Source organism: Phalacrocorax aristotelis, chromosome 5 (assembly GCF_949628215.1).
Source record: "Phalacrocorax aristotelis chromosome 5, bGulAri2.1, whole genome shotgun sequence".
Lineage (NCBI taxonomy): Eukaryota > Metazoa > Chordata > Aves > Suliformes > Phalacrocoracidae > Phalacrocorax > Phalacrocorax aristotelis.
Window position 1 is genome coordinate 29,649,979 of NC_134280.1, and position 141,843 is coordinate 29,791,821.

General features: G+C 49.0%; 2 protein-coding genes and 1 long non-coding RNA gene across 10 annotated transcripts in view; 2 read left to right on the forward strand and 1 right to left on the reverse strand.

Moving 5' to 3' along the window:
- PARD3B (par-3 family cell polarity regulator beta) overlaps positions 1-4,011 on the forward strand; it is a 442,892-nt gene extending 438,881 nt beyond the window's left edge. For all 3 annotated transcript variants that reach the window (XM_075093709.1, XM_075093710.1, XM_075093711.1), the window contains exon 23: positions 1-4,011. This exon is cut by the window's left edge and continues 774 nt beyond it. The gene's annotated coding sequence lies outside the window, so the exon portion shown is untranslated.
- Positions 4,012-25,559: 21,548 nt separating this feature from the next.
- On the forward strand, positions 25,560-115,930 carry NRP2 (neuropilin 2). Of its 6 annotated transcripts, none has more exons than XM_075093713.1 (17): positions 25,561-26,009; positions 37,824-38,001; positions 54,850-55,031; positions 59,337-59,567; positions 60,129-60,284; positions 62,177-62,346; positions 63,389-63,544; positions 71,829-71,973; positions 72,258-72,607; positions 73,706-73,850; positions 77,575-77,691; positions 80,261-80,413; positions 90,192-90,454; positions 92,372-92,468; positions 94,947-94,985; positions 111,732-111,800; positions 112,417-115,930. In XM_075093713.1, exons 1-17 carry the CDS (start codon positions 25,937-25,939, stop codon positions 112,719-112,721), a joined length of 2,829 nt encoding a protein of 942 aa, XP_074949814.1. In that variant the 5' UTR covers positions 25,561-25,936; the 3' UTR covers positions 112,722-115,930. The 6 variants fall into 6 exon arrangements, with proteins under 6 accessions (XP_074949819.1, XP_074949820.1, XP_074949814.1 ...); XM_075093716.1 differs by having other exon boundaries at positions 112,468-115,930; XM_075093715.1 differs by having other exon boundaries at positions 94,947-94,967.
- Positions 115,931-133,335: 17,405 nt separating this feature from the next.
- Positions 133,336-137,820, reverse strand: LOC142057100 (uncharacterized). The gene is made up of 3 exons (XR_012660538.1): positions 137,552-137,820; positions 135,008-135,223; positions 133,336-134,262 (listed from the first exon to the last, which is right to left on the reverse strand). It is a non-coding gene; the product is annotated as an uncharacterized LOC142057100 (long non-coding RNA).
- Between the last annotated feature and the right edge of the window lie 4,023 nt (positions 137,821-141,843).

Sequence of the window (141,843 nt, forward strand, 5' to 3'; positions counted from 1 at the left end):
TGTAATGCAGCGTGTGATCGTCAGTTGACAAGGGACTGCCGTGGGGGTAGCCACCACATTCCAGGCACGTTCAGACCAGCAGCTCTGTGCTTTAAGGATGCTGCAGTTCCAGATTTGCAATCTGGCCTCTGTCTTCCTCTTTCTGTTTGGTGGTGGCAGCATTTATCTGGTAGCCTTCATTTTTTGCAGTTTCTGTAGCAAGATTCTCCTCTTATTGCACCTGCTGCATTTGGAGTAAGGTAAAAAGCTTTATCCGCCATGCCAGGGCAGGCTTGTAGAGGACAAGGCAGCCAGCCACCTGAGAAGTGTGCGTCTGTAGATGTGCGTGTGTGTGCTTGTGAGCGTTTCTTAGTTATTCCGTGTGCACTCTTTAAATGTAAACCCTGGAGATCAGATCCTCAGCTGCTCTCAATAAGTGTCACTTTTGGTGTTTCAGTGGAGCTGGCCTATATGAAGTGACGGAGGAGGTGACCGCGAACATGGTCTCCATAACTCATATTAGGTTACTCTATCAGGTGCTGCCTTGGCTCCAGCAGAGCAGCCCCTTCCCGGCCTGCTCTGGCCAGGGTTACAGTGAAGTGCCTGCCAGCAACGTGCCCTGCCCTCAGGAGCCTGCTGCCACCTGTGGGACCCACCCTCAGTCCCCCTAGTGAAGCTCAGCTTCGGGCAGCGCCAGGCCAGTGCCAAGTGCCAAACAACTTGAGTTCCTGCAGTCAGGGGCCATAAGTCCAGTGTGTAAAGGGGCTTTTCACAGAAAGGGGTGAGGGAAAAGACAAGGAAAGCAACAGGGAGGGCTTCAAGACCCTGGGGCCCAGGAGGAAGAGGAGAGAATAGCTGTAGCAAGTTATTTGCAGCAGTGCATAGGAAAAGAGGAGGTGTGGGTGGGGAGAGTGGGCCAGCAGCACAGCAGAGCTGTGTGGGGACAGGGTGGTGGGGTATGTGTCTGGCTCTTTGCCCCACACAGCCTGAGCTTGCTCTGCAGCCAGCCAGCCTGGAAGGAGGTCAGAAATGCATGTCCCCAGCCACACGGACCTGTGCTACCTGGCCCAACAGGGCTGTGGGTGCTCAGAGATTTGTCTCAAGGATTTTGTCACAGGGAAACCATACAGTCTTGCCACCTAAAATAATATCTTGTGAAGTTTCCAAGTGTCCTTAATTCCTCAACTTCTGCCTATTGGAAGTGTTATTAAACCGTTTGGGCTCCTCTCCTCATCAGGGAGAGACTGTGACCTCGCCAAGGATTAAGCACAGGGATTTCTTTGATGTCTTTTTGACACCTTTGGTATGCAACAGATTAAATCACATAGGTCACTTCCCAGGTATTAAATATCACCAGGAAGGTTTGTCCTGCTAGGAGCATGTCCCTTTACTAGATATCCCTGGGAAAAGGGCTCCTTAGAGTAAGAGGTCCATAAGGCACAGGGCAGGGTAGGTCTGTGTGCTGCTGCTTTCCAGGGGCCACCGCCAGTAGGAATGGCCCTAATGAGAAGCAGCGTTTAATCCCAGCCGTCGTTTCTTCTGTGCTGCTAATGCTGGTGAGAGACTGGCATAACCCTGAGGCACAGGGAGCACTTGCAGCTGCCCGGCTGGCTGGCAGGCTCTAGCATTTACGTTCATGCCAAACTCTACCCACCAAGCAGGCTGGGAAGCAGGGGAGAGGAGGCAGCTTTGGGGTGGTGGGGAAACATGTCTATGATTCAGACGCAGGGCTGGACTCCCTGGGGCAGGGGCAGGCACAGCTCTAAATCCAGTCAGGATGAAGCATTGGTGGGAGGGAGAGAGGGAGAGGAACGCAACTGATTATGAAGCAAGTGTGTTCAGTTCCTGTTCCATTTCTTTCTGCCCTCTTCCCTAGTAATGTAGGAGGGAAAAATCTCTCAAGGGAGGGCTGGATGTAAAGCTGGATGTCTCTCGGTACCCTCCATAAATAAGGCGCATTCCCCAAGGAAACACTGTCTGTCGTGTACGTGTGGTACACAGCCTTGTACTTCTCTCAGAGAGTTTTAGATGCTGTAGTATACTCAGCCAGGACTTGGCAGCCACAGGGTAGCCGCTGGTGTTATGAAGGCCCGCTGAAAGTGAAGCGAAAACAAATTAAAATACTTTCCTTTCCCTCCTTGAAATATAACCCTGATACATTTGATCCAGCTGTAAAGAAACTAATATGTTTGCGACAGTGGCTTTATCAAGCCAGGCCACAATTAAGAACAGCTCTGAATATAAGCTACTGCCTTTATAAATCACTCTGGACTAACCCTTCAAATGGTATCACAGCACAGTGAACAGAACTTATTTACAGTATTTCAAGAGCCAGGGCCAAATGAAATCTGGATGGAAACAGCTCCTGCATTATTTATAGCCTTTGAAGGACCTGCGCAATTGTCTCCCCATAACCTGAATCTCTGCTTAAGAGCTCCCCTTGACTGCTTCGGCTCCACTCAGTTGAGGCAGACAGATCAAACGAACACCTTCTGAGCTGTTAATCTTGCCCAGCAGGTTATGGTGCTTCTGCTGTCAGATCAGTACAGAGCTTCCTATTAAAAGAAAAAAAGTTCTACAAGTATAATACATGGATGCATCCTACAGGTGAGGAGCTAAGGAGGAAGAGCAGTTTGACCTAGCTGGGAGAACAGACCAAAAAGTATTACAGAGCATCTCATCCATTTCTGGTGCCATTGTTCTGGGAGTAAGTTGCCATTTGCTGGTTTAATATCTGGTAGAGGTACAGTATTTTCAAAAGTATAATGTGTAACTACAGTATATATAGTCAGCTTCTCTGCAGTGTAAAATGTATGATTTCAGCACCATATTGTGGAAAAATATGTACCATGCAGAATTCACGAGGTGCTACAACTGACGGTTGAAAATACACACTTGCAAAATCCAAAAGAGCCGTTAAGTAACAAGTTGTTCTTTTCCCCATATGTCCATATGTTTGGGAAAATCGTGAGTCTGAAATGCTCTTGACACGTAATTGCCTCGCACTCCCTCATCCAAAATGTGCCAGTCCAGCAGTAAAGTTACCGACGTAGCGGGTGTGAAGAGAGAGTTTGGGTTTGCCACAGGAGCAGCGTGCCGTAAGTGTGCATGTGAACAGGAGTCAAGACAAGGGGGAGAGAGGCCTGCTCTCACGTGAAGCTGGAAGCTTTGATTTCCTGAGCTGGTGGTGTGCAGCCTGCATTTCTGGCTCTGGCGTGGGGCCAGCCGGGCCCAGCAGTTGAAAGATTAAGAGATAGAAAAAGAGCCTGTGGATTTTCTGAGTGACCACCCACTAGTGAGCCATGATCTTGGCCTGCGAGCAGACATTACCACTGTGATATACTATGATGCAGAAGTCTCTAGGCACCCCTCGAATGCATAAAAAAATATCAATTGCCCTTTGTGGGGGAAAAAAAAAAAAGGGAGGAACTAAGCATTAAAGGAAAAAAAAGGCTCCTGCGTTGAAAAAGTGCATGCAGCCCTGAATTCCAATTCACTCCAGCTTCCTGATCTAGAAATAGCTTCACATGCTGCCTAATTTTTTTACAGATGAATTGTGCTACCTCCTCCTCCCAGCCATCACAGATTTGTTTATCAGAGAGTTAGTGCTGTGAGTGAATCCTACCGATTGCTCTGCCAGGGCTGCATCCTGACACTCTGCTCTGAGCAGGGACTGCTTTGCACTTCTGAAAGGCCCTACACCTGTGCTCTCCATCACAGTTGTTCTGCAGAGTCTCTAAGCTTTACGTGCAAAATCGGAAGCGCTATTCACTATCTGCATAGAAGAGAAGGCTTTATAAGACACTATTCTGTTATTGTGGGGGAGAGAGAGGTGTTTGTTATCCTGACAATACCTGTGTGCTTAAGTGAAACTGATCTAAAAATCATGTGTGATTGTTTTGGGGGAGAAATTCAACACACAATTTGAGAGTTTTTTTCTAGTACCATATCAAAGATTTTGATCTTTTGTTACATATGGCTATATAAATTTTACCTGTTTTATTTTGCATTAAAATAAAGGCTTTAAGACTATGTATGTTTATGTATGTATGTAGAGTCTTTCTCTTCTTTGTAGCTACAAAGTCATCCTCGCCCCTGGATGTGATTTGATATTAGATGCTCATGTGTGATCAGGCCGGATCAGAATTGGTAAGGTGACTTTTAAAGTAAAACGAAAAACGAACAAACAAAAAAAAAAACCCACAGCAGCCATGCGCTGCCTTGTAGGGAAAAAAACATCACAGGACTTAACTTGATCCCCTCTCAAATCTGCATTGTCTTCAGTTGCGGAGCCAGAGTCCTGATTTCCTAGCCCTGATTGAAAGAAGAAGCAAGAGAGAAGTCCCTTGCCACCTTGGTGAACTTCAGCTTAGGCAACTGCATATTCGTTGCAAAAGTTCCCCGGGCAGTTTCATCTCAACGTCAAGCTCTTCTCTTGCTGTCAATAACAACCAAGGTGTTCTGTGGCTGTGTAGCAGGTACCAGGTCCAACCAGCTGAGGCTGTATTTCACTGAGATGGCTGCAGCGCTATCTTGCCACAGATTTAGGACTCCTTGAAAGTTTTACACAGGTACTTAACTTGAGGTACGTGGGTTGTTTCACTGAAGCTGATGACACTACTTTTCTTACTCCAGATTATGCGCAAACATAAATCTGTAGGATCAGAGCTATGGGTTGCAGAGCACACTGAGATTCAGGCAAGAGTGTTATGTTAGATGAAGTAATTTTCAAAATAGCAGATATTTAAGTGAAAAGTCACTAGAACAGAGAGAGGGAAGGATGTAGCCTTTCTGAGATGAAAATTTTGTTTTACTACAAAGAAAAAGGAAAGAATAAAAGAACAAAACTGAAGGACAAAAGTGCAGAGGGTTTACAACACAAGATACAGGAGAAATTGCAGTAATGGTTCAGTAAAAATAAATGTGTACAGCACTCCAAGACATTTTGAATGCAGATCTTGGTATTTATGGCCAAGACAGTTCATGGGCAACTCTGAGTCAATTTTAGCATGTATTAAATTATAATTCACATAGATGCCAATTTTTGAAGTTACTGGGTCATAACTTTCACTCATAGCTAGAAACTGCGCAAATAAAAAACTGATACCTCAGTTTCTCCTTCTGCTGAAGTTGTACAAAGAGTGACAAAAGACAAACTAGGAGTGTATTAAAAGCTGGAAACTCAGTGACCACAGTTTGAGAAGGCGCCCGTTCTGCCTTGGCAGTGGTCTCCCTTGGTTTCCCCACAGCAGCACTCACTTCCCTGGGACCTGGGCTCAAGTTAAGATCTATTTTGCAGTCACTGCTGTGACTGCATAAAGAAGTATGTGGAGCCATTTGACTGTTAATTTTAGTGAACCAGACTACACCCTCGTGAGACCTGCATCCTGCTGTAAGCAGCACGGGACGTAGTGCCTTTCCCAAGGGAGAGTCTCAGAGCTGGGTTACTCACCCCAGCAGAAAGGCAGTGACCTGCTGCAATGTGCCAGCAGCTGAGCACTACCCAGGGGCAGAGCATGGCAGCCTTTCAGGGCTGAGGACCGTGGCAGCTGCACTGCTAGGGAGGCTTTTGGAGAGCAAAATGCCATTATCAAGAGTGGAGCGGAGCAGCGCTGCTCCAGCAGCCTCCCAGAAGGTGTTCAGGGCTTTTAATAAGCCCCAGAGGCTTCTGGCTCAAAGGCTCTGGAGGCTGCGCAGGCTCCCTGCACTTGGTGCGCTTGTCCCTGCAGAGGGGGTGCAGAGGTGCTGAGGCATGGCTTGGGAAAGTGCAGAAACAAATGAGACTGAGAAGGGATCCCACTTCCCAAGCATGGGATCTGCTCCAGGGAGGGCAGCTCTGCTGCTGTTTTTGCCCATGGTCTGGAAGGGAGTGCCTGATACAGACAGCCAGAGAGACAGGATTGGTCTGGGAATTGGGAAGTAGAGGTGTGGGGGGAGAGTGGGAAGTGACAGGGAGAGGCAACTGGAGCAAAGCAAAAGGGATGAGAAATTAGAATAGGTTGGGAAGGGGAGGATAGGGGGATATCAGACCTGAGCAGGAAATAAGTAGCAGAGAGAAGAGGGGATTGTCCCTGATGTGTGAAGTTCACGTACCTACAAGGAAGGAGGCACTGTCTGATACACTGACAGCTGTTCCCCAATTTCCATTTTGCATCCCAGGCTTGTGACACCCCTTCACTGAGCCCAGAGTCAGGACCTGTTTGTAGCACAAAGCTACACGTGCTTGAGGGAGGAAGCATAAGGGCAAGTAGGAGTTTTGAGGAAACCCATCAACCAGCATGGGGAAAGAGAGAGAAACTCCTTGCCCATCACTGCCTCCTGGCCTAGATCACATCTTACCACCCAGGTCTCACGGCCTGCTCCCCACACACCTCCCTTCACCTCCCTGGGTACCAGTGACACCACAAAGTTCCCTTCCCTAACTGCCTCTTTCATCCCCGGTTCCCCCCGATCTCTGACATCCCCAAAGCCATGTTGACCTTCAAACACTGCTTTTGCCTTCACTGCTGAGAAGTCTTGAGCCATCTGTGGGCATAGGTAACCAACACCAAGAGTTTTACCGGCACCTGAAAGCAATATGGAGTCAAAGCATGTGGCCCTCAGGGCCAGCGTTCCCGTGCAGTGCAGGCTGGGGCTGCGCCGTCATTACAGACAAGGACAAGTCACAGGCACTTTTGAATCAGTTGCTTTGTTGGTATAGATTGTAAGAAAGACACAGATTTTATCTCCACCATCTTTTTGCTTGTCTAGAACAAGCCTTTGACATGCACAAAAGCTGTTTTATTGCTGGCCTGGCGCAAAAATCCTGAACCAGTTTCAGAGGCCAAAAAGGTGATTATAGTCTTTAAAGCAGAATTAATTCTCAAACCGTTCCTAAAATATGCCTGACAAACTAACCCAAGCCAGACGAGCTGGCTGTGCTCACAGCAAAAAAAAACTCAGTGCAGAGAAAACAGCCCTGCTTCGCTTTTCCAGAAGAATATCTGCATCTGAAAGAAAATAATTTATTGGGAAATATGTACAGTAGAGTAAAATTGCAAAATAAGACATTCAGCAAGGATTCTATATAAAACCGTGCCCTTTGCCTCCAGCAGGTAATGAATAAAAATGATATAAAGAAGCAATGAACATTCAATGTTTTATATTTAAAATACATTTTGTGAGGAAAACAATGTGGCATAGAAACAGGACTGAAAGGTTCTCCAAGATAATGCCAGAAGCTGCAAGATGTTAGCAGCATTGTCGTGTAAGTTTCAAGGTGTAGGTTTTTAATTTTCTCTTATGAATCACAGAAGCAGTCGTGAAAGCTGTCATTAAAATTCATTACAAAAAAAGTAAACTTGCATTAAAATCTACCCTATTCTCCTCCGAATTCTTGGTACTGGTTAGGAAGCAGTGTCTGCTTCTCTGCCAAAACCTTACCTATGCAATGAGATTTAATCTTTAATTGGAGTTTTCATGCATCACATCCTTCAATCCAGAGTACAAAAAAAAGAAAAGATAAAAAATTGCAACCTAGATTTTCAAATCAGCAAACTACAATATTAAGAGGCTTCATCTGCCATAATTTTTCTTGGAATTAAGAGAGAACAAAAAATAGACCAAATATGAAGAAACTAGTTTATAAGTAAATAAAGGTAAAAAAGCCAGCCCTCCCTTCCTCCTTCCTCCCCTTTTCCCTTCTTCCTAGGTTTATATGTGCACATATATACATGCATATATACTTAGGTATTGCTGCTTTTGATTTAAAAGCTAGTTTACTTTTCCAACTTATTTCTAGCCATTCCCTTTCTCCAAAGGGAGTCAGTATTTACAGTGATGGATGCACATGAGAGAAGTGGTAAAAACAGTGACCTCCTAGTTCGTGAGTGGATGGATGTACAAAACAACCAGGACTAAGCCACACACAGCAAAGTGAGGAGGAAGTTTTCAGATAGAGCAGCTTTCCCACATGCTACGCATCGCTCCAACTCCTGCACGTCCGTAAGTGGCAATTTGCAGAGGCGGGCTGAGTTTGCAGGGAGGTCCCTGCCCCAGCTGTGGAAAGGGTTTGCCAGCGTTGCTGCAGTGGGTGAGCACTCCCAGACAGGCACCAGCGCTGTGGCGCAGAGGCAGTGCGCTCATTGGCCTGGCCAGGATGGGAAGGGCAGGCGGCACGTCTAGGAAGACTGAAACCAGAGCATAAGTTAAAGCAATTGTGAGGCTGCTCTAAGAATATGTTAAGCAGCCTGACAGCCTGCTGGTTATTTCAGCAAGCAGAGGAAAACAAAGGCACTCTTAGAATGTCCAGTTGACAGCTACACATTCAGATTTGGCCAGATCAATCACAACTAATTCAGTTACAGGAGTGTTAGGTACAAGAAGGGTGTTTCTGGATGTGTTCATAGAGGCACATACATGCACACATCCCCTTTACCATGGAGAAAGTCTCTCCTTGCTTCCCTCCTTCCCTCTTCCTCTCTCCCCTCTATTGGAACTAAGCCCTCCAGGCCAGTCATTTTATTTTATGTATTTCAAGATGACAGTGAGGCCTCAGTCCAACATGTGTTTAACACAGTCATGCTGCCAGTCTCCCCCTCCTGCACCATCCCTGCCTCCTAGCACTTGGTCCCACCCCATCCCCCATGTCCTTTCTCCTTCCCAAATTGTATGGATTTTCATTGCTGTGAGAGGACAAAGGTAACTGAGCTGCTATTGAAAAAAAAAAACAACTGACTTGATTTTTTTCTTTGCTCGGCTGTTTTTAACATGGATCGTTTCCCAGCTCAGTCCCCCAAATTGCTTTGATGGCACAACAGAGTGGATAGAGCGGTGATGGGAACAAGGCTGGGGGGTGAAGATGGGCTGGAGAGTGGATAGACTGCCGTTGCTAGAAAACAGAAAAGGAAAAGAAAAGCAAGAACGCTAAATCACAGCCAAAGCAGAATGTATTTAGGGGTTGTATTTGAAAAGCCAAGCACCATCTTCTGCAATGGTTACATTCCTCTGCACGTTTACTTCTGGCCGAGTTTCCTGAGAGCAGAGGCAGCATTCACCAAGTTTGAATTCCTGAGGCTCTCTTGCCTGTGGATTTTCTTCTGCGTTTAGCATTAGGAAAAGAGGGGGAATCGTGAAGCTTCACTTAGGTTGTGGCTTTTCCCTTTCCTGGGATGACTTATGCATGGAGGCACCAGGGAGCCCTGGGACCCCTCTCCCCCTTGCAGACCCAGGGTAACACACATGTCACCTCGATGGCCTGGGGACACGGGGCATTGGGTGAGACAGTGTAGTCATGGGCCCAGCTGTGCAGGGCACGCTGAGGTTCACGCCTACTTGGGCTTCCTCAGCTCAGGATGGCTGCTGCCCGAAGAGTCCTGCATGAGGGGTACAGGGGACAGCGAGGTGGCGACCAGAGCAGCAGGTCCCAAAGCATGGCTGCGGTGGTCACTGTCACAGGAGGGGCTCTATCATGGTGGTTTTCCTGTAGGACTTTTTTGTTCCCCTGGCAGGGGCTGGCTCAGGGATGCCAGCAAATGATTCAAGTCACCCTGCAACATGGTTTGTATCAGTCACGGGTTTGGCCAGCAGCAGTAACATTTGGCTGGTGCTCCCTGGGCCCCAGAGGCAAGAAAGGAGCCTGTCTGCTAGCTGAGCTTTGAGTCCTCCCTGGCCCTACAGGCTCAGGGAGAACAGTGGGAGCCCTTGGTTTGGGGCAGAGTTTCAAGGACTGTGGCTTTTGTTTTGGCTGTTTGGTTACATGTCTCCTCTTGGATGTTTATGCTGAACAAGAGGGACTTGTTCTCTCACTGACTTCAGTGAGGTTGAGTCCAGCTGGATTTGTGCTTTAGGTGTAGAGAGCCAACAATACACCCATCAGCTGTCCCATCCTGGGAGAGCCTGGGTGCAGCGCTTCCCTGGGCACCCATCATTGTCCCCATGCTCCCAGGAGCAGGAACAAAAACACGCTTTGCAAACCTCACTGGAGCAGGGACTGGGTTCTGAGCCCACAGGGCAGCTCTCAGGGCCCTCTGCTTTAGGGAATGCTTTGATGCTTCATGTACCCAGGATGTTCAGGTTTATCGTCTAGCTGCTAAGTAACCTGCTTGTCTGCTTTAATTTGCTAAGCCTTTTTATTTTTAAGAAATCCTTTATTTATTTTTAAAAACCCACTTCCAATCAGTTCACTCTGCTCCTTTCACCTCTATCTTGCCCTTCTCCCCACACCTCCTGTAGTCAGAGCCTTGGCTCACAAGCCAGAATGCCAGTCGGTGTTAAAACGTAAAATAGGCCCAACAAACGCCGAGCAGAGACAGGCACGTTGCGTGGGTCCCGATGCAAGGCAGGCAGGCTCTACATACGGTGATTCAGCTGCAGGCAACCAAACGTGCAGTGCCCTGCCACATCCGAGATGGTCTGCGCACAGGGAGTGTGGCAGGGCTGCCGGGGGCTGTGCAGCGCTCCGGGCCAGCACCGACTGATGATTAAGCAGGGCGTGGGCTCAGTTTACTTTTACCCCTGCTGAGAGCCTTCTCAAACTACGATGTTTTAAGTTGTCCTTATCCTCAGATTAATACATGCTGCACTGTGGGAGTGTAAACACAGGAAAAGAACCGGACAAAAAAAAAGAAAAACCCACCCAAAAAATTCAGGCTGGTGCTATGCAGTCAGGACATTTCTTTTCCTAACAGGATATGGGATCAGAGGAAAAAAAAATGCATTATATAACGTGTGTCCGGGGGGCAAGGGGGTCAGTAGACAAACAAAGCACATTGCTGGCTGAGCTGGAAAGCCCGTGAAATGAGATGGTTTAGCAGCAGGTCCCTGCAGTGGTGTGTCCCCGAGCCAGGGCTGCAGGCGGGTGAGGAGGCACCACAGGGTTCAGCACCCACGGGGCCCACTGGCAGCAAAGGGGCCAGAGTGGCAGAGGCGGCTGGTCAGGTGAGGGTCCCAGGCAGAGCTGCAGCCCCACGGGCACGGGGCATGCCTGCCTTGCTGGCAGCTCCACCGCAGCAGGTGAGATGGCTACAAGCAAGCAGAGCGAGCTCCTGGCCAGCTTCCCTCAGCCTCAGGGGAAACCCAGGTGAGGCAGGCTGGTATGTCATGCCCCACGGCCACCATGGCTGGACAAGGAGGGCCTCTAGGCTCATCAGCCACCTTCTGTGGAGGCAGAGAAAGCACCATGGTTGTGGCCATCCTCTCCCTCACTTGTGTGTCCCAGTGACACAGCATCTTCTCCAAATGAAAACCTCTTGAGATGTGGCCGGTTTTCTCCCCTTGCAAAGGTTGGTCATGGAGAGAGAAACCCTGGCATGGGTGCATTTTCACTCCTGTCAGCTGGGGTCCCCTCTGTGCAGGCACAACACACGTGGGACTGGCCCCCTGAGTGCCTAACTGCCCCCCCACCCACGCCCCGTGCAGCCCCCCTCCCCGGCCACACCAGGGGAGAGGTGGGATCCAGGCAGTTGGGCTGCAGACAAAGCCAAGAAGCTGCTGCTGGTCAGGCGTTTCAGGGGAGGGCATGATTTCCACAACAATAAACGCATCTGATTATTTGATTAGAGGGAAGATGAGGTCCCCAGGAGGAGGGCCTCACACACAAAAGAGGAATAACCTATGACCCTGCTGGCTGTGACAGGGCAGGAGGACGAGGGCAATGTCCTATTGAGGCTTTGATCAGCTGGGGTCAAGCACGCGGACTGCTAACATGGCTGAAAAACAACTAGGAGAAGGAGGTTCCTGCCGCAGCATTGCGCCTGGCCCTCTCCCAGGCCTCCGCTCTTTTCAATAGCCCTTCACCTAGGGAGCAAGATGGGGGCCTCCCTGGGCAGGTCCTGCCCCACCAGGCTCTGCTGCCTCCAGCAGGGCCCCGTCTGCTCTGAGCCCCACAGTGCCGGACATCACAGTGTGTCCCTCTGCTCCTGCCACTTATTCATCTGCATCTCCTGTGACAAGCTGGGGAAATGGGCTCCTTGTATCCCCTTGTCACATCTCTTACCATGGCACAAGTAGAGAGATGCTGAAGTGCTGGCAGCAGCAGGGAGACAGGAGGGATGGCAGAGCAGAGGCGATCATTTTCCAGTTCCACCCCTCCTGGGCACTTGCATGGTCTGGTCATAGTCATGGGCACTTGGGGTTTTTCCTGTTCCCTGGAGGATCGAGCTGTCCCCCTTTACCTCTGTGATGAGAGGCCCTGGGGTCTTGGCTGCATTTCAAGGGATGGTTCTCTTCAGTGTTGCCAGCAAGTGGTGATCCTGTGATAACTGATGGTCCTGGATGGAAGCTGATAAAGTGTTTAGCATTGCTGTCTTACAGCTGTTCTGTGCCTTCCCAAGACAGGCGGCCCCAAAGCCTTGACAACCCAATAGCTTGACCTATGTGAGTCCCTCCTGTAGAGAGCCCCAGGGCACAAAAAGCACTGTGTGCGTATAGAAAGAGTTTGGAGATCTGAGCTGCACCCTTACTTTCCCTTGGACTGAGCTACAGTACATGTAAAAGTAACTTGTATTTGGCCCACAGAATCATAATACTTGGAAGGAAGAGCAAGCAGGAGACAACTTGGCACTCAAAACTAGAGCTCTCCAAGATCTTTACAAACACAACACAGTTAACCCTTGCAAGAGAGAGAAACCCTTCTTGTCTCTTGCATAGAGGGGAGCACTGGCTGCACACAGAAATCACTGGCATTCTGAAGAGCAGGGTAAGGAAAAAGGAAGAAAAAAGGCAAGCAGCTGTTATTTCAAATACAGGTCTCTATGCAGAGTTGTATAGCATAGGTGTAGTATACAGATGAATGTGTGGGCAACCCCTGTGATTTTGATCCCAGGTTACATCTAAGAGTTTTTTCTAATACCCCCCCCAAAAAAATCTACCTCTCCTTTCAGTGCACGTGTGCTCTGTGAGGATTTCCATGTGGACACAGTGTGGAATAGGCTGGGGCAGTGGAAGTTTCTGCTGTGCATGCTTCATAGCCTCTCTCACTACCCAAGCTCCTTCCAAGCTATCTGAGTGGCCAAGGCCACAAGGAAACGTTTGCCACAGTCTGCTTGTCATCTCACACCCTCAGTAAATCATTCCAATATCATCTGGCTTAGAGCTCCTAGGAATCTGAACGGCCTTGACAGAAAGTGTGGGCAATGGACTGGGAAATCCAGTGGAAGAGTTTTGGGGAACATGAGACCGTAAGAAATAACTATTCCCTGATCTGCCTCGAGACCTTAGGTCTCTGTCTAAGAGGGCAGCTAGAAAGCAGCCCTTTAAATGGACATACTTCAGAGATATTGACTTACCAGTGGCCTGGGTACAATTCCCCATGAAACTTCAACCTCGGATATACGTGTCGCTAAGAGACAAACAATACCATCTGCAGCCTGCCCCTTTGAGATGTCATCTCTGTTTATAGAAAAGAAGGGGGTGGCAAGCGTCTGTTAAAATGCATTACTTCCCAACATCATCTTTGAGGAGTCATATGTTTTAGTGGGACTAGTCAGTCAAAACTCTCTAATGGCACAGTGGTCAGTGCTCCTTAGCTTCTTCCTCACAGTGGCTGTGGCAGAGGGACAGGGATGCTAAAAATAACAGTTCTGTCCCAAAATATCTTGACTTATTCAAGGGTGTATGTGTAGAGGGAGCACTGATGTTTCACATGGCTGGTGCCCCGCGCATCCCTGGGGAGGCAGAACTCTCTGGAGGCCTGTGGGGAGAGTAGAGGAGTGAAGAAACCATAAGCTCAGGGAGCAGGGAAAATTTTGCAGAGCAAAAAGAGATGTTTGTGTCACCTTCCTATAACTACAGGCTCTGAAGGGATTACCAAAAGAATCAATAGGTTCAGCTTAAGCTAATGAAAAAAACAAGGAAGAAAGATGCCCTACTCAACCTGTACCCACATTCTCATTTACCTTGGGAAAAAAAAAACAACTAAAAAACAACAAAGCATGCCTAGATATGAATTCTCCACCAGAAGCAGTATTTTATACCCACTCACAGAGGGTCAGTGACTTCATGTGGTATACAGCAGTGGGAATTCAGGCGTGTAATGTAATAACAAGAAAGGATTTTTAGATTTGTGCCAGGAACCCTCCTAGCTCAGACATTCTAGAAAAGAATCCTAAACTTTCATGTCTATCTATGTCTTAAAAAGAGAGAAATATGTCCCCACTTTGAGCCTGGTTCTTTATTTTGAAAAATTGCTGCAGGAAACATGGGCAAACAGCACCTCACATCTGAACTGCACATTACCATCCCTCAGCTCTTTACTAGTATAATTAAATCCCACAAAGCAATGGATTAACCAACGTCTTTGCTTAGTAAACTTTTCACTAGTCATTTGCATGGGATGCGACAGCACAGGGTCCAAGCCTCGATCAGGGCTTCCAAACAAAAACACGAAGTGAGTGATAAAGAAAAATCTTCTAGTGCTGCCCCTGGGGGTGAAACAGCAACATAACACAGCAGACGAGGACAGGACATGAAAAATACAGTATGCGCTTAGAGCTGACAGCCATAATGTAATGTGACCCCAGTCACATTGGTATTTGATTAGCAAACCCGAAGGGATTGGGAAACAGCCCTGCTCTTAGGAGAAAGAAATCTTTCATATCCCCTGTAGTCAAGCTCTCAGCTTTGTTTTATCTGGGAGATGGTATCTGAATGCTTTAGCAGAACAGGCTGTTCTACCGGAGCACATTAGTCCCTGTAGGTCCCTGTGCACAGGACTTTCCCCTGGGGGTGCCGGCTGAAGGAGAAATGTCTTGTGGTGGTCCCAGAGGAGGTCTGTGGCAGACTCCGTCGTGGTTTGTGAGCGTCCTGTGTGCCCACTGCATGCAGGGCTGTGGCTGTCAGACCACAGATAGGGAATGCTCGTGAATTTGTGTGCTTTGCTTTTAAGCTCAGTTATTGGGCGCTGGCCGGGGGCAGAGACGGCAGAGACAAGCTTTGTATGCTGCAGTGGGAGTCAGAGGCTCAAGCTGCCAGGGTCATGCTCACTCTTTCTCTGTGGGCTTTCACAGAGGGACAACCAACGAGTCCTCTTCTCCTCCACCCCCTCCTCCTCCCAAGGCCGCAGGTGGCTGGGTTCAGCCTGCACGCAAGCCCGGGCAGCTGCCAGCCTCTCTGGAGAGGAGAGGAGCACAGCCAGCCATCATGAAAGAACCTTTTTAGGGGGCAAAATTAGAGGCTCCAGCTTTCGTCTTCCTCCTCCGCACCCCTCCCTGCACTGCACTGCACGTCTGTGATATTTTATTTCAGTCGGCTCAGTTTTACTCCTGAAATCTGTCTCCCTCCCTGTGTCCCAACATTTCGTTTCCCTTGGAGTGAGGTAAATAACTAAATAATGGTATTCAAAACCCTGTGTGTGTACCGAAGCCTGGAGTGCCAGGAAGCAACTGGTGTGTCTGATTTTCCAGTGAAAGTCCAGGTGCAATCTCAGCAGCACGGCTACTGTCTGCCTTTCAAGCAGATGTCTTCATCTAAAGCTCCCACCGCCACCCCACTCCCTTTGTGTGCCGGCGCAGGGAGGACGGGAGCGGGAGACAATATAAATTAATATCCATTGGAATGACAGCAGCTGGTGCCTTGCATAGCTGCAAACACGTGTCTTAGAAGTAGCGTGATTAGTCATAAAACTGTAGAGCTGAATGTTTATGCTTGATCAATTACAGGAAAACAATAGATGGGTTTTTTTCCAAGTGGGAGGAGTGAGGGGAGGGAGGCTTCAGCCATGAGATTATTTTTTTCTGGTTTTTTTTTGTAATGATAGTTGCAAAGAACATGGGGCCTAGTTACCAAAGGGACTAGCAAAGAGAAGCTTCTGGGGACCCCGCTGGAAAACAAGATCTGTGTGGGGTTTAGACTGCAAACTTCTTAACACTTAAGAGGGACGGACTCAGCTGCCCAAAGCAAGGAGCATGTGGGAATGAATTAGGCAAAGCTTTCTAGTGCATGAGCATGCATGCATTATGTAGAGGCCTTCAGCTGTAAGAACTCATTGTGTTTTATTTCATTACCTAGAACCTCTCCTACTCCCCCTGGTTAAGCAGAAGTGGTCCTGTCAGAGGAGCCATTACTGGCTGCAGTGTGGCACAAGAGTGTGCCTAGGGCTTCAGTTCCAATTCCTTAGCAGCTCTAATTGCAAACACAGCCTGTGTCCCTCCCCACATCTGCCAAAAAAAAAAAAAAAAAAGGAGAAATTGAGTTACATTTTGCAATAATTCTAATGGAAATGCTAATGGGATGAACAGCGATACAAAGCCAGTGAATGACCCAGCAATTTCATCTGAGCTGGCAACAGATGACCATCTAAACCATGTTCGAGTAATTCTTCCTCTCATTAGCAGCACGATAACTCATACGCACAAATCTGTAGGCATTTGCTATAATTTTTTAACATGGCTGGAAATAGAAGTAAGCACATGCAGTATGTGAGCATTACAGCATGTGTTGGCTGTAAATCTGTCTGGAAGTGGCCTGATCCTGTTCCTGGTTAAACCAGTGGGAATTTTGCCATTGACTTCAATGGAAGCAGGATGGGATTTTTTGGACTTATTTTAAAGTGGGTCTTTGTTTCTTTGGAACAAAGCTTTCGAATTTGCAGCTACATTTCAGTACTTGGCTTGAGCTCCCGTCAATTCACCTTTCATGTATTTGACAGATGGGGCTTCTTTGCTGCTCACCTTCTGTTTGGCGTCAGCACTGTAACCAGTCTCTTCTGGGTGACGGCCACCCAGGACCTGGCACACATGGGACCCGTGGCTGTGCTGTGGGACTGAGCTGAGAGAAGGAAGGAGCTCATGTTGCCTTCCCTGGGCAACTTTGGTCCAAATGTGTTAGAGTACTTCGATGAGAAAGTCAAAGTCACTGCCTCCAGATTTTTCAGCACCGGCAGGTGAAAGGCCAAAATGTTTCTTAGAGCACAGAGGAGAGAGGTGAGTGGTAGTGAGGGGCACAGGGCCCTCTGCTCTGCCTGACATGGGTCTAGTAACTCTGTGTTGTGTCCTGTAAAATCGAGGTAACTGCAATCACTATGGCTTTCCTAAACTACCTGTAGCCCTTTGGGATAGCACTGGATTGCAAGTATTAGGATATACACATATACTTTTACCTTAAGTCTGTAAGGAAAAGAAGAGGCTTATATATGGTATATGGCCTCGTGTTTCTCTGCTGTTGCCACAGTAACTTTTGGACCATTGGGCAATTTCATGAGAAATACAAATCTCCTGCAAGGTTTGTGAAAACATCTGGGGAGATAGGACAGAGAGACCGTGTTAGTGCCATCACGACAGGAAAAACCTGAACTCAACCTTTATTATACACCTGTGGATCCAGCCACATGCTAAGCACCTCTAGGAAAGCAGTGTTCATTTGTCCCATTGCTCACGGGGGTAATTGCTTCACTGATATTCATTTCTGGTGGCCACAGTATGACAAATCCAGCTCTTTTTTTTCTTCTTCAAAGAGTACGCTCTCATTCTGCTCCTTTCTAGCGGTGTGCCTGCTCCCACCTGGCCTCCTTGCTGAGCACTTTTGGCTCCCCCTTCCCAGCTTTGCCACTGCCCTGCTCCCCCCAAAGAACCCTGGGTTCCTCTGCCAATTGTCTTCTCACTTTCCAGGGAGACATTTCTTCTACTTTGCACTCTGCTAGCAGAGTGTCATCTAAGCTCCCTCCTTCATTACTCACCCAGGGCACCCCCTCTCAGCTGTTGATGCTTTACAGCCTCTCCCTCCACCCCCCATCCGAAATTTCCACCACAACAAAAAACTCAGGAATGAGGCAATTAATATGTATTATTTCAATAGGAGGCTTAAAAACAAAAAGCTTTTGCAACAACTTCCCAGTCAGAACCACGGAGACTATTGTAAGGCAGAAAAACCTAAGAAACAGCAGCTGTAAAATATATTTAAAAGCCTTTATTCTTTCCTATCACAATGTGGCAAAAGAGACTAAATACAGCTTTCCATTTGTTTAACTAAAAGCTGCCATTCCTCAGTCTCTTTGATGATAATGATACCCACAGTTACAATCAAACTCCAGCACACACATGGAAAACTTTGAGCTCTGTACCAACTTCGCACAATGTATTATTAATAGCAATATTCGCAAACCCAAATGCTCTGAGGTGCTGAGAGCAAGGGAAAGCCTGACTGTGCTGGGCTCGTGGCTGATGCTGATAAATGTAGCACACTGAGGAAGAAAAAGAAAACCTTGCAACTGAGGATTGTTTGTATTATAGTAGCCATGGGATCCACTGTGCTGCACATGGGGAGAGACCATTCAGGAGTTCAAGCTCAAGCAGAGAACTCAGACAAGGGTTAGGAGACAAAAGGTACTAGCCATCACATTTTGCTAACATGGAAAAGAAACACAGTATGGTAAAGGTCCAGTACTGCCCACAGGCTTAGACTGGGTTGGGTCCTGAATCACCTGCCTGACTCAGGAAGACCAAAAGACCATACCGATTATCCTAATCTATGGTTGCATGGCCACAAAACCACCCCTCATTTCAGAGTGCCTCATAGTTGTCATTCTAGTGCACCTCTTTATTTCAGTAAATTCTCAGTGCTAAGCCCCAAGTTTGAACTTCCAAGAAGCACAGCCTGAATTTGTGGAGTGCCACATGCTCCTAATGTCCTGTGGAGGCAGCTGAGCACAAAAGTGAAAACACTGGCCAGCCGTAGGAGCAGTCCAAAAATGGACAGCTTCTTGACTGTTGTTCTGCAGGTCCCAGTTCCCTGCAGGACCATCCAGTGTAGTTATTTGAGGCAAGGGCCTCAGTGCCGTCCTACTGACTGTGAAGCAGCCTTAGAAGCATTGATTTCCATGAGAAGTCACACTGAAAAATCAATGGGGTCTGCATGAAGGATCCTGGGGAGAGAGTAAAGATACCTCTTGGGAAAAAAAGCTACTCTGCAATGATAAGGAAGCAGCCTCATCCCCAGAGGGAAAGGGTGATGACTGTCACTCAGAACATTCACAGAAAGGGAAAGGAAGCAGGGTAGAGCTCCTCTGAGATTATGGATTTCTTGTCTAGGAAGCAGGTCTAACTTGAGGTGTGTCCGTATGTCAAAGGGAGGATTACAAAGGCAATCTTCAGCTTGATACATCCAGCAGAGCAGTTTGCAGCAAGATCATAGTATCACTATGAAATTTTTAGGAAGGTAAGCATGGACATAAGTTTGTGCTAAACATGCTTTGAAATGTTCCCAAAACACAGGCATGTCTGGCTATGATTAAAAAACAGCTCAGCCTTGCTTCCAGCTATCAGCTGGGATCCTCTAGATCTGTTCCCTTTCCTGTCCTCATCTGTCTTTTACTAGCAGAATATACATGGCTTTTTCTGTTATGAGATTGCTTTTTTGGGGTCACTGACACATGCTTGGTGACGTCAGGTGAAAAGTAGGGGCTCCCTTAGGAATCACTGACTTTCTGGGACATCCTCACCTAAGTGCTCCGTGTTGAAAACCTGTCTCCAGACAACTGGATATCCAGCAGCATCAGAAGAAAGTTCGTACCTCTGATATTGCACAGGCATAGTCAAATGGCAATCTCTCCCTCAACAGTTTACAACTTAACTAAATGCAAAAGTAATCCACAGGCTTGTCATCCATGTTGTATCTGGCTCTTGGTTTTTGTCTGCTTTGTCTCTTCAGACTGTAAACTGTTTGAGGCAAGAACTGTCTCTGACTCTGTGTTTGGACAGCAGAGGGGTCCCAGTCCTTGCAGAGCCAGGTACCGTAATACAAATAAGGCACAATAATTTATTTTAAAATGAACATCAAAGAAAATAAAAGATTAAAAGGGAGAGAAAACCTTTCATAGCTCAAGTCTTCCCCCATGACAGTGCTCCAGAAGAATGTGCTATCTGCTGGAGGGAGTGTCTAACCCCAGTTGCTGGGAGGGCTGTGCGACGTCCCACCACAGGAGCCAACCCCGGAATGCGCCTGGGCACAGAGGGAGAGGAGAGGTCAAAAGCTAAAGCATGATAAGCAAAGGAGAAAGCCCTTTAAAATATACACACACATTTTCTTGCCAGGATCTATCAAGCCAAAAGCCAAAGTATGGTAATGGCATTTTTTAATGAGGAAAAAGAAATTGCTTCTGGCCTAAGAATTTGTTTGACAAGTTTCAGGCAAGGGGGGTGTAAATGACTTGTTGTTTTAACAATTTGTGTATTTTTAAGGAGGTGTTTTAATAAGATTGCTGGTGTCGCCCTTTATAACACCAAGCACACAGCCCTGTAAGTACTTACTACAGAGCATGACACACACACTGTGGAAGCCAGCCCAGCGGAAGTCAATGGCAGCATGTACAGTTAAAGACGTCATGCTGGCTTTGCAGGGCTCAGCCACTTGGGTCACATCCAGACATCAGTGAAGTTGATGGATGAACTCCCACCAGCTTCAGCAGGCTTTAAATGAGGCCCTTGGTTTGTGACTGGGTAGGGGCACAAATGTGCCCCTCTAATTCAGTCTGTGGAAAATTTGCGGTTGACCCTACCTGGAGTGTGGTCCAACTGGAGCTTCTCCAGCGTGAAGGTGACCGGATGCTGCCCTGTGGGTAGAGACCTGCAGAGCCCACAGTCAGTGGGCCATTTTGAGTGCTTTTAGCAGATGAATGTGCAGAGCTGGGTCACCTCGCACTAACAAGAGGTTGTTCAATTTTTCAAGAGTCTTAACTATACCCCACAGAAACTCGAGCCCAATTCAAAGCCCTCAGCAGCAAAGCCAACAGAATTACCAGGGTCTGTTGGAGGGACAGATGGCCTTTACAGCTCCATGGTCTCCTCTTTGCAGGTGAGGAGAAGCTGTGGGGGATCGGCACTTTCCTCACAAGCTGAGGGCCAGCACCAGTGGCTGCATGGAGAAGGAGGATACCAAAGTGAAGTAGGAACCAAGCAAGTCATTCAAGGAGATGGGGTCAGGAGGGATGGCTCCCTGCAGGCTTGGGGTTTTGCTGCAGTGCCTTCTGCTGCCATTAGCAAAGGGCCAGGCCAGTTGATGTGTTACTGTGGTTCAGGATTTGTCCTCTCCAGCCTGGGTCACTGTGTGACCACCTTACATCCTCTATTTCCCCTTCTAGGTTCATTCACTATGCCAAACAACAGCATGCAATCATCTCATGGGGGTTATTTCTGCCTAATGTACCCACCCAGGGGGATTTCAGTGAACATCAAAGCGGTAGATGGAGCCTTTAATGAAGTTAACCTGCTGAAACTAGGAGAGCGTTTGGTTGAAGTACACCTGAAAGCCCTGGATTACACAGCAGCTGCTTCAAAAGAAACCCATTGCCTCCTTTCATACCGCTGCCGTATTGAGAAATAATACAGCACCTTTATATTCAGCCTAATTTAGTCAGCCTGCTGAAGTCTGAAAGCTTTTTTTTATTAACTCTAAAAATGCAGAGGCTTTCCTCCCCCCAGCCGTCACTGCCCACCCCCCCCCCTCCAGGCTGCTGCTCAGAGCAGGCCCCCAGCAGCACGCCTGTGCCCCTCCTGTGGCTGAGCACCTCCCGAGCCGAGCCACGAGGAATCACTGTCCCTCTCTCTGCTAATCCGATGATGGATTTTAACTCCATTAGTTTGCTTCCTCTGTTCTCTTCCCTGTTTTCTGCCATTTATTCATTTTCCCCTGTCCCCTTGTTCTGTCTCTTTGTTTCTTTCACCACCTCCCTTCTCCACTCTTTTCTCCTTTTTCCTCTGGTTTTTTCCTCCCTTCATTTCTCCTTTCCAGGCTGCCACAGCACTCCCCTCGATTCCTCTATGGTCGTGTCACTCCCAGTCTTTCCCCACAGCCCCTGCCAGCTCCCAGCACCATGGCAGGGTGTACTGGCCCAGGGCCCACGGTGGCCGCCTGAGCTTCAGGCCACGCTGCAGCCAGGCAGCGTGAACACTGGAGTAGCCTCTGCATACCAGCAACGCTCCACCTGTAGGAAATATCTATGAGCAGGAGAGGTAGGGAAGAAAGCAGCTCCCTGCCACCCTGCAGTCAGGCTGGCAGCCAGAAAAATAGGGGGGGCAACACATGTTAGGAGGAGGCGAGCAGTAACAGGGTGGGCAGGAGTGGGGTGGGTGGGCAATACCAGGGTGGACAAGCACTGACCTGCCACAGCACCCACAGGGATGAAGCAGGAGCCTCTGGGTTTACCCAGCAGCCGCTGTTTTCAACCACAGGTTAGCAGCTCTGGCACTCCCCGTGAAAAATTAACAGGGCACCTTGCTAATTAAGCTACCGCTACGTTGGAAGTTTATGGACTTGAATGCAGTGTGCCAAACTGCCTCCTCCAGGTTGGGGTATTGCCCTGCCTTTTGAATATGGACAAATTCCTGAGCAAATAGTCGGCTGAAGACTAGGGCTAATGGGATGCTAAGGTAATTATTGGCTATTTGTGGCTATAAAACAAGATCTCGTAATCACGCACCTGATAGACTAATAAAAACATTTTATATGAGGCACTTAGAGCTTTTTAGCTGAGGATCTCAAAGCACTGTCTGGAGGAGGAAAACTGCAGCGAGAAGTCCGTGCTTCCGCAAGGAGTTGAGGAGATACCCCATGCCGCCTGCGCCCGTGCCCTGTACTCCCGCTCCTCAGGTATCCTGCCAAAAATGTTTGAGTCCCTGTTCTCCTGCTGACTGATAAAACTTATAGTTTTATCTAGGCTGAGTATCATTTTTCTCCACTCTCATTCCTACCCTGTTTCAGTCCTGCCGTGTTGTTTTCTCTGGAAGGCTATCAAGTTCTGCATTGGAATTAGTGTGTTTTGACAAAAAACTGGGGGAGAGACCCTGTTTGTCCAGCTACTCTGGAGCCCAGAGAAGGTTATATGTCACCTTGGTTTTAATTTCATTTTTCCTTAAATCAGGATTGAGAAAGGATCTAAGGAAAAGCTGGGGGCTTTCCTGCTTTACAGACACCTCCTGATAGTCAGTTCATGGGCTGAGGACTCCTTTAGAAAGAGGAAGCTATGATTGAAAATAAACAAGGCTGTATGACCAATGTTGTAAAGGAGCTACAATTAGAGGGAAGAGAAGAGCAGAGCTGAAGAGTGCCAGGGAAAACCCGAGGTACACGGGCCCTCAGGGCTGCAGCAGAGAGCTAGGCAGAGTTTGAGGAGGCAAAGGCTTTCTGCTGGAGGAGAGAGGTGGGGAAATTTCACTACATCACAGCCCTGACTAACGCTTGGGCTGCAAAATTCCTGCAACCAAATTTAATGCAGATGGTACATTAAATATTACAGTACTGTTAAATTACATATTGTCTCATTTTCAGTGAGGTTTTGTGGATGTTTCTGACATACACATATGGAAAAATGCTGCAGTTCCCGAGGGTTTGGCGAGTGCTTACTCATGGGTTTTAAATACCCACAGGAGGACTGAACAGAAAGCAGAGCCCTGAGCCCTTAGGCAGCAGCGGGACTTCCCTGGCATGGCGATCTGAGGAGGTCCAGCCTTGCGTGGAGCAAGGCGCAATGCTCCCAGCAGCAGCAGCTGCCCCGGGAAACAGGCAGAGGTAAGTCCAAGTTTACAGCTTTGCCTCGTGCTCAGTTCCTTCAAATCTGAGAGAGGATCTGAGTCTTATATGCTCCCAGAAGAAGTATTTTTTCACTCTTTTGTACCTGAGCTGGACTAGCAGGTGTCACCAGCTTGGTTATCATCCTGTCCTGAACACCTGCAGAGGTAGGAACTGCAGTAGCGCTGCCTGGTATTTTAGCTGTGCCTTTCCTTTCCTGACAGCAGCGTGTTGTGGAGAGGAGACTTGAGATCTGACACTAAACACGGGGCTGGATTTGTGGAGAGCTATTGAAAAGCAGCTGAGAGAAGCCTCTGTGGAGCAGCAGGTAACTTCATTTCCCATCACCATTTTCTTTCCTAGGGTTATCTTCTCTTCGCTCAGTAGCAGATCAGAGCTGATATCAGTTCAAGGTCGTGTTTGCACTTTTCTATTGACCTTAACCAGGGGAAACTCTGACTGAATGCAATGGGAGGAAAATTGCCCCTGTGCTGTATGGTGTGTCAGATGGGGCCGTCTCTGATTAGGGCTTGGTAACTTCTTCCTTCTCCACGAACATCTCAAGAGAGGAATGATTCATGCTGTGGGTTTATATTACGCTCTAATATCTGTGTTATGGTTTGCGAGGGCTATTTATACACTCAAAAAATCACACTTTGCTAGCTTGGTAGTAGTCTAACTATAAGCAAGTAGTAAATAATAGTTGCATAATTCCACATCAGAATACAATAAATAAGGCAGTAGACTCAGTTGCCACTGGCTTTGCCCTGACTTCAGCAGGTGTTGGGGCACATTTGAGCTGCAGAAGAAGCAAAATCAGGTATCAAAACACAGAGAAGGAAGAGGGATGCTACAGCCCTCAGGGTAGTGTCTGAAACTCCAGATCTGTCTGTCAGGCCAAATCTGTTGCTGTCAATGAACTTCCACTGGCCTCGGAGGAACTTTGTGCGTTCGTGTCATGTGAATGTGCTCAAACAGGTTGGCATCGTGATTTCATTGACGTGAGCTGGTGATGCTACCCGTAACTGATAGACAGCAGAGTACAAAATAATTAGTCTCATCACCCTAAGCGAATACCAGCGAAACATTTGTACTTTCCCTCTCACCCACACAATGATGTATCTCACTTCTGCCACATGCCAGTATCTCTTCACTAATTACCAACTTTAAAAAGCTGAGGTAATGTAGTTTAGATCCCTTTGTCTTCTGTAAATTCGGGAGTTAGAATCTATAATCTGGGGACTGATCAACAACGTAAAGAATTTGTTTTTAAGTAGCTTTTTGGTGTGGGGTTTTGGGGCTCATTTCACTTGCGTGCTTTGAAATTTCACCTCTCAAACAGAATGGAGGTGTGAGTTGGTCCCAGTTTGCCAGGTACCTGCTTTTAAGCCTGTTCTGGTCTGTGAATTTAACTGGCAAGTAACTGCAAGGTCCTGGTGGGTCCAACCGAGGCACGGACTCCTCACCTTCTCGGGGGCAAAAGGGAACAAAACTTTCTAAGCACACGTAAGGGGCCTATGCGAACGCTGCGCTCAGCTCGTGTTTTTAAAGAACACCTTGGAAAGAATTGCTTGGGAGTGCGGAAGCCAGGCGCGGTGCGGTCCCGGAGAGGTTTTGCGTTTGTCCCTTGTAGCAGCCTTTACACCGCAACATGGGTGTCAGAAGCGAGGCCCCGTGAGCTCCCCGCTCCCGCTCCGGCACGGCGGCTCCTGCCGAGGCACGGCGCTCCTGGCTCTCGGCCGGCAGCGGCGGAAGCCCACGAGCAGGGACAATCCTTGTCCTGATGCTCCCCCATCTGACAATTTCTGGGTGTCTCCCTTCGCACAGCCCTGCTCTTTTGCAATTACTTCAGTCGGGTGTTTCGATTCCCGCCTGCACTGGGAGGCCCTGAGCGCTCGGGGAAGGGGACGTGCCCGGTGCCCGGCACCGCGCACCGCGGAGCCGCTCCGCGCCTGTCCCGCGTGTGCGTGTCCCCATCCCGCCCCGCTGCCGCGGGAGCCTCCGCGCTTCCCCGCGGCCGCGGGCGGGGCGGGGCCCGGGGGGCGGGGCGGCGCGCGGGCGCGGGGCGGCGCGCGGGCGCGGGGCGGCGCGGGGGTGCGCGGGGGGCGGCGCCGGCGCTCGGCGCTGACAGCCACATGCCGCCCTGCCTGAAAAGGCTGCGAGGCGCCGGTGGGGAGGGAGAGGAGGCGCAGACGGCGCCCCAGCCCGCACCGCACCGCAGCCGCCGCGCCCCGGGGGATGCCGAGGCGCCGGCCCCGCGGGTCGCCCTAGGGGAGAGGCGCACCGCCGGCACCGCCCGCCCCGCAGCCCCGGCCCGGGGGAAGCCGCCGCCCCCCGCTGAGCCCCGCCGGAGCCTCTCGCGAGTGGGGTGCGTCGCGGCGCGCCCGGGGCAGGGAGGCGAAGCCCGGCTCCGCAGCCTCGGGCGTTGGGGTTGTTGGTTTGGTTTTTTGGTTTTTGTTTTTTTTTTAATTTCTTCCGAAGGATGGATACGTTTCTTCTCGCGTGGGGATTTCTAGGGCTGTGCTTGCCCGGCCCCGGAGGTACGGCGGAGACAGGTAAGGCATCCACCGGGGCGAGGCAGCCCTCCCCGCCCGCCCAACTTTCGGCAGCCCGTGCGCGGTCCCGGGCGTCCGCACAGAAGCTTTGCCCGGCCTCGGGCATCGCACAGGGGATACACGACGGATCGGAGGCGCCGGGCAGCCTTCGCAGCACGGGTTTTGGGGGGAGTTCGTTGTGTGTGGCGGGGCGGGTATGGCGCAGCCCCCCTCGGCGAGGCGTGCAGCGGGTGTAGCCCCGCAGCTCCCGGCGTGAAGGGGGAAGGAGACGGAGCCGCACTGGAAAGTTGCGAGCCGGTTTTTGGGAGGGGGGTACGGAGAAAAGAGGGATAGGGTCTAGCCGTACCTCAGACACCCGCGTCCGGATGCTCGCGGCCCCGTGCCTGGCTGCAACATCGGGAAACTTTAGGTGAGAAATTAAAATCACCTGGTAGGGAGCAGGCAGCCGGGAGCCGTGCAGAGCAACGTGGTAGCCGGCGAGGCTTAACGGCGGTAGCGGCACCCGCCCGCCGGAGGCAGCCCCCGGGAAGCCTGGCCGCGGTGCGTGCGGGACCCGCACTTACTTTGCAACCGCCGGGGTGTCCCGGGACCTGGCGGGTTCGTGGCAGGTTTTGGGGCGCGAGTGTGGTTTTCTGGTCTTCCCTTAAGAGCTAGGCTGGGCTGTCAGGAAGCGCTGGGCTGAAGCGCCAGTCCTTGCGTTGCTTCGTCTTGGGGACAGGATAGGGGCAAGGGTGGGCTAAGGGTGGGCCCTGTGCTCCCCATCCACTGGCTTTGGGTCTGGCTAACGGGGGCAGCAGGGTCCCCGTCTGCAGCAGTCACTGGAGGAAGAGGATATGCCTCGCCCAGCCGTCCACCGCTCTCCCGGGGCTCCTGCAGTCAGCAGCCCAGGAGCCGCCTGGCAGGACGACGGTGCCAAGGCAGCAGCCGCTGGGCTGTGGGCTTCCCCTCCCGTCAGCCGGGCCTCGGGCAGCCCGGGGGGCCGCGGGGTCCCGAGCCGCGGTCTGAGCCGGGCAGTGTCAGGGGGCGAGGCGCGATGTGCGCCCGTCGGTCCCGCCTTCCCCGGCCCCGGAGCGGCATGGCCACCGGCTCCCCTTGGAAAGGGAAGTGGGAGAGTTTGTGCTGCCTGCGAAAGTCCCTCTTTTTGCAGCAGCAGCGAAGCACAGACGCTCCTGGCAAACGTGCTCCGTGTACATTCAGTTGCCGGTTGGCATCACCTCCTTCCTTATGATTATGAAGGAAAGAAAGAAAATACCATCTTTTGTTCAAATCCGAAAAGAAATGAATAGGCACTCGATGGGGTGAAGGGAAAGGGCAAAGTCCTGGGAGGCCCCTGCTGAGTGCCACAATCTTTTCAGATGGTCCATGTTGCAGAGGCAGTGTCTGGTCTCCTGGAGTGGGTATTGTGCTGAGGCAGATCGCGCTGTAACCTGAGGCTCGCTCGTGAGGGTGCACTGGCCAGCCTGGCTGCGATCCATGGGGCTGCTGAGCCTGAGTGTGTGACTGCGTGTGTACCTCCTTCTAGCCTTGAGTAGGCTCGGGATCAGGAGTTGTAGCTGGGAAGGGTTTTATGAGCCAACCGTGTCTCTGAGGCCGTTCAGTCGCCCTAAGAAATGTGTATTTGAATGCGGGGTTTTCCCGGCTCAGCAGAGCATCACATGGTGTTGGAGCCAGCAAGGAAGTTGTCTCCCTGCGGCTGACACCAGCAGCTGTTTGCTGAGACGTTGTGGTGCTGCAAACCCAGTCAAATGACTTTATTGCTAGCCTAGTGAGCAAAGGTATGGGGTAGCAGGATGCAACCCTCGATCAGGCTATGCTCGGCTCCAGTGAATTAGCCAGCCTAGTAAGAAAAACATGCCAGAGGTAGATGGATTTATGTTTCAGTCTGGTGTATCTGAAAGCCTTCCCCCATTATGAAAGTCCCTCTTAAGGTTCCCTAAGGGAGGTTAGTAGAGAGGGGAGATGTTTTTAATAGACAATAATATGATAATCCACATGGAAAAAACCCTTGTGCAATATTTCTACAGTAAGAGATAAACAGTGCAGCTGCCAATTTGTATGAAGCCAAGCAAACCCTGAGATAACTGTGGAGGGGAGTGGGTCGGAGACCCTGGAAGATAAGTCTGGAGGCTGGATGACTGTGTATTTTTCATCTTCCTGTAAAAAGCAATCAAGTAAGAAAGTAACAGATTTGAGTGACCCAAGTACTGAGCCATTCAGATGATGTTATGCAGCTCTGAGCAAAGCTCACTCTTGAAGCCTTCCAAAGAGTTTGCTTAAAAGCTAGTGTTTTTAGTAATGACTTAGGAGAGGTAGCAAGGTGGGAAGGGGGACCAAAACAAAATGCTGCCAAGCAGGCACACTGCTGCACACATACAAACATACACACAGGCAAGCGTTGAGTGTAATGCCTTTTGCCCATTGTGCTGTGAACTCAGCTCTTACTGGGAACAAAAGTGTTTTTAGCCTAGGAATCAGACAGTTGTCAGGAGCATCACTGAAAACGACTGATACAAGCTCAGTGGGGGGCTCTGACCCAGGTTAGGATGCTGCATTTTGTTTTCCTAACTTTCCTGACACAGAAAAAATCATGGTGTGTGTGGTGTCTGGAGTGACATGCAGGCATACTGGTCCCAGGGGGCTCTACAGAGGTGCTTCCTGTCTCCCTGCCCTGCTCCTCCTCCCCCCCCCCCCCCCCCCAGCCCTCTTCCAGGATTTACTCTGTGTTTGGTACCTTGTGCATGGCTTAGAAGGTTAAAATGAAGAAGCAGCTGAGGAAGGCAGTGCTTCCCATCCCAGAGTGTGCCACTCCGGGCAGGTGGGTGGGTTGGTTTCCTAGCGGAAACCTCCAGTGCTGCTGGGCTCCAGGACATGATGGCCTTGTATCACAGATAGCCTGAGAGGAGAAAGCATCCTTCATGGGGTTTAGGAAGCTGTAAGGTTCAGATAAGGCCGGGATCCTATCCTGTGGGACCCCCAGTTGTATTAATATGGAAAAATTAATTTTTAAGCACTGGGATTGCTGCCAAATTATATGACCTCTGACAGACCAGCTGTGCTAGGAAAAATAAATCGTCTGTATCTGAGACCTGTGATCCTATCTGAAATCGAAGTAGAAAAAGTCAGTGTTTAGCCATGATGGTGGGGGCAGATTGCAGCAGCCTGAGATCAAACTGGAAGCTGCTAAACTTGCTCTCCATTGTGTGGTGAAGTCACCATTGCTGTGTCCCCATGGGGTCTCGGGAATACAGTTGTCTAATCCGGGAAGCGTGGAGAGCTGATGTGCCTGTACACACCCAAGCTGGGGCTGACCATGTTGGTACGGAGGTGGGGGCAGAAGTGGGGTGTGAACATTTCAAGCTCTACCCTTACTCTGTAACAGCCCTTTGACACATTTCTAATTATAATAGGCACACAGACAAAGAGGTAGCTGGGCTATTTTTGAAATCTCTGTCTACACCCTGGTGGAAACCGCAATACTAGCAACAACATAAATCAGGGCTGTTGCTAGCAGTGTTGCACACGGCTTAGCGCTACAGTAGCATGGTTTTAATCATACTCAGAATCAAAGGGTCAGCCTTCTCCCTTCCTGAGCCAAATCGCAATCTCAGAAGGACAGATCCTGAGCCAGGCTTGATGCCTGTGCAGTGAAAAGACACAAGCACAGACACGGAGAAGAGGTTTGTCAGCACGAGGTTGGCAGGCACAGAGCCAAACACTCAAAATCATGACTCGGATCTGTAACCCTTTCTATGTGCAAGCAGTGCTTGTGGATCATGTGAGGGAGGGAGGACAGCTAGGGTAATGCTGTGAGCCAGGCCCCCAGCCACAGCCTTGGTAAGGCAGCCTCTTCCCAAACAGGTTGGGGAAAGGGGTACAAGCAGTGACATGGCATATAGAATTGCCCAAAGTATTATTTGCAGGGATGGATGGCTGCAGAAACTTTCTGTCTGAACGCTTCTCCCCCTATCTAAATACTTGATAAACCAAAGAAAATGGGCCCCAGAGACAAAAGTACTGTGCTCTGGGTCTTTGAAACCTGCCCTAATTTTCTCTCCATGCATTTAAGACAAAGGCAAGACATCTACCCCAGCGGTTCTGGTGGGTTACCTGTAGCTGTGAAGTACTGTCTGTGTGGGGCTCAAATGCCTGCCTTTTTCTACGTCCCTCCTAGGAAGATGGTAAAGCCAAAAGGACGCCATCCTTTTACTCTGCTTACGTTTTGTTGAAAGTCTTCTTTGGACTCTGGTTTTTAGGGAATGCCTGTGGGGAGAGGAGGGGAGAAATACCCAACCCCTTGTGTATGTAGACATATAAGCACACGCTATCGCCCTGGTTCCTCCTCTCTCTTGACAAGCACATAATTCTCTACATTTTCTCTTGCGCACAGAGCCCCTCTGCTCCCATCCACCCCACCTTGCTGCCTGCCACGCACATGCTCCTGCATCCTTCCCTTCCTTGCGCTCTCCCTCGTGTGCTAAGAGCCCCTCAGCAACTTTCTCCCTCATGCACACCCCCGGGCTCACTCCTGCTTTCCTCTCTTTCTGTTTGACCGCTGAATATGTGCTCAGCAGGAAACAATGTGTTTAAGACACTCGCCAGAATGTGTAATAACTTTGGCGCTAGTAGTGAGGCTCCGCAGTAGCTGGATTTGAGCAAGCCGTTGTAAATGCTGAAGCTGCTGCTGCTCGGCAGCATTTGTGGAGGGAGCTGCACAGGGCCTCCCCACAGGTGGCTCCGGAGGGGCTGCTTCTCCTCCCATCCTGTTCTATCCATGGGGCTGCCCACTGCCAAGGCACTGAATTTTCCTCTGTGACTCCAACAGGGCCCTTGGGAGGGAGGACTGAGCCAGGGGAGGTGTGGGATTCAGAGAGGCTGTGCCAGCCACTTTGGGAAGAGGCAGGAATAGACTGCCATTGCCCAGCGGGGAAAGCCAGGATTCAGTTTTCATGAAGAATGGACCCTGACAGATGGGCTGAAAAGGTGTGGGGAAACTGGGAGGGCGCAGAGGGAGATGAGAGATGAGATAAGCTTTTTTCTTCTTGGAATTGTCATAATAACAATGCTAATTAGTATTTCAGAGGCATTGAACACCTTTCATCAAGCCTGAAGCTCTTTAGAGATGAATCCTAGGTGAATCCGTGGCTCGCTCTTTAATGCGTGGAATTAGAAATGTCTCTTGCTTTTCCTCCATGGCCCTCGAACCAGCCTGTTATTGATAGCATTCACAGGGGTGGCTCAGCAAATTGTTTCATCCTCTTATTATTTCCTAGTGTAGCCTATAGGTAGGACGGCAGGCTGCCATGCAGGAAGACTCTGCTTTTATTTCTTCCTCTGCTCTGATCCTTCAAGTTTCCACAAGTCTCTGTTTCCCTGCTTGCAGTACTGGTGAGGGTTCTTCCAAAACTGCCTGATCTGCAGCTTGAAGGTCTCCTGAAGCTGCCACCTGTTCCTGGGAGATGGCAATGTGTATCCATGAGACTTCAAACCCTTAGGAGCCTAACACAGAGGCAGAAGAAACAGGTGTGATTCCTGAAAGTCTAATATGCAATTATCCCACTCCCTTGCATGTGCACACACACTCTCACATGCTCTCTTGAATGATTACCTGGAGTAGCCAGGATTTGTAATTCCAGGCCCACCAATTACATTTGCAGGCAAGCCGTGAGAATTGTGTGCCAACATACCCATATGAAGACTAACATTATTAAGCCAGTTGTCCTATTGGAATTGCATTTGCCTGTGATATAAAATGACAAAGTTAGCGGAGGTGGCACCATGTAAAACCAGGCTATAAAAGCTCATCCAAGGTACAAGGTTGGGTGGGGTGGGAAACACCAAAACTCCGGAGTGGCAACATTTAAAGGTCAAGGTTGCCGCTGTCTCAAGTGGTGCAAAGCAATGCCAGCCCCTGGAAAGTGCTATCCAGAGCTGCAGTGATGGAAATCAGCTGAACTCCAGTGATTTCAAAGAAAATTACCTGGATTTGCATATGGGATTCTGCCTCTTGTTTTCCATGGTGAGGCTTGAGTTCTCTGTTTCAGGTTTCTGCTTAATTCTCATGTGGATTAACAGGGCAGAGAAAGTGCAGGTATCAGAAATCTCCCAATCTCCTCCTTTCTCTTCTTCCCTCCAACACTCCCTCTTGTTTAAAAATAATTTAAAATGATCTCTTTTTGCAAAGGCTCACAGCTAAAATGTTCCATTTGCTGAGCTTTCCGGCGTTCCCCTCTCACTGCTGTCCAGCGCTATAAAGTGAATATATTGCATCCCTCCCCAGTTGCCTTAGGAAGTGGTCAAACGGCTGCATTCCTCAACTGATGGATTGGCGCGTTCCTTTCTTGCTTAAGCCCAGACAGTGTTTTTATGAGCCTGTCTCGTGACAGGCTTGAGACGCATTGAATCAAACAAAATCCTAGTTCAGATCACAAAAGCAGCCTTTAAATTCTGCTTTGCTGTGTCTCTATTTTTAAGTGAAATTTTAGTTGAACTGATAAAGGCCCTCAATAAAATGTTCAGGGGACTTTTCCCTGGTTGTGTGATAACCCAAGATGTGGATGTGGGTACTGCTCTAAGATGAAATGTGCATGGAAGCACTTTGTGTTGTTTGTGTGTGTGTGTGTGTGTGTTCATTAATTTGTTCAGGAAGCCTTTGAAGCTTTATCTCGCAATCCAAAGCAAACACGCTTCTGCTAAAATGATCTATGCTACTGGAGATAAAATATCTAATCTCATTAGCTTCCTCTGCACTATGTCTTTCTCCTTGTCCAATGGCTAAGCTGTATCATTTAAATCCAAGAGTTTGCATTTGTGTTCCTGCCTGATGTGAAAGCTGTGCTGTACAGTTTGGGGTGAAAGCCCTGCCACGTTAGCCGTGCCCAGACTCTCCCCCAGGGCCAGAGCCTGGGGAACAAAGCAGATGAGCATTAATAGTAATGAATCCTTGGCAGAAGAGATCTGTTTCTCCCCTCCGTGGCAGGGTTTAGAAAAGCGCTTGGACACACGTGGACCTTGAAAAAATTTTCTTCTTGAGGAGCTGATTGACTATAACAGGATTGAAATGTGGAGTTTCTTGCACAAGAGCTTGCAACAAATTCAGCAGCTCTGATAGCAGTAGGTTGTGTGTGCCAGGACCCATGTTCTGCTGTGTACAGGGTTGGCAGGGCAAATGTCCTCTGCTCAGTGCTGAATTCTGGGATAAAGAAATCTTCTGCAGTGGTGGGATGAGAGTGCAGAGCTGGGCTGCGAGGGCCTCAGGTGATGAAGAAAGATAAGTGATGAGGCAAGGCAGTGCATTTCTCTGCTGTGGAACTCCTGGGATCTCTCCCTCTTGCTTCTTTGCTGCCCTTGGAGGCTGCTCTTTCCAAGCAGCACTGACACTGATGCTGCTGTGTGTCTCTGAGGCAACAAAAAGGCCTTACGTTTTGTGTGCAGCCCCAGATTACATCCCCAAAGTAAACTGAACCCAGCAGATCAAAACATGTGATAGTTTTCTGCTGGACACTACAGGCTCTGAGAGGCTGTAGTATGTGTTTGTGGTGAAATGGGTCTCTCTGGTGATGATTATTTTTGCTACAGGCAGAGTTGGCTTTACTTTCTGTGTTGAAGGTCCAACAATAACAGTGAGCTCTGCTCTCCTGGGGTGAGGGAAATCCAGAGGGGTTTAACCGGCAGGAAATTCAAGTAGGAGAATGCTCTGCTCCCGGCCTAAGGCTTCAGCATGTGCTGATGAGTTGCAGAGCTGAAAAATCCCTGGTGTGGGTGGAGGTTGATGGGGCCTGACTTATTTTTGAGTCCCCTAAGTGATGATTGCTTGTTGCAGCACAGAGTAGGCAAGGGGAGACTTCATCATCCTGGATGTTTTCAGCAGGGCAGGGAAGGAGGGGTCTGCCCCTTGCAAAGGGTGAGGAGCTCGGCTGCTGATATGTATCTCCATGGGAAACTTCAGAGTTGCCTGCTATATGCTGTGGCACTTGCAGGAGTCTACCCTCATGAGCTTCTCCAGGTCTTCCTTTCCCATCCCTATGGATTGGTGGTTGTCCTCTGGTGTATAGTTCCCCTGTCGGGGTGGTCCTGCAAGAAGTTTGCTGGGATAACATAAGTCATGTGGTGGGCCTTAATGAATGAGGGGATCTGGAGATTTCCCATCCTGAACATGGCCTGCTCCAACACTGCCAGGGAGTGCCAACCTCTGTAGCCTCTGAGGAGCTCAGCAGCTCTCCTGCAGCTTTGCCATCAGCACAGCACCCCACTGGCCCATCCACCATGCAGGCTGGCAGGGACCCCAGCAGTTTGCTTTCAACACCTGGATTTTGCTTACTGAGCAATGGGATGTCCCACGCACCTGGCAGACTTGGCTTATGCTTCAGAATTTAATTTTAATTTTATTAAGTGAATTCAGGGCTGGCTGGCAAAAGCTGCCAGAGACCATTAGCTGTGGAGCACATCTTGCTTCCAAAGCATACAGCCTGGGCAGTAGCCATGCCACTCACTCTTTTAAAAATACTTTTGCATGGATTTAATGCATCAGTGTGAAAGGACACATTTATGTAGACACTTGACCCTCTACTGTGTACAAAACAGGCCTGATTTTATACAGAAAGCTAGTGGCTGGCATGTCTACTGAGGCAAACCTTTTGCCCAACAGTGGGCACAGTGACAGATTTTGTTGCAGGTGTTTATCTGCTGGATACCAGTGAATCAAAAGAGAAGTCCAACAGAACAATTACAAAGATATTGAAGTAATTTTGCCTATTCAGATAACTCCAAGAAGTCCCAGTGTCCCTGGTACACTGTTATGTACCACGTGGCCTGGTGCTGTGCATGGACAAGGCAGCACTGTACTGAAGTAGCCCCCTTCATTTCTCTGTACCTTCTTGCAGAGGGGTGAATGAGGGGACAAAAACTGTTTCTCTGAGAGACACAGATAAGCTTTCCTGCAGGTGAAGGCTTTCCCTGCTGCAGAAAGATGGTGACATTTTCCTGGTGGTATCTGAACACCTGAGGGATGGGGCCGGTGTTCCTGTCTGCTCAGTAGTTTTGCCTGCTTGTCCTGTTTTGCTGCAGAGAGCCCCTCTCACTCAGGCTGTCCTGACCAGTACCAGCAGCTGAACTTGAGCACCAAGCTGACCTGAAATCAGGATCAAGCCGACAGATTTCCTTAGCTTGCAATGGCCTTGCAGGGCAAGGGAGAGGTTTTAAGATCAGGGTAAACTTGGGTTTCTGATCCTGAGTTCATTTTTCAGGGAAGAGCTGGAGCAAGCTGGAGCCTGACACCCCTGTTCACATTGCAGTTCCCCTTCAATTGGTTGAGTTGCAACAGCTCACAGAGTATTCATAGTATCCGGCGTGAGTAAGGGGCTAGCAACTTCTGAGTGGTGGGTGATGTTGGTGGTATCAACCTAGCGGGTAGCATGTGTGTGAAAGCTGGAGAGACAGAGAGGGGATGACGAGGTGTGGAAGGATTGACTGTATTTTCATTGCTTTGAGACTTTGCCCTTTCCAAGAAAAATAATCTGCAGCTTGAATATTTCTCTTTGCTGGAGGGGGTGGATATGTGTGCAAACGAGGTGTGAATTTTTATGAGAAGGTGTGAAAGTGCGTACATGAGTGAAGTGTGAATTACACGTCTATTTGTACATTGATGTCAACAAGTCCGTGAATTTCTTCCTTCCACGTGAATGTCTTTCTCTTCCCCAAACCCACATAGACACGTGTGTGGGCAAATATGCCTTGCTGAGAGAAGAGATTTGTGCAAGAACGTAGGTTTGTAAATGTTTGTGTGTTGAGCAAGCTCTTCTGTCGAACAAAACCAGATGTTTTTTGGTATTCTCAGCTCTTCTGTGGCAGTGTTGTGATTTTTTTCCCCTCGTATTTTTCAGGATACTTAAAGGATTATTTTAAGAAAAAAGGGAAGGCTGCAGAGATGCCTTTGGGTGTGTGAGAAGAAAGTTATTTTGAAGAATGAATGTGTTAGAGGGCATGGAAAATACGGGGGAAACTGAGATAGTTATTTTTCATTGTGAAGGAAGCCTTGCTCCCCCATGAAGGGCCCTCCTGTTGCCCTTGCTCCCACACAGGGCACGTGCGTTTTCTGCAGGCAGTATGCAGGCAGTGTGCAGGCAGCAAGTTGTTTATTCAAAGCACTTTATTCCAGGAAGCATTGCTGATGAGGGGTCCTGCCTTGTTCCTGCTGCTCCCATTGGCTCTGGCAAGAAGGCAGTTTGAGGGCAGGCTGGGATGTCCCCACCAAGAGTGGACAGCCTTGTGACAGCCTGGCAGGGGACACCCTTGGGGCCTGGCAGCCAGAGCCAGACCCATGGTGTGGGGTTGAGCCCACACAAGTCTGCACTGCTTTGCTTCTTCTGAGTGGTCCCAGGGCTTTGTAGCGAGTGCTGCTGCAGGAGGGACAGGAACAGCCCTCAAGTCCGGGGTGGTGAGGAGCACCATGGGACCCTTGGCCTGCAGAGCTAGTGTGGTGTGGGACATGTGGTTACTCTCCTGCACCGAGAGTGATGCTCCCTCTGTGCCTCAGCTCCCTCAGAGGTATGGGATGCGCTTCAAGCCCCATCACAAGGTGTGTGCATCTGGGCCCCTGGAAATCTGAATGCCCACCTGCACCTTCCTGCAGAACTGGAGCCTCCAGGACTGAGGGGAGGCTGTGGGCACGGCCTCGCAGTGGGGAAAACCCACAAGGGTTTGCGTCCCATGTTATATACCCCATTGCTTATTGTCAGGGAGGGGAAAGCCCTTCTGCAACATGGGACCAGGGACACCCTGTATTACTGCCAGCCTGCCCTGTGGAGGGACTTAGGGTTTTGCTGGTTTTTGCCTGTTCTGTTGGGTGTGAGGAGGCAATGCTGTTTTCTGGGGGCAGCTGTGGCAGCCCATGGGGCCATGGCACTGGGACGGGGTGGTGATGGGGAGCAGCAAGAGGCAGCAATAAGGGCCCCACGGGGTTTGTAGTGTGTTATCAATTGACCCTCTGATGCAGATTTTCCTCCCAGCAAGTAATGTAACAATAAATCTGATTTGCAGTGTTCATGAGATTAAATGGTTTTTTTTTGACGATGAAATCACCCTCCAGGGCCTGTTCTAACCCAAAGCTGAGTGTGCTTCCTCTGTTCACCACGCAGCTGTTGCCAGCCATTTGTGGGCTAGCCCCACAAAACCGCCACTGCTGATGATCCATGTCTGCAATTCCAATAGCTGGGTTGGCTTGAAAGGTTCTGGGAGGTGGGAGGCCAATCTGCCAAGATGGGGTGGTGGGGGTTGGTGGGGTTGGGAAGGGAGAGCACAGCAAGTGGAAAAGGGCTGTTCTCAGCCCTGCCATGCCTGTTTCCTTCCTTGGGACCAGCAAAGCTTTCCGCATTCCTGCAGCTGTACTGAGGGTCATACCTGTCCAGAATTTGATGTCTCTCAAGGCAGCTGTGGGAGGCTGCCACAGAGCAGCTTGCAAAGGAGTCAAAAGAAGGGATAAAACGAGGTGGTTCCAGATGATCTGATATCAATCTGTCTCTTGCTTTATGGCTCTGTAATTGCCTCGGCAAGAGCATTTATTTCTCTTTTCTGGTCTGTATGAAATGTGGTATGTAAGTGTGGCAGGAGGTGGAGAGGAAAAGGAGTAGGCTTGTTGTGTGTAGAATAGTTGCTCTTGCTTAGAGATTAATATGAAATATTAGAGTATCAAACGGATGTCAACAGCCTGGAGAACAGCCATTATCAGACCACCCCTAGCAGTGGCCCGGAGGGACTGGCTGTGTACGGCCAATGCCCAGAACCCGTTTCAATGCCTTGTTCCCTTCTGTGTCTCTGCAGCTCAACCGTGTGGGGGCCGCCTGAACTCCAAGGATGCTGGGTACATCACCTCCCCGGGGTACCCCAATGACTACCCTTCCCACCAGAACTGTGAGTGGGTCATCTATGCCCCTGAATCCAACCAGAAGATTATCCTCAACTTCAACCCTCACTTTGAAATCGAAAAGCATGACTGCAAGTAAGAACCTTCCTTTTCCTCTCTAGTACATAGTCACGTCTTCCCACTTTTGGATAGCTGCCTCATGTTTCCTTGCGTGTGAAAAATAGGCATAGTCCTGAGCCCCCATAGCACTGTGTCTCATTGCCTTTCAGGGGCAAGTCTGCCTCTACCGACTGGGTTGTTATAAGATGGTGCTTTGGGCACATAGGATGAGCAGATTCTGCATTGAACTGGTGGTTCTTAACTCAGCCTGATATTACCTGAAAGCACGGTCTAAGGGCCTTTCAACCTGGGTTTGACTTTGGTTAAAGGGCAGCTTGTTTTTCTCAGTGTTGAAGTGGCCTCACTGTCCTTTTAAACCATGCTGGAGGAGCAGAACCATTTCCTGGCATGTAACTAGGCAAGAGGTATGGTATAGAAGTATGGCTAGGGCTGGAGACCCAGGCTCAGGTCATGTGAGGCTGGGGGCTTCGGGGTCTGAGCTGTTTGGGCTGGATCTGACTTTCCACAGTGCTCATTTGCTGTGTTTGGTAAACTGGAGGTTTGGTTTTATTTGCTTATGTTTTTTTCCCTTTTCTTCTAAGAAGGGACTTGGAAACTATATATCCGGGAAAAACAATTAACAGCTAGTAAAGAATAATTAACGGCATCAAAGGGCACCATAAAAGACTGAGTTAATAACATGGTCTCAGCAGACGTATAAACCTGTGTGTTTAATCTGGAATCCACAGCCAGCTACAGGGATGCCTGAGCCATGAAGGAGCTTGGGGTCTCCTAAAATGGGCCTGACACAGCAGTCTTGCCAGACACGCTGGCCCTGTTGATTAAAAGGAGTTATATATGGAGAGGGGAACTCTGTTTGCAAAAAGGACAGAGGGACATGGGAAGCATTTATGGGGCTGTAGAATCACTCCTGTGGAGAACAAAGAATTCAGCATGGGTTTGATGTACTGAAGGTTATGAAGTGTAGAGCTGGATCCTCAGCTACCAAAAATCAGCATAGCTCCTTTAACTCTAATGAAGGTGTGCTGATTGATGTCATTGAGGATCTAATCACCCCCTATAGATAAAGCCTGGGCTAATAAGGCTTTAGCACCACAAACCATCCCTGAAGTCACTGTTGTGCAAGGCATTCAGCACTTTGCAGGATCAGGTCTGTATTTAGAGAGGGGAGAAAGTAGAGAAAGGCTTAATGTGGGCATAGATGAACACAACAAGGCCTCGCCAGTGTGTGTGAGAAATGATCATTGCTATCAGATTTTATTATTGTATGTACAGGCTGAATCTTACAGCCTTCTTATAGCTAATGCAGTTGCCCCAAATTCACAGTAATAAAAGCTTTATAGGCCTATATTCACAGTCTGCAGAGTATGCAATATGTATCAGGCAGGGCAGTGTTTTGTGCAGGGCAGGAGGGACTCCAGCTTCTGCCTCTCCAAGGTCTTGGGCAAGCAAAGCCAGGCTGGTCAGAAGGCCAGAAACTTCCATGGGCACCTGGCTTTTCCTTCACGTGTAGGAAGTTGTCAATTTTAGCTCTGAGAACCTTGGACAATTTTTGCCATGTTTTGCTGCCTGTGAGAGAGCAGGGTCTGGTGCTGAGCTGCAAGTGGTGTGTGCTGGAGGGGCTGCTTGAGTGCTGGAGATTTTCTCCCTTTACTGCTTTCTACTGTGGCAGTTCTTCTGAGTAGCTGCTCTGTGGTCTTGCCCTTTTCCTTTCTGCACGTATGTGCACAAGGTAGCCTCTAGTTAAAGCAGAAAGGTTTGAGTTGGAGGGGTTTGATCCCCTGTGTGGGACACAAATGGTGGAGGGTTTGTCAGGATCTCTGATTCAGTTCAGCTCCTGCAGCAGCATTGGTCTCCGGAAACCCGATATTAACATCAAACCTCTCCTGAAAGTGAAGTTTGCTTGCATCTCTGTCCCCTCAGCTGCTACCTGTGTGCAAGTGAAACAGGGTTCATCCACAGTGCTACTTGGGCTTCTGCTGGCCACAGAAATGAGCTGAGAGCCAGGCTGACGTTGGGGTGCCTGGTCCCCAGAGCCAGTGCTGCAAATGAATGGGTTTGAAAGAACTTTATGGATAGTGCTTGATAGGAAGCATAATCAAACAAAGGAAAACACTGCACAAAAGAAATCACCTGAAGAAAATTGATAAGAGTGAGGTTTTTTTATTTAAGTGACCTACCAGAAGGAGACAAGTATTAACACTGTGTAACGTTTGTGCATTAAGCAGTACTTATAGGGGATCATCTAGTAATAAATCTCATCTGAGTGTTAAAGGGTATTTTATGAAGAACCAAAGGCCTCACTGCAGGTGCAGGTCGGAATCTTAACAGGAACAGTTGTTCAGCATCAGAGAAGTACAGTCTCAGGGCAGAGCCCTTCTTCTGACATCTGATCATTGATATAGAGCACATTCACACAAAGGTGACAGGCTGATGAACCTCACTGTGGCACCCGGTCTCTGAGCAGACAAGGTTCCCCCTGCTCTGGATTGCTACCTGGCAGCTATCAGACTGGGAGCGGGGCTGCTCAGTGCTTCCAGCTGCCAGAAGTAAACAGCATAACCCCTTCCTCTACTTCTTCCTTCAACATTTCATTTTACCTTATTAGGCTAAAGTTTCTCCCTCATAAAGCATAACACTTACATTCCTAAAACCCATTCTAAGGCCTACAAAAATATCTGCAAAAGTCTTTTTAGTCTCACTGTGTCTTTCCTGGCCTTCCTTGTATCTGCTTTAGATTCCCCTTTGGGATGGGAGGTGTTTCCTCCTGTGTTTTGTACAGTGCCTGGCACCCTGGGGACCTCTGTGGAAAGGTCAGTGATTTCACCTTGCCCGGCAGCTGGCCGGAAAGGGCCTGCATACCTGGTGCTGCCCAGATGCCAGAGCAAGAGCTGGCTGTGGAGAGCAGTTTCGGCAGCCAGCCCTCCCTGCCTAGAGGCGGGAGCGTCAGGTAGAGATGGACACCCAGAGGTGGCAGCCAGGGGCGACTGCTCAGTGCTGATCATTGCTATTATTTTTCTGGAGGCACGTCTAGGCTTCTTTTTTTTGGCTGCATTAAGAAGTAACTGCCCCCTCCTGCCATCATGAAATGAGTAATTTGGTGTAATTGAGGCCCCAGAACATATTCTTCTCTCTCTGTGCTTCATCTGTGTCCCAAGGAAGTGCCATACTTTAGGAAGGCACTTCAGGTTAAGAAAACTTGCCTTATCCAGCTGTTGTAGCTCTTGTGTGCCAGTGCAGCAGGGATCCCTGTTGTGGGAGAGTGGGCACACTGTGACAGGGAATATGGGATCTGGACCATCATTCACACTGTCCTGCAGCTGTGGGGTCATAGCAGAAATGGCAGAGCCAGAAGGGAAGTTTGATGCTCCAATAAAAGGTCTGCCAAACTATTCGGAAATAATTGTAATAACCTGTCTGCTCACCATTTCTTCCTCTCCGTGCTGTGAGTGCAGCTGTTGCTCAGGCACTGCAGCCCTGCACTGTTGGTATCTGCCCTCTGAACAAGGAAGTGGCATCCAGTGGAAAAGAGCACGCTGCTGCTGCTGTGGTGAACTGTTTCCGCTCCCCACGTGTCATGGCGGTAGCTGGGCAGTCTTGTGGTATGCCAGGGTTTATTTGTGATCCAAGGAGTGACCTGAACAGTGTGCAATAAGTGTGGCTGTCCCCTGGCTTGCAGTCATGTAGCTGAGCTGTCCACTTCTTCCTAATTGCCATTTCACTGTCTGCACTGCTTGCTTGGAAAATCCAAGTCAGAAGCCTCAGCTCTGTGTGAATCACTGCATTTATAACCACCTTTTCCATTCGTGCCTCCCTCCTACTGCTGGGCTTCTCTTTAGACTATTAAAAGCTGCCTCCTGAGATTGGCTACTGACTCTGCCATCCCCAGCCCCTCTTGCTGACTCTGCCAGAGGATTAGGCTGGCCAAAGCTGCTGTTGAGTGCCTGGACATTGCTGTACACATGCAGCAGAGGCATGTTCCCTTCAGACTGCAGCAGATGGGCTCATACTCCTGCTGCAAGCAGAAGACCTTTCAGATGAGTCATAACATCTGCACTAGAGGAACGTTATTTAAAAAAAAAAAACACACCAAAAAACATGCCCAACTGAGGATCTGACTGTGCCAGTGGGTTTTTCTGTAGCATTTTGTCACATGCCACAACTGGGTTGCAACCAGGGGGCTCCCTGTCTGGGCAGGGTTTGGGGGACTGCTGCTGTGGTTTGCAGCCCCCTCTGGTGGTACATGCCAAGTGCTGGTAAAGGTCTCTGGAGACAGACTGGGGCTGCACAGTCAGGCTCTTCTTCCTGACTTCGGCTCCCTGTGTCAAGCCCTGGGGGTTTCCAGAAACAGGAACTGGGGCCACCATAATGAGGAAATTTATGCAGTTGTCACTGTGACCTTGCAAGTGCCTGGGTGGTGTCAAGAGAGTTGAACCAAGTTCAGCATCCTGGTGTGTGCTGGATACCAGGCAGGCATGGCAGGAAATGCTGCTGCTCCCAGCCTGAAGGGCAAAGGGGACCAAGGTTTGGCAAGGGAAGACATCACACTCCCAAAGCCTGTCTTGCAGAGCACTGCCTACTGGTGAAAGTGGCAGTAACATGCTGGTGTTCCTGGGCAACACTACAGAGGACAAGGCATGGGGGGGTAAGCTAGCCAGTGAAGGCCTGTTATGGTAGCATGGCCATCTCCTGTGCTTCCAGAAAGCTAGGCACTGGAACAGAACAGTTCTGCATCCTTCCTAGAGAGCAGTGGAGATGCTGGCCTCAGTCCCTTGCTTAGGCGGTGGGAGGAGCTGCAGCCAGACCCAGTGCCCAAAGACAAGCAGGCAGCTGGTAGCTGCGGTGTTCAGCCTGGCTCTCTTGACCGTCTCCTTCAAACAAGAGCATAATATTGCAAGAAGCTGTCCTGCCATCAGTGAAGGCTAGGAGTAGACAAGGCAGCAATTATGGACAGCTAATTAGTAAATGCTTTGAAAAGTATGCATAATTAGCTTATTAGTAAACATTTTAGAAACAACGCGGTTCATCTTGACGTTGGCGAAATGCTTAGAAAAGAGAAACACATTTGGAGCACTACAGAAAGCCAGGGCTTGGGGGGAGGTTCTTCACTGGGATGCAAGAGGAAGTGACTGTATCTCCTGCAACACTGGGGGAGTCAAGCTTTAACTTTGCAGAGAGGGGAAGTAAAAGATGAGATGTTAAGGAAGGCATTTGCTTGCTCATACATTTGTGGCATGGGTAGCCAGAAGCAACATTTCTAACATACAGGAAATAATTCAGTCTGGGTAACATGATACTGCAGCTCAGCTTGTCTTCAGATGAGCTTCTACTGTTTAACACCATCCAGCATCTGCTGTATGGTTCATAATTCCCATCAAGCCCAGGTCATTTTCTTGAAATGAAACATCAATGAATGGGTTAGCTGTGATGGCATTAGACCAGCACATGAGTTAACAGCTCAAGGTTGTTCATGTATCTTTTCTCTGCTGCCCATCTGCAGAGCTGTGAGGGTTTTGCTTGCTCTGCACCTGGGCTTCCCATGTCCTGGAGCCTCTCCCAGGAGGGACAGGCCAGGTCCAGGCTCTGCAGAAGGTGGTGGCCCCAAAGGCACTCTCCTGGGGTCTCCTACATCCCGCTGGCTCACCAGCATCCGGTGCGTAGGAGTCAGATCTGGTTTTGCACCTTGTATCCTGTTGGCGTGGTGATAAATTGAGGGCCAGCTGGTGTCACTGGGAACAATAGCATTAGAGACAGAGACCTCTCCCCCTCCTTCCTGCTAGTGACAAGGAAGAGGAGGTGGTGGTGGTAGTGTACTTGCTTCTTACTTGACCTCTATGGCCAGTCAGGGAGGGAGCAGGACCTGTGGGTCTCACACAACACCTGGGGAAGGAGCAAGCACAGGGCTGGCTGTGGTGACTCCTCACTAGCTGGGTTCAGGATCCAGCTAAGAGTGTCAGAAACCTGTGACCTCTGAGAGCGCGTAATGCCAGCCATGCTCCAGCTCTAAGCCCCTTGCACCTTCACTGACCCTGTTTAGCACAGATGCTACAGGGCGGTAGTGGAGCAATCTCATTGAAAAAGCCTGATGATAACCACAGTGTTGAGATGCTTGTGCTTTCAGCAAAAAGCCCAAGGCCCTAGGCTGTCTTTGCAACAGTGCTTCAGCTCACTGGGTGACACCATTCACAGAGGCTCATCCCAAACAGGTGGGCCTCAGGAGCCTAAATGTCTGTGGGGATATGAGTCTCGGTCACTTTTTTTTGCATCACACAGTGGGGTTAGCAGTGTTCTTCGTTGTCATGGGTTTGCTGTCTGGATGCAGGAGTTAGAAGATTTAGTGAATGTAAGGAGAGTGCCACAATGATATTTTTTAAAATTACCCTTTTTTTGTTAAGGATCAGATGCAAAGCCCAGCAAAGGCAGCAGGAGTTTTTACCTTGATTTCCATAGGAACTGGTTTAGGCTTTTAATGAGCAACTGTTTGCCTTAGCTACATGCAGCCTTTCTAATGGATGTCGTCCTTATTGTCAGGCTGTAATGGGAGTGGCAGACTCGCCAGCAATATCAAGGCTGGGAGTTGTGAGATTTGGGTTCTTCCCTCTCCCTGCTATTGATGTACTGTTCCTGCTTTGGCAAATCACTTTCAATTCCCCACCCTATAAAGAAGAGAAGACCTGGGCATCTGCAGGCATAAAGCCCAGTCTAGATAGCAGCAGTGCATTGCGCACTCCCCTCAAAAGGCTGCTGCATAGCAGCATCACACAGGAGCAGGTCAGAGCACTGCAGACGACGATTGGTTCGTTCCCAGCCTTTTCTGGCTGGGTGTGAATTCTGCAATTAAATATGAATGCAAAATAAAAAGAACAGACTGCGAAGAGCAGGCTGAAACAGAAGAAATCTCTGGTTGCTTTTAGCCAGAGCTCCTAACAGAGCTTATCTGAAAGAATTGAGGGAAGTTAGATTTTAGTCTGAGGCTAGTTCTCCGTTTTCTTTAAATCAAGTGCCTGTACACTACCGTTGAATGGCAATGTAATAATATGTTGCAAACCACAGTCTGGTGATCCTGGAATTCCTTATAAGTTAATAGCAGTCATGGTCCACTAATCACAGCTAGGACGTTTTAAGCAACTGTCTTTGATACATCAGTTCAAACACACCATAGAAAGCCTTCCTTACGCTGGCTTAGCAAGTAGATCAGTAGATAGTTAGAAAGAGTGAATAACCTGGGTTTTTTTTGTTGGTTTTTTTTCTCTGCTCCCTGAATCCCAAGCGACTCTTGGGATCTACATACAGCGTTGCTGAGCAATCACAGTCCAGTAGTACGGTGGTGGTTTAAAGTAGTACTGGGTGAAACATGGAGTTATTAGTATTTAATATATTGCTAGAAGCAGAGCCCGAAGCAGTGGGGTGTGACAGCAGAAATCCTATGCCAAAGGCATAGGATTCCTCTTACAAACGGCACAGAGACTGGCAAGGTAGCTGCTCTCTGTGTGTGCTGTGGCTTTCCCAAATGTCACTTCTTGTAAAGGTACAGAAAACATTACAGTTAGTGTGAGGAAGGGTGCACCCCTGTTTTTTGAGGTGTGGGTCCCCCTTTGCTGAGACAGGCAGCACTCACCCGCTGAAAGTGAGATCCTGCACTCAGGATCAGGCTGTGCGACATGCAGGGCATTTGCATGGGAAGTGGTCAACGTATTGGAAACCTCCAGGGAACTATTGGACCTGGGGTTGTTGACGGATGTCCAACAAGGATTACGACCCCCTGCCGGAAGCACGAGAGTTTGAGGCATGTGCTCAGCTTCCTTCCTCTTTTGCGAGTGTTGGTGTGAAGTTTCATTTACATTGTTATTTTGCAGTGAAAAGGGAAGGCATAACACCTGGCTCTCATGTTGTGCCTTTGGTAATGCTGATGTTTGGCTGATAATCATGGGCAGGAACAAGGTCTGGGATCTTCATCAGCAGAGGGGGCTGACTCACCATTGATCTATGTTCACTGCATCTTGTTGAAATTTTTTGACCCATTTGATTTCTTAGGTTTTCTTTTGTGAAAACCTTCTGATTTTTCTGCCGTTCAGGAGCAAAACATCTCTCTGTGTCTTTAAATATGGCAGATGGGGATTTCTTCAGATGTCCAACAACTCAATTGAAGGAGACCTCAGGAGACCTCTCCCCTTCCCTGTCCCCCTTCTCAGCCTGTCTTTTCATCTGCAATCTGGAGATATAAGGGCTAGAGTAATAGAGTGTCAGAGGAAGTAATTGATTCATCACACGCCGAGAGAGGAGTCTGTTGCCTTCAGTGTCAATGGAGCTGAACCACAGCCTGGAAGGGTGAGGGAGGCTTGTAAACACTCCATGGCTGAGCTGGCAGGACAAAGCAGATGCACTGCCACAGCTGAGTGAGGGGGTGACACAAAGGGTTGCTTCAAAGAAAATCTTCCTGAACAAAGCAGTGGCAGGACTCTTTTTTGTGGGAGAAACAGGGGCACTCCCATCCCCCTGTTCCCAGAGCACATTAAGGAGAAAAGGTTCCAACCAGCTTCATGCAGCAGCCCTCTCCCTCTTCCATCTCGGTGTGGCTGCCACTCGGACCTGCAGTCCCAGGCAGGGCTGAGCTCACCTCAGGGGTACCGACCAGCCCCTCCAAGTGGCTAATTCATCCCACAACTCCCAGATAGATACTGCTGCCTCCAAGACCCGGGTGGGAGGCCGCCACTGCTGCAAATGCTCAGCAAGGCATGATGTGTGCATGGCACAGTGCTCACCCTTGTCCAGGCATTGAGTGTGCTCAGACCCTCAGTGAGGCTTGGTTCAGATGGCTGTTGAGCTGCAAGTGCCCATATTTTGGGGGGACAAGTGGGTGGGAGATGATGTGCTACCTACACAGCATGCAAGGAGGGATCAGGCAGGTTTAGTGTGCTGTGTGCCCCAGAAACAGCTCTTACTACAAGCTGGCACTGTCAGGTTGTTGTGGAAGCGCCCAAATAACAGAGGCTGCAGGCCAGCCTCAGCGGTAAAGCTTTGCTTACTTGTCTACCAGCTAAGGCAGGAGCTGGGCTCTGAACAGGCTGTGTCTGAGAAACTGCAGGGTCAGAAAGCTGTCCTGTGGTGACCGTCCATCATTAACGAGGGATGTAGGCAGCCAGGAGCGCAAGGGTGGGCTGGTCAAGGTCCTGTTCTTGCAACCTTCTTTACACAATTGGTGCTTAATGAGCGTTTGTTTCAGCTTTGTGCTGAAAAAAGCCAGTGCAAATGAGTGATATGTTGAAAGCTGAGCTGCGAAGTTCCCATGATCCCAGTTATTACCAGCTCTTTTGGTCTTCACAGCACGTTGTGTTTAAGGCCACGACTGATACCATGCCAGTGAGGTGTTATGGGACATTCCTCACTATGGCTTCATGGAGGGTGGTGTTCTCTGGGAATGGGGCTGGCACAGCAGAGCATGTGGGTGTCCCCTAATCCTCATCAGCACCTGCCAGCCAGGCCCCAGGCCTTCAGCCACCAGCACTAGCCTTGCACAAACTGGTCTTTACCTGTTGCTTGGGCTGTCGGGCACTGGATCCCATCAGGAGATGGGAGACTGTTCACCTGTTCTCCCCACCACAAAGCGAGCAGAGTGAGCATTTGCCCCCTCCTTCTGCCTGCTCTGCTGCTTTTTGGCAGTAGATTTTCCTCTTGTGGTTGTTATCCTTCATTATATACACTTTTTTTCTTTCTTGTAGTGATCAAGAGCCTGTGAGTGGTGACAGTAAAATGACATAGAAACCAAAGTCTTAATTTTTTCCACAGATGGATTGTAGCAGAAGGAGGAAAGTGCAAATGCAGTTTCTCAAGTGTCCTGCATTTTGGGGTATGAAAAGGTTGTGAGTTGCTTCAGTTCCCTTAGAGCAGCAACAGAAGGCAGAATGCCATGGAAAGGGGGGCTATTCTTAACACGCTTTATATATTTTATTCCTGGTTTCACCATTATATTTTCCCCCCAAAGAATACCAAGGACATCTTGCAACAAAAGACCCCTGCAGCTAAAGATAGAAGGGTGAGGAATTTATAGAGACAGTTTTGGAGACAGAAATAAAATTAAACAGCCATGTGTAACTCCTGAACAACAGCCTGCAGAAAACCCCTAAAGTGCACATTAGCACATCTTGTTTTCTTATATAATGAACGGTTTTCCAGACATGCCCCAGATGAGAGCACTTCTCTACTCCAACGCACCTTTCCGCAGTGATCTGGCAACACAGCTTGAAGAAGGCAGCCCAAGGATGAACGGCAAAGCGTGGGGGAGCCTTTGCACTCTGTCTAAGGGGGTCAGCAGCATGCAGCATGCTAGGAGCTGAAATTCCCTCCTGAATCAGAACTTGCCACAGGAGCAGTTTGCAGCTATGTTTTATTCCTCCCTTTGCAAGATTTATTTTTGCCGCCTTTTTTTCCCCCACATAAGTTAACAGTAACTGCTGAAAGACTCTTCCCGTCAGCGATGCTTGTATGGGGGTGAAAACAACCAAAGGAGTATAAATAGAGGCTATTTGTAGTTTCCAGTTTTTGTCTTCAAAGCATTTTTGAAGAAGTTTTCCAATCTGTTAGGGTTATTTTCTCTCTCTCTCTCTCTCTCTCTCTGTGTCTTTTTTTCCTTTTTTTTTTTTTTTTTTTAATGGGATGACTGGATTTTTTTCATTTCTCAGAAATTCTGGTCAGATTTTTGAGGAGATAAGAAAATAACAGAAAGCACAGTGGAATGATTACAAAGCCCCACAATACAGTGATTACACAAGATGGAATTGGATGCAACAAATTCAAAACAAACTTCTGAGAAATCCTAAGTGATTATCCCCTACTGCAGCCTGGCTCTCCCCCTGCTGCCACTGGAATTTGGTCATTTTAGTCACTGAAATCCAGTGAAATCCCTTCAGATTTAGAGCAGTGATAGCCTATTTCTCTCTGCTGTTGCCAGGGGCATCAATTTCCATCACGGCAAGACAGGGCTCTGTGTGCATCTTTTGCCTCAGCATGGGCAAAACCAGCCACTCAAGCTGCAGACTGAGACCAGATTCATCTCTCATGTTCAGCCACCTAAAGTCCAGGTCCAGTCAGCGAGAGTGATTTAAACTACCTCTGTCATCAGTGCAGAAGAATGATTAATCCCATCCCAAGATGGGTGTGAGGAGTCTGCTTCCACTGAGAGCAGAGGAGGTTTAGCTGGCTAAAGCTAGATATGATACAAGCTTTTTAGGTCTGTGCACAAATCTGTATGAGGATCTCTGTCTATGACGACTGAGTCTCTTCTCGCCCCAGGATAAATGGGGAGTGATTACCCTTAAAATTATGTTACACACATGTAAAACCAGTTCAAGTCAAAGGAGAATCCAATTCATCTGCTATGTTTATAACCAATTACTCTGATTAAGCGCTAGTAGCTAAGATCAGACTTCATTGCTCTTGTTTCATCAGACAGCAGGTGTGGTTAACTCTGCTATCGTGGCTATAAAAAAAAACATACTGTTGAAAAAGTCCCCAGTAGTTTCTGCAGCAATTTAACCTTTGAGAGGTATGTCCTGCAGTTTCTTAAGATTGTATAAACATCACAAAAAAGTTTTCTTATATTTTACAATGTAACCACTCATCAAATAAGGATGTGGTTTGAAGGTGGCATATGAAAAAGCATGAAGACAGGTGGTGACACATTAAAATCAACAAAGCCAGCTAGCATGTAATGGACGTTAATTCTAGCCACCCCTTGATTGCAAAACAAGCACAGAGCTTCTGGTTCACCATTTCTTAACCTCCTCTGTACTGCAGCTGCTATTTAATATCTAAGAAACAGCCTTTTCTTAAAGGATGTATAAAAAACATTATGCTTTTTATAACAGTTTCTGAGAAACAAACCACCTGCCACCTTCTCAAAAGCAACAATTGCATTTACCAGCTGAAATAATGGCTAAGCAGGTTCCCCACGCCTTCCACCAGCTACCTGCAGAGTACTAGTGCCTGCTGAATTTCACTAGAATTGCAGTGTCTCTTCCTATTTTCAGCAGATGCGTTCAAGACACCATGACAGAGGTCTCAAAGGCTCAGGTCAACACTGGGCATTCCCAAATTTGGAGCTGTTGGCATGCAGTCAGTACCTATTTGTCTCTCTATCTAGGCCAGACTCCTCCAATATAATATAATCTGTCTAATCAAGGCTGGCTTCTATTCTTGGCTGTGTTGCAAACTTCCTGTGTGACCTTGGGCCAACTATTGCTCTTCTCTGCCTTCTCACCTCTCAGGGTCTCATGAGCACCCCATCATTACTGTTTGCCAGGTGCAGTCAGAAGCCCCATGGAAATGCCTATAAATAACAGCTCCAAATTAAATGTTGGGGAAGTTCAGGTTGGAGCCTTGTGACTCTCTCTGGCCCTGGGAAGCACTGGAAACTGGGCTTAGCGGTGTGCAAGCCCTCACCTACTCCAAATCATAGTTCTGGGAAGATGCTGGGAAAGCTGCCAGCTAGGTCAGAGCTTGGTCTGGGGAGCCAGCCCTCCTCGGACTTCGAAGCAAGGCTTGCAAAAGTTTATTTATCAGGAGAACTTACATTATGGCTGTGAACATATACATGATTTATTGTTTTTGTTTCTCTCCACCCTAAGCTAATGTCCCTATAAAGTCCTTGAAGCATGTTTCAGTGGGGAAGGACTCAGCATCTCTTAGGATTTGGGGCTGAGGGGCAATAGGTTTGTTGATCATGTGTGGTGCAGCATGAGTCTCAAAACTGTGCTTTGTGCTGAGCTATCATAGAATTATTAAGGTTGGAAAAGACCTCTAGGATCATCAAGTTCAGTTGTGAGCCTCAGGAGAGGAGCACCCAGAGGAATCACTCTCTGCTCCCCAGAGATGGGTCGCAGCATTTCTGCAGCTTACCAGTCCCTGGGTGGGCACCTGGGAGGTCTGTGCTGGTCTCGGGGGATAGTGGAGCACAGCTCAATGGCCAGGGAGCATATTAGCTATTTCACAACAGAAAAGGACTGAAAAGGCAGAGGTCTTCTCATAACTGCAATTGGGGCTTGTTTGCCTTTATTGTGCCTTGCAGCCTTGTTTGGAGAGCCAGCAGCAAAGTGACTTAGGGAAAATAGAAAGAAAGACTGGAAATCAGAGGGTTGACCAGAGGAAAAAGCAAGCAAGCATGAGTAATACAGGCATTAGAAGTGCTTTATAATTAGTTTATAAAAGCTCTCTTAACATCAGCAATGCACTTTCTACTAAAAATCTTTAATAAAAACACAGCAATATTTGTAAGCATTGTACATTTTCTACTTAATTCTGTTAAACAGCTCCAAGAAGACCATCTAAGCAATGCATTTCCCTCCTTTCTCAACCCCCCACTGTCTGGGCATTTAGAAGCACTTCAGCTTTGCCTCCCTGCCTTAAAACTCCCTGGTGGAAACCTCTGTTTGAGGTGGTTTCAAACCAACCAGCTGGCCTTCCCACTCAAACAACAGCTGAAAATACCCTTCTGCTGGAAGAGCAGCCAACCACAGTCACCTTCCCTGCAAGAATACTTGGTTAATCCATTGACTATACTTGTGGATTACGGTCTCTGCACCGTGCCCTCACATATTTATGGTTGGCTCATTGGAACAGTGCCTAGATGGGGAGAAGTGGCATGAAATGTGCTTGGAGATGGCGGCTTGCCCAGTGGAGGTAATGCCAGAGAGGTCAGCCCACAAGGATGTTGGTGCACATTGACTGAAACAATGGATTTGGTTATACGAGTGAAATGCAAATTGCTGGGCACTTGTCAAGGCAGTTTCATGCCATTGCTGCATAAATATGTCCCACCCAGCTGTGCCCTAGTCTGTAATTATCTGGAAATGAAATGGTTAGAGTAGAAAGTATCCCCAGGGTTGGGTTTTCTTCCTTCCAATTTTTCTTCTTGTTTTTCACACGGGAAGAACGAAGTCTGGAAACCATGCTTAAGCTTAACAGAAGCAAAGGTCTGTCCAAACTAGATTTTAACATGGCCAGTGACCCAACATGAGGAGAATGGGGTTTATCAGCTTGTTTGATTGTGGGCCAAGGCATGGACATGACTGAAGCATATGATGCCAAAATAGTCTGTGGTGGGGATTAGCTGGTGTTCTTGCTGAAGTTTGAAAGTTTCATGCTTTGGACTGGATGTCTTTTGTGTTTCATTTTGAAAGCCTAAATCTTAATTGCTGCGTTGGAGAGGAAGTAGGTGCTCCTGCTCATCTGGGCAGGAGTTATTTCCTGAGTGTAATACTCCCAATTCACACTCTGTTTATATGACCTGAAGAAAGAGAGTTTTGCCTCATGAGCAGTAGAGAGCTTGGGCCAAGATTTTTTTAACTAGGGAAGAAAACTCTTATGCATTTATATTCATTTTACATTTGGCAGAAATGATTCCCTGACCTTCTCCTAGGGGTTTTTCAGTTGTTTGCAACATGTGATTTATTAAGGATTAACTCCAGTAGGAGAAAGCTCAGTTAGATGCTTGGATGAAGCCAAACAGGGTTTAATTCAGAGGCGCAAATATTTCCTGATGATTTACTTACTAGATTCATTCTTTTAATTTTCCATTTGCAGATCGCCCATGAGCAGATTGCAATATTCCCAAATTGTATGTATTATTGGAAGTTATTCACCCATTCAATAAGCAAATATTTCTTCGTCCAGAATGTGCTTCTGAAATTGCCAGGGCTCCTGCAGCACTGAGTGGTTTGAGGAGCCATGTGGTCAGCACTAGGCTGTTTGGTGTGTTGGCTACAGCAGAAACTGTGATTGTTACAGTCAAGTAGTTGAAGCCGTGTACTGTGTTGGCGAGTTATAACCCCATGAGGACACAAACAGATGTGATTCCTTGGGATGCAGCTAACCTCTGCCTGTGCCATGTAAATGGCAGCTTTTATAGTCCGCTCTGTTAACTGTGTTTTGCCAACATTCATGCTTTTGCCAAATTAATTTTTTTGCCACATATTCATGGTTTCACTAGTAGCCAGTAGTCCTGAGGCACAGGCATGTACTTCGGATGTGGAAGGGCTGCAAGCACACTGAAAGCAAGTAGTAACTTTGAGAACAAAATGTCCCTGCTGTTTGCTCAGCACTACTTTAAACAAATAGACAAACAAGGAGGAAAAAAATCTACTTAAAAGAAGCACTAACCCTGCCCTTTATGTTCCTCCTCCCTAGAGAGGCGGTGGGATCAAGCCACATATGATGGACATTAGCGGGGTCATGCAGGGTGCTGCCGGCCAGTGTCAGGGTAATAAGGGGTCATGAGGTGATAGGGAGACACACTGAGCTGAGGAGAGAGCAGAAGGAACAAATCTTCATTTACATCACTGTGTGTCTACCCACCAGCTAAGCCAAACGCTCCTTCTGTGTAAGCGCCTCTTCTTAAGACCACTTGGATTTCACCTTGGCCAAGCCAATTGAGTCTGTAACAAAATTAAAGGCTGGGTGATTGCAGCTGGCTGAGTGCTTGGTCCGGTGTAGACAGGATTTTATCCGCAGGCATTTTGCTTCTGGCTCTCAGCCTTATTTAGTCCCAGAAAGGAGTGAAACCGAAGCCATCTGGGACATCTTTCTTTGTGGAGGAGCACACTGAGTCCCTCTAAGTTTGTTTTGAGGTTGTTGTCTGCCGATGTGTGCTTTGCAGAACACGAATGAGTCACATGAGGATCATTCTGTATCCAGCAAGCTACTTCTCCTTTCAACTCTCCATTCCCAAACAGGCGATCTTGTGACAAAGAAGAAAGGCAGATTACTGGCAGCCTAGAAATGCTTTTTCTTTCCCTGGCCCCGTGAGAAGAGCTGTAGCATGTTGTTCAAACAGGTTGATACAAAGCGAATAAACAGTTGAAGAGAAATGGGCAGTTTCTGTAAATAGTAGTGTGCTGGCCAGAGAGAAGAGGGATGGGAGAGCGCGGGTGTTAGAAGGCAGCTGAAGAACAAGATGTTCACGTAAAAGCTGTTTGTTTCTTCACAGCACACAGAGCCTGATACTACCTTGCCATTAGTCATAGCCTAGAAAATATGAAGGAATCTGTGGGAGTTTCACCTTCTAGCCAGACTCTACAGCAATCTTTTGTCTCTGCACCAGGAGGCAATTCTTCCAAACCTACAGATTCCTCCCCCAGACGGTTCAGGTGCCCAGGAGCCATGCTGCTGGGCAGGTGGGGCATCGCCAAGGTGGGTTTAGCAAAGGCAGGTTGCAGTTACAGGGTGTACAAGGATCCAGCAATAGTGAATGTGGTCACCCAGCTCTTATGCAGCATTTCTCATCCACAGAAGTCTTTGAAAGCACTTAACAGAAGAGGATCAGTATTATTGTCCAAGTGCTAAGTAAATGTACCAGGCAGACTTGTTAAAGGACCAGTGTGGTGTCAGACAGCGCACAAAATAGCTACCTGCTCACATGGATTGAACATTGACTATTTGTGTAATGCTTGGTGTGTGCTTGGCCAGATCCCACCTGGATAGCAGAATAAACTGAGCTGTGCTAGGTAGCACGATGGCACTTAAGGAGAGGGGTAAGGGAAGGAGAGCAGCCCCAGGAGGGTTGTGACTGAGCTGCTCCCCATGCCAATGGAGGCAAATTTTGCATGTTGGCGAAGAAGTAGAAGTGGATGTGGCTGCAATAAATTAATGATGTGAGGAGCAACAGGGGAAGGGACTTAAATGTAGCCAGACAAACAAAAGGGAAAAACATATTGGGGGTGTGTGGTGTGGTGTGAGTGACAGAGTCCCAGGTACCTGTCTGGAAGATGTTCTGTGAAATACGCAGACATAAAGAATGGTTTGTGTTTGTTCCTGGAATCTGAAGCATCTCCCTGACAGATGGTTTTACTGCCTTTTCACCTGCCTCCACAGGTATGACTACATCGAGATCCGAGATGGGGACAGTGAAGCGGCAGACCTGCTGGGCAAGCACTGTGGGAACATAGCACCTCCTACCATCATCTCTTCTGGCCCCTCTCTTTATATCAAATTCACCTCGGACTACGCACGGCAAGGTGCCGGCTTCTCCTTGCGCTATGAGATCTACAAGACAGGTGAGTGTCTGTCCCCCAGGCTGTTTGCCGCAATGATCTTCACAAGGAGATGTCTTTGGCCACCATTTCAATATGATTTTTGGCATGTTTTCCTGAGATAAAGAGCTTGCTTTTTTATTTTTTTTAATTTAAGCAAGTCTGTTGCATCACATTTCCGAGAAGGTAAAGATGTTAGTGGCGCATGATAGTGCATTTTTGGATCACAGTGTGACGTCAAAAGCAGGGTTCCTCCTTAAATGCTCTCTTGTATTTGAGGACTAGTAACGTATATCTTTTCTCCTTGGCACTGTGGAGCTTGTTAGGGCTAAGTGGGGATTGTCCCTCGGTTAGGAGCGCATGGAGCTCCCCTTACATGGAGCTGCGATTCAGGGCTGATCAATGACACTGTGTTTTCTCTCCCTGGAAGTGGGATTTGTAACTGGAGAACTCTGGTTTTCCAGGGACTGCTGTCAGCAGTGCTGTCAACGACTGAGACAGTGCCTTTATAGACAGATGTGAGAGGAACTATTCATAATTCTGTTTAATACCAAACTATTGTTGAGAAAAGGAAAAGCTGCTCAAAGGCCTTTTAATAATGTTCCTGTCTAAATATTTGCCAGAATTGTGTGTCTGGGAAGAAGGAGGCTTGAGAAAATAAAATCCACTCTGTATGTGGTCTGTGTGTGCAGGTGAGAGAGGTGTGCCTGTGTGCTGAGGGAACAAGAGCGTGTTTTGCACAGGGATATGGGCGCCCGCCCTGTGCCCACATTCCTTTGGTGGTGCGTTGGAAGAAAACGCACATGCAGCTTTCACATCATCACATCCAGCAAAAAAAAAAAATGCCCGCACCCGGTGAAGAACCGGAAAGGAGTATGACTGCATCACTTACCCAGCCTCTTCAAAGGGAAGGTAGGGAGCACTGGCACCAGTGCCCAGGGGCCCTGGCCCAGCTGTGCGGCAGGCAGAGGTGCGCAGGCAGCCTGGAACCTGGTCACAGGAAGATGTGAATGTAGAGGTGCTGCTGCAAGAGGATGAGAATGGGACTCCCGAAATTCACTGTGATATAATGGGGACAGGAGGTGTCTGGGGGTTCAGGTGGATGAGGAAAATGCTGTTGCTGATGGTTGCCTGAGCTGTATAACCAGCCACTGAGCTGTTGTAGTGCAGCCAGCTCACCACTGCTGTTTGCTAATGGTTAGGTTGCAGATTAGTCCTGAAGGAGTTTAGTAGTTCACCTGGCTATTGGGGTTTGCCACGGCCAGTTGCCAGCACGGAGGATGGCAAAGAATGCCTGTGTTCAGGTGGGAAGACTGCTGACCCACTTCATCCTCCCTTGCCTCTCCCTCACTGTACACACCTGCTCTGAGCCCAGCAGACTGCGCTGGGTTGTGCTTGTCCTCACATCGGGTCCATGCCCTGAGTCAGGCACCGGGCAATATGCAGTGGTCCAGCCAGCCGATGTGGCTGGGCCAGGCTGAGCATGGCTAGTGGGCAGGGACAGCAGGCAGAAACCCTGTCTGCTTGGCGGGGAGCCAGCAAGAGTCAAATTCATGGGAAAAGGAGATTTTGTTGCTGCTGGTAGGGAGGGAGAGGAAGCAAGGGGTGCTCTGGGAGAAAGCAGATGTTGGGTGGAGACTGGAGCCTAGTTGTGTCCCTCTATATAGGTCCATGCAGAGCTTCGTGGTCTGAAGTGATGGTTGGGCTCCTTTAGCCACCCCACCCACCCGCAGGCAGCCATCCTCTTCAGATATAGCCATGCTTTCTTCCAGCCACAGCCCACGAAATCCAGCCCAGCAAGGCAGGTTTTGGCACAGGAGTGGGGATGAGCCTGTCATCCGGGAGCACCCCCAGCCCACCTGCCTGCGGGGCTCCCAGGGAGGGCGGTGGGCAGTATAAGCAAACCTTCCCTTTTGTTTGTAGGCAGGCAGGCACGGGCAAAGTTTCCTTCTGAGCTGTCAGCGTAGCCTGCAAGGGTGTCACCAGCTGTAAAGGTCATCGGATTGTCATTGTCCACACCAGTAAAGGCAGTGTGGCTGCAGCTTCTTTCTTTCTTAAAGGTGACCTAAAAAACCCAACTCTTTTCAACTGAAAGTTTATTTTCACACCTTGTGCTAAATTTCCCTTATCATGGTGTGAGAGAGGAGCAATCTGCATACAAACAACTGCATACCAGTCTTTGAATCCCCTGATGGGTATCAGTCAGTGGTCTGTGGGTGGACAAAAGAGCAGCCTGCCCTGGCTGGTCCAGCCTCCCTGCTGCTCACTTTGTGAGTCAGTTTGGCAGAACTAGCCTGAGCTCTCCATTGCTGGGCATCAAAGTGTCCTCTCAGGCTGGTCTGTGCTGCTGAAGCCAGCGTGACTCCGTTGATTATCTGCAGCTTCCTTATAAAAAAGCCTGATCATTGTGTTTGCTGGTATCAGCCAAACTGTAGACAAAGATGCCAAATGCAGTAAGAGCCCCCACATGAGGAAAATGCTGTTGTCTAATGCAGTGACACAGTTATGTCTTTCTCCTGTCTCTAGAGGACAGTCCCTGACTTTGGGTTTAGTCTTTGATTTTCTCCCTAGCTTGGAGCTTTTGTTATTTTCCCTATTTATCTGTTTGTCTTTCAAGCTGTTTGGAACAAAGTATACCCTTATCCATGTTCATGGCGTTACGCTGTGATTTGTGTTTGGCCTTATTTTTTGCCTCTGTGTTTTACCCCACAGGTTCATGCCAGAAAAGCTGGCTGCTTCATTAGGTAGTCAATTAAGAGGCTCTCCTGAGTAGCTCTCCAGCTAGGCGCTGCATAATGCAGTGCTGGGATCCTGCTATTACGGTGGGCTGCTGGCCTGACTCCTGTAGGTTAATGCTGAATTGAATAACTAGTCTCCCATTAGTCCCAGGAAGGCTCGAGCTGCCTGGAAGAGCTGGAGCAGAAGGGTTAGTAGAGGAGAAGGAGGGTGTCCCAGCAAAACCGAAGCAGAAACCTTTGCAAATGCTAATGCTGGGTTGCATCAGCGGCTGGCAGCCTCTCCAACATCCCCTTTTGCCTCTGATAGCTTCAGGCTGCAGATTTCTGTTGCCTATTGTCCTGTCTCCACAGCAAAGCAGTTTCAAAGTTACCGTGGTATGCTCCCCTTTCCCGAGCCACCCCGAGGCACCTTGGCTGTGTGAGAGGGGGCATGGAACTGGCCTGGCTGCAGCGAGGCCAGTGCTGAGGTCAGCAATAAATAAGAGGCAACATTGTCTGCCCTCCTCGCCACGCAAAGGTCTTCCTTAAGGATAGAAATAACTTGCATTTCTGGTGTGGATGGCTCAGTCTGTAAGAAAGAGGGCTCTGTTCTTCCTCTCCACAGAGATGTCCCCCATTACCCTTACTCTTTCCACAGCCATGGAGCAGGGATGTATGCTGGAAATGCCCCTCATCCTTTGCATGGGACTCGGGTCTGCAGGCTAGCTGCGTGCTTCGTGCTTCGTTTCCGAGGGTTTCCAGCTAACAGTGGAGACATTAGCACCCTCCCCCAGGCCCATTCACTGTGTAAATATTTGTGCTTCCTGATTTTCTCAGGAGGAAACTGAGGCGCAGATGTCTCTGCTTGGAGGGGGAGAGGTTGCAGGAGACCAGCCCTGGAAAACAGCTTTTTCCAAAGAGATGGCATCCTCATTACTCCTCTCTGCCCCTTCCGAGGCAGTACCCTCCCCAAACAGGGGCCCCTCCCTGAGACCTGGAGTTGCTGTGGCCCTTTGCCGGTGCCGCTGGCAGGTGGCAGCTGCCGCAGCAAGGACTACAGAAGACGGCCACCTGCGTGCTGGCTGGCCCCTCCCCAGCCTTTGGGGTGGGAGACACAGGTCTCCTGGCAGGTCGGTGTTTGGGGAGCCTGGCAGATAGTGGGTAGGGCTGGCCAGGGAAGCCCAACCCAGCTCAGCATGGCCTCCCTTCCCCATCAGGGCCACCACCACTGGTGTGGGAGACACGGCAGTGTGCTGACCTGCCAAATTGCAGCCATGGCTTTGGATGGGGTCACTCTTCTAGCGCCGTTTTTGGAGTAATTGACAGGAGAATCAGCAGTGGTACATGGGTTACATTTACAGAGCTGTCTGAGGGATTTAGACACATGCTGTCCACTCCAATGAACATGTGGACCTGTCTTTCCACCTGTGGAAAGCTTTGAAAAACACCCTCTTGGTCCTTGCAGGAATTCATACAGCTCTTGGGTTACAGGACATTTCCAGAAGTAAATACACAATCCCTCTCCGCTCAAAATGGGGTTTCCACAGTGTGTCAAGCTGTTGGCTTTAAGCTGCATTGTTGCTAAGGCTGCGGGTTTTTTCTGCCACTACAGGCTCTGAGGACTGCTCCAGAAACTTCACTGCCTCCAATGGCACTATTGAGTCTCCAGGTTTCCCTGACAAATATCCACACAACCTGGACTGCATCTTCACCATCATAGCCAAGCCAAAGACAGAAATCCTCCTCCACTTCCTGCTCTTTGACCTCGAGCATGACCCGCTGCAGGCAGGGGAAGGAGACTGCAAGTATGACTGGCTGGACATCTGGGACGGCATCCCTCAGGGTAAGTCATGGGGTGCTGCGCTGCTGTCTTAAGCCTCTCTTGGTGTCTCACAAAGCTCCAAAACTGTGCAGTCTGTGTCTGAACACCAAAGCTGCCTAACCACAGACGTGGCTGCAGCATGCAGCCTGCCATCAGGGTGCTCCATGTGGCTAGCTGTGGGGTTGCACGCATTAAAGCCCGAACTGCTGCTCTGTTGTAACCACTGATCTGAAAACCCCCATGGGACACTCCAAGAGGAAGGACGCTGGTCCTCCCTCAGGGAAGGTCATTGGGTTCATGCAGTGCTGGGAAGACCTCCCTACTGCATCCTAACATTGAGAAATAGAGCAGATTGGAGCACTTCCCAGCAATTGCAGAGCAACGCCTGCTGCAGTGGATATTTCTGCATGGTGCACTGCATGGCACCAGGCCAGCAGAAGTGAAAAATAGCCCATCCCCAAAGCCTTTCTTTTATCCTGATCGGTCCCGCTAAAGCATCCCTGCTGAGTGATGCCAATCTGCTGGTGACCCAGGAGGCTGGTTGAAAAGCAGGTGTTACCTTTGCTGCTCTTTCTTTTGCAGTCGGCCCCTTGATAGGCAGGTACTGTGGCACTAAGATGCCATCAGACATCCGCTCAACCACTGGTGTCCTGTCACTCACCTTCCACACAGACCTGGCAGTGGCTAAGGACGGTTTCTCCGCCCAGTACTACTTGATCCAGCAGGAAGTCCCAGAAAGTAAGTTGGAAACGTGTACATGTATGTCTTCAGGCAGTCGTGTCAACTGTTTTTCCCAAGTCTTTCACTTGGCACTTGCAAGAGTGAGGCAGGTAGGAGTGTATCCAGGGGCTGGTCCCCCACTGGCAATGCAGACAGTAGTTACACTAGATGTGTTCTCTGATTCTCATAGAAGTGAGTTTTTAGTAAGAATCCCACTTTCTGACCTTTCTCTGACTTTTCACTTGGTTGCGAAGTCTTCTCAATACCTTTGGGGAATCCTTTGTGTATGTGCTCAGCCCAAAGGATTTAGGGGAAGACTTCTGCCCAGCGGGTGCAGCAGATTCATTAAAGCATGGGGGAAAATACCTACTCCCTCTCCCTGGTTTTCTAAAAATTCACAGGCCTGAACTACAAATTGGAATTTCTTGGCTGTCTAATTAAGAAATGCCTAAAGCTCTAAGAATTTCAAACCAAAATTTGTTTTAGATTCCTTATTAAAGGAGGTAAATGGATGTGGAGTGAGGAAGTAGGTTGCGTGTTTTGAGAATGAAGAGAATTTTGATTCTTTGTGATAACACTTGCAAGCGAGGAAAGATTTGTTTTGTTTTCCCATGGTATTTTTACATTAGAGCTACAGATCTCAACCTCTGTTAGCAGTGAATCTGTGATACAACAGAAGAAGCCTTCAGGACACCCCTCAGTCCCAGAGAAAGAGAGGGAGGGGGTCCCTGGCCTGACACTGAAAGCCCATGACAGAGAGGCAGGGTAGAGTAGGGGTTGTACAGTAGTAGGGCAGCTGGGTTACAGGCTCTTGCTCTGTGATTGAGTTAGGGGTATTCTGCTGAGACTGTGAGAGTTACAGACAAGCATGAGCTCTTCACCAGTACCTATAGCCACACTTAGTTGATCTGTTCTTTAATCCCCTTTCTACTCGGTTATTTAAAAGGATCGGGAAATAAAATGTTAATGACACACAGAGTTTGAAAAATCAAGCACAAAAGCTGTTAAAGGGCCAGGCCTCTTTTGATTTATGCTGGTGTAAAATTGAAACTTCAATAATATCATTGAGATCTTAACTTGGCCCATCATTTCCACCCGGGGTTGACTTGGTTTTTAACTTGGCCACGTTAAAAACACAGGCAGTTTGGTGGAACTCTACTGGTTTACAGCAGTGGCACTCTTGGGCCCCTGTGGTATTTTCTATCAATGTTTTCTTTGCTATTGTTTTTACAGGACAGCTGCCATAAAATATATGAGATGTGTAATAAGATTGAGCTAATCATGACTTTTAAAGCCTTAAAAGAGAGGAAACCTAATGAAGCATACCGTAGTCTTTCATGTTCTTGGCTTGTTAGTTCCTATGGGCCTGATATGACGTATAGCACATGCACATACACACACGCATCCATACTCTCACACGCACACAAAACCTTTAGACCTTCTCATTCCAGGCCTTGACGTTCCTGCCAGCAGCACAGCATTAAGCACCCTCCGTTTTGCCTGCCCATACTCCTTGCCTTGTCAGTGCTTAGATTTCACCTCCAGCCTTCAATAAGATGGGGAACTTTGTGGCAAGGTGACTTGGGTCATCTTGGTGGCAATGGAGGGAGGGAAGGGACAGAATTGTCTCAAAACTGCAAAGGTGAAGGAGGTAGAGAAAGGGAGAAAGATCTGGACTGTATTCGTTTTCAGAGGGCAATGCACACATAAAGCTGCCCCATCTTTAATTTTTCAGTGCCATCTGTGAGCACACACAGCCTGCAAGATGGTGCAGATCTGTTCGTCTTTCCAGGCAGGCAGCTTTGCCTGGGGTTAGCTGTGGAGGATAGTTCAGGGCTGCCTTCCACCTGGGAGTGAAGTACAGAGACTGTAAGCTGATATGCGCATGTACATGTGTGTGTCTGCTCCAGACTTCCAGTGCAATGTGCCGCTGGGGATGGAGTCTGGCAGGATCTCCAACATGCAGATCAGTGCCTCCTCCACCTACTCTGATGGGCGATGGACCCCTCAACAGAGCCGGCTCAACAGTGATGACAATGGCTGGACTCCCAATGTAGACAGCAACAAAGAGTACCTCCAGGTATGCATGCTTTCCAGCCCCCTTACTCTTCCCCCACCAAATGGAGTGTCATGCTGTTAAACTGACCCTTCCTTGACCATAAGGCTTGTTGAATTTTTTATTGCCTCTGTGGCTTATGGGGAATAAGCAGCAGGGGAGCTGTAGTGCCTCTGTGAAATGCAACAGGTTGGCTCTCCCATTAGCATGCTTGCACGAGGGCTGACTTGACCTGCTGTGCCTCTCCCACTCCCTCCTTCCTGCCCAAAACCTTGATGGACTTTTCAGCATACTGACAGAGACCTCTGCCACTTACAAGGGCCACTGACTTCACCGCTGGCCTGAGGGCCAAAGACTCCAGGAGGAGCATAGAAAAACAACTAGAATAATATTTATCTCATCAGTGATGCAGGGAATGTGAGCAGGCTAACACCAGGTAGTGGGCTGACAGAGCAAAGGCTTTCCCTGGGAGCTGGTTAGATGCACAGTCTCCGTCTGCACAGGACTTCTGGCTGTGTCACATCATCGTGAGACACTGCTTGCTAAAGGGCACTAGGAACGGGAGGTGGTGAATGTCATTGCTTCTAGCAGATGTCTCATTCTTCATTCATGGCAGTGCTACCAAGCCAGTTCAGCTGACCTTTCTCAACCCACATTGTAAAAAAAAGAAAAAGAGCAAGGGAAAACCAGGAACTGCAGCACTTGCTGATTGGACATCATGCTTTTATTTTACATGGAAAAAGTCAGCCTCTGTTGTGCTTTAATGGACATGAGCTTCTGTGCAGACCCTGTTGCCTGGTCTGATGCAGGAAGAAGGCTTTTGATGGTCCCATATGGACAGACATCAAGATCCTTAGTTACTCTTGTCCCATGGTCCTATCTGCAAGCACCCTGCTGTAGTTAGCCTAGGGGGTTTGTGCCTCTTGAAATGTGCATCCACAGAGGGAGTGAGACAGACTGAATTCACACCTTTTTGTGTTTCAGAGACAGAGGGAGGAACTACCTAGCCAACCTGGGCTCTCAGGTGGTCACTGTTCTCTGTCTTGTCCCTTTTTCCCCTGGAAAGGTGGACCTCCACTTCTTGACTGTGCTCACAGCCATTGCCACACAGGGTGCCATCTCCAGAGAAACGCAGAATGGCTACTATGTCCGTACCTACAAGTTGGAGGTCAGCACCAATGGGGAGGACTGGATGATGTACCGACATGGAAAAAACCACAAGGTAAAGGCCTTTTGGTCTCTTTTGCATGCACTTTGGTGAGTCTTGCAGCCAACGGGATGGAATAGAGCAGAGAGGTTTTACAGGCCTGGAGGGTTTAATCTGTGAGGGACCCTTTTTCTGATGAGGATTAAAAGGCTGATGATGCTCTGAGCAGAAACAGTCCTTTCTCCTCTGCACAGCAATGAGGAAACACTATTCCTTGGAAAACCTGGCTGCTGTTGCATCTTTCGTGGTGGTGAGAGTATGTTATTTGACTGCAAATGAAGGAGAAAATGCTTTCACAGCCTGTGTTTTGCTATACAAGATTCATTGAGCTTTTATGGCCATAGCCCTGTCTGCATGCTGGGTTAACAATCACAAAACCACATGAAACTGTAGTTCAGGAGTTATTGAGGCCTGGAAATGAAAGGGCACAAATCCTAAGAGGGCATCACAGCATCCCAGAGAACAAAATGAACAATAAATAATGAGGAGCAATTCAGGCTGCCAGAGCTGCAGGATCTGCACTAGCAGGCACGATCAGCAAGGATGTATTGAGCCCTGGGAGCTGCTGCTGCATGGTCTTGCCATGTTTGTGGGAGGCACACAGAGAGGGAATTGGGGAGAGGGAGGGTAAATACGGGCGTTCAGCCCTTCCAGGCTTCGCAGGTGCTGCTGCATAGCCAGGCGAGGCAAGCTCGAGGTGGTCTGCATGGGAGCTTTGGCGTATGGGGAGGGGGGTTAAGGCAGCCATGGTGCCAGGCTGGTCCTGCTCTGTCACTTGCCTTGGTCATGTGGTTGTCCCCTGGTTAAGGGCACCTTGGGAAAGCCCTTCCCTGCTCTTCTGTGGCACCCACCAGCACTGCTGCCGCGTCTCAGGTCCTCCCATTGATATGCCATAATCTGTCTGTGTGAACTCAGTGGCTGGGGTCCCACACACCTCCCCCCTCCCCCGTCCCAGCAATTTCTACTTGCTCAGTACTTCTGCTAAATTAGCTGTCCCCTCCCTTTACTGGCACAGGTGCTGCTGGCGTGAAATGCAGTAGCCTGACTTGTCCAGGATTCATCCAGACATTTCCTTCCCTTCCGGGCCATGTGATTTCCCCTTCCCCACAAGTGTGTCTCACAGTTCAAATTCACTCTGCTTCCCAGAATGAGTCCTCCCTATGCAGAGGCCCCTAGCAGGGTCTCATACCTCCAATATTTGGAGAATTTAAGCTCCTTGCATGCCAGTGAGGTGGAGCTAGTCCTATTTTAGACATAGGGAAATGGAGGCACAGGGCAGCCCAGCACCCCATAGAAGAGTCAGCAGCCAGGCTCCCCCAGACCACGTGCAGGCTGGCTCTGGGACTGCAGCTCATGGCAGAGCTCATGTATAGCCCTAATGCTGTGGCCATGCACTGGTTTGGAGGCTCTGTGCTCTCCCGCTGGCCATGGCAGACCTTTCTGTGGACCAGGGCCATCTCTCCTCATCCCAGGCACCCCATGGAAATGGGTGAGTTTGAGGCCTCACTGGGACAGATTCTGCAAGCTGAGGCAGATGGAAGATTGGCAACATGCCAGGCAGAGAGATGGGCTAAATACACAGTTCAGTGTTTCAAATAACCACTGACAATAAATTTACCTTTTGGAGTCTAACTCGGGCAGATACCTGGCCTGGAGGGTGCTTTTAGTTGCAGGGGAGAGTAGATGTCCCATCCCTGCAGTCGCTGGCGTTGGACACTGGTTCCTCAGTGAGGGTAAAGCAGGATAGCATGGCTGGTTTCAGTGCTGCTGGGCCAATTTGCATTGCTCCAGCAAGACCCTAAAGCCTGGCTGGTGTCAACACAAAGCAGTCCCATAGCCATGTGAATTGCCACCATTTCAGGATTTGGCCCCTGAGTCCTATCAGCTCTTTTTCTGCTCTGTTTTCTCTCTTCATAAAAAAGAGGGAAAAAAAAAAATCTCCTTTTTTACTCGTTTATTCCAGTCTCACTTCATTCCCATATTCTGGCCTCAATTTAGCAGACACCTCCTGAGGCTGGAGGATAAGTAATTGCTTTTTGGTGGCTCTCTTACCCCTTGCATCCAGGTGACTGCTTTCTTTTCCTGCCAAACGACCTGCTGCCAGCCACTGAGCCGCAGCAGGGACAGGGCAAAGCCCCTCTCTCACAGGTCTGATGCCAGGGGGCTCTGGCCCCACATTCCCTGCCCATGTGAATCTCCACCATTCCTGTGTTAGGCAAAGTCCCAGATGTCTGTATTCAAGGTGCAGATTCCTCCCTGCGTCAGTGCGCTGCTCTGCACGGTTCAGGCTGCAACGGTGGAGTGAACCATGCCAAATAGATTTGTCAAGTCTGCCGCAGCTTGATTTGGTGCCATGAGAAGTGGGGAGGGAGAGGAAGGGGTGGACAGACAGGGACTCTCTATTCCTCTATATACATGCAGATATATACGTGTATATATATATATATACACACACACACACACATATATATGCACATGCACACATAGGCATATGGGGTGTATCAAACACTGTTCTGAATTTCTGCCAGATATGTGGGCCAAAATCAAAGCTCTGCCATGTTATAGGCGGGTCAGCTGACATTTACATCTTCATCAGGGAGCTAAAGCAAGAGAAAACCACTGAGTGCAGGAGAGGTGGGGAGGGGGTGGCGCTTTCTGCAAAGGATGGGGAGTGCTGACCTCCGCTTTTTTGCCCACCTACTTTCCCTCCCTCTGGCGTTATGGAGGAGAGTAGGGCCAGGGTGTTTCCCTGCGAAACGTGAAGGCTTACGTTTGAGTCCTCAGCTGCTGGCACTCATGGTGAGAGAAATGGGGAAAGCTTTCCCCCTGCCTGGCAGCCTGCTCCCCACAAAGCCCAGCCCAGCCCAGCACAGCCCAGACATCCTCCTGTCTAGGGGGTGATGCCCTGTCCTTGCCTGGGGTGTGGGACCAGGGAGAGAGGCTAACCCAGTGACCTGGCCAGAGGTGTAGAGCTGTCTTCTGTGTGTCCCCTGAGGGGGGATGGAGAGGAAAGCAGCCACCACCACATGTTGCCCACACTTGCCCCTCACTACCCACCAGCGCATCCCCATGGGACAAGGCCAAACAACCCCTGCCCCAGAAAGCTGCTCTGGCTCTTGGCCTGCCTGTTATATCCCCCTCTGTGTCATCTGTGGTTGATGGCCCCAGAGGTTATCTTCTGACTCTGGTGTATGTGCTGAGATCTTATCTAGCAGTTTGCAAATGCCGTTCGAAAACAACTCATTCTTGAACCCAAGGAAGGAAAAGAACACCTGGCAGGATTTGACCTTTTGGTTTTGGCCATTTCCTTCAGACAGACTAAACTATGAGACTTTTATTGGAAAACAAATTGCTCATCCATTCTGGTCCACTTCCTCCTTTGTAGGGTCTCGGGTTCCAGTTCCCATGTGGTCTGAGCTGCTGCATCTTAGTAACTGCAGAGGTCAGCTCACAGGGATCATCTAGTGTGGTGAGGTACTGGGGGCTAGGATGGGTTTCAGGATTCAGGGGGGTTGGGAATGTGATGGGTGTTCTCGCTGCCTCCATTGCTCTGTGTGTAAAATGGGAGGATGCAACTGAAATATTTGCTTTGAGAAGTCAATGGATGAGAAATGGCAGCAAGATCCAGCTGATGTGCATTTTCCATTTCCTACTCATTTTGTCAGCTTTGTGCTTGTTATCAGCTAGCCTTCCTGGGTGGTATTTTAGGTGGATGCAAGAAGACAGGTTGAATTGCTGCAAAGAGCCAAATATCTCAGATGTGCATGGGTTTGGGGACGTCAGAGGTGTTTGGTGCTGGCAGAGAATATTGGGAATGGCCCTTTGGAGACCCTTGTGCCTTCCCTTAGGAGCATTTCTCTGTCCTTTCAGTTCTTAATGAGGTCTTCTGTGTTTGTTCACCTGGGGATGGAGAGGAAAGCTTTCAGTCCTGTGGCTTCTTTATCTGGAAAACTCAGGAAAAGCTTGTGTAATCAGCCAAAAGGCCACAAGTGCTTCTGCACAGAGACATCATGGTGCAGATGGTTTGCCCAGAAGCGCCCCCAGGTCCCCAGCCTGCTTCTGCTGCTATTGCAGGCAGAACAAAGACATCAGGCTTTGGGAAAGGCAGCCCCGTGCATTCACCTTTGGTGCAGTACCAGGGGAGAATTACAACCCTGGCTTTCTGAGCATGGCTGCAGCTTTGTACTTCTGGGCCTGATATCTCCTTTGCAGGCTAACAGAATGCTGCCTCTCATGTCCCTGGTGACTCCTAGATCTGAGTGGAGCCTCTCAAAGACACAGTACTGGCCAGCATACTGTGCCTTGCCCAGACTGCTGTTCTTTGTTGAGTGTTGCCAAGTATAATTTTTCTTTTACCTCCTTGTTCCTGGATTTAATAAATCCAGAACTATCCACCCTCCACTTGAGCCAGAATCCTCCCACCATCAAACATGCCCCATTTTATGCCTTCCCTATCTGACAAGGAAAATAATCTCCCCTACTTTTCTCCTTCATGCTTCTCTGTCTCAATCCTGAAGCCCTAATCCTGTTAGCATGCTCTGTTCCAGGGCTCTGTCTCCATGGGAGTAACATAATCCTGCAGTAAATCTAGTGAGCCCAGAGAGACACATACATATGGACAAAGTCAGGGCTGCTGCCATCCTTGGCCTTCTCCTCTGCCTCCCCCAGCCGCTTTCTTTAGTTCCCCAAGAAATTGCATATTGGCCAAGCAGCACAATAAATAAAGCAGGAGAGAGGTTACCTCCTGCCCCCTCCCTGACTTGCTGCCTCTTCGGCTTCACAGCACTTTTTGTCTCCCTGTCCTTCTAACCCTTCATTCCAAACTCTGTCAATGGCAAAATTCCCATACCCACTGGAACTAATGCAGCTTCAGAAATCCCCGCCTTGCTCTGCAGCAGTTCCAATGTGTCAGAAATACAACTTGTAAGTGCTGGTGTGGCGCCTGTATGTGTGTGCACACGGAGAATTTGCCTGCTCCTCCTCTAGCCTAGACATCATCTCCCACCACTTGCTTTCTGCAGCAAATTAATTAAGCAGGTCAGCTCTCATTGATTATCAATTTAATTTTACATGTAGACCTGCCGACTGGACTAAAATGGAAGTAAACATAAAGTATACGGGGAGAGGATGGGCAGCCTTTTGATGCAGCAGTGAAAATTATTTCCCTTGACTGCTTCTTGGAAGGTGCTTTTAATTTGTTAATGGTTTTCCCATTTGTCTTCTGGCTCCGTCACCCTTCAGCGCGTGTGCGTATGCATGCGCATGTGTGCTCTCTGCTGAGTGTGTATCTATCTATCTCCCTAGATCACAGCCAGATTTTTTTTTACTGCTGGTGTAAATTACTGTGACTCCTTATACTTCGATGGCAATATGTTGATTTACACCATTCAAAGACTTGGCTCAAAATATGTGCTGAGTGGGATGAGAAGCAGATAGGATGGGAGGAATAGCAATGTTCTATTTTGGTAAGGGGAAAGAAATCTTTGCTTTCTTGGCACTCCCAATTTCACACATTTTTCCTGCTAGTTCTTCCTATGCCATGAGTGCTAATTTGAGGCATGATGTAGAGCCTGTTCAAGTCAATGGGACGCTCTTCACAGTGCATTTGGGCTCTGGGGTCAGCATTTTCAGTGCAGAGAAACCGTACGCTCAGTGTCAGACCCCAGTCAGCAGCATCAGGACCTGCAGGCTTGCGACGCATTTCCACTTGGGAAGGAGGCTGAAAGGCCAGGCATGGGAAGACCCTGCTTCTCTAACAGCACTAAGCACCTGCCCTCTGAAAACAGCCCCTTTCTATTCTGCTGAATGGGGTGCAAAGCAATGACTTGCTATGATCTGTTGGGGCTTTTCAGAAACAAGGTTCACTGGGGCAGATCCTGCCAAGGTGGCTGATACTAGAGCTGGAAGTCAGGTGCTGTTTCTGCCCTCATAAATTGGCAGTCTGGAGTGTCAAGGCCCCGATTCAGAGTTACATAGCTTGTTGAATGTTATCTAGTCTGAGGAAATTACTGGCCCCCAAATCTAATGCAGAAATGAGATTGTTCTCCTTGGAAGCAGGTGGTTGGGACTAAGGTCATGTAAAAGATTATTTCAGCCATGCATGTGGTAGTGATAAAGTTTTTGGGCTTAGTCCTGCCTCTGCTTTCTGTCAAGCTTGACTTTGCAGAAGTCAGCAACAAATTATGCTGGTGTAAATTTGGATTCTGGCCCCTGACGCTTGTATGCGTGAAGTGAGCTAAAAAAGAACAAAACTGGAAATATGTTAAACCGAAAAGAGCAGCAAACCTTGTCAGTGACTGTTAAACATGCTGGTCCATATGCAACCTTTGGCTCATGGAGTCTTCAAACTGCTGATTGTGGGAAGTGAAGAGAGGTTGCCAGGAGAAGACTCCCTCCTCAGGCTTGCTGCTCCTGGGCATCTGCTGGGGCCGCCATCAGGAGCTGCCCCGTGGGACAGGGGGACATTTGGGCTGACCTAACGTGCTGCTTCTTGTGCTAAAATAGTTGCATTGGCTCAGATAAACATTTCCTGTCCTCTGGTATTAGGTTCAGAGGTAAGGTGTTGTATGTCAGCTTCTGTGTTGACATAAAGCTGGAGGCTTTGCTGTGGTGTGGAAATGTATCCTTTCAGCCTCTGTGTGTGTGTTCCCCAGGTTTACAAGACACACACACATGCATGCCTGGAGAGTGTTTCACAGTAGCCACTCTTACAGCCCTCCTGCTGGAAAAAAGGGTATTTGGTGTCTGCTGAGCAAGGAAAAGGATGGGAAGTGGGGTCAGACAGGATAAAATAGGATATTAAAAACACATAAACCATGCTGTGTCGCTAAATGGTAGCGGCATGATATATATTCTCCAGATTAGCATTTCTGCCCAAGTTCGCATCAACCCCAAATCCCAATTACCAGCCAGATTTGAAACCAAGGCCCTCTGTGGGGAGGCTGCTCCCTGCCCTGGCAGGAGTGCTGCCATCCCAGGCTGGATGGTGATGCACAGGGGCAGCCCAGAGCTGGCTATGGTGCCACGAACAGCCACCATCCCTCTGTGCAAACACCCTCTGCACACCCTGGCATGCTGGATCCTGGGAGAAGAGCAGTAAGGTGCCATCTGAAGGCCTAGAGCAGTGGGAGGTTTATAAAATGCTTCTTAATCACTGTTCAAGGTGAGAGGACAGAATACAGTCTCATCCCTTTTTCTGCCCTGGATCACAGGGATCTGCAGTTAAGTTGTTTGACTCTTGCCTCCAACAGAAGGAGATCAGTACCAGAGATTACACTCTCCTGCTTCTCTCTGAGATAAACTTAGCGGGAGCTCCTGTGCTTAGCATGGCATATGCAGGGTAGGAGCCTGCAGAAGAGCCCAGCCAACATCTCAGCGTGGGTGTGGCTGAGACTGGAGGATGCTCTAGCCCTGTCCTGAGAGCCTGTGTGCTTGGAGGGAAAGCAAGCAATGCCTGCAGGTTCGGTCTGTGAGCTTTAGTGCTTTATGCTGAGGACAGAGAAAGGGCTGAAAATTACCCTCAGGTTGGGTATTTCCACTTCCCCTCCCTTTTTTTCCCCACTATAGCTTTGCAGCCTGAAACAGAAACACAAGTATCCAATCCTTGTCCAGCCTATTAAAATAATGGACAGGAGGGGTGGATCTAACATCCATCTGGTAGTTATTGATTATGGCCATCTGGTAAGGCAGCAGGCTTTTCATATCATGTCGGATCATAAACTCTCCTGAAAAGCTGTCTCTGTGTGGCAGGCTGCATGTGTACCGGAGAGGCAGGGGCAAGGGGCTGGCCGGGACAGCAGCTTGTCGCCCCAGGCAGAGGCGGCACCCTCCCTGCTCATGTCAGTGCTTGCACACGATGTTTCCTGGTGGAGTTCGGTGTGAGGACGTGTCAGGATGTGAGCCCATTTACCCATGAAGGAGGGGCAAGATCTCATGCAGTGTCCATGGACATCTGGTCGTCTCTGTTGGAGTGGCTCTAGATTTGGGGGTGAGCTCAAAGCAGCTGTGGCCTGATAGTCCGAGACGCCTCAGGCATGCAGTGAGAGGCACCAAGCAAGGTGGTGTGAGGGCAGCAAGCTCCTGGGTCTCCTGCCTAATGGGCGAATCCATCCACCATGCTGTCCTGCCAGCAGCCCAGCTCTCTCTGCCTGCCCCTGGGTGCTTGCCCTGGCCAGAGGCTGGCTCTGCCCAGAAAGCCTCTCCTCGTTTTTCCCTGCTGAGATTATTTCAACTGCTGATCTGGTTATTTCTTTCTGCCTGGAGAGGATGTAACCATATATGTGCCCTCTCTCCCTTGCAGACTTTTCAGGCCAACGAGGATGCCACCGAGGTGGTTCTCAACAAGATCCACAGCCCGGTGCTCACACGCTTTGTGCGCATCCGTCCCCAGAGCTGGCACAATGGCATCGCCCTGAGGCTGGAGCTGTATGGCTGCCGCATCACTGGTGAGGGACCCCTCCTCCCCTTGGCCTCAGCCCTCCTCTCGGTACAGGGTGTTGTCCCCTGCAACTCTCATAGCTGCTTGGGGTGGGAATGGTTATACTGTGAGCAGCATGGAGGTAGCCATCCCAAGGGATGCGCTTGGTGGGACAGGCACCCAGGCCCCAAAGGCAGGAGGGAAGTGCCCAGTGCTGGTGGTCATTTAGTGTCCAGAGCTTAAATCTGCGGGTAAAACCACAAGTCGTCCCTTCAGCCGCCCCAGCTGTTCAAGCCTTTTCCTTCCCTGCAGATTCGCCCTGCTCCAACTTGCTGGGAATGCTTTCTGGCCTCATCCCTGACTCGCAGATCTCAGCCTCTTCCATCAGAGGCTACGACTGGTCTCCCAGTATGGCCCGTCTGGTGAGCAGCCGCTCAGGCTGGTTTCCCCGCATCCCCCAAGCCCAGCCTGGGGAGGAGTGGCTGCAGGTGGACCTTGGTGTCCCGAAGAATATCAAAGGCGTCATTATCCAGGGGGCTCGTGGAGGGGACAGTGTGACCACCACTGAGTCCCGCTCTTTTGTGAAGAAGTTTAAGGTGGCCTACAGCATGAATGGAAAGGACTGGGACTTCATCCAGGACCCCAAAACAATGCAAGCCAAGGTAGGCACTGCCTGGAGCAGCTGCAAAACAAGATATGTTTCTGGATATCTTCAGTCTGCCTGATGGGGTCTTGGGAAATTAGCTGTCTCTGCCCACAGAGACCCTGGGAGTTTGGGTTGTCACCTTGAAATCCCAGGTTATATTCCCCTGGTCCTGCTCCTAAGCTGTACTAGAGGCTGTAGGTTCCACCTTGCCCGAGGTATAGTAATTTCCCTTCATCTCTTATTGTGGACCATGCCTGGGGATGTGGACATCACCTTCTGGTCCTCCCAGCTTCTGCATGTCAGAGCCAACAAGATGGTGTGTTCAATTATGTTTGACACAAACTAATTACGTATTTTAAGGGGAAAGGTGTTGCTGTTGTGGCTTGCACCTCTGGAAGAAAAAGATGAATCACAACTTCTCTTTGGGAAATTTGCTATATCTGAAGTCCCTTTTGCCACACTGGTGTGACTCTGAAATTCCCTGTATTTTTCCCATATCGTTGGAGTTCCCCATAATCCTTCTGCTTAGCGGTATGGGAGTGGCAGGGTGCTTGAGTAATAAATGAATTCTCTGCTACTTCCTGCTCTGTTTTTATGCAAACTCATCTGCTTCTGAAAATGTGGGTAAGTTTTAATTTTTCCTGATGCTACAGATGAAGTATCTTAGAAGGCCTGATGCTATCTATAGCCCTCTGTTTATTCCCCACAGACTTGAGTTCATGCACGTAAGCTGAAAAGCAGCAGTACTTGGGCTGTGAAGAAAACTGAGCGTTTACACTATCCTAGAACATGCAGTAGCTTCTTTATTTGCCAAAGGACAAATCTGATCTTATTTATATGTGAAGCTAGTGGATGTTTCCCAGGTTTCCCCTGCGTGGCTTGGATCAGAATCTGACCCCTAGATATAAAGCAGAGGCCAAGAGAGATTGTGCAAGTTTCTTAGAAACAGCCTGTTTGGTCCTCTTGAAACTGAGGAGGGACAGCCCAATTTCTATTCAGCTGGATTCACTGGCCTGGAGTCGGACAGCTAACTGTAATAGCTAAACTATTTCAAACTATGTGGGATGCACACATAACTTGCCTTTTTTTGTTTTTTCTCTCTCTCTCTCCATAGCTTTTTGAAGGCAACATCCACTACGATATCCCTGAAGTCCGGAGATTTGACCCTGTTCCTGCCCAGTACATTCGAGTGCACCCAGAGAGGTGGTCCCCAGCCGGAATAGGAATGCGCCTGGAGGTGCTGGGCTGCAACTGGACAGGTAGGACCCCCTGCGCTTCTGCCCACTGGCTCCATCGGGGCCACAGCAGGCACTAAAACAGCAAGGTGCAAGTGTAAAGTTATTACTTTCCCAGCTCTCCCATCTCAGGGCCATGCCGTGGCAGGGAGGCTGCAGCCATGAAGGCAGGACCTGCAGTGTGGCCTGACCACATCTTTTTACTTCCACCTTTAAAAGAACTGGCCTTGATGTAGGATGTAGCTGCAATGTTTGGATCTCAATCCAAGCTTTCACACAGAGCCCCATGTGGGATTTGTCCCAGACTCCCTTCTCCCTCCTTTCCGATCTTTTATCTAGATTTGTTCAGGCTTTCCCAGTCTCTGTGTTAGATAACATTTGGGCTTTTTAATCCAAATGGATAAGACAAAAAATAGGAAGAGAAGCAGAAGTGCAGGACAGGGGTGAAGTGACCCATACAGGTACCTTGAGCTGCCACAATAAGGCTTTACTGTAAAAACAACTGTCCTTCTCTCATTGAACCCCATGTAGAAATCCTTTTGCAGGCAAGGTTGTGGATTTAACTCCACAATGTTGTAGAGAAATCCCTAAAATCAGGGAAGTTTGTTCACTTTTTTCCCACCTGTTTTTCACCTTGCAGCCACCATTATTTTTAATACAGAGGTGAAAACTCCCTGTAGCACACTCACTGGGAGCAGTAGAGGTTGTGCCTCTGACCCTCTGAGGCTCAGTGGTGATTGATTGCTCCATAGTTTCATCCCCAAAAGCCAAAAATTACCAAACAGCTCATTGAGTCTGATGCTAGCTTTTCAGTGCCAAGGGCTAGTTGCCCCTTTTTAAAATCTGTTTTATTTTTTAATAATCTGCTTAAATCTGAATCTGGTGTCCAGATGTCAGTAATAAAGAGGTATGATTTCCATTTTATAAACACATCTGTAGAAGGCATTTTCTTGTAAGAATTCCCATTCGAGGAAGCTTAAAAGACACGGAGCTTTTTTCCACCCTTTTGTAGAGTCTTTACTGCCCTTTCCTCCTGTGATGTGCTGTGAGATGCACTGCAAACACTTAACAGCAAATCACACAACACAGGTACCTACAATTAATAATGAATATTTGTCACCTTTAAAGTCAATGGCAAGTCTTCCCCTGGACTGGGAATCCATTGTAAATGATCTAAACTTTAAATCAAGATTAGATCTTAATTTAAATCTTACAATATCTTTGGGATGTTGTCGGAGAAGCAGGCGCGGTGGCTTTCATGCAAGCAGCGAGAGCTGAGGTTCCATGCAGAAATAGTCGGGCAGCTCCCACATTGCTGCTTCCTGCAGCTCCTGGGAGTCTCCAGCTGCCAGATCTCTGCAGACCATTGATGGCTGGTGCATCACAGCACTGCATCACTGCTGCAAAGTGAGGCAGTTGCACGAGACCTCCGACCATGTACATGTCATTGCACTCCTCCAAATTAGAGAATAAGAAGGGTTTGGCGTCTTCAACTTCTGGTGCTATTTTTGGTCCAAAGTTGCTTTTACAGTTATGTCTACGCTCAGTTTCAATATCAGCAGCAACAGCCCGTGCTTTTCCAGGCAGGGTGCTTTATGGTCATTTCCCAGTGTGGCTGTCTAATCATTTGCACATTGTAATGTTTAAAACTCAACTGCCAAGTCATAAATATTCGTAGCTTTATTGATCTACAGACATTCAGCTTTGTAATCAGAGCAGGGCTTGTAATCTTGTGGATTCACCATGTTATGAAAAACATTTATATCCCTGATGCAACCTGGGGAGCAGAGATAGCCCATGGCATTATCTGCATGCTAAATCCAGCCTGGCTACATGCAGCGGTCCTTGACAACGCCAAGACACAGCCCTCCTTTGCTGGGTGGACCCAGGCATGTTACAGAACTGGCTGTGAAAACCAGGCAATTGCACCTGCTTTGAACAAGATTAAGAAATGGATTAAAACAAGCCGATTGAAAATATTTTCAAGTGAGGGTCTAAGCCCATGTGTACCCTGCCCAGTTCTTCCTATTTCTTATCAGCAACGAACATCTTAATTACTGAGTCAAACAGGTAACAGCAACTGGGCTCACAAACTAGTTGGCTAGTAACTCAAAAATCGGGAAGCAGACAGTCGGCAATTGGCTTCTTTCAAAGACCTGCCAAAATTTTTCTCTGAAGAGTGGAGATTGATGAATGTTCACTTGCAGCTGCTTTTCTCTCCTTTGAAGTTCCAAACATCTGGTTTCAATTGCTCAGTGACTTTGCATTTTGATCAGCAGTTACCACCAGTTGAACAGACACTTGCTGGGCCAAGGAGAGAGAAAGCAAGCAAGCAAGACCTCTTTTTTCACTTTCCATTTCACACATCACGTTGTCCTCCCTGCTATTTTCATTATCTCTTGTAACCATCATGTTGCAGCTCTGCCATGGTAACTGATTTTTCAAGATATATTTCTGCGGCTTGTCCAGGGCAATGCAACACTGTTGATTTACATCCACTCAGCATCTGTGTCCCGTATGGGACTTGGCTTTCAAGGTCCTTCCACATTGTCACATTTCAGCTATAAATCTCAATATACAAGAACAACAACCTGAAAAAATGTACCGGCTCTAAATAACTTGCAGCTTTTGATAAGTTGCCTTCACCTGCTGCTTTTTTTTTTCTTTTCTTTTTTATGATGTTTTTCTGTGCCTGGCTGCTTGCAATTTGCTTCTTGGATGTGTTTGGAGTTTTATGGGGTTGTAACAAATTTGAACTTAGAAATTAAAAGACTTTGAGGTTATTTGGTATTTTATCCTGAACAAAAGACAGCCACTGTGGGAAAAAAAAAAGTAAAAAATCCAGAGACTTTATGCACAACATGTTTAATAACAGGAATATAAAAGGCTAGAAAGGGTCCTATGGAAAATATTCAATGTATTTAGTCACTCCTCCTGCTTCTGGCTTTATTAAATGATATCCTGAAGGGTGCCAACAAAGAAACACAATCACACATAGCTGAGCAAAGCAGCCTCTTTTTAAAAGTGGAAGGAATCAAGCCTGCTGTACTCCAGTTAATGCACCCCTAAAGGGAAAGACTGCTGGAACCTAATGTTGTTTATTGGTGATCTTAATATCCTTCCCTTTCTTGCTTAAATTTCCCGACACCTGCTTGGAGGTTGTTACACACAGGCCATGTCGCAGAGAGGGAAATTGGATAGAGACCCTTTGAAAGCAAAGTCAGGAGCCTGGAGTGTGAAACCAGATGCTTTCTGCAGTGAGCCAGAGCGCACTAGGACATCCTCTGGGTCCTTTTGCGGTTATGTCGCTTGTGGGTTTGAGTGACTTGTTTTATAAATTGGCACAATTGGTGGGAATGTTGTGTGTGTTTTTTTAACGTGTCATATGCCTTCATGAAAGAAAAATACATTCTGCCTGTGATCTCTCTTATCTAGTAATGACAGCTAAGCGGATTGCCGACACCAGTGTAGATTAAAAAATTAAGAGAAAAAGTAGTATGTATGTCTAGAGGAGAGCCTTGTCCAAAGGGAACGCTAAATCAAAGGAACTCCCATACGGAAACAGCCAGTTCACTTGAAGTTCAAACCATGCTGACATTTGTGGCACATGGAATTTTCATGGTATTCTTGCTCTATCTCTTCCTGCCTTTATAAGAACATGAGAAAAAGGTTTTTTTGCTTTGTTTCCGCCTACCTGGGCTTTTTGTACTGTCTATTGCAAATAGCATCTCTATTCCATTTTTATCAGATGTAAAGCCCACTGCAGAGACAATGGTGCCCACTTTGAAAAGCGAAGAGACCACCACTCCATACCCAACTGATGAAGAGGCAACCGAGTGTGGTGATAGCTGTGGAGAAGAGGAGGGTAAGTATCAGAGCAGCACATCTTTATCTCAATAAATGGTGGGTTAAGAGCTAAGCAAATACTCTTATCTTCCCATTAGCTCCTATACATGGGGCTGATTCCTGGAATGCTTAGAGTAATATAATTAGCGATAGGCCAAGATAAAAAAAAAAAACACACACAAACAAAACCTGCCAAAATCTGATAAGTTATATCAAGGAAGGATGCAAGAGCAAGAGATAACAGCTAATTCAATCCCTAGGGTATGAAACCTGAAGAGCTGCTCTCCCAGCTTCCTTCCATGACCTGAAGAAAGTCACTTAGTGCCCTGTTTAGAGCCACCTCCGTTCCAGATCCCCTTGGCTGGGTGTCATAAATTCAGAAGGTGATTCAGGGGAGAGATTCATACTGCCTGGTATGCAGGGTTCCTTTTGCAGACGTCACTGCTGTGGGAGTAAATTACATGTAGAGAAGACTGATGTCCTGAACACCTATCTGTTAAGGATCATCTTCCCTAATATCTGGTGCTTAAAATTTAGGAGGACAGTCTCGGCTCCTTGTGCACACAACAGAGAAAAGGGAACACTAACTCCAGGTGGGAGTTTGTGTCCCCTCCATCTTAGATGACTGTCAGATGTACAGGAAATGCTTTGGTATCTGTGGTGCTTGCCTGCCTCTTCTGACTATAAAAGAGGCTGAATGTTACATTAGACTACATGCTGTGCTTGTTAAGAGCCAGTGCTGGGAGGGGACTAATCTTCTCTGCCTCAGATTCCTACCTGTAAAAGCAGATGTCATATTATTCTGGTCCTTGCAAGGGAGACATGAGCATCTAAAGCTTATGAAATGTCCAGATTAAGGGGAGACAGCATGGCACAGCTGTGCAGGGTTTGTTAGTTGTACAGTGCAGTGTGCAAGAGATGCATGCCCCAGGGCATGACAGCAGAGCCTGGGCTTCAGCATTGGGCCTGGGGCATTTACACAAGGACTTCAATGAGAAACCTCATGAAGAAAAGCTAACCTTTGAGATAGCTCCTAGGACTTCTGTCACTTCAGCTTCCAGTCCCAGAGAAAAAAATAATGGGTTTTAAAATAAATACATTTTTAAAAGAACATTAATTGGCTTTTTTGCACCTCCCATTGGGATTCTGCTTCAGTTCAGTTCTGGAAACGGAAGTTGCAGAAGTAGCTCAAAGGGCCTGATTCTCATTGCTTTGCCTCAGTGATAAGCCTGTGCAACCCTGCTACCATTGAGGCACTTGAGAAGGTGCCAAGAGGAAATTTAGGCCAGTAATAGTCTCTGCAACAACACGATTCCTGGGTGCAGTCCAGGGCAAGAGAGCAAGCAGACTATGCCATGGAGCGTGGAACCAGCCTTCCCATCAGCTTCCCTCAGATTTAGCAACAATTTTCATTCTCATACTCCATAAACAATGAGTATGTTTCTCTGGACAATCAGATTTATGACAGCCAAACAGTAACAATGCTTGGTCTCCAGAGTATGAGATTAGATTGGAATAAAAAGATCCATGAACTGCATTGTTTTATTTCTAAGTGGGAGCATGTAAAGAAAGCCCTCTGCCCCTCACAGCGAAGTTCCCCTGATGCCTATCACTTGAGTCACTCACCTCCTTTGAGCTATCGCTCACTTTGTGAGCAATGTCATTTAAAACTTCCTCTTCGCTTAGGAAAAACCCAGCCTATAATTGGGCTCTGACGTGCATGTCTGCTGAGTGCTTGGGATGGTCTCAGGCCATTTCTGCAGCCTCCGTGCCTTATGGCTGCTTCCCTGACCGAAGGAGCTAGCAGCTGCCTCACTGCTACATGCAACCCCTGGCATGTGCCCTCCTGCCCACAGACTTGTCTCTCCAGGAAGGCTCTCCAGAGTTTTTAAAGCTGTTGACACAAGGGAATTAGCTCTGCTCCTGTTTCACAGATAAAAAGTTAAATGGCTCTCCCAAAGACCATGTGGTGAGTCCATAGTGGAGCTAGAAATAGAGGCTGGCTCCTTTCACTTAGGATCCAAAAGCTTGAGCTCATGGTGGCCCTGCATTTCCCCTGGTAACATTTCCACAAGAAGGTAGGAAGTGGTGAGTGACAGCTCACCACGTTGACAGACAGCTCCCGTCTGGTGTAAGTGGCTAGATCTGTCACTCAGGAGCTGGTTTTCTGGAGCACTTGAGATTCTCCTTTTGGAGCCAGTGCAGGAACTGATGAGCACAGGGCACTCAGGAAGTGCTCTTCCCTGACATTTAAGAAGGCATTTAATATTTGACCGCTCTAGGGGATGAGGAGAAGGTGCTGATTAAAGTCTGGAAGCATTTGGTACCTGCTTTTATATTTGCTTAGTTTGGTGGATTAGCTGCAGGACGTGGTGTGAGCATTTTGATGATGCAGAACTTAAAGCTGATCCCTGGAGCTGATGAAATGTGAGATAGGTTAAAAGCATCAGTGTGAGTGAGATTTCAAGCTTTCTTCAGTATTTGTGTCTTGCAAACTATTTTAGTTTTGGGTTGTTTTTTAATAATAACCTTTATGGGTAGGTCATTTTTTAATCCAACTTTGTTTTGCTTCTATTTCTTTTTATAAGATTTCCACCTCCCTGCAAACTTCAACTGCAACTTTGATCTCCCTGAAGACCTCTGTGGTTGGTCACATGACTTGGCAACAGGTTATACGTGGTCTTTTAAGCCTACAAGCACCAGGATTGGCAACTCTGAACCAAGCCCTGAGACTGTGCCTGGTAAGATGGTTAATACCATACCAAAGCAGGGAAGAGGGAGCTGATGGGGCTTCCTCCATGTGAACAGTATGGCTGATAATTGCACATCTATCAAGAGCTGTGAAGGCTGTGCAGAGTTGAACGTTTTCTTTTGTGGAAGCTTTCAGATGCTTTGCTGTATGATTCATGACTTATTTATAGGACTGTGACCATTGGCACTGAATTATACTAACTATCCTCTTGAGATAGCCGTGAATCAGACATTGGACTTTGAATCCCCCTGTGACTGTGAAGGTTAGCCTGGGCTTTGTTCCACATCCTGATCCAAATGTCCTCTGTAGGACCCAATGCTTTTTCCCCAGAATGCATTTCCTCTTTTGTTAGAGGTGCATTTCTTCCTCCCATATGTTGCTCAGATTTCCTACAGTCTTCAGCTATTCTGCACTCTGGCTTGCATAGGCTGGATTTCAGCCTCCTCCAAGTGAAGGATGAGCTAAGCCCTAAGAATGCTGAAATATGCCAGTTTCTTGCTGTTTGACTTTTGCTCTTTTTCTCTTCTGTGCTTTGGAAGCAGAAGATTTGCATGAATGTGGCAGAGCCTAATTTATGGAGGACCTCACTGAGATGTGCTGGCACGGGTTGGAAGGGAGCCTGCCTCTGGCAGAGTGGTTGATAGATCAAGTTCTTCAGCTTCACATCTTGGAACTCACCCCGGGACTAGTGCCCTTTCCATACCCTCATTGACTTTGTGGCACGGATGGCAGGAAGAACATTTGCCAGTTTCCGTATAATAGTAGACTGTACCACCACAGCATTACTTCACTATCAGTCATTGCTTCTGAAACTCAAGGCTCTGCCAGGGAGAGCTGGCTGATCTTACCTGTCTTCAGCTCTGCCCTGATGCCTGGTGACTCCAGTGTCTGCATGCCATGCACCCAGGGAGCTGTGCATGCTGTGGGCTCCTCCCCCCCCTCCCCAGTAAGGTTGAGTCTCGAGATGCAAACATTCAGGCGAACCTGTTAGCCACCTGGCAGAGGCGCTGGCCAGATTGGCAGTGCTGCCAGCCAGTTGGAAAGCCATGCAGCCAACACCTGGTAGGCAGTGCTAAAGAGGAAAATATGTATTCCAGAAACATATGGGAAGAGGAGAATCTGCTACAGCTCCACACACAAATCAACCCCACGCAAATGCACACATCATTTCTCTCTGCAGCTCCTGAGGTGCTCGGCATTTTTCTAAGAGACATGGTAATGCTGTAAGTGCAGCCTATACGGACATCTGACAAATTCTTTGGCGTGACATAGGGTCACAGTGTCTGCTATGGAGAAAAACATTTTCATATTTCAAGTGTTTATCTCTTCAGCATTTGAGTGCTTTAGAAGATTAATATCTGGAGCTCAGTGGAGCCTCAGGCAACAGGAGAGAACACTTACAGCCAGCCCCAGACTTAATAACCCTCCCCGTCTCATTCGCTGTAATAATGTTTAATTAATATAAGCCTCCTGCAAGTAGGATAAAAATTACTTATTTTTATAACTCAGACTCAATTTTTCATTTCATTTCCTCTCCCCCGAGTCTCCCTACAATTAGTTGGCCATAGTTTCTTAGAAGACTCTGTGCGCGTGCCTGTGTGCGCGCATGCACAGCCCAGGAGAGGTTGGTGCTGCCTCACACAGCTCAGCACGCAGTTCTGGTTTTTACTCTTCTTCTACCCTTTCTTCTCTTTCTTAGTTAGAAATCAGAATTGCAAAACCTCATTGCTGTGGCCAGGGGAATGTTCTCCTACTGAGTTCAGTGATCTGTCTTTGTGCCAGTGTGGAGAGCTCTCCCTTACGGTGCTGTGCTAAGCCAGTCACCAAAGCACCGACGAGGTGCAGACAGGCGCTCAGGCCCTGCCTGGCAAGCCATGGGCAGTACGGGTGGAGGAAGAGGAGGAGGTAGCAGCTGCAGGGGGCTGAAATGACTTGCCCACAGCAATGGAGGAAGTCAGCAGCAGACACCAGGCACAGGCTGAGGGATTGTTGTTGGCACTGCCATGGAATCAGCCTCCTGGCTGGGTCGGACGAGGATGCACCCTCACTGCAGCCACGCTTCTACCTTGCCCACAGAGCGCAGGGCTGCGGAGGGGCCACTGTGCAAAGGCATTGCTGCCGCACCTCGCTTTCGTCCTAGTCTTAGAAATTAAAAAGACATGACACAAAAGGAAGCAACTATTTGCTTTTTTCCTCCCCGCACAGCTTTTAAAAGCAAGTTGAAAAACATGAAAAAGAGGCAATGCTGGCCCATCGGCAGAACATAATTGAAGCATTGTTTGGTTCACACTCCCCCATTCTTCCCCTGCCTTTCCCTCGCACTCCCTCCAGCACTTTGTTTCTACTTAGAAAATTCATCTTCAGACTCCAGGGAGCAAGGAATGAAAAGCCCTTGTTCAGGGTGGTCTTCTCTTGTGAATTCCCCACCCCAGGGTGAGCAGTTGGGTGAAGGAGAGCAGCTGTGCTTGGTTCAGGGGCAGGGCAAAAGCTAAGGGGAACTGCAAGCCGCTGGAGCCCAATTTACTCTGATTTAAAGGTGCTGGCCTAGACTAAAGGCTGTGGCTGCTCCACAGTAGCAAGGAAGTGTGCTGAGCCTGTAAGACCCATGTGGGATGCATTGCTATTTCTTCTGAAAATGGCAAAACAAAAAATAAAATTAAAAGGGAAAAAAATAATAATAAAAGGAGGACCTCTGGCTCAGTCTGCATGAGAGGGAGGGGGAAGGAAATGACCATGGTGAAATATCCTCTGTGAGGCACTTGATTAGAAAAGTCTGCTGAGATACAGGCCTGAATTCCTTAGATATCTCCCAATTTGATTTTATGCGCCGCATGCAATTCTTCCTCGTCTTTGGCGCAGAGAACTTCTCGAGACTGACAAGACACCCACTGCTCTCATTCCACTATTTTTATTTCCAAGATACTCTTTCAGGCAGCTCTGCATTTCTTTTTTTAGCCCTGTGTTCCTTGGGCTCTTCACACCATGGATTAGCTCCACGTCCTCTCCTGCAGGCTCCTGTTACATGTCTGGGGACCTGACTGGTGAAAGTGGACCCAAAGTGCCCAACTCGGCAGACACCCAGCGTCGTTCCAGCTGTTACCCTGCCCTTTGCAAGACTAGAAAATACTCTTGCTCCCTTTTCCATGGCCCCACAAGAGATTGCCAGGATTTTTTTCTCTATAGATTTTCAGATGCTTCCCATGTGTAGGAAGATTCCCCTTAGCTGCACCTAGCAAGCTTCAAGAGGCAACAAGTTCAGGTTTCAAGGAGGTTTCATCTCCTCTCCTGCTGCACGCAATGGCAATGTGCCATTGGTGTCAAGACAGAGCTCTTAAGACCTGAAAATAAATCTGAGTTGGTAAGTTGGGCACCTCAACTCTTCACCATCTTTGAATTTCAGTGGGGTCTTGGACCTGAAGGGTGTAAAGATTCTGTGTCGTACCCTAGCTGGTAGGTGTAGTTGCATTGTTCTCAGTGATGCTATGCTAATAAGCCACCACTGAAAAGCTGGAATTGGTGTATTTTGCCCATTTTTTTTCCCCTCCCCTTTTCTTGCAGTCATTAAGTAAATACCTGTGGTCCTAGAAGAGCACTGTGGGGTCTGCACCTCTACCACATACTGCTTCTCATTCAGGTGAGCATGGCATCAGGGTCAGAGCCCTGGCAGCATTGCGAACCCTGTGTTGTCTGGATGTTGGCAGCTGTACATGCACAGAGGAAAGGAAGCGATTTTAACCCTGCAGCTCTCCTGACCACATAGCTCTTGGACTGGGCTGCAAAAACCCAGTGAGAGCTTCTGTTGTGGGCCGTGGCCTCGCTGGCTTTGAGGGCCAGGAATGCTGCTCATTCGGGCTGCAGGCACTGCAGGGAAAGGTTTATTTGTTTCAAAGCATTTCCAGCAGAGGAATGTTTGTAGTGCTCTGAAGTTTCGTAAGAGCTTATTTTTTAAAGAAAACAAATGTTGAGCTGTTTTTAAGCTGATGGTGACCCTTTACCATTCCTGTGTTTTTCCCATGGGATCTTTAAAAGGGAAAGTTTCCTTTTTCTGCAACCCATGAGAACTTCTGCCTGAAGGCCTTGTTCCTACTCCGTCCAAACCAGCAGAAAGGTTTTCATGGTGTTAATGGAGCAGGGCTGGTATGCACTTACTCTCATGAGACTTACTCAGGGCCTGTGCCTTGGGGACACATTTTGACCTCTAGGGTCAATCATGTCCCCTTTGAACCAGGAGGGAGTTTTGCATGTGGTGTGGTGTGAAAGTCAAGCACTTCTGTGCAAGGAGTGAGCAGCTGCACACTGTGGGAAGGAGGCCACATACCTGGCTCTCTCTCCCTGCTCCCCCATGTGTGGTGCAGACTGCCTCTCAGCAAAGCTGTACGGGTCTCTCCTGACCCTCATTTGCACAGTGAGGGCAGCAAACCCTAAAAAGTCATTTGTGCCTTGGCTGCCCACAGCATGGTGGAGCTGGGATGTCCCAGCATCCAGATTACAGGAGGTTTGCTGAGTGTCAACTGGGCTGTGCGATCACCCTGGCTGCAGGCTAGGGCCAGGCTGTGGCCGGGCTGTGGCTGTCCTCGTGTCTGTACTGTCTTTTATGAGAGAAGGGGCACAGGCAGAGTCTGTTCCTGAATTGCCAGCAAAGCTCCTGCTCACTTGGTCAGAGGAGAAGAAACCATTCCTCTGGGGCTTATCCGTTTCTTCGTGGTTTGCCTATCTGAGTCCTTAGTCACTTTTTGGACCCAAACACCAGTGACACACACTGCCTATAAAACCGGGCTGGAATGCTCTCTAGAAAGCAAGACACTGTCTCTCAAATCTTAGCACGTGCATCACTCCATCACTTCGCAGCAGTGACTTAGCAGCCTGTGAGTCACAGAGCCCGATTAGGGAAAGCATGTAGGCACGCAAGCAAGTCGCAATATGCAGCCTGTGCGGTGGAAGCGCCGGCTCAGTTAATGCCTTTAATTGTGTGTGCACAAACCCTGGGCACGGGTGGGTCTGCACACACCCTTTCATGTAGGGGCATGCAGGGTGCCTGCCAGGCTGGCGGTGGAAGCAGCACGGTGGCAAGCAGCTCACTTAGCACAAATGTCAGGCTCTAATTGGCATTTGGTTTGTCAGGGACACTGTGCCCTCCCTGCACTCCCGGGGGGAGGCAGTGGGACTCACAATTGAGCCGTGCTGTTGAGGACGTGAGGCTTAATTAAGAGAGAGGATGTAATAGCCCGTCCATTAGAAAGGCTCTGGAGAGCAGGCGGAGGGCTTGGTTCTGGGCAGGTGTGGGGTTTTATGCCTTTTCATGGACTGATTTAGAGACTGAAATGGCAAGGACTTGGCAGGCTAATTAACACATAATCAAAATTGAGGGGATTTTCCAGCAGACGCCGTGATCTAGTTAATATAAATATTAGTTTTATGGAGGATTGATTTCCCTCCGTAAATGAAAGTCTGTCATTGAGGAGAGGCCTGTCACTGAAATTACGGTGGCAGCCTTTTGAGGTAAATTTGCATGATTTGCCAAAAAAGTTAAAAATATAATAACTATCCAATTTCAATCTGCATATTCATGCAGCTGCCATCCCACTGCTACCAGAGCATCCTGCAGTCTTGAGGGGATCTGAGCTGATCTGCGCCCTGGGAAAGGCAAGGGCTGATGCAGCCTCCCAGCTCACATGCCCCAGAAAGATGGCAGGATCTGGCCCAGCTGGGATGTCTCCCCAGCCCTGACACTCAGCAAGGTCAAGGGTGGCATTTGGGGCTGTGCAGGCAGCAGGCAGGGCCCAGAGCAGAGTCACCTATGGGATTTGGCAGGCAAGAGGTGGCTGCTGGTGGGCTGTGGTGCTGCCACGAAGACACACTGTGAAACAAACTCTGCAATGAAGAGTGCAGTGACCTTTGGAGGGATCTAAGTGAAGGCAGTTCAGCGTGGGTCCTCCATAGGAGCAGCAGATGTAACTCGACAATATCCAGTGAGGGGGAAGCGCAGAGGGAATCTGAAATCTCAGTAATTGCTTGTGTACATCCTGCCCAACATGTTTTGCTGGAAAACCTCCAGATGTGTGCTGAGACCAAAGAAGGAAGGTGCTTTTCTTGGGAGAGGGGGTGAGATGTACAGGATCCAAGCACAGGCAGGCTGACCTTGCAGAGGGGGCGGCTGCCATGGCTCGTGCTTGCAGCCTGACCTGAACCGCCAGGCTTCATCCCCTGCTGCCCCTAATGTCCTCTCAGATGGCTTGCTAGCAGGAGGGAATGGGTGCGCCAAGAGGAAACTGCGTTGGCCAGATGGTTTGTTTGCAGGGCCCGGCTGGTGATTTATTTGGGACTCACTGCCGTGCACATACAAGTGACTCTGCCATCGTCTGGCTGGGGATGGTTGCGTATTCACGCTCCTCTGGCTCCCTTACATCCAGATGATCCCATAAATCTTCCATGAGATTTATGCTGTAGCATCAGTTGCAAAAACAGCAGTAGGTTAAAATGCCTGTGCAAGTTTGTCCTGCCTTTTCTGAGCCGGCGCTTTGAACTACCAGTGCCAGTTCAGTGGGGGATGTAGCTGCTGTGTTAGCTGGATAGAGGCTGCAAAGCAAAGTTCTGGGAATGAGATTAAAATGCATTTCTGATCCTGGAAGAATTGATCAGCTCATCGTTGCAAGGCTCCCTTCAAGTGTTTTAGCAGGAGAAATCAGCCTTTCAGGTGCTTTCTGTGCCAAAGGCTTCCATTTAATGTATCAAACAAAGTGACTACTGGAACCACCAGGCTCCCACACGCTGTTCCAACAATTAGCTCCACAGTGGCCTTGTTCAGTCAATCTCAGCAAATTCGCGGGGCTTTTCAGAACGTCCAACTAGCCATTGGAGTAATCTAGCCGTTTAATCTTCAAATGATACAGAAAGTTGTGTCTGCTTGTGCACCACTCTCCGTTCCAGAAGCTTTTGTTACCAGGAGAAGGAGTACATCGTACCCAAACCCACTGCCACTTGTAGGGGAGCAGCTGGGTGCCTCCCCACAGCTCTTGGGATTGCCAGCAGGTCTTGGAGAGCTCTGTGGGACCCAGCGAGCAGTGGGCAGGGAGCACAGAAGATGCAGCGTTCAGGAGGGCTCCTGCGGCTCTGAAGGAGCCTGTGTGGTTGCCAGGGGCAGTTTGCCTGTGTGGTTTTGGCTGCAGTTCAGGCGTTTCTTTGATTTCATGGCCCGATAGGAATGGGAACAAATTGGAGGTTGGTGTCATCCCTGGTGGGAGGGGTGTGACTCAGAGGCACACAGGCGCTTTTGCTGAAGCGGCAGAGGCTGGGTAGCAGCGGCTCCCCGTGAGGAGTGGGGATCATAGCGGGGTGTACAGGTGCACAATTAACATAGTCAGCTGTGGGCTTTGGGTGGATCCAAGGGTGGCTTGCATCCCTGTACTCAATCAGGCTGCCTAGATACTGGCACCAAAGGTCAGTTCTGAACTTGGAGGATCTGGATTTGATCCTTCTTGAGCCTGGCTGGTGCTTTTATTAAGGATTTGCCTATGAGACCATTTCAGCTGTGAGATAATTGTATGATCATAGTCTGATTTTCTCTTCTACCTTGTTTGTTGTTGCTGCTTCTTTCTTGTTGCTTTTTTCTTTGAAGAGGCTTGTAGTGAATTACAAAAAGAGGAATTTAATTCAGGAGACCTTGATGACTTATTATGCCTTATTGCTCCTTAGGCATGGAGTACAGCTTGTTCTTTTTTCTTCCTCCACTTGTTTATCTCCCACATCTCCTCCACCACTACCACTCCAAGGTAAATCACAAGAACACTCCTCCATTAGAGAACGGCATGGTACTTTTTCAAGTGATTCACTCAAGCAGGAGTGGGCAAACATGCTTTCATCTTTTTTTCTGCTACTCCTTGTTGGCATAAAGTGCCAAGTGGCCCAAGTACATTTCATAGGTGCTGCAAAATATTGCTGGAAAATGTTGCTCTTTCTTTATATGACCGGTCAGGGACAGATTTGCCCTTCACGCAGCAAAATCAGTGAAAGTTCATATGGAGTGGATACGCTTTTGCAATATTTTGATCATACATCCCAGGAGTAGAGTGATGGCAAATCTTTCTGCTGTCTTATACTAAATTTATTTTAGAAAGCTGTGTAGCTCATGGTGGTTGGTTTCAGCTCAGCTCCCTGGCAGTGACAAACTTGCGGCAGGGCCAGTGGCTGTGCAACCACTGATACATTTCCCTTGGGCTGGGATGTCACCAGACTGCTGAGTGGCAGCAAGGTCAGCTGCTGTTCTCTGGGTAGGACCTGTCTTTCAATGCTCAGGAACGGGGCTTTAAGTTCACGTCTCTGGTTTAAGTTTTGGAGATGTTTTGGGTGCACTTTGCAAACATTCTCAGTGCAAACACTGCTCTTCTGCCATTGCTGTCGGCACTGAAGCTGCAGAGGGAGCAGGGCAAGCAGCATGCAGGCTGTTGCTCAGAGCTTTGCCCATCAAGCGCAGCAGGCTAAGACGTGGGGAAAGGAAGCAACAGACCCTGAGGTGTGGTTCTGGGGCAGAGGTAACCCCGCTGGGCTGCAGAATGGCTCGCACGTGCTGGCATGAAGCACCAGTGACACTTGCCCACTGTGTAGCAAGAAAAAGAGTGTTCATCCCTCTGTTGAGTGAAATGTGAAATACAGCAATATCTGTCATTGGCCTGTCTGTGTCACCTTCTACTGCAGGCACTGCAGTTGGGGCAACCCAAGGGACTCTGTCCTGCCATTAGTCATGATGGGAGGGGGCAGATCAGCTACACGCTTGGCTTTCAGTCTGTGCTAAGGGACTTCAGGCATCCAAGGTGCAAATGGGGAACTCCTTGAGGAGGCTTCTCATCAGAGAGGGCTGGAAACCACTGATTCCAGACCAAATTAGCCATGTCCAGGGATTTGTATCCATAGGCTTTTGCTGCTATTGGTATTCAGATCAAATATCTCTAATTCCACTCTCAGCCTTAAACTTCTCCTGGGATATCAAACATACCAAACCTCCTCCCTGAAGATCAGCAGAAAGCATGGCACAATTTAAAATGTGCAAAAATTAAAGCAAATGAATCCCCTGCTATATGTGTTTCAGCTTCCTTCAAGTTTGCAGCTCTCCGGTTGTCACCTGCACATACTTCACTCACTGGGACCATGTTGTTCCTCTGTGCTGTGCTTTAGGGGCTGTTTTGCTGCATTACAGAAAAATCAAGAGCCAGGCTTTCATTTTGTCATGCGTATCCTCAAATCAAAATTGTCAGCTAGACCCTGATTGTGGAGTATTTACTGCTGGGGATGAAAAGAGGCAGGAAGAACACAGCATGAGATCCCCATCCCAAGATGAGTTTTCAGTACTGGCAGTTAGAAAAACCCACCTCAGTCTTGTTCACTGAGCAAGCTCCTAGCAGAATAAACACACACACACACTCCCCCCCACTGTAATTATCGTGGCGTCGCTTCTTCTGACAATAACTGCCCTTTAACTTCTCCTAATTATATTAATTTTCAGCTTACTGCTTTCTGGTTTTGCTGACAGTCTCCTACCAGACGGTAGTGGCTGGTGAGGGAAGTGTGCTTCTCAGTGCCCTGCCCAGGCTGCACAGGGCACAGCAGTGGCATGGGCTTGCTGTGCACATGGAGGGTGCCAGTGTGAGACCCCACTCCTGCAGGCATGGGTGTAAGAGCCTACCCAGCACTGTCAAAGCCACCTGGCAGGAGATGAGACACTTCTTGCAAACGGCCACAAAAAATAATACCATGGTGTCTTCCTGTTTGAACAGGTGGCAAGAGTTACCTGCAGCTGCAGAGCAACAGAAGGAGGGAAGGCCAGCGAGCCCGGCTCATCAGCCCCACCATCTATCTGCCCCGTAGTGCTGTCTGCATGGTCTTCCAGTACCAGGTGTGGGGCAGCAATGGGGTGATGCTGCGGGTCTCGCGGGAAGCCAGCCAGGAGCACAAGGCACTGTGGGTCATCACGGAGGACCAAGGGGAGGAGTGGAGGGAAGGCCGCATCATCTTGCCAAGCTACGACATGGAGTACCGGGTAAGATGCTCAGAGAAGGTGTGCTGGGCCAGGCAGGCGTCTCCAGCATCTTTATTTCAGTGTTTCAGAGCCAGGGCCCATTCATCATTAGGGAATGTGGCTGTTTTCATTGTGTTTCTTGAGTTACTATAGTAACTAAGCGACACTGTTTGTTATTCAGAGAGTGCCTGTCTCCTGCACAGACTTGGGCCTTTGTTCAGCCTGTTGCCTTTTATATTCCTCAATCTCCCACCTCGAAAATATTTTCCCTTCTTTCTTTTTTTCCTTTTGTTTTGTGCATTTCCCCCCAACACCTGATCACCATCAGATAGTCTGCAGCTCTAGGAAGCAAACCCAAACCCTGCAGCCAGAAGTGGGAAGCTGGGAGGGGGCACAGCCGGCTTTTAAGGGTAAGCAGCAAACAGCCCTTCTCCAGGCTCAGCTGCAAGTGCTGATGTGGAATAAGGAAGAGGGAATGTGGGTTTATTTGTGAATCTGCTTCTCGGGTACCTCAGACTGGATCAGAGGGCTGGATGCAATGCTGTGGGATCAAGGCCCAGTCCCTCTGTCAGGAGATCAGTGGAAGAGGAGGGATGAGCTGGAGGGAGCGGCACTGCTCAGCACAGCCACCTGAGCCTCTCTGACATGGCCATGCCAGCACCCCGCAAAGAGGCTGCTGCTTCCAGGAGTGCCTTTGGTGTAGTTAGCCCTCCCGGGCAGCACGCCGTTTGCTAGGGAGCCAGGGCTGCTATTGTCACTTGTTAATGAGCATCAGCACGGCATCCAGCACCCTCTGAAGCAGAAGGAAACACTCACTTGCAGATCTGGGGCAGCACTTTGATGACCACCCTGGCAGAGATCCTCGCTATGGCTAGCTCCCAGCCCTCACCCTGACCTGGAGATCTGCTGCTCTCAGCCCACTGACCCCTCCAAACTGCTGCCTCCTGCGTCGGGTTGATCGCTCATGCTTGGGACCAGCAGCTCCGACACTGTGTCCTGTCCGCAGACATACACCTGGCCCTTCAGGGAGGTCTCCTTGCAGGCAGGCACAGGATCAGGCTGCCCCGCCACCCCAGAGAAATAAGGCATCTACAATGGGGAGAGAAAGTTTGTGGAATACCCAGCCCTAGGAAATTATTTGGGCCCTTGAGAGTAATCAGGGAGATAGAAAGCAAAAGCTTTGCACTGGAGCTGCGTGACTAGTTTGCATATGTGTGTTTAGCTTTTTAATAAAATACCAGTAAATGCAATATGCCTACAGATAAGAATGATGGGCACTGCCTGACTACTTTGTGCGTTAAACTTGAATATACCAGCATTAGCTAAATAACAGCATCATTATGTAAATAATGCCAGTCTCTCCACTCAGCAGTTCTTAGAGCTAACGACTCTATTTATTTTTGTAAATATATTTTGCCTGTGATTAAGTAGGAATAAATTGACCCTTCTTCTCTAACATTTCAATACTTCTTATGTAACGTTGATGGGAACAACACTTTACAGTTAATGTAGCTGTGCATCTTGTGTTCTTCCCTTCCTTCTTCTGATCATAGCCCAGTTAATACCCCAGGCCAAATCTGCTGCTGCTGTAAGTCAGTGTTATGCCACTTGCATCATTTATGCAAGGGCCGGAGGGTGGCCTGCAATGCTGAACATGGATTCACTGTGTCTTTATTCCATATGACAGACATTTGCAAGAACAAATTGCAAGCCGAGTGCTGCCAGGCCAGGTAACAATCTTTCTGCTGAACCCATCCCTGCAGAGCAGCCTTCCCTGGGAAATGGGTGGCAGAGGCAGGGCAAGGAAGGACTAGCCACAGGTCATCCGCAGGTGTGCAGGGAATGCCATGAGCTGATCTCCTGCCCTTTCCCTTGGGAGCGGCAGCCACTTTCTTCCCCCCAGCTTAGTATTGACATTTCTGTCCCAATTTCTCACAGATCGTGTTTGAGGGATTTATACGCAACGGCCACTCAGGAGAGCTCGCCGTCGATGACATCCGGCTAGGTACCGACATCCCACTGGAGAACTGCATGGGTACGTGCTGTTGTGTCTGGCCGCAGGGTCAGGGATGGTGGTGGGGACAACCGGGGCTGGAGAGCCTTCGCTTGCAGGCTGCCCGTGGGCCACTTCTTCTCCCCTGCTTGAGTTACCAGGAGTTTCTGGATCTCGGTTGGGACTTTCCTTGCCCACAAAAGAAATGAGGGGGGCTCAGTCTCTGAAGGATGGGGGATCTGACTATGTTGGTGTGAGAGGCAGGAAGAGCATGTCTCTGCTGCGCAAAGCTGAAAGAGCAGCTGAGGGTTACTGAGGAGTATTCTATGTGATAAGGACATACACCAAATTTAAAAGGAAAGTGCTGAACAAAAGAAACCAGCTGTCAGTCAGTATTACATGTGTAGAGGGGCCAATGAGTTCAAAAGGAGTATTCTTTAATAAGAAATAAAATAGCAGAGGGGTTTTACAGCAACGTTAACAGAATAACAAAAGAAATTTTTGTCCTACGATTCACCATTCCCCAAACCAGGCCAAAAGCCAGGTGGATTCATACAATGTGAAAGACAGAAAGAACTTTAAAAAACAGGAGAGAGAAAAAAGTGTGTCTTACCAGTTTGCTGGTGGAGCTGTTGTTGCCCTGCTCTGTTCCTCTAGCTGGCATATCCATGCATGGACTCTCATGGCTCTGGTCACCATCTCGCTTGGATGTGGATTTAGAGCCATCCCAGCTGAGGATGGGACCAGCAGTGTTCAATTAGTGGGATCTGTGCTGAGAGCTGTGCACAGTAGCGAGACCCTGCTCTTCTGCGTGACCTGGGGGAGGCATGTTTCACTGTTAAAGACCCGCACAGTGTCTGACCCATCCTGAAGTCAGTGGAAAGAGTTAGGTGGAGCAGAGCCTCTCTCCCCTTTGGGCTTTGAAAAAGCCCGTTCAGTGAAGCTGCTTTCCTCTCCCGCACCAAGGGAGTGGGAGGATCCCAGTGCCTCCTAATCCAAGCAGGCAGAAGGTCTCTTCTGAGGTCTCAGGGGAGGAGGCACAGGACAAGTTGTGCCTGGGAAGAGCTGGTCATGTCGCTTGCCGCCCTGTGCAGGCAAGTGATGGCGAAGATGGTGCAGACAGCAGCATTAATAATAGAACAGAGTACCGGGACTGCCCCAGAGATGCTCTTGAGCGCTGTCGGTCCCAGGTTCTTTGATGCTTTGAACTCTGCTGGTCTTCCTCTGCCAAAGGAGCTAATACTCCATATATCAAATTCCCTGTATTTAAGGCTTGACAGTGGTGTTTTAATCCCTTGCCTTCTATGGCATTAAAGAGAAGCAAGGCTGATGATTAACACTAATAGCATTTCCTATCTAACTTCTTTTGAGCTTAGCAATTCACCTAGCTCCAGTGTTACTGTAACTTGGGCCTCATGAACCTAAAGCTTAATATTTCAAAACAAAAGCATTAATAAATTATAAAGTTTCGAGTACTGCCAGCCCTAAAAATAACACCAAACTGCTACACAAAATTATTTGTCCCGTTCTAGGAAGTTGAATGGGAATCTTAAAACTGATAAGGATAGTTTGTTTCAGATCATTTCTAACAAAGGGCTCCCACTGCAAACTTTAACATAACTCATAGGTCATTTCCGATGTCACCAAAATAATAATGAAACGGTAGAGATACAGTGCTGCTTTCTTTCTGTCAGGGCCATGAGAACAGCTGACTCCAGCACAGGCTACTGTTTTTTCAAATGTAATCCTGGGAAGTAATCTGATTCCTTTTTAGCGTGAAAGAACGCTAATAAGTAACAATAATTTTTTCCTTTGACAGATGTGTCATTCACATTCTGAACTTGACTGATGATTTCATAGCACTCACTAGAGCCAGAGTCTGCTTCTGTGACTCAGAGGCATAATGCAGAAGTAATCTAAAAATAATCAGAAGTCTATTGCTTCTGCAAGAAAGTAATCAGTAATAAGTACTGATTATTGCTTTTCAGATCCAGTAATTTGTAATAGATTACTTCAAAGTGTCTTGAAAGAAGAAAAAAATTGCTTGCCTTTGTTTCTTGGCACTGTAGATGGAGAGGAGTATGGCACTGATGCCCAGAAGTAACACAGTTCCCTTGTGAATAATGATGCCAGAGTTGAGCCAGAAACCAAACTGCTTTTGGAAATTTTATGGGGGGTTCAGGGTTTCATCACTTAGCCAGGTGGGGCTTTGTCTTTGGATGACTCAGGCCAGCCAGCTGAATCCAAATGACCCTCAACTCCGGATATATTTTCCTCTGAAGTCTCTGTCTGAGTTGCAGCTTGTTGCATGTGGTCAGTCCTCAGCTGAGACGGGACTTCTCCCCGTCCTGGTGAGGCTGGCTAGCACCCTGCACTGTTTCCAGCAAGTGGCTTCTGTGGGGCACAGCCACACTCCTGCTCTGCTTAGCCACTGCAAATCAACAAAGACATGAACTGTGGCCTTGTGTGTAATATTCCTCTCTCTGATACTAGGGTTGTTTTTTTTTTTTTCCTTTGCAGAACCCATCACAGCTTTCCCAGGTGAGAACTACTTTCCAGGTAAAACTGCACTTCTCTCAGTGGTTTCTTTCTGCTGGCATGGGCTTTTACATTGAAGGAAGGCGATGTGCATGCTTGTACAAACAGCAAATGTTCTGAGAAGTGAAATGGCAAGTGTGTGCTAAACCTCCCCCGCTGCAGCAGCAGGAGGTGGCACCCTCTAACTCCTGCTAGGTGACAGGGAGCAGGCAAACACACAAGTCCCACTGTCTTGGGGCTGAATAGCATTAGGAAACCGTCCATCACGAGGCACCCGGCCTCCTGAAGAGCAGCGGAGCCCAAAATGGGAATGCTGAGCAGTAAAGGGTAGCTATCAACTGACTTAAACTAAAAACCAGTAGCCAATTAAAGGTGAAATGAGGTCGCAATGGCTTCCATCAGTGTAGGTGAAGGTTGTTTTCTAGCTTATAGATGCTCTGGCAGTGGTGGTGTTCGAGCAGCTGCAAAGCGGGGTGGGACTGGTCTGCTTGGAAGGGGAAGGGAGTTGGGAGATAGAAGTAGGAGAGCAAACTGCCATGAGGAGCTCTGAAGGTGACACTCAATACAAGGAAAACAAGGTGAAATGGTGCATTTAATAGCTTAATACTAGCCTGAAGGACAGAAACTAGCATTTCTCTGATCAAACCTACAGAGTAAGACAAAAGGTGAGGAACTCAGCCTTGCTCTTTGAGCAGTCAGTGAGGATGATGTTTATCTTGCTTTGGGGTGAGAAAAGCTATCTGCTTTTGCGGAAAAGATCAATTTAGTCTGTTTGAGAGGTTTTTTCCCCATTTTGATTTTGGATTTTCTTTTCCTGCCTGCCTCTTCAGGTATGCGTCTGGGGGTTGTGTTGTGATGAAGAGCAAACTTGGGGCTCCCCTTAAATTTGAAAGTTGTTTTGCCAATTCAGTCAATGCGCCCTTTGCTTTCACTTGGACATGATGACTGTACTTTTTCCATCCCCTACTCTGGTGGTGTGCTGTAAGATATGACTGGGCTCTACCCTAGAAGCATCTACATTTCTGTGTGGGGCAAAGCTGTCTCTGGTAGGTATGTGTGGTGGGAGCTGTGACAGTAAAGGAAAAGTAGACACAGAGACTTAAGTCACATGCGTGACTCTGTCCCTGGGGTGTGAGGCAGGCTATGGAGCTTTATCAATGGGAGGGAAATGCGCAGGGCGTAACACCATATTTTAGTCATACCTGTAGTGAGTATAACAACTAGGAATTTGTGCTTGCTTGTTTGGAGGCTGCTTATTTATCTGCTACTCAGGCTTGTGGTGTTATGGAAAAGCTGCTGCAATATTCTCAGCTAACAGTTAAAGACTCATGACCCTTCCTCACTTACATCATCTCTGTTCTCCTGGGCCTGGTCTGGTACCTATTTTGCAAACAGCGTCCTTGTCTTTTGGGGCTTGCAACATGTGTCATTTTCAGTTTGAACCTCATTCTGGGTTCTCACATTGGGTCTATCCCAAAGTCATGTTGTTTCTTTTGCCCTTCACCCATGCCCTGCTGCCTGTATACCTCCGTTTCCTTGATGCATTCCCCAGGTCAGGCTGGCTGGGTAGGGACAGCCTTTCCTGTGCTCAGCACAGTAAGGTCCCTGAGCACCACAGGCAGATGCTGTTGCAGGCACACCTCACCTCCACACAGGAGCTTGCTGTGCCAGTGGGCTCCTGCCCATTGCTAGCTCCCTGGAGGATGTCTGCTCACACAGGGGAGCAATTGCAGCAAAAGGTTGAAAAGGTTTCCCCGGCTGACAGGCAGGAATAGATGGGGCAGAGGGGTGGAGTGACCCGAGAAGGAGCCAAGTGCAAAGGGAAAACGTGAAGAAGTGAAGATGGAAGATAGCTATTAAAAGGAGGGGAAGACAGAGGTGCCTAACAGAATGATCAGGCAAAAGGAGGGGAAGAAGTCTGTGGCTGGACAAAAAAAGGAAGCTCAAGAGGAAAGACTGTGCAGGAAGTATTGAGATGTTCTGTAGCCCCCATTCCTGTAATTACATGATGAGCTGAAAAAGTCAGATGCCATTAAAAATAATAGCAAATCCTTCCTCTCCTGGCTTGGGAGCAAAGCTGAAAATATGCACCTTACAGGCTCCAGGATCACAAGGCAAATAATAAGAAGAGAATTGTGTGGGTGGAATATCTTTCAGCTAGTGGGTCGGGATCTTACAAGACCAGTCAAGTGTGCTTAAACTGTGCTGCATTTGAGAGTTGATGCATCTCACCCATAAAGAAAGGTTATAACAAGTGGCTGGAAGCAAGGAGTTAGATAAATACCAGGCTAAAAATAAGAGACATAATCCGAAGAGCAAGGAGGCAAACCATGGGGAGAATTTGCCTTTGGGACTAGTGGATTCTCCCACAACAGGTATCCTGAAATCAAGACAGGGATATCTTCCTGGAGAAATGACAGATAGCAGTTAAGGGGTTAAGGCTGACACTGGTTTTGTGGCATTCAGATTAAATGAGTGTAATTCTCGCTTTCATCTGTGCCATCTATGAAAAGTCCAGCTGTGTTGCTGTCCACAGCGGTTAATGTCAGTGATTTTGGAGGGGAGTACAAGCTGTGTCATGGCAGTGGCAGAGCAAGGCAGGCAGCCCTCTAGGGGGCTCTCTGGAAACGATTGTCTCCTTTTATTCCCCAGATGACTTTTGCTCTTGCTTCTTTTGGGTTTTGATTTCTGCTATACAGCTCTAAAACTGGTCCCTGTAGGATCCTCCCTCTTGAGAAGAGGAGGGGGCTGTAACTGGCAAGGTTGGAAGTGTGAGCACAGCAACACACCAACATTAAATCATCTACCCTGTAGGGATTAAACCAGGTTTCCACTGACCGATGTCCCACACTGTGAATAAACACAGCACCCACAAACTTGACAGCAACAGCAGGAGGCATTTCTTTATTAAGACAAGAGCCCTAGTGAATAAATGAGGCAGGGTAAGGGGGTGGGGGGGGGTGTGTGTGTGTGTGTGTGGCAGAAGGCAAAGGGTAGTGGAAAAATTATTAAGTTAAGAAGATGGATTTTTTTTTTCCATCTCCCTGAGCAGAGAACTTTTCCACTGATATAAGAGAAAACTTCCAGAAAGCAGCAGAGCCAGTAAAAACAGAGCAGATAACATCAGTGCTGTGTGCTGAGTAGATGGGCAGCTATATTTAGTGGTTGACAGCGTAAGGAAGAACAATCATTAATGTTGGGAACTGGCTTTGTTAGGGCTTAGAGACAACTGAGTGTGATTCCTTAATGACTTCAGTTACAAGATGAACTCTCCAGACTTCTGCTATCTCCTCAGCAGGGCCATGAGGTACGGAAGCGGGGGCCGAGGAGGAGCTCTACACCACCCCTCATGCTTGCAGTCCTGGATGCTGCACAGGGACATCTGGAGTGGGTCAGAGCCAAGCATAGGTTGTCCTGAACCCGCAGCCACCTTGAGATCCCCTAGGGTTCCTTCCCACAAGTGGGATCATCTGGGGTGCATCACTCTGCCTCCCTCCATCCCCAGGCAGGCAGAGGGCAGAGGTACATGGGGAAGCGGGAAGGGGTGCAGGCTGGGCACCATGGCACGTGGTCCTCTATGGCCAGACCCACCCTTTGTACTTCCAGCCCTGCACTGGGCAATGTACAGCCATTAGAAACCCATGGAAACCTTCCTCCCCACTGTTTTTCAGACGGGAGCACTGCTCCCCTACAGGCTTGCAAGCCGTTGGCACCCCTGACACCTGCCCACCGCTCCCCACCCCAGCTTCCACTGGCAGGGTCCGGTGCATATTGGTGGTGTGAGAAGCTGTTTGCCTGTAAATCTCTTGCTGGAGCAAGGCACTATGTTAGCAAAGACTGTCACTGAGTGTAAACACAAGTGGCCTCTGCACAGCAAGCAGCCCTGTGATCTTCCCAGAGGTCAGCCCCACGCTCTGCTGCTGTCAGGCACAGGCAAGGTGTTGCTGATCCATTGGGGATGGTGGTGGGATGCATACAGGTCTGAGGCAGCTCAGCCAGCTGAATCTGCAGTGGAGGACAGCGGTGGGTTACCAGTGAAGCCCAGGGTGGTGTTGAACATGCTCACCCCAATGGGAGGCTGGTGGCAGCTCCCATGGGGTGTCCCACACTGCCACCCCCCCATGCAGCTGGGTGATAGGCAGCAGCTGCTCAGGGAGGCACAGGGATGCACCACTTTTGTTCCCCCACTCCAGGATGGCTGCTGGACATAGAGAAGGAGGTCGGAGGGCTGCCTGCTCCCTGCCTTCGCCACCCCCAACACACAGCCCAGCCTGGACCCCCCCTTCCTCAGGTGCTATCGGGGGCAGGAGGAACAGGGCCAACCCCATTCATGGCAGCAAGGGGAGGCTGGAGTGAGACGGGGCATGGGCAGGCTTCTCCTAAGACATCTGAATTTCTTGCCTACAATGACAAATATGTGGGTGATTCCCAGCCTCCTGCTCTGTAAAAGCAGGATTTGTCTTGCCTGTGTGGGTTTTTTCTCTTGGTATGAGGGTTTTTTTCCGGGTTTGTTTGGGTTCTTTTTTGGTAGCTGTGCATCTGGGTGCAGTGTTCATTCTTATTTTTACTCTCTGTGCGCAAGTTTTGGTGATAGGGAGGGGAGGAAAGCCTTGTGACTGGCGGAGGAGCCATCATTTTGCCACATCTCTGTGCCACCAGCAGCAGAAAAGCCATTGCCATCCCAAATTTGCCAGCTGATGGTTCTGCTGGCAGAACAGTGTTTGGAAGGGAGGGCAGAGGCCATGCTGCAAGATGCCTTTGCTGTTAGCGAAGCTGGGTGCATCCTGCACTGTCTTGTTTTTTCTCCTTGGCATCCTCCAAGCCTGCTCAGGAAACCAAGCTGGAGTTTCGTTAATGCAGAGCTCAACAATATGCTGACACCAAACTGCACGAGCCCCCAGAATTCTGCTTGCCAGCAGCCAGCCAGGGGGCTGATCCCTGCCAGCAGGCCAGGGGCAAGAGGAAAGGGTGAGTGGAGTCAGGGGGCCAATGTGTCCAGCAGCAGAGTGAACCCTTTGGAGAGTTTCTCTGGGGACTTTTTCCCCCTTGAAGTAGCCAGTAAATAAATGCAGTGCAAAAATGCGTCTCTCCTGAGTTATTTACAGCTTGCCCCAACGAGCAGAGCTGGGAGGTGGGAGCAACCTGTGCAGGAGGAATAGTGCAGAGCAGCTCTCAGGCCCTGGGCATGAGCACAGACATAGGCGCTCCTCTCCATGGTGCCTGCCAGAGGCGTGCGTGCGTGCGTGCTTCTGCAGACTGGCAGTAAGGTCCTATGCGTGTCTGATCACCAGATGTGCGCCGAGCTGTCCTGGGATGACCTGGGAAGCAGGAGCAGCACCTTGCAGCCGTGCCCTGCCTCCCAACACACTACATCTGCAAGAGTAGGAAGGGTTAATCACCACTGGGGTGAGCCTAGGCACTCCCTGCCCTTTAATTCAAGGGAGGCAGGTGTTTTTCCAGCCCTCCCTAGGTGTGTTTGCTTTATCGGCATGAATTCATAGTCCTGGCTTGCTTAAGCTGCAGAGAGCATGAGTGTCTTATGTGAGCATTGGGTTGAATTTCGCAGCCCGCGCCATATAAATAACCATGACCATCCTTTCTCGCTTTAAAAAATAATAAGGAAAGCTGTAAGTCTGTGAATAGGGCACCTAGTGAGACCAAATCTGTGTGCAGGGCACTTTCAGACAGAAATCATCTTCTCTGTCTTTTCCATAAGTGCGACAAATGTTTCTCCCTATAATTTCTTTCCCAGTCTCCTGTGGTAACTTCCTTGGCCATCTGAGATTACACTCTTCCTCCAATTAGGAACGTGATGTGTTTTGTCACTGCTTGACAACATCTGCCATGTGGAGACAAAATCAGGCGGCTGATCTGGAGAAGGCCAAAAAAAGAGGGGAAAAAAACATTTGTTCATGCCAGAAATAACAGTAATAACAGCGTGCATATGAAATTTGTGTTACAATCCAGGCAGCCTGATTAATTAAAAGGGAAGAAAAAGGTGCTTGAATATGCGGGCTCAGCAAACACCAGGCTGTGCTCCCCCACAAGGAGCACACCCTGCAACCAGAGGTGGCCCTGGGACCTCGTGTAACTCCGTGCTGTACTCTTGAAAGCATGTGTGTTTCTGTTTGTGCATCTGCATGCCTCCCACCTAGCAACCCTGTTCTGTGTCTCCTCCCCAGGGGCAACCCTCCTGCCAGGGACCGAGCCCACAGTGGACACGGTGTCAGTGCAGCCCATTCCAGCCTACTGGTATTACGTTATTGCCGCCGGAGGTGCTGTTGTGGTGCTGGTCTCCGTCGCGCTGGCCCTTGTGCTCCACTACCACCGGTTCCGCTATGCGGCCAAGAAGAGCGATCACTCCATCACCTACAAAACCTCCCACTATGCCAACGGGGCCCCCGTGGCCGTGGAGCCCACCCTAACCATAAAACTAGAGCAAGACCCCAGCTCACGCTGCTGAGAGCCGAACAGGAACGAGAGAGCAAACAAAACACAAAACAGACAGACAGACAGAAACTAAGACTTCAAATCCGTTGCCTCAGTTTTGCACTTTTTTCCTTACCTAGCATACGTGTGAACTCTTAGACATCTCCGTCCCTTCTCCATCCCCCAGCCCTCCCCGAATCTTTTACAAACTCTAAACTAATGCTGCATCTTGGATCACCAGAAGAGACACACCGCCCCTTCACTTCAGAAGTGAACACTCCCTTTCAATTACTTTTCGAGGACTCTTGGGGTGTTGGGTGGGGTTTTTTTGTTTTGTTGTGTTTGTTTGGGGAGTATTCTTTTGTTGGTAGGCTTGTTTGGTTTGTTTTTTTTTTCTCCTCCTGGTAGGCAACCTGCAAGGAAACTTGATGGTGAGCCTGGAAGCCTGCACGTGCAGCACGTGTGCGTGTGTGCTAAATCTGTGTATGCGAGTGTGCATGGGAGCGCGTGCATCTGACTGACTGAATGTATATTTAGAAACAGCCCTTTTTAATTTGCTTGTTGTTGCTTCTACTTGCACAGGGAATGTTTTCTTTTATTTTTTTTTAATTTTTATTTTCCCCCCTTCCCGCCTCCCCTCTGGAAGGTCTGGGACATGTTTATGGTAAATACCCTGATTTGTTTACTTGGGGAAGAGAGCAATGCTTTTTTGTTGCCTTATCTAGCTTTGGCTGGGTTTCTTGTTTGATAGCGTTAATGTCTCGGGTGCAAAATGAGAAGAAGAGGCCAGGCTGGACAGTAGGAATGTCCACCTCAGATGGCTAGAAGAATCCATAGAGGTTCATAGACATCCAAAAAGTAAGATCTCTCCATCTTATTCTTTCTGCAGCCAACATGATAACACAGCCATTGTTTGGAAGGGGAGGGGGAACCCTCCTCTTCCCCCACCTGCAAGTGAATCTATTTAAAGTTGCCTTATATCAGAGAAGTTCATAATGAATGTTTTGTTTGTATCTGTTAAAGCCAGCCTTAGGGTAACACATAGACTTAAGCAGGTCTAGGGTGGTTGCTAAATACTGTAGTTTCTTGAGAATTGAAGGTTTATTTATTTTGTAAGTATCCTCACTCTGGGTGCTGATAGTTTTGCTTTTACATGGGGAAGGGGAAGAGGGCTCCTCTTTGTCTTTCTGCTAGAAGTATTCAAGGGACAAGTATAATTTCCCTTTCTGTGTTTTGGGTTTGTTTTTTTTCCTCTGCCAAATTCATAGCTGCTGAATCATAAAAATTGCCAGTTGACTTTCTAGAATGTCAATTAGTTTTGCGTTTGCTAATGTTCTGCTTCTTAAAGCATCAGTAACATCGAGCAAGCAAAGCCTAGCAGTCATGCCTGGGGGGCCCAGCTATTGCTGCTGCTTTAAATGAGGAGGCAAGATGGAGCCTCCAACATGCCTCCGACTGTTGAATGGCCCAGCATATTGTAGTGGAAATGCCTTATATAAATTACTGAATGATGACATGCAAAAGTGGTTTGAATCATTAACTCTAATCTGTTTGCAGGCAAAAAAAGTACCTCCAGTGAGCAAGGTTCTCCATCTTGTTTGTGTTCATTTGTGATGAGTGATCAGATTCCCTGCCCCCTCCTAAACTTGCTAGTGTTCCCCACCCCTCCTTTGCCCATGAATATTGCATAAAATGAATCGAGGCGAGCAGCTCTTGTTAACTTCCCTGCAGTCTCGAGCTTCCTTTTGGTCTGGGGAAAGAGTAGAAACATAAACAGTGCTGTGCGTACGTGGTATTGACCCCTATTGCAGTGGAATCCTCTCCCCAGGGATCTCTGTCGATGGGGATGTCATGCTCCCCTCCCACCCTGCCTTTATTCATGCAGCCTATTTCAGCCCCTCGTGCTCTTTATTCGGCAGATTTCAGTGGGACCCCCTCAGCTGCAGCAGCAAGTGTCTAAAACATGCAGGGAGCACAGAAAAACCCACAGTGATTTGGCATCGTGAGCTTGTTAGGGGTGGTGGATGCTTGGGGCAGCATCCCCCTGGGCCCTGACTCCCACAAGCTTTGCAACACCCCTCTCTGAGGGTGGCAAGGGCATGCCTATCCCAGCAGAGCCAGAAGGGACCCGGGGGAGTTCCTGTCACCTTGCAGGTGGTGCTGCCCCAAAGTCCCCAGAGAGGGCCTTCCAGGGCTGGGGTGCTTTCTCTGTGAGCCTCCTCATTACGCAGCACCGGTGTTGCAGTGCGTATTGTTTGTGATGTGAAATCCCACGCCCCTCCTCAGCCAGCTGCAAATTAAAGCAGATGTGAAATGTTAGCATGCGTTTGCTGCATTTTTCAGGTCAGCCCAAGCCATGTCAGCAGATGATACCATCATGTTGCCAAAGTCAGTTCAATCTCCCTAGGTCAGATGATCCCGTTACTTTGACCAGGTTCACCCCCATAGACTTTAGCAAGTGCACATTGGTGTGTCAGAGAGGAGAATGTGGCACCCTGTCATTCAAACCAAAATCACCAAAGACAAAACAGAAGGTCACTTCAAGATTTTTATTCCCAGTTTTCCCCTGCTCCTTGAGCCCTGACATCCCCAGCGTTGCCCAGTTGCCTGTGTGTGAAAAGTATCTTGTGGAAATTTGAAACTCTTTGAAGATGTATTGTGTGGAATGTAATAAAATGATGATATTTTTATACAAATATCTGGGGTTTTTCTTCCTTCTTTCTTTGCTAACAAGAATGCTGTTGGATGAAGCAAAGTGGTGGTTCAGAGCTCCATGTTTCCTTTTGGAGCATCAGGGCTATATCCTTTAGGAAAATGGAGCTCCTGTCCCTGCTGCATGCGGACCTGCAGCTAACCCCCAGCTCCTGGCAGCACAGCTGGTGTGCGCTCCCTGCCTTGCTGCACTCAGGATCAGGCCATTAATAGTGGCTTTTAGATCCATTACATTTGTACCAGTCCTTAGTGGGAGTTTTGGGCGGCTGGACTGACACTCGGGATTGTTTGGGGATTTCACTAACATTGCTTAAGTGCTAAATTGTTCAATGTGATTATGCAGAATTTCTCTGGCTGGGGCCCCTGGAGACAGGACATCCGACTTCCCGGGGCCCCAGGGGCTGGCTTGGCTGCCAGCTCAAGTAAGCCCTGTCCTCCGTCCCCAAGTGCAACGAAAACCGGGTAAGCCATTACCAAAATTAATAATGAAAATGGCAATGTGTTCCTTTTCTGTAAAATCCTTGCCAGGCCTCTGCATGAGCAGATGAGAGCCATCCAGGTGCCATGCTACTGAGGGTTTGGAAAGGTGTGCGGCCCCTGCCTTCCCTCCACACAAGTCCTCCCACCTTGTTACAGGGACCTCTGCTGCCGCATTTGTTCTTCCCATCTTCCTCAGGTGCACCTTTTGTCCCTTCAGAGGAGTCAGCAGCATCACATTTCATATGAAATATATTTTGCTGACAGTCTGAGAGGTTTTTCTTTCCCTCCTGCATTTATTTTTCTTCTATCATACTCTTTACACTGGCATGCAGCTGAGCTTTGCAACGAAAATTCCTGGCTTTACTAGGAATTCAAGCCATCAACAAAAAAATAATTCAAATGTGATCCCTCACTTTGGCTGTTCAAACACAAGCAAAGCTGAGGACCCATGCTGCTTTTTTTGTGGGGGGGGTGAGGGGGGGCTTGTTTGTTTGTTTGTTTGTTTTTCTGTAATTGTACAGCAAAGCCTGTACACTTGTAATTTGCATTTTGTACATTTCAGTGACTGTCCAAGCAAAATTCAAAACAAATATGCACATGCAAAAAACAGGAAAGGAGAGGCTAGCTGATGGCTTCCCGACAAGGAAGAAAAAAATTCTGTTAAGCAAACAGACAAAAAGAGAGGAATCATTCAGGATTTAATTATTCCTTATGTGCACCGCAGCCAGATTGACCGGGGAGTTGGGTTCTGCTCAGGCTGCAGTGCATCATAGGGAAGAAAGCAGCTAAAATTAGCACACTTTCTTTAAGAAAATGAATAAAGTTTAGTGTGATTTTGATGCAACCTCCTCCGCAGATAACTTCAGGCATTTAAGGGTCTATTTAAAAAAAAGGGATAAACTTTTTAGGGTAGCAGTAGGGGTTTAATATCTAAGGGGGTGGCATTAGGGGTGGAAGCCTGATGTCTCCTGTGTGCCACAGGGAGGGTCTGGACATGGCTATCGCAGTTGTATGTGGGTGACGGTGCTGTCTTTTTATCTCTGCAGTTGCTGCTGTGTTGTAGGGAAGGTGACTCTGTGTGGCTGTCGGGGGAGGGTCCACAGGCACTCTCTGTACATGCCGGGGCAAAGCCTGTGGTAAATGGGGGTGTGAAAGAGGGAGCAATGGCCTGGCGAAGCAAAGGGTGCCGCGGGAAGGTCTGTGCTGTGCCTTGCTCAGGCAATGTCAGCGTGCCTGACATGGATGATCGCTCAGGACCAGGCTGCAAAGCACAGTGCTCATTCACCCAGCCCAGAGACTTGATGCGCAGTTGGATCAGCCTCCTGCCAGGGCAAGTGGCTGCAAGATGACACTTGGCTCAGGGAACCTGGGGCTGCTTTCCCCCGGGGTTGTAAGGGCAAGTTAAGCTTTCTCCTGGGCAGGGTCGGGTTGCAATGCCTCTGCTGGGAATGAAAGCGAATGATGTAGAAACCAGATCGTGCAGGGGTCTGTGTTGGGACTTTTGCCCCTCTAGAAGCCCTGTGAAAACCTGCTGACTCTATCGAGGCATTTTTTCTCAATGTTGGTCATTTGCCTTGGAGGAACGTGTCATGAGTTTACCCCATGTCAGGGCAGCAGAGCTTGGCATGCAGACACCAGGCGAGGGCCTGAAGGGGAGCTTGGACAGCCTCTTGGCTTTCCGCCACAGCTCCTCCATCAGTGGCTTTGGCAGCTCTTAGCAGTGATTGCAGGCGTGACTGCCAGTTTGAGGAATAGTGTCGTTAGCCATTGCCACTGTAAAAACAAACAGCAACAACAGGGAGGGTGATAAACATATCAGGATGCGGCAGAGCTGCCGGCTTCTCCCCCAGCTCCAAGCCCTTGTGTGGCAGCAGTGGGCTGGCAGTGCTGCCCTTGCACTGAAGAGTTGCTTGGTGTGGGACTGGTGAGCTCTGACATGGAGCGCTGAACCCAAACAGCAGCGCCTTATCCGGGTAGTCCAGCACTTAGAGAGAGGGAAAGGAAAACCACACTGTATAATGCCACTGTAACGCCATATGCATGCATGCTGCCACCACTGATTCCCTGGCCTTGTGCTGCTGCCGATGAGAGGTGCAAAAGCAGGACGCGCCAGGGAGGTGCCAGGGAAAGGGGCAGGCTGCAACGGGGGATGTGGCTCCTGTGGGGAGGGTTTGGCAGGTTCCCTCATTTGGGCAGCCACCTTGGCCATCTGCCATGTGTGCGGTGAGGGCAGGGTGCCATGTGTTGGAGGGCAGCGATGGGGCTGGAAATAGCTGCCTGCTCGCATTCACCTCCGCACCAGGTGTCCAGCCCGGTTTCATGTCTCTGAATGCTTTTGGTGGGGGTCTTCACCTGCACAGCCGCACTTCGGCATCTTCTCTGCATATGGGAAGCCCAAGGAATGCAAGAGGCTCCTTGGTGCCACCCAGTTTGAAGGTGGTATGTGGTGTGCACGACCCGCCAGGGCAGCTCTGAGGCAATCTGAGGATAAGGTTTGGGGGTTCCCGCGCTGCAGAGGGCAGCCTGGCCAAGGGAGAGGCTGCTTGTTTGCTTTCTTTAATACTCAGCTGTAGCCAAAGCACTCTTTTAATTTGAAATTTGGCAGGGATTTAGCCCTTTTGTAAACTAAAAATCATTCTGTGTTTCTGGAGGAGTCGGGAAGAGAGAAGTGAGGAACATTTTTCAGCTGGAAATAGAGCGATGGGGGATTCAGAGGGAGTGTTTCTGCCTGGTTCCTGTACTGCTGCTTTGAGAAGCCCTTTCCCATTCACAGAGGGTGGGAGGTGTTGCCCCCCCCAGCCCCCAGGGCTCCCAGCCCGAGGAGTAGCACTGTGCTGCCGCCGCCAGAGTGATGTCAAGGCGAGGCCACAGCGGCTGCTCTGCTATGTCAAAACAAAATGATGTGTGTTGGAGTCACATTATTGCTGCAGAAAGAAAAGGGCTGGGAATGAGCAAAGGGAGAAAAGCAAGGATCAGAATGGAGTTGGAGCTCTGCCTCTCTCAGCCAAGGCTGGGGAGTAGTTTCTGACTCTGTTTTCCTGGGTTTAGCTGGATTTAATATTTCAGGCCCTTGTGGGCAGCAGAGCCCTTGCCAGGCCAGATAGCACCAGATGAGATGGCTGTTGTGGCACCAGGAGAGAGGGGTGAGCATGTAGGAGGGCACTTGCTGGTTTTGGGGAAGTGAGCAGCACACGGTTGTTTCCTCGCTGTGGAAAGGACCAGAGGGCAGATGGCTACCCCCTTTTTGTAAGAGGCACTGTCACAGATGTTACTGGAGAGTGAGAGATGCTAGGTAGCAGAGCCTAGAAGGCACCATCACCTGGTGCAGACCCTTCAGTCCCAGAGCCTGCAGACCCTGCAGAAAATGGAGAGTGGGAGCACAGGGACAGTGGGAGCGCATCCCAGGCAGTCTCCAGGCCAGGCTTCCCTGTGCCAAAGAGGCTGTGGGCAGGCAACAAAAAAAGCTGGAAATTGCTGCAGGTTTGATATATCATTTGGGAAAGGCACCTCTTGCTGACAGGCTTATTTTGTTCACTTAGAAGGAGCCCAAGAGGCTCTGCAGCTACCATCTACAAATGACTGTGTGTAGCGAGCTAGAGATGCCTGGTGATAGAGCTCTGCCCTGGGACAGAGGGACCCGGCAGCAGGCAATGCTTGGTGCCCGGACTTCAACCAAAGTCAGTCTAGAAAGAAACAGCAATTTTTTCTCAATGGTGGTCATTTGCCTTGGAGGAACGTGTCTAGGCTCCAGCACTTGGGACTGGGTGTCCTCCCCAAAGCAATAGCTCTTGGTTTGGTGCAAAGGTCTCTGCCTGAGGCAGTGGGCACTGCTGGTAAGCCTGTGCAGGCAGGCTGGCATTGAGCATGTGTAGTGGTGAGAAGTACATGCCAGGCCATATGATGCGTTGACCTCAGCTTTGCAGAGGTAAGCTGCCTTGGGCAGGTTTGGAGACCTTTTCTGCAAGAGGAATGTCTATGTCTGTGGTGGGAACGTCATCTGCGCTTGTGCCTCCCTGTCCACCCTGGCGAGGCATATCGAGCATGTCACCCCCTGCCTTCCAGTAACCCCCTCCCTGTCCCAATCCCTCCTGCCCCTGCTACTATTTTAAAACAGATGTATATTAAAGCCTCTAATCTCTGCAAACACTAGTTCTGTCCTGCTCTCCCTCCATGTGAGCTCATACAAACATGGTACTTTAGTTGGTCCTGGTCTTTGATTAGAATCTCGTCTTTCTTTTTTTCAGGTCCCATAAATTAGCCTTTTAGCTGGCAGTGCTTTCAGATCCAACAGATAGATAACAGCCTTTTCTCGGCATCCGACCATTTCCAACAACATCACTAACATCATCTTTTGGGCATGACAGGCTAGGTGCTCATAGCCATCATTCAGCACACACACCTTAAGAAAAGCCTTTCACTCAGGAGAAAGCACTCCTCCTGTTTAAATACAGTTCCCCCAAACTTTCTTGCCTACCCTTCTCTAGTATATTTTTTTTTCCTTTTAAAATGCAAAGTAAATTGCACCTGAAAGCTGCCCGTTAAGGAAGCAGCTGTACACAGCACAGGACGATATGTTTCTCCTGTTCTGCCCAGCAGCTTGCAGGGCTTTCCTGGGGACCACTTTCCAAGGGGGTCACTTTCTGTGGCCTGCACCAATTGTGACAATATTGCTCAGTTTTTTCACAAAGGAGCCTAATTGGTGACAAATCGCAGGCTAGTTTCTGTGACGGGAAATCATCTCCACTAGGAACTGAACTGAGACCACCAGCTTCAATTCCCACAGACAGCCACAGAGCCAGAGCTGATTTTGTTAATGACTTGAGAAACCCTGGTATGGAAAAAGAAACGATGAGTTTTATTTTTCCAAAGCCAGCATAGAGCCCTGTGTGACAACATACAATCTGATAGCAATGAAATGGCATGTGGGCTACAGAAGAATAAGGGCCTACCATGGGCCTGAGGAGGAAGGAGAATGGGTGAGGAGGAAGATATCATTAAAGCAGGACTTGGAGTCATATTAGCATGGGGAATTGAGAAAATTGCTAGAAGAGTAAATAGATTTTGGGCTGGGCTTTTTGTATAAATGTTTTCTCTTTTCAAGTTTCCCCAGTGCTCCTTCCTTTCAGGCTGGAAGAACTGGTGTTCTTTTGAAAGTGTTGATTAACTGATACTTTGGTTTTTCTGGCTTTTCCCTCAAGGCTACCCTGGGAAAGAAAAAAGCACTAAATTGCTAGCTTGTTGTCACACAAAATTTAGAGGAGCTACAGTATGGAAAGGCAAAAGACTTCCACTGGCCTTTCCCCACACGGGCTCCTTGGGCGGACCATGGTCCAATTTCCACTTTTGCTCGTGTTTGAGCAACCTACAATTTCTGTAGGGTTGTGTGGGTGACATGAATGGCAAATTTCACTGCTTGTCTTCTGACGGAGGACTAGCAAAGCAGACATCTCTGTGTGTGAACTGCTTTGCAAGTTATTTTCCACATGTTCAGCTCTAAATGTTTGCAAGAGGCCCTCAGGCAGTTCTCCCAGACCTAAGATGTTGCCATCTGGGCCTGTCAGTTCAGGAAGTGTTGAGAAATCATGTGAACTCGCTGCTAAAGTGAGGATTTACAGAAGATGGTGTGCACCTATGTTTCTTCAACAAGCTACCAGCAGCCTCAAGTCAGCTTAATTACCTGGCTCACTAGATGCAGAGCTCATTGTTAGGAGGGCCTAGTGTTGGGTTTTGTGTGTCCCTGTTGTTAGGTTCACTTGAAAATTCAAAGAAATCCCTTAATCCTTTGAGGGTGGAGGGCAAAGGACAATTCTGCCCAAAGAATAGGTATTTGGGAAGGTATCATCAGTACCAGCACAGAGGATCACTGCAGTCAGATGTGAGGTGGTCCTGGGGCAGCATGGCATTCAGCAGAGCCCCCTGCTCTGGACATGAAATGTCACTGGTGGGGATTGCCTGATACCATTGCCTAGTATAGCAAAAAAATAGATTTGACAATTCAGGAGGCCTTTTCCAGTCCTAAATCTCCGCAAATATGCATAAATATTCTTTTATAAGGTTTTGAGTAATTTCTTTGCATGTGGCTTTTTAGGCACAAGTTACATTCTTTGGTTTCAGTTGGTTGTAAGTAATCTCTTAAAACTCTTCTTGCCATTTTTGCGCAAGACATGAAGTAGCCTTGGTTTTCAACCACAACTATTTCAAAGGTGTGACTTCTACCACTGTCTAGTAGTCCCTGATTTTCTGCATTCCTCATCATTTTGAGGTGCCTTGTCAGTTGAGCACCCCAGGTTACAGTTAGCTTTAAAAAATCCAAGCAGATCAAAATGAGAGGGCATTTTGTTTTGGAAAAATGAAAAACATGGTAACTATACATAGAGATAATGCTAGGAAGACTACACAGGAAAATAACTTACTTCTGCTCAGAACACAGCATGTGCATTTTTTACTAGTGCTTGATCTGTGCTGAAAAATAAAAAGAAATGTTACCACTAAAAGGAATTTGGGTCAGAGAAATGTTAACATAAACGTCTAGATATGGGTATGCATTTGCTGCTCTTCCCATTTCAACCAGCTTTTGCATTAAAACATGTAATGATGATACATGCCTTTCTCAATTTACTATGAATTTATCCGAAACCCAAAGAGAAACTGGGTCATTGAAGCTCTGTGTCCAGTAAGATGTATGGGAAGAGATGAAAAGTAGAGTGTGCTAAATGGCTCTAGCATTAGTGGCAAGTAATGATAGGCACTAAGATCCTATTCAAAGTTGTAAGGATAATACCCATGAGCATGTTAATAATGAATTATGGCCATTATGCAAGCACCAATGACAATATTTTAGTACTATTCAAGTTATCTGGTTTCTTTGCTTTTTGCTCACTCTCTTTTCTTCTTAAAAGCTGGTCATTTGGTGGTCATGAAATTGTGATGTAGTGGGCAGACCCTGTTCTCTCAAGTGTGCAAGAGTCTTCATTGACTTTGGCCAAAGGAAGAAGAGGAAGAGCTCTTCCTCTTTCCATGAGGAAGAGCCTTGCAGTAGTTCAATTATTGCTTTCTTCTGGCTCGTCTCACAATCCAGTGACCGGGGTAATGACGCCCCTGAAAGGTCTCTTTAAACAAACAGTGCTTCCCATTTTGTTGTTCTAGTGAACTTCCCAAGAATGGAGGATGAATTTCCAATCTCTGAGCAAGACTTTGAAGACAACAATGATTCAGGTTGGTACCCAAATGCCACATGGGCAATTTATCTGGGGGAGCTTGTGTTTTAATATCAGATGCTACAGTTACTCACAAACCTCTGCTTCAATGGGAGTTAGGAGCTAGCACACACTTGAGACCTTACACTCAAGTTGTGGCTCAGTGCCTGGACAAAGACATTAGCTTTCTTTTCTTGTTTTCCTTTTTCAACAGTAAGCGACCTTCTTGCAAAGTCACTATACTGTATTTGTGTTAGGACAAGTGGAACTGATCTTTCAAGCATTAATTGCTGCTTGCATGGCATTTTGACTTGTAAATTGAGAAAATGAGGTCTGGGAGCTGTGACAGATTGTTTCCATTGTTTTGAACCCACTGGCACTTGAAGGGCCAGAGTTTCAGTGGGTGTAAAATGCTCACATGCTATTTACATAACCTGTGATGTAAGTGGATTAGGGCACCTAACTTGGTAGTCCAGTGCTTTGCATTACTTCTAGACCTGGGTTAGAGAATACTGCTGCGATATGTCTATGGGAAAGCTTATACTCTTGTAAGGCCATCACAACTCCAAGTAAGAAATGCATAAAGGCAGGGAGGGAAAGTGATCCTTGGATAATAAGTGCCCATTCCACTGCAGATTACTTTGGATCGGATAGGAACGACACACTGTTCTCTACTAACTCTCCAGGAACCCCGAAGCTGGACAAAGAAAAAAGCTGGCTCTACACCCTGGATCCCATCCTGGTGACCATCATAGCGATGAGCTCCCTCGGCGTCCTCCTCGGGGCCATCTGTGCTGGTCTGCTCCTCTACTGCACATGCTCATATGCCGGGCTGTCCTCACGGAGCTCCACTACACTGGAGAACTACAACTTTGAGTTGTACGACGGCATCAAGCACAAGGTCAAGATGAACCACCAGAAGTGCTGCTCAGAGGCCTGACGGGTGCCCTGGGGATCACCCTCAGTGTTGCGCCCGGTGAGGTGGGCTGGCAGGGGTTTACCTTTTTTGCTGTTTTCTATGGGAACTGAGTGCCATAATGGGGAATGAGGGGTGTGGAAGGAGCAAGGGGAGGCGCTGCTCCTGCCACCAGGTCCCACCAGTGGATGATGCTCTGCTAGGACCGAGTGGGCATTCCTGCAAACCGGACTGTGCCGGGTGAAGGGGGACCAAGACCCTTGTTTGTTGGTTCACCTTCATTTTCTGCTGATGCGAGTGGCTGGGACATGGCAAGGGAGACTGGTTTACCTTTTGGATGTGAGAAACTAAATGGTGATCGTTATTTCCCACCTCCCTTCTGTGGTGAGTTGCTGAGAAGGCTGAGGGACTTCTTCAGCCACCTTGTCTTTAGAAATAACACACACACAGAGAAACCCTGTCCATTTTACACCCCATCCAGATACCTTTTTGGCTTTAGGGATTTGTGCACTTCATACTAAGACCAGGAAGCTGCAGTTCCCAGTCCTGAAAATGGAAGCATGTTGTTACCTTCAACTTTCCTTCTCCTGGTGGCAGGGAAAGGTGGATACTGGCTTTAGTGTCAATGGTAACAGCAGTGCTTTCTGAAGTCATTAAGAAATAAACTAGAAAGGAAACCCTATGTGTAGAAGCACCTCTTTGAGAGAAGCTGAAGAGCCTTAAAGTGATTTGTGAATAAGAGCCATTTATTAAATCCAGATCTTGGATTGCAACAGCTGAGGCCTTCATCAGGAAGGCCTTTCTTTGAATTTCCCACCCCACTTGATCCTGCCCTTTTCCCTTTTTTTTCCTTTTTTTTTTTTTTTTTTTTTTTTGCTATAATGAGAAAATTGCAGCAAACAAAAGATAGAGCCTGCCAGGCTCCTGGCACTCAGGCAACAGCTTTGGGAAGGGGGCTTCACTCGGGGTTTGACTTGAGGCATAGTGCAGAGGCCTCTCTGAAGTGCCAGGGAGGGAAAATGAACGGGGAAGGAGGCTAGAGCCATGCCCACAGTCCTGGGAGCCCAGCCTTGGTGCCCACTGGCCCCCTCGCCTTTCCAGTGCTCCCCTTCTCCCTGGAGCTGGGGGGCACGAGCTGGTGCTGTCAGCACCAATGGACCAAACGGCTGCCATCATATCCCCTTCGGAGCAAAGCTGTGCTGCTCCTGACCAGCAGCAAAAACATGAAGTTTTATTTATGAGCTGTGTTTTGTTTTACTTTGAACAAGTGCCTTAGAAGAAGTATTTTTTCCTCCATCTGATGATCAGTGCTATATCAAACAAAAAGTGAGGCCTTCATCCTTCCCTGGCAAAAAGCTCTTCACCGCTCTCTACCAGGTAAAGCCCGGCTGAAGAAGTCTGGACTTTCTACTTTCAAGTGGTCTGGCTGCATTGTGTGGCAGCTGATAGCTCTCCACGTACCACTGTGCTGTGGGAGAGAAGTGTTATGAAAATAATTTAATGGAGAAAAAGGGTACAAATACTGGGCCCCAAACCAATGCCTTCATTTCCAATTCAGTACAGACGGATCGCCCCTATCAGTTTGCACGTAGTTAAGCGAGAAACCTTTCCAGCATGTTGGGGTTGCTTTTCCAGGGGCCCTTTGGAAATACCTGGCATGTCCTGATTTTACATTTTGCCTAGCAAACAGGTTGAGCCAGAGTTGGATCTTTTTTTCCTCACTAACCGCAGAGCGCTGAAGGTGTGATGTGCTGTGAAACTCAGTTTGCACAGCCCCTGCAAACACATCTTGCAGGAGGCCAGGTGTTTGGGGAGACAAGCAACATCTGGAGAGGGGATGAGCACGGACAGTGCCCCAGCTGCACCTCAGTGTGGCGGGAATAGGAACATTTGTCTAGTGTTTCATGAAAAGCTCCATCAGACAGTAAGTTTTTAGGGAAAAAAAGAAAAAAGACTTCTCCACTGTAAGGAAAATGCATGTGTTACTGAGGAAGCAGACACCAGCAGCTGTGTCATCAAAACAGCCACAGCTCATACACGCACACGCAGAGACGCTCACACACACAGGCCTTCATTTTTTTAATTCACACTGTGCGCCCAACAGAAACGGCAGTAAATGTATCTCAGATTCTCCTTTCAAATCACCTTATTTCTTTTGGCATTCTTCGTGGGCAAATTCCCCAGGGGTGTTATTTTCCTGTACAAAAGTAACAGAGGCAGTAAGAGGAAATGTACCAGACCATTTCAAAGCTGGATTGCTGCTGCTCAATGATTTTATCCCCTTCAAATCACAGGTGAGGGGAAGGTTGAATGGAAAAGGACCATACAGTAGAAAAGTCAACTTAGGCAAACAATAGGTGAAAATATATAATTAAAAAGGTGGCGTTATGGTGTCTAGTAGGCGTACAGAGAGAAGAGTTCGTATATACATATATTCAGAAATAGTGTGTTTGCACACGCACGTGAATTCTCTGTATGTATCGTGTATGTGACTTATTCTGTGGGACTGACTCGTGTTAATATATCTCTTGATCTGGGGCAGGAGAGTACTGCTGATCTTGACACTAATGCATGGGCCCAGCAAAGCGTCTGCCCTGCGTGCCCCACTTGCCCCTTCCAGACGGGGCAGGGCCCACGCGCGTGTGCTTGCCGGGTGGGAGCAGGCCAATAATGCTGCAAAGCCGATACCTCACTTACCTCTGCTGGGTGCTGTACTGTTCTACAGAAAACTGTGTTTGATTGTAACTTCAACAGGGAAAAAACAAAAAGTCATCTGTGCATTCAATTCATTGCATCCTCCTCTCCAAATAGATTAGGTTTGCTGATCGCAATTCCCTCTGTGAAATTCAGAAAATTAAAAAAAAAATAAAAATAATTGGTGAATGCCATTGCTGAAATGGGCTGTTACCTCCACACCCTTCCCATGGAGAGGACATGTTGCTACCAGGCAGGCTGTAGTGCTGGGTGATTTCATTTTGTGGGAAAGTGTCGGAGTGAGCATGGGAATTAAACCATTAAGAAATTGTATGCAGAAATGGAACTTCTCCACGGTTTGCAGTTCAAGGTATTTGACCGTTCACTGGCTGAGCCAGGACTTATGGACTTAAAAAGCTTTTACTGTGATTCTTCAGTGTAAAAAAAAAAAACACAAAAAAAGAAATCAAACTGTGTTTATATGATTTGTATAAAAACCTTTTAAAATTACTATTTAATAAACATTATGGTAGAGATTATGTTTCAGTGGCTTTTTTACTTATGAAGGAACAACAACAAGAAAACCAAACTGATAGAGATGTGGGCAGCCAGAAACCCCCCAGGGAGACAGAGGCACAGTTGGAGGGGTGCGGAGCCATGCCCACCGCCCTCCCTTGCTGCATGTTGTCCAACCTCCTGGGGAGGTCACCCCGGGCTGCCTGTCGCCTCAACGCGACGTGGGGCTGTAACATGGACCTGCACACTCACACATCCTCCAGCTTATACACAGCCTCTCCCGCTGGAGCCAAGGATGGCTGGAAGCTGGCCCAAGAGCAGCACCCGAGCATAAAGCCAAAAGTGGACACAGGTTCCTTCCTGCCACTCTGTGCCACTGCCCGCGATCCCAGAGAGGAGTGCGGTTTTAGGCTAGGAAAAACATAATTTAGGACTAAGACAGCTCAGAGCTGAGCAGAAAGGTGCAGTCAAGGCTTTGCAGTACAACCACATAGCACAGTAATGGCCAGCCAGTGGGGGAGGGTTGCGGGGGGACATGGTGGGGACACCCTGGCTGCATGCAGGGCTGGCAGTGACTGAGCGCGGTGGCACAGGCACCACATAGGGAGAAACCTGCACCTTCTCTGACTCCTCTCAGCGAGCCTCAGGGGTGTGCAGAGGGCCAGACTGTCCCAGCTCAGCCACCCCGCCGGAGTGCAGATGCCGGGTGCCAGCATGCCCCTGTCCTGGTCCCATGGCCCTGCGATGGCAGGAAACAGCCAGGCCAGGAAAGTCCTCTGTGGTTTGGCTTCAGCCTCAAACCTCACAGCAAACCCCAAAGCCAAGCCTGCTCCCACAAGCATGTCTTCTCCATCCTCTCCACCTTGCCCTGCCACCCTGATGGTGGCCCTGACCCGGAGTAACCCTCACATCTCACAGGAGTCCCAGCACCCTGCCACTCTCCCTGCACTGGCCAGTGGGGAGCCAGTGCAGGGCTGCAGGGAGCAGGCTGGAGAAGCAGTGAGGCTGAACCTACATCATGGAAACTCTTGTTTATTTACAGGTGCCCTGACAAATGAGAGCCAATCCATCAAGCCCCAGGCACCTCCAAGGCAAATGAAAATTTGCTGCCATCTCCTTACTGCCAACACGGTGGCCCCCTCCCAAAGTGCTGGTGTGTTAAAGAGGGTCTTTAAGCGATGAAGGGCAGCTGGCAGCTTAGATGAAGATGACAGCGTAGCTGCGACCTTGACAGCTCTTGCCTCACCCAGGAATAAAGAACTGAGGTGCAGATTGATACCAGGGGGAGAGGCTGTCAGTGAGCAGGACGGAGACGGCAGATAAGCGACTCAATCAGTGTCAGACCTGTCCTGCCATAACACCGCCTGTAAATCACTGCAGTTAAAGAGGCGCCTCCACTAAAGCGAGGAGCAGAAAGCAGGTAATAGAAAAATGGGCGGCAAAGCACAGATATGCACCAGCTGGGTTAAAAGCCTGATAGCTGGGCTGCAGCTGCCCCCTGGGCACAAAAGGGAGACAGGCACCCACTTTAGGAAATTGAAATCTTTAGGGGTTTTTAGCACAAGCTGGGATTGCACTTAGGTGGGCTGCTTTGCAGTTGGCAGGGTGGGGTGGGACCCGGGGAGTATCCATTTGCATTTGCCATGCACATACAGGTACCTGCCACCAGCAGAGGTTGGGGGGGAGCGTGGCAGAGGGGCACGGGAATCCTTCATATGGCACAAGACTAATCAGCAGGTGAGTGGGCTAATGAAATTGATTTCACCATTCTCAGCCTGCTCCAAGATGGGGATCCAGCCGCTCCAGCACGTCCTCGAGAGCTGATTGCAATCGTGCATGCACTGTCACTGTCTCTCACACCCCTTCTTCTTTGAAATATTCCTTTGCTTTTGGGTTTAATGGGAAATCTTTTCAAATAATGACTTGCTCTCTGAACAGCTGGGGGCTTGGCAGTGAGGGGGAGCCATGGGGCTGAGCTAATGAGTGGATTTATAATTAATTAATTGCAGGCAGGTGCAAGTGGAGCCTCCCATTGCCTGTCTCTCCTCTGCCTCTCTCTGAAGAGCTCCTCTGTCCCCTGGAGACCAGTGTTATCACCAGTGACTTAAGGGGATTGAGTGAAACCTGGTGCGAGCCATGCAGTGGACAATAACTTTGGCAGGCAGGATGGAAGTTGATGCTCACGCTCCCTCCCCATGGGGACCATGGGGAGCCTGCCCATTGCAGCACATTGCCTTTACATCTCTGTATCTGCCAGGCTCCCTCCACTCCGACCATGACGACTGGCACCCACAAAGACACCTTCTCTCCACTGGGCAGCTCCCCACTGCCCCTTCCTGGGGAAGTTCGCACTCTTTACTGGAGCTGCACTGACATAGTTCACACCTTCCAGCTTTACACCCCAGATGGGCCAAACCCACTCGAACGTGACAGGCAATGGTGAGCCCCCAAGCCCTGATTCCTGGTGAGCTGAGCACTGGGGGCCCCACTGCAGCAGGTGCCACTGCTGCTGTGCCCACACCACGTACTCTCGGCCTTACTTTGGCTGCTCCAGTAGGTGCCCAGCAGAGCCCTACGGCTGTAAATACAGAGGGGACCCAGGGTTTTGGTCCGTACAGGTTTATAGCAAAATTTGCATTGAATTCAATAGGTACCTATTGTCACTTGCACTCATCAGGTAGGGTTAGGCTTTCCTATCAATGCCTGTTATACACAGAAACCCATTTAAGGCAACAGACTCGCCATGACTAAAGCTGTTTAATAGGAAAATAACTAATCCTTAATGTGTTGAGAGGGAATGACTCCCCTCTAGGCTCCTGTATCATAATTCAGTTGCACCACTAATATCCGAAATGGAAAGCATTGAATTAAACACTCAGCAACTCTACCCCCGCCTTGGCCTGGGTGCCAAAAATCAAGGGAAGAAATATAGCCTTGCTTCCCTGTGCTGCTACGGTGGGTGGAGGGCTGCGGGATGAGCCAGCATGGGCTGGCTGCTCAGGACTGTTTCCTGCAAAAGACTTTGCTAACATTTCCCTGGTTACATGTTTACAAACCCGGAGGAACTAGCTGTCCCAGATGTTGTTGATGATTTCCTATCAGGTCCCTCCCAGCATGGTGCAGGGCTGCTTTGTCACCCTTCAGATCAGCTGCCAATCTCATGCTTAATAATGGAGTTGACTGACTTCTTTACAAACTTCATCAAAATTTCTAGCACTATTTTTGCCCTCCTGGTCTCTTGGGTTTATACAGAGAGTAACTCTGCCCTGGCCTCAAGCCCAGCCTGCTTTGCAGCCCTTGAAGCACACTGCCAAGCACAGTGGCCTTCAGCAGCAGCACAGGGCAACTTCCCTCACTCCACCACCTCACCAATGGGCTGTGTTGGAAAACGCCGAGGCAGCCCTGGACCGTGCTGTCCCTTGGGAAACTCTTCCCAGAGATGTCCTGCTCTGCCACACCAGCAAAGGCAGGGGAGCTTTTTCAGCAGCCTTCAGGGACAGCTGCTGACAAATGAATGTCAACCTCATATTTTAAGTAGACATTCAATGTGCTTACCAGAGCTGGGGAGCCCTTTACACCGCAGCAATAATCCAGCACTCGGCCATGAAATCTTCAGCACAGTGTCACATCCATCCCTTTCAGCAGAGAAGTGTTATTAACTTAGGGTGTGAAAAGTTTTGGAGAGCAAAAAGTCTCTCTCCCTCCGAGAGAAATAAGGATGATTTAAGCAGTCTGGCTGCATTTGAGATGGAGAGTGAGTCCCCCAACTGACACATCAGAGGGAAAAACTGTAAGCCGAGGCTGCATTTATTAAAGAAGGAAGCTGGGGCTCCGTAAAGCCAACCTTTTTAAGCACTCCACAAGAGCATTTTAATAAAAAGCACAAGAAGCCCACAACAAATCACAGCTTGGAAGCAAAAAAAATGTCAATTCCTGTCAAGTTTTGAAGAATCGTCTGAGCTTAAGGAAAAGCGAATCCTTGCTGTTCTCCCCTCCCCTGCTCTCTGCTCCCATGCACGGAGCAAAGCCACCCCAAATGCTGCCTGTGACATGCCGCAAATCACGCTGGGGAGCAGGGAGGGGGGCAGCCACCAACCCAGCCACAGGAAGGCCTGCAGAAGGATTGAAGCTTAAAGAAAATTAAATTTATAGTTGGAGCATTAAAATATTAAAGGGCCTTAAAGAACAGCCATGAATCTGATTTGGGGGGGGGGGGGGGGTGGGAAGGCAAGTCTGTCATCAGGCAGAGACAAACAGCTGCTGGACTTGACAACTCACACAAATCTGGCAGAGGAGAAGAAATAAAGGCCAGTCAGGCCCAAAAAGAAGAAAAAAAAGGGGGACGATTAAAAGATTTTAGGGCGTAGAAAGTGAAAGGAGAGAGAAAGCTAAAGAAGATAAGGATTTTAAAGAGAGAAGTGGTTATAAAAATAGCAGCAGAAGTACAGATAGAGGTAGAGGAAAGAAATTATTAAAAAAGGCCAGAAGTGCCCTGGTGGCACAGGTATTTTTGACAGTCTTACCTGAGAGGGCTTGTTTTTCTTGCACAGCAAGAATTCATTGGGTGGGCTTCAACAACTTAGACCCTGCGTGGACATAAAGAGAAGCACTACCTACCACACAGAGCACCAGTTTTAAACTGCCCAGTGAGGAGGGGTGGGCACAGAGAGCCCCATACAACTCCAGCATCCTTGGGTGTGCTGGAGTGAAACCCTCCATTTCCAGAGGCAGACCAGCACTTGCCAGGTAAATCCACACATGCTGCTCCTCATGAGCAGCAGAACCTGCTCCTGGACCAGGGATCAGCTCCCCAGAGACATGGCTCTGGGCTGACCCCAGAGCTTCTCTGAGAGCTGCAGATGGTTGCACAACATGGCCAGGCTGCAGATGCTCTGTGGTGCAAGAAGTCAGGGGGACGGACCTGCCCAGGCCCAGACCTTTCACCCCTTGTCATTGGGGACCCCTCCTGTGGGGTCTCCCTTGGTGGCAGCTGTGCCCCACTGAGACTGGGACAACTGGGAATCAGCCCTGCAGTGCCTCAGGGTCTGCTGCCACACTGCTGAGGAGAGACCTCAAATCCAGCTGGGAGCCACAGCCAGGACCCACCATAAGTTGGGAAACAGGGTGCAACAAGGGCTGGATTTACGAAATGCTGTCTTTAAGCCAGTCATCCCTCTGAAACACTAAACAAAAAACAACATTCAGATACATTTTGGAGGAAAACACGAAGCATCTGGTTCCCTTCGCTGGTGTACATAGCAAGAGAAAAGTTGGCAGTACATTTGATTACCATAAAAGAGAGAGCTATGCAGAAAAAAGCCACATTAGAGTAACATTGCCCAAAACAAAGTTAAATGTCTGTCTTGTTTTGAACATGCTGGTGGTGGAAATGTGAGCAAAGGTCAGCCCAAATTAATGAGAACTACAAATGAATTCGCTGGGCTGGGACTGGCACCCTGCCACCATGTCGTGCCCAGCAATTCTTATTTATCAATTTATTTATTTTGCTGGATGAGGACACATCCTGCATGCACACAGAAAACCAGGCCTGGTGCTTCCTATGGGTGATGTACACCGTTTCAGCCAGGGCGACCAGGAGCCACAGGCTCACATGCACCTGATCCCCACCGCATCCCTCCCCTGCACCTTTGCAGCAGTGTGATGGGAGCCCACCCCTCTGCTGGGGGCCCTGCCCAAACACCTCCTTGCCCTCTGCTGAGGCCGAGCCAAGCACCGTGCTGGGGCTATCTATGCCTCACGGCAGGAGAGGGATGGACATGGGACAGGCAGGGGAGTCATGCCACCTCCTGCCATGGACTGCCCCGTCACCTCTGCCCATTGCTGTCACTGCAAGAAAATCTCAGTGCCTGGAAGGTGCTACTTCCCTGCCAACATGCGGAGGAGGATGACAGATGTGTCTGCTCAGTTTTATAGAGCAAAGGGGGTTTTTCATGGCTCTTTCTGACACGCAGGCAGGGATTAACTGCTGAAGCAGCTAAAAACTTGGTTTTGTTTTGGTTTAGGGAGAAGGAGGAGGAAGAAAAGCCCAGCCCCAGCTCTGGCTTTCCTCCTGGAGAGGAAAAGCCATCTCAGCAACTCTCACTTTTCTGAACTTCAAACACACAAACACTTCAGTGCTATCCTAGCAGCTCCTTCCAGCTTCAGCAGCAACACACACCAAAGGGCTGGGGGAAACACAGAAGCGAACATGCTGAAGCGGCCAAAGGCAACGGCGCTGTTAACCCTTCCCACAGGCACCCCCATGGGGCTGTGTGCCTCAAGGATTCAGGGTGAGGGGATGCAAAGCACATTAGCCCATCTCCCTGGGATGGGGAGCCCCAGCCTTGGCGCTGCCAGCTTGGCAGAGGCCAGATGCAGACACAGGTACCAGTGAGAAGCATCCTCATCTGGGCCTGGCAGCATTATGGAGTGAGTCACAGAGTCCAGTTTGGATGCTGTTTCAAAAACAGTCTTTTTTTTTTCCAAAGGAAGAAGTTAGACTTTGAGGTTAGAAACTGTTCTGCCTCAGTTTAGGGGGAGAGCTGGGTAAGAACAGGCCTCTTTAAGCACACTTTCTAAGGCAGTTTCACATCTCAGCCACAGCCCAGTCATGCTATCAGCATTGCCCTAGCTGGGGCTGCAGGCAGGTGTGGGGCTCTGGGCACAGGCCAGATTAATTAGCCCTGCCAACCGCCATCAAACAGCCAGGTCCACGCTGCCGATGAGTGCTCCAAAGCTCATTAAACCAGAGCAGTGCCACATTTGGGAATGAGCAGGTGTAATGCTTTTGGTGTCATGATAAAACCATTAAAATAGCAATCTGCAGTCCCTAGCAGGCCCTGCAGCGCAGCAATGCCAGACCATGGCACGTGAGAAGGGGGCTGTAAGGTGACCTGCAGCTGAGCTGCTCCAAACCAGGATCTATTTCAAGGGCTAAGCAGGACAGTGAGGCTTGGTCAAACTGTGGAGGGATTGGCAGGTGATTTGGGAGGATGGAAAGGGCTGCTGTATCTTGTATTTCTGGATATCCATGGTTTCACAAACAGGGCATTGCTCAATGGCTTAAAAAATGAGCACCTCTGCCTGAGGATATCAGCCTCAGGATAATAGCACGGTTGTGAACGCAGCGATGTTGCTGGAATTGAAGAGGTTCAGCATCCTGACTCGGGAATAAGTGATGATGATTCCCTTAGATACTGGAGATGAAGGGGAGGTGTTGCTGATGAAGCTCAGGGACACAGTGACAGTGCAGCCACAGTGACTCACCACAGCTGCCCAGGTGACTTGGCAGGCTAGGAAAATATTTGCACAAGTTTAAAAAAGCCTAATCTGCATTCTTCCTGATGCCTGAGGGATGCCCTGACACAGAGTACAGGGGTCTCCTCTGGGCATATGGGGACTTTCACATCCTGAAAACCTCTGTTCAGGTGACCCAAGCTGCACCGTAACACTGTCCCTGACCAAAAAAACCAACAAAAAACCAAAAACAAACCAACTACCACTTCTTTTTCAAACAAGGAGGCTAATTGTAATACACCATCTCTTGATGCCCTATCTGCCTAGGCAGGATACACTTTGGCTTAGTCTGCAAAACCAGACAGTGCTGCCAGCCGCCTCCTCCCTGAGCACAAGTAACTATGGGATTTGATCCACTGAAGGACAAGAGCTGGGAGACCTGCTCCTTCTGGCTGTCCCTCAGCCCCACAGTCCCCATGTGGAGGGGGCTGTACACACATGCAGGGGTTTCAGAGGCATAGCCCGGGACACCCACCTGCATCCACGTGAGGAAGTTGCAACCGGCTAGTGAGCATCCTTGCATGGAGAAGGTGGCTCCCGGTACTTGGTGCATCATTTGCTCCGAATGGATGGTGGGGCTGCAGCTGATGTCTGCTGGAGCCACTGACTAATGTAGGTCAGAAATGCTAGCCAGGGTCTTAAAAGTAAAATTTTGTTTGCACTTCCAGATGAAAAAAATACACCCAGAAACGATCTCTTAAAAAAAAAAAAAAGGAAAACATGGTGATAAATACAATTCATTAATAAAATTAATCAAATAAAATTAAGGCTGGAATTGCCTTTTGGTGGCACTGAGTGACAAAGCCTTTGCTGGGGTTGTGCTGCAAGGGCCGGTGCCCTGCATGGGCTCTCCCTCCATAGCTCGCAGGGATGGAGGTGATTAGCCATTGCAGCGCCAGCTGCAGGCTGAATGAAAAATACCTGTGCAAGAAAAGGGAAGAGAAGAGATGGAGACCAGGCCTCTTCCCAGGTGCCCTATGTCAAGTGGCTATGGACCACGTGCAGAACTATAAAAGCCCAGGCACTGGCAGGTGCCATCACAGCCATTGAGGCTCTGCATGCACCCCGCAATGGACTGCGCATGTTGCAAATGGGTCAGACAGGTGCCCTCAGCTGGCTCCATGTCCCAAAGGGACACATGGCAGCAGCAGGAACATCATGGTCCTCGGTGCGGGTTTTTGACATGCTGCTGGCACTCCTGCACACCTGGCTTAATGCAAGGTGAACTCATTGGGACGCAGACTTGGGCTGCAGAAGCAGAGCAGGCTGCCTGCCCAGAGGCATCCCGCATGCCCTGCCATGCCACACTGAGCCACAGCGGGCACACAGAGTGAGTGTGACACATTGCCACACAGGTACATGGGCTGCCATTAACTGTGCCTGACTCACACATGTGTGTCTATAAACCACAGCCTGGCCTTTCCCCTCCCTGCGCCGCCGCTGCAGACCCTGCAGCTCCACAGCCCTACCTTTAACTCACATCCATGGCAGCAGATCCCTGTGCTGGGCGCAATCCTGTGTAACCTCGCCCTACAGAGGACCCTCGGCCCCGCTGAGGCAGGCTGCATCCCTGCTCGCCATGAGACTGTCCCTGATTTTCCTGACTGGTTCTTGCAAGAGCCCCACACTGCAGCCTCAGAGGGCACTGGCGAAGCAGGATGCTGCCTTTATACTGCTCCTTTGTTGCTCTGCTTTACAGTGGAGATTAATTTAGAAAAAAAAAAAAAAGCATTATTTAAAAAAACTCTCACCCCTCTCTTTCTCCCCTTCTGCCCTCCCCAGGCAGTGATGGGGGATAATGAACTGCTGGGACTGTCATCCAAAGAGCGCTTAATGACAGTATTCGCTCTGTGTGTGTGTAGCATTGGCTGTTCTCAGAGCTCTCATTATGAATAGTTTTCAAGCTGTTTTGACTATTATCTGTTACAAAGAGGAACTCATTGTTAGCTGCCTATTTCCATCGCTGAAGCTGGCCAACGTAATCTGCACAGAGCTGTGACAACAGCCGATAGCTAACGCTCCTGCTTTCTTGCCTCCACCTTTACAGCAGCGGAGAAGGGCCAGGGCTCTCCATCCTTGTCCCTTACCTGTCATTGTCAGGGTCCTTTTTTGGGCTTGTGCTCTGGTTTTGCAGGTGATGCTTCTCGAAACTGGCTGGCTGCTGCACCCCAAGTCGCACTGCCCTCCGTGGTGCTGGACCCACAGGTGCTCATGGCACTGCCAAGCCTGCGCATCCGCCTGTCCACTTTTGGGGGCTGGAAGTCCTCACTGCAGGCTTGGCAAGGGGAAGGGGACGCAGCCTGAGCTTCATCTGTGCCGCAGAGACACCATGAAGATGCGCTAAAACAATCTGTTCACCCATCTTTTCCTGGACCCTTTGCCGTGAGACAAAATATTTTGGAGGGGCAGCTGAAATCTTGCTGGTGTTAATTTAGTTTCGGTCTGCTCACTGTTAACTTTGGGCTTGCTGTGCTTTTTGTGGCTCCTTTCCCTTAAAGAAAGCTTATTTTCTCTTCAAACAGGGCGAGAAGCAGCTTGGCACCACAGACACTTTAAAGATGTTTGAACATTTGCAAGAGGAAGCAAACACATTTTTTAAATATTATGAAAAGCACCTTGAACAACAACTTCTCAGCAAGAGCCCTCCACAGACTCCATGCTTTGCTGAATCAGCCTGTTGCTCAGTCCGGGGATGCTCTGAGGCTTGGCACTTCCTTCCATGCTTTTGTGCTGCAATTCAAAATCCCACTCCTCGTACACCGTCCCACAGGGCTGGGGCAGTGACTCCGGGCACCAAGTGGGATATTAGCTCTGCCAAATCACAGCATTATTAAAAACCACATGGGGCAGCCCAAGGCAGCTCCTCTCTGCAGCCACCAGCCCTTAGGAGTGCCTCATAAAAATAAAGAGGAAAATAAGTTCACAACATACTTCAGCATTCTCAAATGAGCAGTGGTTCCTGGGTCTCACTGAGGTTTTCAGGTATTGGTTCACCACACCCTCTTTACATGAAATTGGGATATGGTTTATCTTTATCATTCCCCAAATGAGGTTTTCTTGTTAAAACCTTGATTTTTCTGATCAGTATAAAACTTCAGGGGTGATTTTATTTTTAAGGAATTTTGAGAAAAATTAGGGGTGTCTGTGCACAAAAAATTTACATGTCTGCTGAGTTACATGTCTACAGAGTTTATCCTTTTTTTAATAAAAAGCCATTTTCTGGCTAAAAGCTTTTCCTTTCTAACATTTTGACTCTCCCCACACGCATGTCAGTCTTCACCTGTCGTCTTCTTGTCCCTGATGACACAGTGCCGCTTTCCTTGCTGTTCCCCACCAATTTCTCTCGGTAGAGCCGCATCCCCAACAGCCAGCCAACCACAAGCACACAAATCACAGCCGCTGGGTGCGGGAGGACCGACAGCCAGCAGAGACCATTAGATCATCTCGCTTGACCTCTCCCTGATGCAGGGCTGAGTCTGGCATCCAATTACTCCTGTACCGGGCCTGATAGCTCCTGCTTGGCTAAAGTGTATGGCACAGAAATGCATCCTGTCTGGGTCTAAATATATCAAAGGCAAGAGAATGCGCCGCTCTCCTGGGTAGTTTAATCTTTATTAACACTCACTTTCTAAAAGGTCTGTTTGATTCCCAATTTGAATTTGTCTGGCTTCAGCTTCCAGGCGCGGGCTCGTGCGATGCCTTTCTCTTCTAGATTAAACAGCCCTTTAATACCTGACTTTCTCTCCCCATGAAGGTACTTCACACAGCACAATTAAGTCACCTCTTGATCTTCTTTTTAATAAGCTAAACAGGCTGAGCTCCTTCGGTTTCACACTGTAAGACATTTCCCTCAGCACCTCCCAAGGATCAAGTCTCTAATACCTTCTGATCCCATGCGGGGGGACGCAGAGCAAAGCAGCCCTGTGCAGCCGATGAAATTAAGCAGCTTGTTGGGAGACAGCAGCCTTTCCCTGCCTGGCTCCCCCAGCTGCTTAGGAGTGTACAGTGAGTTTTCACACCTCCCTGGGCACCTCCATGTCCCATGTACCCCAGTCACTGAGCAATGGGGAGGCAGTACTGCAGCTATCCCTACCTGCACACACGAGATGCCGGATTAGGGACAAAATTTAAGGCTACTTCCTAGTGCAGGGAACCTGGGTGTGCCCACAGCCACCCTGTGCTTTACAGCCAGAGTGGGAGAGAAACCACGATGCCACACCAAGCTGTCTGTGTTGACTTTAGCCATCCCTAAAATTCACAAGTCCCTGTGGTTTTAAGAAGCATTGGTCCTGTCACTCAGCCCACCTCTGGGAGGGGAGGTCAGGACACATGGGTCCCAGACAGCAGGCAGCAGTGCCTCCCACCCAGGGCGCCTGCTGAATTTACCAACTGAAAAAAGCAACTGGACAAGGCCATTCCTCATTCAACATTTACCTGGAGGAACAATAAATCCCAGCATTGACCAAAAAATGGAAGTCAATGCATATAAATTGCTGCACATACATTGTTGGCAAGTCATCACTTTTGATCCGTTTTTAATGCCTTTCCTTCTGAACTGGGTGCCTCAGCCAATGCACACAGGGACAGGCTCATATTGGGTTTTACAGTCAGCCAGCCCACAAACTGGATTTTATCCATGTGCTTCAGCAATACCATTTCACATACCATTACATCGGTTTAGCCGGGAGAGTACGCAGAGCCCCTCGCACTCTCCGCCGGGTATTTGTCCTGCCTGCAAATCAATTACAGCAGAGACACCATGTGCATTAGGATTGCTGCTTGGTGTGTATTTCAGCTGTGATATATGTTGCTCTGCTCCACACCAAATGACTCAGATAAACCTCCAGGAGGTCGTGTCTGTCAGCAAGGTTTTTATTAGGTGAGCCTTGCCCATTCTCACAACCGTAAGGGCTACCTGGCAGAAAATTGTAAGCCATTTCCCTCAGAGGGTGTGAGCCCTAAATGAGTTTCTTGGTCTCACTTTGGGAACACGCTCAGATATTAAAGGGACCAGAGAGTATCATTACTGCCAGGTGATAAAAACAACCACTATTTGGGAAGACTGATGGCCTTTGTAAAAGCTCCCAACAGAAGCTTCATGCTGCACAGTGGATAATAACAGCCGTCTTGGGCCGAAATCCCAAAGCAGTTGCATTTTCCAAGGCTACAAAAGTGACTTCAGGATTCCTGGCGCCACATTGCTCAAGCATCACTTTTTGGCAGTCACAAAGCCTGAGATCAGTTAATATTCTTCAATAATCACAGCTTAAAGATGTCGTCTGTTCTCTCCCTGCTTGCAGCTCTGCTTTCTGGATTGCCTCCCTGGCTCAGCAAGGGTGAGGTGTCAGTGAGAGCAGAGGCTACTTCAGGCAGGAAAGCCAGCAATCAAATCCCCTCCTTTTATCTTCCCCCTTGCAATGGGGAGAGGAAGGTTTAAGCCTCACTCGCTACCACTCAAATAACTGCCAGCTTGTGTTATGATGTCATGAAGACATGATTGCATCACACTGCAGATATGACATTGCAGGACAGCTCATTGTGCTCAGGGAGCAGGCTGCATTTTCCAGCACCATCTCCAGCCCATTTTCACCACATCTGGCAATCACAGTCCCTGATGGCACTGGGACTGTCCCCAGGGTGAGGGATGGGCTGGGACATCCTCATGCACCTGCTGCTTTCTTGGCCACAGCCACTTCAAGCAGGTACCTGTCCATGCTGAGAAATGGGACTGAACTGAGCAGTGTCTCTGCTCAGGAGACACTGTGATCTTTCCAGGGTTTTTCCAGTCCCTGGGCCAGGGCTCCACACCAAGCACAGAGCTGCCACCAGCTCACCTGGGAGCTGGTCAGATCCCTACTTATTTACTGACTAGCTTAAAAAAAAAAGCTGTTTTCCATGACCATTTCCTGCACCCTTCCCCATTCCTGTGTCACACCCACTGGTGGCCTTGTAAGAACCCAGAGGGAAGGTGGGGCTGCGGTGATGTGCCATAACCCCACCCATGGGGCTGTCCGCTGTGGCAGACTCAGCAGCCCAGAGCAGGGTCTGAGCCCTGGGGCTGCCTCCCACCAGTCTCCCTGCCCTGCAGCAGAGGCTGAAATAGTGGCACATTCACCAGAGGCTAAATAAAAAAGCAAGAGCACATTTGAGCTCTGCTTTTTGCTTTCACACTGCCACTGTTTGTGGCCCCCTCCTCGCCAGCACAGGGACTTCAGGTGTGCGAGGGCAGGGGTGCTGGCCAGCCCATTGCACGTCCGGTGCTGGGCATGAGCGATGTGCAGCGCAGCCATGGGTCGGCTCCTGCACCAGAGCTACCTGTGCAGGGGACTGGCTTCAGCTCACTTTCATAGCAAGGTGCCCTGCTGCTGGTGTCACTTGCATTCAGCCCTGACACCTATTCATCCGACTCAAGTGCTTTTTTCTATGCGGGTTTTCTTGGCTGTTTTCTCTAGACGAAGATTTTCCTGAAGACCGCTGGTTCCCTTTGTAACCTTTCAAGAGTCCTCTCTGTATGAAGTTCTCTTCACATCATCTCCAACAGATGCAGGTAATAAAGTCACAGCAGATTTACGACTTTGAGAATCTCATTATATCTTTCTGTCCATCAGGAAAAAGAGCTGTTTTTAAAAGAGGCAGGAGGTGGATTTTGCCATTATTTGTTGTTTAAAAAGGGGGAGAAAAAGAAAAACCTCTTCAATCCTTCCCAGACCCAATTGTGTAAAAACATCCTCTGAACTCACCAAGCACACGCTGGCTCATGCCAACATCAGGACACAGTGCCATGGCTCTTTGGAGAGGTGAGAACACCCAGCTCCACATCTGTGTACCTCAGCCGAAGTGTCTCAGCCAGCACCAACTGGCCTGAAGCCTGGCCACAGTGTTGGCTGTGGATGACAATTGGTTCAGGAGGGCTGTGCTGTTAGAGACCCTTAGAGACAAGATAGGATGTCTCCTGAAGGACCATGGCAGCTCACTGCAGCTGCCTGCCTGTGAAGGTGAACATCCTCAGCAAGGAGCAGGGTGGGACAGGGAGCTCCCCACATGGTGCCCATGCCCTCAGGGGTTCTCAAAGCCACACTGCCATGCCCAGAAAGGATAGTTTTTGGCTGTGGAGCCCAAGCAGGACCTCCATCCTACCTCCATTCATCCCAGCATAGACTCCACAGCCCACCCACCCTGGCAGTGGTTTGCCACGAAGGACAAAAGCTGCAAGTAAAAGATTAGGCAGCAGAAAAAGAGCCGGGAGGACTGACAGCCTTCAGAAGCATTCATGTGTCAGGAAAGAGGTGGCAATCCCCTGCCCCACCTCAAGGAGCATCGATGCCACCACCCTGGTGAGCCTTCACACTGAGCAGTCACTCTTGGGCTCTCCGTGGGAGCAGCGCAGCCAGCTCCTTGCCTGTTCCCATGCTCTCCACTGCTGCTTTCCCAGCAGCTGAGCCAGCTCTCCTCCAGGGAGCTCTCATCTGCCTGTGCCTGCAGGGATGGGGGGTTTTGCTCCAGGAAGGGCTGACGCTGGAGGCGCTCTGAGGCAGAAGCTTCTGGGTGGTGTAAGAGAGGGTTAAACAAGCACATTAGTCTGGCTGATCATGGTAACGGGTCATGTGTTTGCCATGTCCTTCAACCACATCAGTCAGGGATTCGTAACTGCCGCACTCGCCGCTTGGGAAATACATTTTCCAGGCATGGTTCCAGCCAAAAGGCAGCTTTGGAGGCCTATTGTCGGCATGATTTTGCAGCTTGTTTGCAAACAGTCGGAGACCTGTCTAGCATCCATCCCAGCACAGCTCATTCCCAAACCACCAAGCAGCCCCTGCTCTGCCCAGCCTTGGAGCAGGAGAAGCCCTTGGGCTCATCCTGCAGGAGAAGGCCCAGAGCTGTGCTGAGTTACGATATCTGGGGCAGGTCAGAGACTGGGAGGGGGGACCAGGACGTGATAGAAACCTGGCATGAAATCATGGCTTCTGCAAGGTCAACAGGACTTTGGTCACCAGCTTACAGCCACAATTTCAGCTCCAGAATGCTGGTATCTGGGGCCTTCAGTTACTCCCTGCTCTGTTTTGTGGATATGGAGCCTTTCTCTGCAACTGTAACAAACCAGTTTTGATCTTTCCCGTCAGCCTCTTTTGCAAGCACACATCGTGCATGATATCTCTGCTTGTACATCAAAACACTTGGCGAAACAAAGCAGAAACCTCTTCTCCCTGTCAACTGAAAAATTAATTAGGAAAGAACCCTGATCCTGAACAAATAAACAAAATCCCCACCTCCCTCCAGGTTTTTAAGCAAAAATCTCCATGCAAGGATTAACTGCCGGTGAGCAGTCACAGCCATTTCATTTGAAGATGACTGGTCTGTAGCTGAAATGTCAGTTTACTTTGCAAACACTTCCTGTTTTTCACAGAAGAACAGGGGGAAAAAACCCCACCTTCAGCCACGACTGTTACAAATCATCACTGTTTTATGAAGCAAAACACCGCAGCCCATCTGAAAATGCTTGTTCATGATGGTAAGTATTTTGTCTCACACTGATTTAGCTTGTGAGCCATGGTGAGGCAAGGCCTGTGTTCTAGGAGTTTAATAAGTCAGTGTAAGTATAGCATAAATTAAGGTCTCGATGGGATGGGACCACTCCTGCCCCCAGCACCCCTGGTCTCAGTTTGCTGGACCCTGTGCTGAGCTGAGGGTTCAGCCCCACTTTTGCACTGTCCAGACCCTGCAGCCCAGTGTACCTGCCTGGCATTTGGGCTGTGCACATGTACAGCAGCTGAGGGGCTGGCCCTTTGCAGGGGCTTTTACTCCTGCAAATCTCTGGTTAACAGCAGGGCTCAGGGAAGCAGCGCTTCCACAGGCTGTGCTGGGGGAGGAGGGATAGGCTTTGGAGAGCAGAAGCTGGCAGGCGCTCAGCTGAACAGCAGCTGAACAGCAGAGGTGTTGGTGTGCTGCAAGAGTGAGTGGTTTGTCCAAACCCAAGTGCATTGCAGCCCAGATCCTCCCACACCACCATGCCAGCAAAGGGCCCAATGCCAGGGGCCCACAATGTGGGGCTCCACAATGTCCCTTGGTCTTGGTGGATGGGGCAGCAGTGGCATCAATGGAGCATCTCACCAGCTCCGAGCTGGAAGAAGACAGGGAGCTCCAGCTCCACTGCAAGCTGGCAGTCACCATCACCAGCACACCATCTCCTGCCTTCTCCCATAGCACAGCATAAAATACAGCTGATTGAGGAGCTTTGGGGCAATCTACAGACAGATTTCAGTGCAAGAGCCAGCAAAAATCTCTTCTGCTTGAAGAAAATTTTAAAAAGCCAGTCAGCGAAGACAAAGTCTGATTTAGAAGGGAGACACACACACCAATTCACAGAGAAGAGACAACACTTTTGGCTAACACACCATGGTCCCCATTAAATAAAACAACCTGTCATTTGCATTCACTTGGCAAGTGACTAGACCTGAACTTGGCTGCACACTTGATCTACCATTGCTTTCCAGGGAGGAGGTTGAAATATTCTTATTCCTATTCATTAGGCCAAAGTAATTCTCTTAATGCCACTGAACCAGCCACGGACAAGATCCTGCACATAATGTCATTAGCAGTGTTGCTAAATGAAATTCCTCTGCAAGCAGCTGGGGGAATCAATACTCACGGTAATTTGTCCTTCCAAGTTTTCCTCCCACGCCACCTTATTTGTGGTGCCAGTCTGCGCCAGCTCCATCTACCTCAGCCATGCATGGGGCATGGAGGGTTCCGGGGCCAGGTAGGTGCCCTGGTGCGGTGCTCTGCCTTGGCTACTCTCCTCCATTTAGGAGCCGGCTCCTGGCCCTGTGGGCAGCACCTGTGTACAGCCCTGGCACACCGCTGTGGGGCAGGCAGGCTTTGCTGCAGGACCAATTAGGAGCTCAAAGAGAGGGATGAGTTGCTCTCCCCCAGCTCTGCAGAGTATGGAGGTCTGATTTTATAACATGTAGCAAAAAAGAATCATGGCTTTTTCCAGTAACTGGAAATACAGCGAAGCCTTCATTAAATTATTAGCCAGAAATTCAGCTTCTGTTAGGTGAGGCTGCCACGTCATGGCAAACATGTCAAGCCATCAGCTAGCATGGAGCACAGGGAAAACACAACCTTCCACATTAGCTGGAGTAAATCTTTATTGCTTCCTGAGCCCTTGCTTTGGACCACATTAAACATCAATATCGCAGCACTCAATGTTGCCCAATATTATATCAAATCATTAGTGGAGGGTTAATCATTACAAAAAGCGGAGGTCTCAGCTGACAATTCACTCATTTCCTACAAGAAAGCACTATTATTACCACAGCAGCAAAAGATGCGGGCTCGACTGTAGTGTTCGCTACCCGAATGCATCACCATGCCCAGAGGCTCCATCCAAATCTCCATCCCTCCCAGCCAGTGTGGGAGCCGACTCGATGGTGGGATCAAGCCGCTGAAACCAAGAGCCACATTTACCACCTCCCCCCAGGATTAGCCCTGTAACAGGGTCCTGGTTGCAGTTGCCACCATCCCACAGCGCAGCGAGCCAGGCGCCCTGCAGACCTGGGGAGGTCTGCGTGGCAGGGAGTGGGTGGTCCCTTCAGTGCTCTTGCCTGTCATAAAAAAAATAATATTACCAAGTTCAAATCCTTGTGTTTCTTTTCTGCTGGCATAATAACTTTGAAATGTATTATTGCTGAAAGACTCGCCTCTCTCTGCCAACAACTCCCCAGAGAGAAGCACTAGCAGAAGAAAAGAAGTTTTTACAGCTTCTTCATAAAAGAAGTCAGCAATCCACTGGACCTAATCAACTTTTCCTAGAGATGACGGGGACAGAGCCTCAGCTGCAGTAAACTGGTGTAACCTCATTGGTATGCCATTGAGGTGGGGTTTTTTACACCAGCAGACAGTTTTGCCCACTAATTCAGGCGCACTGCACAGGAGACAGCTCCAGATGTGCTCTGTACCTTTGTTGTTCGCTTCCACTGAGGCAAAAATTTGTGTTGTTTCCTCTTCTGCCAGCTGTGCTGGGAAAGGGTGGAGGACCGATATTGCAGCCTCGGGAGAACTAATAGAAAAAGAGAAGCATTTAAGTAACACCACTCACTAACACTATAGATCTCCTTACTGGGTCAGCCTGCCAATGTATCAGCACAGCTGGATGGTGTGCATAAAGAGAACCCACAGCTGATTTAGGATAACAGCCTAAATCAGATGGCTTTTAGGCTGCTCTTTTCAGTCAGCCACAGAACACCAGTGCCAGAAATTTCAGCGAGAGCCACATTAGCGGCTGGCCTTTCCACTGCCAGGAGCTGTACTGTCTGCAGGAGAAGACTTCCATTTCAGAAAGCACCTCACAGCCTCCAAGCTAATTTTCCCTGCTCCCAGAGATAAAGGCAGCCACAGATGTGGTTAAAACTTTGATTATTTTTTTTTAAATCATTTGAGAAAGCATCTTGCCAGAGAACAGTTGGAAATGATAGTCCTAAGCAGAGGCAGCTCAGCTGGCAGTCTTCAGAGTAAGGCCATTGTATTAAGCGTTTAAACTGGAAAAGTTAATGGCTTGGCAACAAGGCAGTAGATCAAAAACCGATGCTGTCCTGGGGTTTTGCAAGTAGGCAAGTACCCAGGGCATGAGGTGGGGTTGAGCAGGCCCAGCACGCTGCTCAGCTCTGCAGGACGAGGGCTGACCCAGGCAGGGTGCCCCTGCCACAGGCAGCTCTGACCCTGGCCAACAGCACCCCTGTGTCAGTTTGCCTTGCTGTGCCCCAGTTCCCTTCACCCATAACCAGGGACACCAGCACCTCTCTCACCAGCAGTAAGTTCCGTCACGGAATGAGAGACAGCATCCTGGTCAGTAAGTCAGGGATCTTGAACCACACTGCAAAAGCTGGGTCCGGACACCGCTGTTTCTGGGGTATGTGCTGGCTGCAGCAGTGGTGGGTGACTGCAGGCACCCAAGGAACTGCAGTGTGGGGCAGCAGACTGTGGCAGACCACAGGGGGCCACTTCTTCCCTTCCTTCAATTCCTAGTGGAGAAATAGAAGGGCAAGTGCAATCAATTTGGCATGTATCTATTTACTATGAGCACATACAGAAGACTCACAACAGATCTCCTCCCCCACCTTTGGCAGCCAGCCTACATGTTGGCAAGCAAAAGATGTTATCTTAAGGATACACTGCAATACCCTGAGTCATGCTGGAAGTCTGAATCCACTAGGAAGCCTGCTGAAGTTCAAGGACCTAGCACAGGGGCGCTGCCTTCTTCCGTATTGCTCATGGCCACGTTCACCGCAGAGAAACCTCCACACTGCCAGCACTGAGAGGGCTGACGGGGGACAGGCACTTCATCTGCCTGTTCCAAAGGGTGGGAGATACAAGTGCCCAGTCCTGGCCCCAGGATGGAGATGAAAAGAGCACCGCTCCACTGAAGCTCTGCCCCAGCTGACTCGGCTTTAATTGGCATCTCCAGCTAAACCTCACCTTCCTATTCAGGGTCTATGGGGGCAAGCAAGGTTGCTGCAGTGGCTGCCTCAGGGCACCAGGCTGTGGGGAGATGGTGTGAGCCAGGGTACCTGACAGAGGAGTGAAAGCAGCAGAGCTAAACTGATTTACATTAGCTGAGGATCTACCACACGGTTGGGCAACAGAGCATAGCAATTCAAGGGAGGAATAGTAAATTCAAAGCCCAGCATTAACACAATGCTTAGCTGAGCATCTCAAGGACTCCAAGGAGACGAAATTCAAACCAAGCAGCAACCTTAAATCAGGAGGATTCGGCAGCCTTAGGTTCATGCCCCCATCAGGCAAATTTGGACTTGGACAACAGAAACCTGAACATTTCCTGGGGGCAAGAGAAGATTCCTCCTCCCAAACTGTAAAGTTTTCTGTAAAACCAAGTATTGGTCCTCACTGTTTCAGTGACGGTCACTTTTCAGAGTAGCCAGAACTCAGCAGAAATAGAGCCATACGGCCTCTGCAGATGATGCCAAGTACCTCAGTAGTCCTCGGCAAACAGCACAGCCTTGACCACAAAACATGCTTTCATCAAATTGTGCAGCAGCAAGTCTTCAGCCATCCCTGGACAGAAAACTAGTGTTGGGAAAATGCTGCACCACTGAAATTCATTTGAGGGAAAAGGAGGGCTCAAGGGCTGCCCTGCTGTCTGCAATGGCACAGCAGTCACAGCTGTACATCAGGACAATGCTTTGGGGTGAGGCAGACACAAAGTGTATCACATCATGGTCATCTACAAACTACCAGATGGATTTAGCAGGTTTGCAGCAGCTGTTAGCTATTACAAGGAGATGTATAGATCTTATGGCCAAAGGGTCAGATAAAACAATTTAATATGAACTCCTTCAAGACACAGGTCACAGAATCACAAGTCCATAATTTCTGTCTGACCCCAGGCATGTGTTTTAGACAGATCTTCAGTCTGGATTCAAAGATATTGAAGGATGGAAACTCTGTCATCCCTGAGTATATTAGTAGATAACCTTAAGCATTAACAAAGGGGAAGCCCTTTTTTTGCCTGTCTTCATCTTTCAGGCATTGTCCTCCAAATTAAACAGCCCTCTGCTCCCAGAAGTCTCATTCCTAAATAAGTAGTTAGAGATGATGATCCAGTCACCTCTTAACCTTTCCTTTGTTATGCTAAATTAGTTTAAGCTTCCTTCATGGCTCCCTCCAGGGAAAGTTTTCCAGTCTCTGAACCTTCTTCATTCCCCTGGCAGCCCTCCAGCCCGGCTGCCCCACCAGAGGAGCCAGCTGATTGAGCAGGAAGTCAAGGCTGATTAAGTAAATCACTCTGGTAGGTGAGGAAATACACCCCGGTCACACCACTGGTGTCCAGAGGCCTCCACAAAACCTCCTTGTCCCAGCCTGGACAAACTGACACCCAACCCTTAGTCCCTCCATGAGTGTCCTGCCAACATCAGGGCTTCCCTGCCCGCTGCTGCTGCTGCCATTACCTCAGCCCCACCAAAAGCCTGGCTTTCCAAGCACCCAGGGCACCAGGCAGTGCTATGCACAACCCAGTCTGCAAAGCATGTAATTAACAGCGATAATTAACCTCTTCGATTACTTTTATGCAATCCCATCAAAACTCCAGGGTACTTTTATTTACTTGCTGTGTGACAACTGCTTGATAGATTTATATGAAGTAAATTAATAAATAGGCAGTACCCATGGCAAAAAATAAATGAAAGGACTTAATATCACTGATTAAAGCATCCATTCATAAAACAAAGAGTTCTAGGAAAGCTCTTCTCTTTTCTCCTACATCCACACACCATGACTTCAACGCCTGCAAGGCCACCTCTCTGTGAGCCTTCACAGCTCTCCTTAAAACTCACCTCTGCCACAGCGCTTCAAAGGCAGCTGGCAGTGGCTGGTGGAAAGGATGACATTTTCGTATCACCCTTCAGCACCGCGCCATTTCCCTCTGCTGTCCCAACACCCGTTCTCTGGCTACTCCTTGGTGGCTGCCCCCCGAAACCCGCACTTCCACTTGTAGCCCCTCAGAGCAGGCACCCGGCAGGCGGTGCCAGGGCAGTTCCCATGCCCGCTCCATCCTTCCCCCCCGGGGCCGCAGCCCGGGTGGGTGTTGCCCACCACAGCCCCCTCTCCCCCCCGGCTCTGCTCCAGGGGCCGGGGCGCGGCTGGGCCGCCCTCGGGGCGGGTAGCGGAGAGAAAGCCCTGCCGGGCTACCCCCGCCGGCGGCAGGCGGAGCGCCGGGCCCGCGGGCCCGTGCGTGGGCCCCGAGCTCCCCCTAGCGGGGCCGGGCCGGGCTGGGCCTTGCGCTGAGCTCAGCCGGGCCGGGCCGGGCCTTGCGACGTGCCCAGCTGGGCCGGGCCTGCCGTCACCCCCTCGCAAAGTCTCCCCCGTGGCGATGGGAGATTACTGCCAGGATCTGACAGCCCTCATCCAGATCTCCCTGACAGCGCTGGAAATCAGGGTCACCTTTCGGCTGCCCGCAGGGCCTCTGTCTGTGAAGATGAGACTGGATCCAGGCAGAGAGTTTGGGGGTTTAATCTTTAGGGTGATCGTGTAAATATAAGCATAAGAGCCCACACCGCCAAAGAGGGAGCTGCGGGAAACTCCATCAAGGAGATTTGAGCTGCCAATGGACTGTCCCTGCAAACCTGCCGGAGAAGGAGTAGCCTCTAAAAGACCATCCACAAACATCATGCTACCCACTGGACACACATGCACGATGCCCAATGCACCCCACAGGGCCTCGCAAGGCAGAGCTGACATCAGGGCTGGTGTGATAAAGTACAAGGAGACCAGCCCAGGTGGCTTCTGTGCTTTGGGCAGAGCGGGCAAATCCCAGGGTCTGGGTTTGGCCAAGGAATCCAGCGGGGTGAGGAATGTGTCCATCCTAAACCCCAGTGCTTTAGAGACACAAAGCCAGCATTGATGTCAGCTACAGCCTTTGCAAATCACTCTCTGCCTCTCTTCTCCCCAGCTCCTATCTTTCTTTCAAAGATTCCTCAGTAAAACACAGATGGAAATGTTCACAGGTTGCTTTCATTAGTTCATAGGTTACTTATAATCTGCTGGCTGTGCAAGTGTAGCTCCCTAAACTTTAGATTTTATTTGCTCTGTAAACGTGGAGAAGGGACACAGATTCAAGGCCCAAGTGACATTTTCAGACACTGTTCTGCTCTGGAAATTGCAAGGTTTGAGCTTTGCGCCCCATGCCTCATGGAGAATTAACAAGTCCCTCCCTCCAGAGAGGGAACATTAGATAGTTACATCTGGCATTACTTCTTGCCCAAGGGCCACAGTGTCTTCATTCCTATGGGGTTCTGAGTGCACAACTTTGCATTTACACCCAAAGGGGTAACCCAGTTGCTCAAACCTAGTGCCCAGGTGGTGCACCAAGCTCACGGTCCAGGTGGCCAACAAGGGAGGTGGGTTGGCTCTCCTAGTTGGGTCTCATTCCCCCACCATCTACGAGAGCTTCAAAAAAACAAGGTTCTAACACAGAACATCACAATATTTGCATTAAAAAATTAAAGAAAGCAACAAAAGTTGGATTTACTTACCCTCTCTGAGTCTACAGGGCAAGAGCTTTTGTTTTTCTCTGCAGCTTGAGATCAGCCACTGTTTTCCTCTCTAAGAGAGAGCAGAGTCTCTTGCTGAGACTTGAGGGAAAGTCTAGCTGCTGGAAGGACTGGCAGCAGAGGGGCCCTGCTTCCTGCAGGTTGGAGAAGAGGTGCAACCAGCTTCTGTGTTTCTCCAGTTTTGTGTTGACATTTTTATTCTGCATTGCTCCTTATCAGCTCAGGGCCAGCCTGGCCCATAGGCAGCTGATGACATTTCCAGTCATCGGCATTTTTCCAGTTGAGCTGAGATTAAGCCAGAGACTTCTGGTAAGGACCTGTACGTTAAGACAACTGAAAACGCTAACAGTCTCATCAGTGACCCAGACTTTCGCACAATCTCGCAGTGGTCCTGCCACTGTGTGCAGTGTGTTTCAGAGCCGGTGCCACATGCCATGCCTGCACCTGGAAAGGGCCCAGGGAGGGCTGATGGCTGAGCTAGCAGGGTGCTCTGCTGGCATACAGACCTACAGACCTCAGGCATTGCGGAGACCTTGGCTGCCTGCTTCCCCTTGTGAATCAACTGAAGCCAGACATCACCCGCCTCCTCTGTGCACCTTTGTGCCAGGAAAGACAGCAGCAAGTGTAAATCAAGGTCTGCAAGAGCTTCGCCAATGGTGCTCCTGCCTGCGCCCTGGCTGCCTGCCAGCCACAGCAACATTGGCTCTGACCTTGTTTTATGGAGGCTGTATCATGGATCTCTCCACCTACGCAACTCTTCTGACCTGAGGCTCAACTTTGTGCCAGCTAAGTCACTGCAATGTCTTGCCTGGCTTTTAAGGGGGGCTGACCCCAGTTACCCTTGTCTGTGTGGTCTGGGGTATGGATGTAAATGTACATTGACCCTCCCTGTGAATAGCGTTGGGCACCTGAGTCCCAAACTGCCTTTGAAGCTCCAGGGCAGGAGTCCCGTGCAGAGGATGCCAACTAGTCTTAGTCAGTTTTTCTGCATCTGAAAACATCACCACTTTAAAGTCTTTTATCTCCTACAGATGTATCAGAAACTTGACAGAAACACACCCAGGCCACAGCCCTGTGAGACACCAAGGCTTGGGCATCCAAAAGGGTACGGAGAAACATATTTCTCCATGTACTGGAGCTGGATTTTGCCTGGCCTGAGCATGGCAGTGTGGAAGAAAGAGCAAGATGTTTAAGAAATGACAGTCTCTTATGGATGTGCGCAACACACCTCCACACGCCTGGCCTAGTTCACGCTGAGGAGCCCCCTGGGAATGCCCCCACATCGGCATGCAGGCAGGGTAGGCTGTGGTGTGCCTGGATACATGCCCACAAATTCACTACTAACAAAATAGGTGCTGGCATTTATGAAGGCAGAAAAAATGGCCTGTGTGTCTTGGCAGGTGTCCGTAATAACAAATAATAATAGTAATAATAATAATAATAATAATAATGACAATTACAATAATAAGAAGCAGTAATAAAAGACCTTGTGTACTGCCAGCTGGGCTGAAGTGCCCATGCAGAGCAGCCCATCAGCTCTCCCTGCTCTGATGGCAGAGGTGCTGCAACATCAAACAGTTCCTTATCTGGAGACAGCCAACCAGCGTGGGCTTCTCGCCCTGGTCTCCTCACCCACAACAAAATCTTCTGCCAGCAGCAAACAAATTACTCACATTGTAGGCATTCACCAGAAATCAAAGCCGCGGCAAGTTATTATTGCCCTGACACTCTTCCCAAGAGGAGGCTAATGCTGAACTCTTTATCCCTTCTGTGTTCCCGCTTTCCCTGACATACTTTGATTATTTGCATTTGCAGGTAATTCTGCTCCATTTGATCATGGCTCACTCACCTGTTTAATGATTTCACATCGTCCGTCTGTCCTGCAGGGCAGCTGCCTCCATGGCAGCTTGCTCTGCCTATCCCACCTGTGCACTCAGCCCAGCATTTTCTCAGCAATTCAGCTTTGGAAACTCATTTTTCTCTTATCCAGCGCAAGGGACAGGCCATGAGGCTGTGATTGCTGGCCTTGCATAGTGCTGCTCACGGCCAGACCATGGAGGAGATGGTAGCCTCAGTCCTTTCTGAGATGTGAGGAAGATGGGGCAAGAGAAGGAGGGCAACTGCCATCCCTGGGCTAAGCACAGGTCTACTCTGCTCGCCACCAGCCAACAAAGCTGCCCCACAGGGTCTGGGAAACATCGCCAGCCTCCACTGCAGGAGGAAGTGCAGGAAGCCCAGCCCTTCAGCCATACACCTATGGGATGGAGGGCAGGGGGGCTCGGGTTGAGCAGCTGCTCTAAAAACCAAATGTTACCATTAAAATTAGGATTTGCCATATGTTGTGCTCTGTGTGTTCATAACGCTGAAGTGGCAATGTTGGTCCCACACCCTGCCTGCCCTTGCACTGAGCTCTGGGGACAGCCGTATCCCTGGGACTTCCAGCTCCCAGAGGGGCAACAGAGACCCCAGGGGACATAACAGTGCTTCAAACCTTTGTCTACCAAGCTACCTGCAAAGCAACCTAGCAGACAAGGTGCCTGAAACCTCATTTTAGATTCAAATAACAGTGTTTCCAT

What these genes read in the sequence shown, in the direction of transcription:
- NRP2 (XM_075093713.1), top strand. Translation starts at nt 25,937, where the DNA reads ATGGATACGTTTCTTCTCGCGTGGGGATTTCTAGGGCTGTGCTTGCCC. An exon ending in GCAACAAAGAGTACCTCCAG is followed by an intron (nt 62,347 to 63,388) that starts GTATGCATGCTT and finishes TCCCCTGGAAAG; the next exon opens with GTGGACCTCCACTTCTTGAC. An exon ending in GCTGGGCTGCAACTGGACAG is followed by an intron (nt 73,851 to 77,574) that starts GTAGGACCCCCT and finishes CATTTTTATCAG; the next exon opens with ATGTAAAGCCCACTGCAGAG.